The sequence below is a fragment of the Tamandua tetradactyla genome, chromosome 4 (assembly GCF_023851605.1).
Source record: "Tamandua tetradactyla isolate mTamTet1 chromosome 4, mTamTet1.pri, whole genome shotgun sequence".
Lineage (NCBI taxonomy): Eukaryota > Metazoa > Chordata > Mammalia > Pilosa > Myrmecophagidae > Tamandua > Tamandua tetradactyla.
Window position 1 is genome coordinate 146,829,136 of NC_135330.1, and position 144,179 is coordinate 146,973,314.

Sequence of the window (144,179 nt, forward strand, 5' to 3'; positions counted from 1 at the left end):
TGACTACTTGAAGCACTGTTATTTTAAAGACACAGTGTGGCAAAAATAGTAAATAAAACCTGGAATCCATTCTCAGTGAGCTTACTTAAGGTAAAACATACATAAATAGCTTTAATACCAGGCAGAAAGTGATGAGGCAATGCTTGTTATAGAAAAGCCTATAAAAGTATACATATATGGTTAAATATATATATGATAAACATATTTGGAAATTAGAGTCCCCAAATTTGAATTCTAGCAATTTTAACTCAACTTTGTTCCTTATTTTTTCTTCTGTAAAAAGAATTATAATATTTGCCTTCATTTCACTTGACTTTTAAGAGACTAGATGAAATAATGCCATGTTAGAAAACATTATTAATAAACTAATTTATTTAACAAATGATTATTGAGCAACTATGAGAAGTCAGTAACAATGTTAAGTATATTGGAAACCAACTTAATTTAAGATTATCCTTCTCTCGAGGAGCTCAGAGTTATAGGGGAAGATTACTTGGAAGGAATCAATTGATTCTAGTAACCCATGATTTGTGCTATACTAAATGGCCCAAACCATATGTTTATATATATATATATGTACATATGAACAAGCAAATAAATAAAAGACAGTTTGAAGGGGTGCAAGGGTAGTTCAATGGTAGAATTCTTGCCTGCCAAGTGGGAGACCTGAGTTCAATATCTAGCCCATGCACGTACCAAACAAACAAAAATTCAACAAAATGGTACTGTAAAAATGGGATACTCACATGGAAAAATAATGAAATGTGACCCCCGCCATATAGCCTACAAAACGAAAATGACAGTTTGAGAAGAGATCAGGGAGGCTTAGGTGGGGAAGGGTTAAGCAAGCCTGAAAATCCATAGCTGAGTGCTCTGAGGAGTCCACCAAGCATGGACAAGTGGAAGGAGAGTTGATCCCGTTTACACGTGCAAAGGTGGAAGGCATGGAGGGGCAGCCACGCTTGGGTTCTGGGGGAGCAGGAAGAAGCAGGACTGCTCAAAAACAGAAATGCAGTGCAGGGTATTAGTAGGGGGTATTTCTCCTAGTAATGGAAAGTTGGAATTTTATCCTAAAGATAGTGAGGACCCACTGAAGACGTATATTTAAAAAATTCAGAGTTGTGTTTGTGAGAGCTCACACTGGGGACTGAGTGGAAGACAGCTTTGTGCTTTATGCTTTTGTAAACTTTGTGCTTTGTGACTATACAAGCATTGTCACAGTCACCGTCATCATAGCAGTGACGTACATGACAACTTTTCAAAGAAACTAAGCTGTTGAGAAGAAAACTTAAGCCCTAATGGCTGTATAATTCTCAAGATTGTCCCTTACAATCTGTCACTGAAATGAGAACACATGGTTCAGAGAGCTTAGGTACCAGAAGTCTGAGAGCCTTTTTACCTTCAACCTTCACAGTGGGTGGTTCCCAAACTTGGCTGCCATTGGAGTACCCTGGGATGCTTTAAAAGGGACAGCGGGTGTCCTCTCTCCTCCCCAGAGAACCTGATGTGACATTGTTTTGAGAAGCAGCCTGGCCACTGGGATTATGAAAATCTTCCCAGGTGATTCTAATGTGCAGCCAGAGATTAGAACCACAGTTTGATTCTTTTTCAGTGTTTTGAATCTATCCGCCCGCAAAGCATAACAACAACAAAAAAGTGGTTTAATGACTGATAGCGTCTCAGTTCCAAGGTGCTCTCTAACAGGAATGCACTGCCTCTGCGCGTCTGCTTTTTTATTGTAATGCTGATGAAGCACTTCTTCGATATCAAAGTCAGACCTGTTACCACATAGGGATTTGATATTTAGGTCATCAAGGATTTTGATTTTTAAAAAACACTGTCTTAAATTTTGTTGCTCTCGATTACTGAGTTTTGGGGAGCCTTCTAAAATTTTGCACTCAAGGTGAGGTCCCCACTTGCCTTGCCCTCCTCATATCAGCCCTGAGCATTACCTTCTTTCCCTTATATGGTTTCATGTTGTCCTTTCACCATCCCTATGAGAAGCCCGGGCAGATTTTATTTCCCCCACTGTGCAGATAAACGGAGGCTGAGAGAGGTCAAATGCATGGTCCAAAGGCATGCAGGCTTTTACATGGCAGGGCCAGGGCTTCTGACTCTTGGTACAGATTTCCTTTGACTGTGGCAGTGTTTTATCTATTGCTTCCTTATACTCAGCAAAGCCATTCTGGAGATGAAACTGTTGGCTGGTGTCCAGTCCTAATGAAAACTGATTCTGGAACCCAGAGATTTTATTTTTTGCTTTTCCCACTTCACAGTGCCCATTATGTTTTCAAGTTTTGCCCCAGCAGTTGTGCTAGCAGCCCTTCTGCTTATAAATTAGTGAACAAATAGCTTAACTGACTTCCTGTTATATGCCCACAAATAAAAGCTGTGATCTCTCATGACAAAATAGTTCTTCCACTTTGTGCAGTGTAAAGTCTGTAATATCTTTTCATCCTAAAGGACAAAGAAGATACAGTTAGTGTATAGTTATCTGACCTGGGACATCTGTGGTCCATATCTCATTAATTGCTTGTTTGATGGGGAAGCAGATTAGCCTTCCTGAAATACTAACAGAGAGTTTGCATTCCCTTGTGGCTCTATTCCTTAAAACATGAAAGATGCTGTAACCTCTCTGGCCATCCATGTGGCACTGCACAGGAGTCCACCTGCTTACACTGATCATGGAGAAGAAGAGGAAATGGCCATGGCTGAGATGGTCCGGGACAGCAGGGAATCCATGCTCTGCATTGCAATAGGGCACCAGGCTTATTTAAATTTAAACCAAAGACTTCACTGGATAGCCCGTTTTTCCCCAGCCTCAGAGATGGGGCATTAGTGAAATGTCAGCTTGCGTTAAGATCACCGGTGGCCTTTGCTGTGCACATTGTTCCGTGTTTCTGCACAAAGGTAGAGGAGCATGGGCATGTTCTGTTCTGGGGATCGATCTGCCATCAGGTCTGATACTGCCTTACATCACGGGGCCACGCCGGCGTGAGAGAGGGCGGCGGCGGGACCGCGTTCACTCACTGAACCTTGAGGTACAGCGTGAGCAAACGGCCAGCCGGCTTTGAGTCGTGGAACTGACTGCAGTTTGGGCTTCTTTTTAGGGTTTGCAGTGATAAGAGCAGATCTCTGAGGAGTTGAATGTCTGCGTGATCTAAAACCAGGGCAGTCAAGCTGAAGAGGATGTGTGCGCTAACCTGTTTGCACTGAATACTCTCCATAAATAATTTACAGCCATGACTGCTAGCTATTATTACAAAAATACCAGATTGCATTTTGACACGTGCATTCAGCTTGTAAGTCAATAGATCCGTTTCACCTAGTGTGCGCAGTCCTGGCTTCAGCCACCCATCCAAGTGTGTTTTACAATGTAATTTAATGCTCTCAAACTAGAAGAAGAGCTTTCTGAGAAAGGCTTCTCTCCTCACTCCCCCACCATAAGAGACTGTTCTTCTAGCTCCTTATTTTATTATTACTTAATAGGTTTAATATTTTCCCCTCCTCTGCCTAGCATTCTTGCAAATTTCAAATCATTTGCGCCTAATGTTAAATTGAAACTGCTTGGATGCCAGAAATATAATATTCCTCTGCTTTTCTGATTCAAAGGATATCTCTTGTGGCACTGCATGGTGTTTCCTCTAAGATGCAGTTGAACTGCCACCAGGAAGCATTTCACTGCTGATCAATTTTATCCCTACCCCGTACCACTACCCCCCTAATAGCAGGGTGGCTTTCTTCAAATGGGCATTTTTTCGCAAAAATGAGAGTATTGTCCCATGAAGATAAGTCCCTTGACTTTGTTAAATTCTCTTTAGGAAGTGCAAAAACAGATTCTGCTTTCTGTGGTCTAGAAAATATGTAATAAAGCAACCTAATAAATATGTAATTGCATAACCACATTAGAGCCCCTTATGCTGCTTAGTAGAGTTACATGACTTTCAGGTTTTTTTTTTAGGAGAAAGCCTGAGAATACCATTCAGATATTACACTGTCTTTATGACCAATCGATAGCCGAGTTGCAGGGTCTCCCTACCCTTTGATGAGGTACATTTATATGCAACGAGGGATTGCATGTATATTTAATAAGAAACTCCATTATGTGTACACATGGTGGGAGAAAGGAAAAAGAAGATGTTTGTGTTGGCTGTGGTAATGCTATAATAAGAAATGCGTCTAAAAATTATTTGTTACAGATTTGAAAGGATAATCTTGGATGGAGGACGAGGCAGGTAGGAAATGGTGGTTGCAGTCAAAGATGGCTTTTAAATAGTCACATGCTGTAAGTAGGAAGCATCTGGCAGTAAGATGTTGATAACAGCACAAGATTCTCTCAATAGAAGCCAGCTATTCTAATAGGGTAAAATGCTTAGAAATTTGAAAAAGGAAACTTGGGGCATGGACAGAATTTTTTGTGAAGACAGCCTTTTAAGGTTTGCACATAACTGCACTTTAGGGTTTTACACACAAGTGCACTCACATATAAATAGCCACAAGAATAATACCGTGGTGTTCGTTAAAGGCTTGTTTTTCTTGATAAAGGATTATTCAGTAGCAGTGACCCTGGGCTGGATGAGGAAAAAGCACCTGTGGTTCATCTGAAAGAAGTAATATTGGAATGCCTAATACTTTGTTTTAAATTAACTAGACTATCTGGGTGATTAATCTACTGGTAAACTCTTTCAAAAAAAAAAAAACATTGTCAACAGATATCATCAGCTATCATTGATTCAACTGAAAGAAATTTTTTTAAGGGAATTATGTTTTACCAAAATTTGATTAACCAAATATGCTGACTAAAGAAAATCGTAGCATCCAAGTAATAGAAGAGAGTATGTTTGAATTAGTTTTTAAATAAGGTGATATTAGCTCTGTGGGTTTGCATGAATATATCTTGCTGTTTCCTCCTTGCATCTTACATTTATCCTTACCATTCATTCCCACCTACCTTTCTACCTGATGAAAAAGGCCCTCTTCCTCTTATAAATGGATCAGCTTTCGGGATGCCCACCTTGACTCAAGTTGCCCCATTCTCCTTAAGTCTCCTGTGCAAATGCCACTCTCCAGCCAGCCTTCCCCAGTTGGCTTGCTCTCCTCACTACCTGGCACCCACCTTGCCTTTTCCTTCCAGGTCCTCATTGTAGGATCATGTTGCTGACTAAATTGCTCTTATACATGGCTTCATGGTGAATCAGACTTCACATAGGCCCCTAAACTTTCTACAGCATGCCACAGTAGCACCTGAAACAGCTTACTGCTTCTGCTTCTGTCCAGGTGATAGTTCCCTTCTTCTCAAGTTTGGCTCCTTGATTTTCAGTGCACACCACCTTGGCCTTTTCCATGAGACTTCCCTTCTGACTTGAACTCACTCCCATTACTACCTTATATATACAGCTTCTGTATATTTAACCTCTAAACCTTTCAACAATTATTTCATCTACCTGGAGGAAAACCCTTCCTCTGCTTTTCCCTACTTCCTAGCCTTTCATTTGTCCCTTAATCTTTCATTTAGATGGTACTGGGAAACTTTCCCAGTTTAGTGGGATTCAAAGTCGAAGTTTCTAGTGCCAGTCTGTGAGAAGTTTGGAGGAAATGAGAAAAAACTTATTCTCACACAATTGAATGTGATCATTTGAAAAGGATTGTCCTTTATTCTTAAGATATTTATTTTTTCTTTTTTAGATAATATCATTTTATTAAATGAGGGTAGCAGTAGAACACTTTTTTTTAATGTACTGATATGGAATAATAAAATTTGACAATCCATGTCAGTTGCCCCATAATTTTTGAAAATTTTTTAGTTCTGAAAATGATGAATCTGAAAACCACATCCCTAAGGCTGGGTTAGGAAAGCACAGTACCCTACAGACATTGCTACAATAGCACTTATCATGCTGGCGTCTAATTATAGACTCATTTGTCAGTCTCTCTCATTAAGCTGCGAGTATTTGGAGGAAAGGGACGGTGCACTATTCATCATAGTATCCTTGGCATCTAGCACAAAGAAATAGCAGGGAATGTTTAGCACTTTATTGTACCAAAGGTGTTAGTCCATTTCCTTCAGTGAGTGGTTCTTTGAAATCTTAGAACTCTTAATCTGAGTTCTGGGGTCCCATGAGCAGGTCCACAAAAGGGCCTCAGAGGGCCCAAGAACACCCTAAAATTTTATGCAAAATTTTCATGTACAGCATATATTCACTTTTTTTATGGGGAGAGGGTCTATAACCTTTTCAAAGATGTCAGAACCTTCAAAGATTAACAATCATACTGCAGGAATGATGTTATTATCCATGGACTCATTTAACGTTTTCTAAACAACTGGAGTGTGCGAGACCCTGAATTGACTCTGGAACTACAAACATGAGTAAGGTGTAGTTCTTCCCTTCAAAGAACTCATTCAGAGTCAGGCTGGCCCTATTGACCAGGCAAATAAAACTACTCCTAGTGGTAAAGGTGCAAAAAATGTAGGTAGTTACATGGGAGCACGATAAATGCTGCCTGTAAAAGGAGCAGGGTACCCAGAGGTGATGTTTAAGTTGAGCTTTGAAGAATAAGCAATTTGTTATGCAACAAAGGAATGAGATTGGAAAGGTATCCTAGGCAGGACATCCAAATTAAGCATAAGTGAGAACAAATAAAAAAATTGTTTATGTGCATACATATCTCTGTGCAATGTAAATATTCACACACACACGTAAGTCTGTTTTTTTCATTCATAATAGCAACTACCCTAGTGCTTGCCACACTACACCACTACCCACAACTTGGGATGCTACAAAATATGGATAAGTTGTGCCATGGTGTAATAACAAATTCAAATGACCAAAAATACTTTTAAATGTAAAGACTAAATAAAAACCTCTTATATCTCTCCAAACTTGTTGAAATAAGAGATGTCACAGCTTTATTTGAGGTCTGTTCTACAAACAGTAAGGAAGAATTAAGTACTGAGGTCAGGAGAGTCTCCAAATTGAGCTAGTCCTGAATTGAGCCCTAGTCCTGGTTTCTGAGGCTCCTGCTATGCACAGGGCTCCACAGTCGGGGGCCTTTGCGAAAGTTAGAATTGGGTGTCCCTTCCTCTGAGCGGATCCAGCATCATGCCAGGACATGGTGAGCAAAACGTGGGCTAGATTCTAGACCCCACACACCCCTCAGCTGAGAGCCTCAAACTCTCAAGTTTTAAAGATATAACAGAGACCATAGAGATAACTTATTTTACCTAGATTTAGGATGTGTTGAGCTGATTTGCATCGAGCTGATCTTGGGATGGCGAAAAGCCAGAGGAGCGCCCTAAAGCCTTCTGCCCTCTCTCAGCTAAAGAAGCAACAGCAACATAAGCTCTAGGAACTAAGACACTTGCCTACCGTGGGCCTTTAAGTTTTGCAGCATTCTTGCAGGCGCAATACATTGCTAAACTTGGCACATTTGGGGATATCATGCTCCAGAGAACAGTCAGTCTAAGGAAGAAATTAATCACTTGGTTTGTCCACTATTTGGAAGGAAAACTTCAGAATTAACAGCAGACTATGGATTTCCAATCAAGACAGCATAATATGGAATGAAAAATGGTGCTAGCTATGCTCATAGTATGCTGCTGTTGGTTTTCTTCATGGCATTTCAACCATCTCCTTTTCTAATGAGCCTCAGTAAATACACAGAATTCGAAAGCAGACATGACTTTGAATAGTTCAATATATAAAATTGGCATCAGATTAAAAAAACAGCAAAAAGACAACTGCCTGTGATTCAGCGCCAGACCTGAATAAGAAGAGGTTGAGACCTTCAAAAATATCTCCTTGATTTGCTTTGTGTAGTTCTTTCCAATTCTTTGTGGTGGAAATTCAGAGCATCAGGGAGGAGGGTACTCTAAATGCTGGCTATTGATACTGGTTCCAGAAGCTCAGGGGTGCACTGTGTCTCCTACGTCGGGGCACACACAGGACGCCTTCAGGGTATTCTCTATTTTCTCAGTATCAACATAGATCAGCTTCTTATGTCTCAGTTTGCCACCCCAAAGACACAAAATTCCCAACTTAGAGAATAGGAAGAAGGCATGAATTAGTGTATTTCAAAGGGGAGAGATAATGAGGATACAGTCTATTAGGGTTTCCCAATAGACTCCTTGATTGAAGTGTCTTTTCAATAGACACTAGATGTCTATTGAACAGTGTGTCTATTGAACAGTAGGTGCTCAATTAGTGTTTGCAGAATAACTACCTGGAAAAAGGAAAGTCTTGGAGAACACAATGAATTATATGAATCCTAAAGAATTTTCCTGGAAGAAGATACTTTTTTCTTGCATGGGCAGGCACCGGGAATCGAATGTGGGTCTCTGGCATGGCAGGAGAGAATTCTGGCACTGAGCCACCGTCGCACCACCCAGAAGATATATTTTTCACTACCATTTATCTTTCTCTTTTTAAATGGGTCTTTAGTGACTTGGGTCTAGAAATCTGGCCTCTTGTTCACAGAGTCCCTAACTTAAGGTTGTACAGCATTTACTCCTCTCCACAGTTCACCAGTGAGTCAGCGATAGTGCCTGCCTCAAAAATGTCAAATGACTGAAGCAAATCTCTGCTCTAGAGGAAGAAACAGACCCTGCTAGAATGTTTATCAGGTGGTCAATAGTTCTTGATTTTCAACATTGAAGGGTATGCTGGTTTGAAACTGTTACGGATCCCAGAAAAGCTATGCACTTTTAATCCAATCTTGTGGGAACAGACCTATTGTTGGGACCTTTTGTTTAGGTGGTTTCCATAGAGATGTGACCCACCCAGTTGTGGGTGAGACCCTTTGTTTAGGTTGTTTCCATGGAGATGTGACCCCACCCATTCAAGATGGGTCTTAGTCTAATTACTGGAGCCCTTTAAGAGAGGGACATTTTGGAGGGGACACAGAGTTTTGGAGATGCAGAAGAGAAATGCTACAGGAGATGGCACGAGCTGAGAGAGCTGTCTGGAACCAGAAACCAGGAGAAAAGGACAGCAGACGTCATCTGGTGCCTTTCCATGTGACGGAGAAACTCCAGACACAACCAGCCTTTCTTGAGTGAAGGTATCATCTCGTTGGTGCCTTAATTTGGATGTTTTCATGGCCTTAGAACTGTAAATTTGTAACCTAAGAAATCCCTTTTGTAAGAGACAATCCATTTCTGGTATATTGCATTCTGGCAGCATTAGCTAACCGAAACAGAGGGCCATCAAAAAATATATATATTTCCATATCTTTGTGAGCAGCACTCCACCTCCCTTCCTCCCAGTACATGACTAATGGGCACATCCAGTTCCTTTGCCCCATGAAGGCATCACAGTGTGTGTGCCAAGCTTTAGGACACAGAGAAAACTGCTTTTCACAAATTGAGGAGATTGAAGGCCCACTAGAACCTATTGCCTTAGCTCCTAATATCTTTATTCAGTTTTTTTCTTTTCCTTTTAGCTATTTAATCGCATTTTAGTTTTCTCTTTTCAATCTCAGCAGGTGAGCAATTGGCAGCATTCTAAAATAAGAAGAAAATCTTTCAGATTCCCTGATTCTCTGTGGGTGGCACAAGAGGGCTCTGTTGCTGGATGCAACCCACACTTAATTGCTGCCAAATTTGGAATGACAGACATGGCCTTGATAATCCATAGGCATATGTGATGGATAGCTACTCCAGTAGTTTGCTTGGCCATCCATCTCTGTAAGAATATAACTGTGATAGCTGGAGAGCGGGGAGCTGACATCAGCAGAAATGACCAACCACAAGTCCCAGGAAAAGGCAGTGGGGGATGGAAGTCAGTCTTTAATCCTCTCTCGGAGGCTTTTTTGTGAATGAGGGCAATTGTAGTCACTTTGGTCCAGACACCGTGCAGATTTTCCAGTGCAAAATCTTTAGGGGTAGGCAGCCACAAAAATTTAGCATAAAAATTTACTAGTTCAGGGATACAGTTCTCCTAGCTTTCTCCATATTCTGAAAGATGGAAATTTAATTGAGGCAAACTATATCCCCACCAATCCATTGGATGTTCAGGTCTATTTTATGGATTGGAACATTATTATTGAATAAAGCTCCCAACATACCTACAGCAAAGCCAATGAAAGTGACATGGTTCTTGCCCTCTGGAGCATACAACCTAGAGATAATTTTGTTTTGTATATAAAAATAAAGTGCAAATGTGGGTAACAGTCCTGGTTAACTTATACAATTTAAAAGGGGTACTTTTGTAGACAATGGCTTATATCCCAAAGGAATAATTCTATGATGAAAATGTCAAGCAGAATGATAGTATTAAGCAAACAGGATTGCATACTGCTACTTAAATCAGGAATTAATAGTAGAAGTATTTGCATTACTTATTTTTATATTATATAACATTATAAAAATTATATAATCATCATTTCAATCTAAATTTGTATCTCCAGGCCTCTGACTTCTTGCCTAAGCTCCAGAATTAAATATTCAACTGCCTCCTCGATTCTTTTACTTGGTTTTTCAATAGACATCTCAACTTTAACAGAACCCCCGATTAGTCTTCCAAAATAAGTATTTTGTTTAGTATTTCTTACTATCTTTTGTTCAGGCTGAAAAATATCCAAACCATCTTAGATTTTTTTCTTCCCCCAATGACATAGATTCATTCGATCAGCAAGTCCTGCTACATGCAAGATGTATCACCAATCTGACCTCTTCTCACCCTGTTTGACCACAACCTTAGTCAAATTTTTTCCTGCCTCGATTTCTACTGTAGTCTCCTAACTACTCTTCTATGTCTATTTCTTTGCTTCTTATAATCTAGTATCATTACTAAGGCCAGAAAAGATAGCCTTTTAAAAATACATATCAGATCATATTTCATTTCTGAACTGGTTTCTGCTCCAAGGTGTTTGTACTCTTCACTTTTCCTGGAATGCTTGTCCCTTAAATATTCTAGTGTCTATTTCTGAGAATTTTGCTTCCTGCTTTGACAGAGTAATCATCAGACCAACCTTCCACTGAGAACAAGTATAAAAGCGAAGCCAAATTCAAAAGCAAGACAAAACAACTGTTTAAAGGTATCAGAGAACCATTAAAGCAGCCAGGATTTTAGGGGCCAAGATCTCAGAAAGGAGGAAAATGCATGAGGGTGGACAACAATCTCAGCTGTTTTTCTCTTGGGAACATTTATTGATTTGTGGCATGAGTGCAGAAGGCTGAGTAGAAAGGAGTGGCGTGGAACTTCCAGCAGCCTCATGGGATTTAGGAGACAAAAATTGTAATTCAGGGTTACCAAGGCAATCAGAATTTAGGGGCCTAGATCTTGGAGAAAAGGGAACTTCAGAGAAGTGAGACTGACATTCTAACATTCTGTGCTTTTTCCCTCCACAACAGATTTACTACTTTTTAAGTTGCAGCTGTTGAAAGGCTTAGGAGCCAAGAGTAAAGTATCAGTTAAGAGGATAAAAAGCTAAACAGGCCTTTTAACAGTTTCACAGTGTTGGGGAGATAAATTTGGGCTTCAAGAGCTGCCAAAGTGGAGTATCCCAGTTAAACACTCCAGGCTTTTAGTTGAAACTCTTAAAAGAAGATGCCCTAGGAGTGAGGGCAAGCCAGAGTTAAAATCATTCTTGAATTATCTCTATCCCTGATTGGTTTGAGATGGTCTGTTCCTATGCTAAAGACTTGCCAGAGGAAAATTAAATCCCCTCTGAATGAAGAGCATAATATGGAGGTGCTGCAATTTTTTATGCATAATTTCTGGTATTCAAACAAAAAATAGCAGGTTGTCAACATGCAGGGCCAAATGCTTTAAAAAAAAAAGAAAATGAGAAAAAAAAATACATTTTAGGAGCAAACCACAGGTTTTCCAGATATTGGCATTATCTCACACTGATTTTAAAATAGCTTAATATGTTCAAGAGAACAGATGACAAGATGGAGAATTTCATCAAAAAATAGAATCTCTGCAAAATAATCAAATAGATTTCGTGCAACTGAAAAATATAACAAATTAAGAATGAATTGGTGGCTCTAACTGCCAGTTAGGCATAGGAGAAGAGAAGATTAGTGAACTGGAAAATAGGTCAGCTCAAACCACCTAGAATGCAGCTACAAAGAATAAAAAAGCTGGAAGACACAGAAAAAAGCATAAGAGATGTATGGGGCATAGTGAGGAAGTTGAATATATTAGAGTCACAAAAGGAGGAGAAAGAATAAGACATAAACAATACTTGAAAAGATATTGAGCAAGAATTTTCTAAAACTAATGAGAAGTTACTGAGGCTCAGATTCAAGAACCTTTGGGGTTTGGGATTCTAAACCCCAAAACGGATAAATACAAAGTTAATTATAACTAGAAATGTCATAATAAAACTGCTAAAAACCAAAGATGAAGAGAAAAATCTTACAATTAGCCAACAGTAAGGCTAGCATCTGACTTGTCAATAGAAAAGACAGAAGACAATGGAATAGCATCTTTTATATACTGACATTAAAAAACTACCAACCTAGAAGTCTATATTCAGTGAAAATGTACTTCACAAATGAAAGTGAAATAAAGATGTTTTCAGACACATAAAAACTAAGATATTCACTAGCAGACTCAAGAAAAACTATTTTCCTTGGCCTGGGGGAAAATAACCCCAGATGGAACATAAAGATGCAGGAGGAAATGAACGGTACAGAAAAGAATAGATACATGAATAAATCTAAATAAAAACTAATCATGTAATGCAATAATAATAATATCATATAATGTTGAAAGTATATGATTTAGGTAGAATTAAATTACAAGACATCAATAACACAAAAGGAGGGTGAGAGCTAAGTAAGTGTAAGTGTTTAAGGTCCTTGCCTATTCTAAACATCTTCTGGAAATATCTAATAAAAATGGACATTTAATTGTATTTTTACTAATACAATGAATTATTACAATAATATACAAACATAATTTATTTATTCCAATAACTTATACAAAAATAATTTCTGAAAATTAGTGAAAATACGAATTTATAGCAGACTCTATTATATCAAGAATCATCATTTAAGATCTAGGAAGCTACAAAAAAGAATTATGAAAGCATGCATGATTTTAAAAACTAAGCAGGGGAAATATAGAATAATAAAAATACTTGATAAATTCAAAGGAACTCATTAAAGGAGACAAAAAAAGAAAAATATTACTTGGAACAAAAAAAATGAATAGTCAGATTTAAACCCAAATACATAGGCAATTATATTAAACATCAACAAATTACATATTTCAATTAAAAGACAAAGATCATTTAACTGTATTTTTTTTTAAAAGAGCAATTATATGGTATTTATAAGATATTTACCTTAAATATAAATATGCAGAAAGATTGAAAGTTTTACATTTTTTTCCCCCATCCTTTTAGGCTGAAAAAACCTGCCCAGCAAATGCTAGCTACACAATAATGCAGCTCTGTCAATATCAGGCACGGTGGACTTCAGATAGGAAGCATTGCTAGCATTACTAGTTTTGTAATGATAAAAGTGTTAAATTATAAGAAAGCAGTAAGAATTTTAAATTCACATATTCTAAATAACATAGCTTCAAAATATATGCTGATTGTTTTCCTTCTCATCATTCAGGTCTCTCCTCAACTATCACCTAATCAAATATCCCTGAATTTCCTTTCTACAATTGTCACATTCTCTTACCCTGTAGTCACTCTCCATCCTGGCAGAAGATTCTTTTGCTCTTCTCCACACCATGAATCTTCATGCTCCTTCAGAACTTCTTTCTCTAGTCCTACAACATTTTCTCTAGTGTACAACATGACATAAATAATGGCTCACCAAGGTTTACTTAGAATGTGCAACAAATGCATTGTTAAAATATGTCATTTTAAGGAAAAGGTAAAATTAATTTAAGTAACAAGATTCCAAAAGTCAGGAAGATTCCATGACACGTGGACACCATGCACAGGCTTGAGAGGACCAGACTGTGAACTTTCTTTCCTGCCTTGAATTCTCTCAATTTCAATTCTGTCTCAAATCTCAAGTTCAGGAGTCCTCAAATCTCAAGCACAGGAATCAGTTCTCGTTCTACTTTTGGCCCATATGTCCAACAATAACAAATCACTGCGAGAGGCTATATGAGACTGTTACTATTATTGATTGTCTGCAAACCTTAAGACTCTTTTCCTCCTAGAGGCTTTAGAAAATAATAATGCAGTAGAATATTATTTCACTTTTCTTTTTATAACATATTTTCCTATTTCTGACTTCATTGCATTATTTTTTAAAAACACTTTTAGAGGCATACTTGGTGGGTATTATACAATGAATGAGGAAAGTGAGATTCAGAGGGGTTAAGAGTTCAAGGTGTCAAGGTTGAGCAGCGGGTCAACGTTTTGGGACTTTTCATCACCCACTGTGCTTTTAGATCAGTCTCTAATATTTAGACATTATGGTTTATATAATATCCTATTTCTTTACTTGGGTGATAGGTACCCTGAGATTCACTTTGTAATACTTCATTAAACTGTTCTTCATAGTTAATGCACTTTTCTTTGTGTTGTGTTTCACAATTCTGAAAGGTTAGCAAAACACACCTCAGTAATTACTCTCTGTTCTGAAATAACTAGGCTGTAGAAATGTTACTCAATATGAGTACAACCTACTGTACAACCAACTGTACTCATATTGAGTAACACAGAATTGGAAAACAGCAGAATCTCAGTCCCTAAATTTAAAGCCCTGGTATCGCCTTAGGTCCCTTCTTCTCCTCGATCCCCAAAGCTGGTCACTCACTGACCTCTATATGTACATATGCATGTTCTCACACCCGCAACTTGAATGCTGATTTTTGGATAGCTTTTTAAAAGACAGAGTACTAAAATGTATGTAACGAAAAATATTCCCTATCCTAGTTTTTGCCATGCCCCAGGATATTGTCGCAGATGCCACCACTCTTAACTCTTTTGACATTTGATATTTACCCCCATATTTCTAAATAACATGCTCATATTAATAATCCTTAATTTATCAAACATTACCTTTTTATCTTCTTGTTATGATAGATGGGAAATTACCCCTTTTGCATTACCGTATCTAATTTTCTAACTCCTCTACCTTCCCAGTAGATTTAAAACATACTTTTGTTTAAAGAAGGTCAATGTTTACATTATTATGAAATGCAATTCACTCCTGAGCCAAGGAATGTACCTTGAAAATGAATTCTTTCTAATTCAACTTTTGTTTTTCCTTAACGAGTGAATCATTTGGTTAATTTCTAAGAATACAGCATTTATTTCCTTTACCAGATGCTCCGATGTGTGGGTGTGGGTGTGTGTGCATGTGTATATACACCGTCTACTAATATATTCTAAAATAGTGAATAGATTAGACAATGTATTGTTTCCATTTTATTTTCTTGGAGACCTCACTCTCACAACCCTCTGTTCTCTTGTGGTTACTTTATGGTACTGCTGTCAAACTGCTGCTCAGAATCTCCTTTTTCTCTATCTTGGGAAATTATGATGCCTTTCTCGGTGTTTGAACTTGATCTACTTACTCACATTGCTGGAGTACATCTCCGGAATCTTACTAAGAAAGTGATGTTACGTCTAAAAATGTCTTTAGTTTATTCTCAGATTTGAGTAATTGTGTGATTAGAAAATTCTGATTTGGAAATCATTTTCCATCAGAATTTTGAAAACATTGCTCTTCTGTCTTTTTGCTTCCAAGTTTGCTGTTGAGGAGTTTGATGAAGTTTTGATTCTTAATATTTTTAATATGATCTTTCTTTTTCTCTCTTTCTACAGAAGTTTTTAATATCACATCTTTATACATAGGGCTCTAAAATTCCATGGTGATGGAAAAAATGAAATATTTTTCATTTATTATGCTGGACATTTGGTGGAGCCTTTCAGTTTAGAAATTCATATTTATCGTTTTGAGAATTTTTTTCCTTATTAATTTGACAATTTCCTCTCCATTTTTTTATTTATCATATTCTGGATCACCTATACATAAGATGTTATTTTATTCTAATAATATTTCCCATATATTTGCCATTTTTGATACACGCTGGGCAATTTCTTTGAGCTTATTTTCTAGTTATTTCTCATTTGGGCTATTTTATCTTTAATTTCCAAGACATCTTTTCCATTCTCAGGGAATTCTATTACATAGACGCAATATATTTTCTTATCTCTCAGAGAATTTTAAGCTGCTTCCTTTCTTTGTCCAGATTTGCATTGTCCAGCTATCCTTGTGTTTCTTTTCTGTTAGTTTATTGACTTTTCATTTGAAGGAAGTACTCAATAGCCACTCACTTGTAATTAATAGGAAGAACTGCAGAGCTCAGTGGAAGGTCTGCTGCAGGAGCAGGTCTTACCAATTCATGGATTCACTGAATGGTGACCAGGCAGCAGCCCAGCCTTTCCATTTAGGAAGCCCTCACCTGTCAGTGTCTGGAAACACCGTCTTTCTGGCAGTTCAGGATTCCAAGAAAAGTCAAGGCATTCGAGGTAGAAGGGAGAAAGCAGTGTATGCCTGACTATGGGGGTTCTGGAAAAAACAGGAAAATGGTGAAGACGTTAGAAATCCCACTATTACCGTGTATACTTATACTTACTCTTTCTCTTTTCGGTGCCCAGCATCATCCTGCCTATCTCTGTGTCCCCAGCCTAAAGTTTCTCTGGCTAGATTTGCTCAGAGCATAAGCCTACAATTTTTTCTTAGGATGGTGAGAAGCAGCAGTTTAGCTGTGCAGTGATGGGATGGGGGTGGCGGGGTGTACCCAGGGCAGCATCCCCACTGCCTGTACACTTTCAGTCTTGTTTTTTGCCGTCCAAGTTTCTGTTCGATGTCCTTCAGGACTTGGTGTGCCCAGTTGATTTATTTCTTTGCTCTTCTTGAACGATATGCTTTTAAAAAAAAATATCTCTTGGGATATTAATCATGGCATTTTAAAAGGATTTCTACTGATCACTGCATGTGTTTTGGGTTTTTGCCTCTTTATGTCTTCAAAAATCTGTTGAAATCGCTTGTCTTCCATTGCCTTCTCTCTCATTCTCTTTGTCCGTATGGCCATATACTTTTTTAAAATACCATGCTGTGTGTTGTTTGAGAGTGTGGTTAACCCTCCATTTTTCCCCATTCACCCTTTCTTTTCAGCATCTATGGAATGTTGAGAGGCAACTTGATTCAATGTGAAGATCCAGAAATTGGGGGTTAGACCGATCTGTTTTCAAATTCCAGTTTTTTTTTTTTTTTTTTACTTAATGAGTGTGTGATTTTTCTGCATGTCATGCAATTGTCCTGTCAAGTCCAGTAGAGACACATGGTAAAACATTGACTGAAAAGCATTCATCGAATTGGGTGAATTAGAAGGTCATCAGTGTCCTTCACCAGAGCAGTTTCCGTAGAGTGATGAGACAGAAACCAGACTGCACTGGGATTTATTTATTAATTACGCTTCTGTCATTGCTGCTGTGTAAGTCTCCTCTAGCGTGGTTTCTAGAAAAGCTGAGTTACCCACACCTTTTGGGCTCGCGCACTTTGCCAGCTGCTTTAGCATTTCCAATGTGCTGCCACATGTACGCATGGCTTTCCTTCAAGACTCATATAAGCCAGCTGTTGCAACAAGCTTCAAAATGATCTCCCAAACTGGCAGGAGTGCAAAGGGACCAGGTAAAAACAATATAGCAGGAAAATCACTTTGGGAAGATAATATGAAAGGGAAGGTGTGAGAAAGGAGCAGCTCACCACAAGAAAAAAAAAAGCCTTTTGCCAATAATGTACTTGGAGAAAAAATATGGTGGCAAGAAAAAAAGAGGAAGAAGCATCTCTGAATCTTCTCTGAGTAATTACACTGCCAAACCTAACGTAATTTGCTCATGTCTTCCAATATAACTCTAGGCCAAAGCAGAGAAGCTGATGGTTAAAAATATGTGACCAATGGAAGACAGAAATAAATAATGTGGATCACTTTGGATCACTTGTGATGACTGTTCTATGGCAGGTGATCTCTTCTTAGCCAGAAGCAGGCTCTGACCTTTAAAGGAAGAATTCTATAAGGGGCCATTTCAGGAAGGCCTAGATTGCTAAATTTTATAAACAGTCCCAGAGTTCCTTTCTGGGGCTCTAACTTCTAGTCATGTTTTGTTACCTCAATTGCAGTGTTTGTTTGTTTGGTGGTTTTACTACACAATCCATTTTCATAAACTGTGGCCCAGCTGCACACACTGGTGGAACAGCAACTGAAACAAAAATGCCATTATTTATTCTGTTCAGAAATGGATTTAAAATTCTAGAAACTGGGAAATAGTAAAATGAGAAGCTAAAAAAAATTTTTTTAGTACAGAAGCTCAGTACCAATTTTGAGATCTTTGTACCCTGGGAATACTTATGATTTTTTTTTTATACAGCAAGGACTCATATATAATTAAAGATTTTTTCTACTGATTTAAAAAAATAATTCTTAATATTGCTTATACAGTTCTCCTAAAAAGTGCTCATTTTAATCATCAGTCAGCATTTTCATTATATTATAATCCTTAATTGATTGACGTTTAATCACAGTCTTTGTATTTTACTATCCCTTGTCTCATAAGAGGCAATTTTCTCTTTACTGTAGTTTAACAGCTGATGAAAAAGATTTAAGGAAACCTATAAACTTAAGATTGGTTAATGGTCCCTTATAAAAGAATATTACACTTCTAGGATCCATTGCACAGATGTGATACTCAATTGTAGAAATGTGCATGGGGTTTATTAAATTACAGCACAAATCTTCGGTCTTCTGAGTTATTGTCCATGTTGGTATTGTTAGGCAAATGGGGAGACGCGTTATTGCTTCCAGTTGTTCACATTCCCGTGGTGGATGCAGTCAGAGACAGCTGGCACATCGCTGTCGGCGAGCACGGAGCTGTGGCAGCTGCCGGGAACTGGGTCCCAAGCGAAGGTCCAGCTCCGCTGAGTCAGTGCTGGGCGGTTCATCAGCCATGTCCAGAAGATGAAAAATAAATAAATAAACCAGGCTAGTTGTCAGGGATGCAAACAGAGAGGGGTATGGTGGAGGGAAAGGGTAAGAGAGTAAGAGAAAAGAGGAAGAAATTATCTTAGATAATGACTTTCCTAGATTGTTTTTGGATTTTCATATTTCTTGCACACCCCAGGTGCCTTTGCAGAGTTAATTGCCTACAAATGGCCTTTGGGTTTCTTTATTGGGCAGACCCTTAGTTCTGCTTGGTGCAATTTTTTTTAAGAAGGTATTTTTGTGGTTGATGGTGGTGATTTTCAAACCAAACCAAAACAACAGCAACAAAAAACACACAAGTACTATGATATTTGAACACAAGGAAAAATGCCATAGCAAGTGGTCTTTGGGGTCTGAAAAGCCTAAGTGAAATCCCCACTTCACCATTAATGATCTATGTGATATTGGGTGGCTTGTACAATCTCTCAGAATCTCATTTTTTCTCATCTGTAGATGGGGAGAGTAACACTCTTACAGGGATTAGAGATAATAAATATGAGTGCCTAGCAGTGTATAGTATTTAATAAATATGCACTAACTGATAGCTTTTGTTATTGCTGAATTATAATTTTTAGATAATAAAACTAAAACTCATACCAATTTGAATGGGGACTCGATGAAGCATTCCCATTCAAATATCTGTGGCCTCTGGCAAATTTAAATTTTCTCGAAGTCTCAATTTTATCATCTGTAAATGGGGATAATAATGCTATTACTTTTTAAAATTGTTCTGGAAATTAAACAGGTTAATGTATATGTACATAAGAAAATAATTTAGCACAGTATCTCCCAAACAATAAGCATTTAAAAAGTGTTAGCTTTTATTATTATGGCAATGAATCGCAGTGTAGGAATTAGATTCTTGAAAGTAACATCTGCCTTTGCTTCTTTATGGCTCCTGTTTCCACATTTCTTATTGCATTTTCCAAAACCTAGTCCTGTTCAAAATTTCCCTTCTATGTACCCTCTGACTGGACTGCTCTTTAGTTCAGCCTGAAAATTTTATCTAATTTCAGAAAAAAATGAGGCAAATATTATTGTTGTCGCATATATACCCATTCATCTATTATTTATTAACTAAGTGACTACTATATTCAAGAAACTGTGCTGGATTCTTAGGATACAAACATAAATAAGACAAAGCCCCTTCTCTCAAGGAGCATATGTTCCGTACGGAGAAATAGCCATGTAAATAAACAAATGCTACAAAACTTCATTTGTATGAAAAATGCTTACATAAGATGTGATCGGGTCCAAACATGAAGTTCAAATCTGCACGAGCTGGGGTGGAGGACCAGATTCATATATTTAACCAGCATTTACTAAGCATCCACGATGTCTTAGACACACTAGGTTGGAAAGTGGCACACTGATGAATAAAGCAGGGTGCCTGCCTTTCCAGTCCCTGTATTTCCTGTTTCCCAAGGGACTTTGTTCTCCCCCGTTCCACTGCAGTGCTCTCGTTAAAGTCAGCCGTGACACCCCCACCCCCGCCCACCTCTTGGGCAGGGGCTACTGATGAAATTGAGCATCCTTCCCTTCTCAGGACACTCTTTTCTAGAAAGATCGTGGGACTCCACACTCTTATCTGATGGACAGTGCTCCTCAGTTTCCCCTGAAGAATCTGAAGCCTCTGCTTCATCTCCCAACAATTGAGTACCACGACAGCACACAACAATATTTGAAATGATCTTGCTCCTTATTTGCTTACTTCTTTTCTATTTCCTCCCTTCACCCCTGTTTCCCTTGTACCTATGTTGCCTGACACATAACAGCTCAAAAAATATTAGTTGAATATATGAAAAAAGGGAGCCCACTGGTGAGGAGTCAGTCATGTACAGATAATTATAATATGATAATTGCAATAAACTGCACATTCTCAGGGCAATGTTTTCTGAGCTGAGACTTGAATGATGGCTGCAGCGTGGAGCTGCAGAAAGGTAGATGAGCCCAAGGGAGCATGAGGGAAATCATGAAACATCACTGGCCCAGGAGAAACAGCACAAGAAGTTAGGGATTAGAGCTGAGCAGGCCACTCCATTTCATTTACATTTTTAAAATTTTTGTTCTTGAATTCTTATATTGTTCTTGAATCTATTTCCAATGGTATCCATTGATGTTAAAAGTGAGTTGCCATCACTATATGTTAATAAATACAGCTTATAAACAACTTTGAGCTAAGCATGTGTAAATCTCCCACACCAATACGTATTTAGACACACACAAATTGCATGTGATAGTTTCACATCTTCCTTCTCCCCCTCTCCCCCCACCTGGTCACTGTGCATCTGCAGTGAGAAGGTGATGGCAAGGCCATTTGAGCATTCACTCTGCGGCTTTACTCTGCCCAGCAAACATTGCATCTAAACTGCCATCTTTCTTTGTGGTTTAAGGGAAAAGGAACTGAAATGAAAGAGGTACAAACAACTTGGCTAATTTAGTCATTTTGTTTGAGAGATCATTCAGTGCCCTATGAGAAATTTTCTGGGATGGGAACCAAAGTACCTGGGATCCAAAAGCAGCAGCCCCACCACCGGCTCTAACGGCGATGCTCCATTAGCTGTCAGCAGTAATCACACTTACATCCTCTTTCCAGGCCTCCAGCTATGAAGGGGGATGCCATTACACACTCCCCGTCTAGTCGCAAAGCACTTGCTGACAAACATACGAACAAACCAGGACCGTGATGTGCTGTGTGCATGCCCCTGGCAAGGGGACCTCTCCAGCAGGTGTACGTTATAAAATATACTCACCCAACCCACACTTGGCAGAGGGGCACTGGGACCTGTGATTGGGCACCCCGGTGAGGAATTTGTCTCCACCCTGATCTGAACTGCAACCCCCCACCTCAGAACAGCAAATGACTGTCGAACTGTAGAAGTGTCTCAATTACCAAATGGCAGGAGGATCTGCCATCACCGCTTCCGCTCAGGCAGCCAGCCCAGATTCTGAAGGAAGTCTACCTCACCTTAGCCTTTTTAAGGAAAGCACTGGTCTGAGAAACATGTGTATACATGCACAAAAGGCTAGATTCTGGTGATTTTTTTGCTTCTCCCTTTTAAATATTTCAGTTACCTAGCAAAGCATTCATAATGACCCCCTCAAGGAAGCATGGAAAACCTCAGAACATGTTGGGTTAACTATTTTTCCTCAGGCCTTTGATTTATGGAATGTATCTCCACTCCTCATTTTCAAGTGGGAGCAGCTAGGGCTTTGCAGCGAGCCTCAAGCTCTAACTCCTTGTTAAAAAGGAATTCTAGGTATCCCTGGGCTCAAGGAAGGCCTCAGGACAGGGCAATTAAAATGTGGCCTTGTACAACATAGGCCTATAATATGTGGCCATGTGATGAGAGATTATCAATTTATTTTAATTATAGGAAAAAGGCTCACACTTCCAAAATGATGAATTGCCTCAGACTGCACAGTTTATTGAATTGATAACTGTCTAAGGGGTTAGTTTTCATCTGAAATACTCCTATTCAATCTTCAATACCCTTCTCTAATTTTATCCCATTTGTGGAGTCTCTCCAAATCAGAGTTGATCACTTTTTCATTTTTATTATTATCACTTCGAAGTCTCTTTGTAATTATTGCTAAACATATAGAAATATTATTTATCCTCCCCCCACTCAAATATGTTCTTTTCCATTTGTTCTTAAAGAGATAGTACTCTTTAAGTAAGGATACTATCTTAAAGGTTTAGAAACCAAAGAGCAATTTTTTTTTCACTGTATGAAAAAAAAGTCTAAATGTAATGATTACTGGGAAGTTAAAGGGAGTGGTGGGGACAGTGGAGAACAAGAGAGGTCATGATCCCAATACACGGAGCAGATGCAATTAGCATTAGCAAATTGTGCCTGTGCAGGAAGGTGGGTAAACTATGATGGAATCATCCATTTCTTTAAGAAAAATAAAAAGCGAAGATATTTTTTCACCTCCGAACTACCGATTGTTATATTTTGGCTCAAGCTTATCTTTGTAATACTCTACCAACTGCATGCAGCCCACCTGCAAGTGCAATTTGGTCCATAGGCTGCCAATGTGTAGGTTGTAATTTTTACTGTTCCATCTCCACTCTCACTCAGTCCCCTTCATCACCAGCAACATGTGTGGCACCGTGGAAGAAAGACGAGGAAGGGTGACTAGGAAGGAGAGTATAACCTGCTACCTGAGCCCCACACAAGTTGGAAATTTTGGAATTGGTTTGGTCTTGCCTCTGTCTGGGAAGATTCTCAAAACTTCATCTGATCTCCTTGTTCAGAAGACGAGGTCCCAATGCCACCTCTGTGAGCTACTGCTATTCCCAACTGGCCCTTTCTCCTCTGTAATCTTCCAGCACTAGAACTGCTGAAATTATTTACTTACATCAACATTCTCATATGTCAGTGGGTATCAGCCTCACTTGCATGGCTTCTTAAAGAAAACCGCTGGAACCCACCCCTGGGGTTTCTGTTTCAGTAAGTCTGGAGTAGGGCCCCAGAACCGGAGTTTCTAACAAGTTACCAGATGCTCTAGAAAGCACTGGAAGAAGCCTTGGCTCACACTCAGGGGCTGTGGATAGAGTAGCTGCGGATCTCCAGAGCTGGCACAATTAATAATCTTTTTATTAATGACAGTCACTTTGGCTTTCTTATTGAATCAATCTGATGAACATCTGCCTAATGTGAATGGGAAGGTAGTGGCTGGTGCACACACCGCCTTGCATTAAACTTTCATATGCTTGGAGAATCAAAGAGTTTACAGCATCCTTCAAGATTATCTAGCTAAATCCAAACATTTTATAAATAAAGAAACTGAGGCTATTTGTCTTAGCTTGGCTCCTTCATTTTTCACTTATGTCCCAGTTTTTAAGGTCTGCCATTTAATACCAGCTAAATTCCTGTGTTTTCCTCTAAACAGCAGAAAAGAACGAATAAACTTCAGAAACTTCCTGCTGGACTATGTGGAGTGAGTTGGAATGTTGAATACTGCCCAGAGAAAATTATCTTTGTGAAGAACATTGCATTAGCTATATATTTACATTTTCCCCCTGTCACTAATTTTACATGCCTAGGAATGATGCCAGATCTAGACCACAGAAAGTGAAAAATATACCTAATTACTTCTGCTTAAGCTACTTGCATTTGTCTTTTCATAGTGCAACACTTTCCTTGCTAAACTGAGGATGGCATAAATGATACTTACAAACCCTATTACTGGGCCACTTTTGGCCTCTAACTCTGAAAACAAATATACAACATGTTTTAATATAGACTCTTTACAAAATAAAATTTTAAAAAGCAACACTCTTAGAGTGTTGTTCTGGCTTTCTCCCCAAATGATCAAGTTCTCTGCTATCTAGTTCCCCCAGTGATACTGGCACTGCATCCACACCCCAGCTCTCCGTATTATCCTGGAGAATGTAAGAGTTCTTGCTGATAATTCAACCATTCAATAAGTATTTGCTGAGTGTCTGTTGTGTGCTGGGCACTGTTTTACCTGCCATGGATTCAATAGTCAGACACAGTCGCTTAAGTCTTCACTTTTAAGGAGTTTCTAGTCAAGTATGGGCTATAGCAGATAAACACATGAATAAGCAAAAAATGTCATTTCAGAGAGTGGTGAGCACTACGAAAAACTAAAGTAGAAGGGCAGATGGAGGAATGAAAGGGGAGGGCCATTTTCCATAAGTGGGCAGAGAGGTAACATGGGAGATGAAATGAGGTGTGTGGCGACCTGGGCAGAGGGAGTGGCAAGTTCAACACCTCTGAGTAGGAAGGAGCCTGTGATGTTCAAGAAATGACAGGAAGGCCAGTGTGGATGAAGAGGAGGGAAGGAAGAAGAGATTGGTATGGTACGAGGTAGAAGGGCTGGGTAGGAGAGATGGCGGGGGCTCTGTAAACTAAAGGAGCCCACAGTTCTAATGTAAATAAGAAGGCTTTGAAGGGTGATAGCAGGAAAGTGAGGCAAATTGATTCAGGTTTTTAAAAAGTTCACTCCAACCTGTGTGTGGAGAATTGACTGTAGGAGAAATTAGTGGTAGTCAATAGTGTAAGCAGGAAGGCCAGTTAGCAGGATGCTGTGCTACCCTGGAGAGTACAAATTAGGTGCCACAGTGGAAGGAGTGAGTAATGGTCCAAATGGGGATATATTCTAAAGGCATTTCAGCTCGGTTCAGTAGTTTGAGTAGGAGGTGAGGTTTCAGAGGATTGGATTGATCCAAGGATGGAGGAAGGCTGATTTTAATTAAGTGGAGTAAATACTTTCTTCTCTTCTCTGTGATGCTGTGATTCTCTGAATAACCTTGAGAGTAACATTTCTTTGGCTTGATCTGGTTCCTAGTACCACCCATCCTCAGTTTGTCCCCAACAGGCTTACCTCATCCTCTCTGACTGGACTCACACCTGGATAGCCTCTAGGTATAGGTTGCAGACTTAGCAGGGGACTGTAAATGTGGATTAGAGGTGAAAGCCCCTTGAGAGCAAGAAACTACGAGATTACTGGACGAGCAGATTGGAGGAGCTTGATTTTCATTTAGTACTACAAACTACAAGTGGGCCCTCCACACTGCCTCAGGCCTACGATCTTTCACTGTAAACTTAAAATTTCCTCTTACCAACATGATTATTGCACATCTCTCTTCTTGAACATTCAACACCTCTTCCCTCTTCTTATTCTCAACTGAAAACCTCCCATACTATGTTGATGGGGAAAAAGAAAATCTAAGAGAACTACATCTTCCCACCAGCCAAACCTACCCAGTCTCTCCTTATCTTTGGGCATATACCCTGTCCTCCCTCCTTTTTGATGTTCTCAGTCTTCAACCAGCCCTTATTATTGCTCTATTTCTAACCTTTCCTCCACAACCAAACTTCACATTCAACACCCATCCCCTCTTCTCCATTCCCCAGTCGCTCATCCCTCTGCTGCAGGCTGGTTTCTAGCCCCACGATCCTGTGAGTTTGTGTGAACTCAAGCCTCCAGTAACTTCTTAACAGCCAATTGAATAGAGAGTTTTCAGGGTTTTAATTTTACTTAGGATGTCTTTTGGTATTCACTTTACTCTTTCTTGGGTCTTCCAGGGCATCCAAGATAGAGTGAGCCCACTATGGTCTATCCTTTCTGCTGACTACAACTAAAATATTTGTTCAAAATTTTTAAAAATAGCAACTGCCTGAAGACTGTGAAAAATAAATAGAAGCAGGTAGATTGAGGAGGAAAATCAAAACATGGAGATGACACATTTGTGGGGTGTTTCCCTTTTAATTCCTCTTTTCTATCTTGAATTTGAGCTAAGGGTGGTTCCCAGTGGACTAGACAGGGCAGCACTATGGGTATCTAATACTATGCAAGAAGATCTGTCTTTTTGGCTAGATGACTGGTATATGGGGCCCCTATGAGCCAGAGGGTATTGGAGTAGGTTTCTATTTTTCTCTCTTTTGTCTCATGGCTCATCTAGGGTGGGCTCTCAGAGAAGTTATGTAGTAGGCAGTGCTGGATGCTTAAGCTACAATAGAAACCATATACTTCCAGCCTGAGGAACTGGACAAAAAGGCTCCTGCAATCAGATAAATGGGGAGAAGGGAGTCTCATTTTTCTTTCCCTCTCTTTTTTTCTCCCCATTTTGCATAAGGTGTTCACAGTCCAAGAACCTGTGCAGTTTCAGTGTAGGCAGTTAAAATTCCAAGATAAATCCCATCTTTCTGGCCAGCAGATCTGGAAAAGGGGTGCCTTCCAGCTGGAGAGTATGAGGGAACCCTGGACATGAACGACCAGGAGCTAATTGTGAATATGAACTGGAATAACTTCCGGGCTTACTCTTGAGTTGTACTTGTGTATTTTGGATAGGCCCCAAAAAGCCTAGAAAAAACCATCATCTAGGCCTCAGACTGACACTTGAATGGCACATGCTCACAGCATATGCAAAGCAGTATTAACAAAGTCTTAGGTCAACTCAACTGATACTGGAAGCATCACCCCCAGAAGGTGAGACCAATCTGTATCTATACCTAACTGGCTTGAATACCTGCTAAAACAAATAAAAATGCATCAACATTCTTCATAGAATTTTTCAAAGGACCCAGAATCTAAACAACATCATACAAAAAAGAAAAATGACTAGGATACAATCTAAAATTGCTTGATATTTGAAAAGCCAGGAACACATGACTAGTTCTCAGTGGAAAAGATAATCACTAGATGCAAATCTTGAGATGACCCAGAGGTTGGAATTATCAAACAAACAAAAACATTAGCACTCTTATAATTACATTCCATGAAGCAAAAGTAGAGACTCTTGAAATGAATGGAATATTAGAAGTTCTCAGCAGAGAAATAGAAATTATCAAAAGAAAATTATAAAAAAAAAGAATTTAGAACTGAAAATTACAATATCTGAAATGCAAATTTTAGTCTTTATTTTTTAAATTCCTGTCATGTTACCTTCCATTATACATCTCTTTTGCCATTTTCAACCTGATTACATTTTCAATATGATTACAACTCTGATGACTTTTAAATCCACTCTTACTATCTCTTCCTCTGCACCTACCGTTCATTCTTTATACTCTTGCTTTCAAGCTTTTCCTTTCAGTGCTACACCACAATTCCTCCTAAATAGATCACTGATGAACCTCCTTATGGTAATTCTAACAGGGTGAAAAAACAAGCAATTTTCCTGTTGACCCTGGGGCTTGATAGAGTGGATGCCCAATATTTACATTTGTCATTTGAATAAATGAATGACCACTCCCTTAGGTTTCATATGAACAAACTTTCCCAATAATTTTTTTAAAAAATTCTTTGACCATTTTTCCAGGTGTCTTTCATGGGTTCCTCTTTCTTTTCCAACTCTATTTTCTGGGGCTTACCAGAGTTTTGACCTCAGCCTGCTGGTCATCCCTTTCAGCACATACTCCTGGACATCACTTACTCTCATAATTTCGCTTAGAGGCTACATTCTGTTGACATTCATGTTATTTTTCTATAGCCCTAAACTTCTCCCAAGCTCCATTCCAGCATCTCCACTTGAAGTCTCACAAGTACAATATGATTTTTCTTCTAGATTCTAGTACACTTGGTGGTACCACCATTCTCCTGGTACCCAAGGAAAAAGCTGAGCGTAGAAGACCTTTCCTTTGTCACTGGTCCCAGATCATCTCAAAGATTTGCTGACTTTACTTTTATGTATTTATTGAATCCATCCTCTCTCCCTTATCCTCACTGTTATTCTGTAATTCAGTCTTAACCCATTTCTGAGCTACAAAATTGCTATATACTCCCGAAGGGTATCTCAGCTTCCATTCTTGACCCCCTATGTTCCAAACAACTATTGAAAAGAGCTCTTAAAAACAGAAATCCAATTTTCTTTCCTTTTCTAAAATTCATAATAGCTCTTCTTTGCAAAATAGCCCCCAAGGCTGTGTTATCTCCCCACTGGCAATCTCTCCAGGCTCATCTCTTGCCACTCCCTGCCTCACACTTTATACTGTAGCAATAGTAAGATACTAGCAGGTCTCCAAATAATCTTACTGTTATGATTTCATAAAATTTTATTTTTCTGTTTCTCTTTGTAATATCCTTTCCACATAACCCCTTTATGAGTAATAATCATAATAATACTTAGTGGTTATTGGGCACTTACTATATGTCTGGTAGGGGTGGTTTATAATCTTGATATTTATGATTGCATTTAATCCTCAGATTAAATCACCTATAAGATAAGTGATGTAGAACTATCATACTCATCACTTTAGAAATAAGAAATAGAGGTTGAAGTGGATTATACAAGGAAATTGTGGACTCTGCATACAAACTCAGAAATTCTAACTCCAGAGACTGCATACTAGTCTACCATGCATAACTATGCCCCCATAGCTTCTATCCAATTTTCTAGACTCAATTCTGGCATCACCTCCATGAAGACTTCCTTGAATTGTGAATGCCGTAACCTTTTAAGCCTAGTTAGAGGCTTGTCTGCTGGTCTCCCAGAGCACTGTGCATATCTGTTTTAATAGGGATCTTGTAGGGAAATTATCCATTGATGTCTTTTTGTGAATGTTTTGCTTATAGTAGATATAACTCCTTAGTGGCAGAAGTTATGCTTTATTTAACTTTGTATCCAGAGTACCTTGCAAAGGATCTCATACAGTGGTCACTAGGTAAGTATTTACTCAACTAAGTAGTTTTTTAGCCAGACCTCTACGTTTAAACATCTACTGGAAAGCTCTGCTTAAGTTTCCCATCCATGCTCAAGCACAACTTGGCTGAAGTGATTTCATGCATTTTTCCTTCTATGTTCTAGATTGTTCTTAACCTTGCAATACTTTGCTTGATTGATGTACCAATGTCTAGTCAATCAATCACTCAAAATTTCTGTCTCTCATAGGAAATACTTAATTTGTTGCCAAATGCTCTCAGTTATATCCTCTAGACATCTCTTAATTCCTATCCTTTCCCCATGTTGCCATGCTCCAGCAATGATTACAAGATATTGTGATTACTTTTGTGTGTGCTGTGATGGCTTGGAGGCTTTATGAATCCCAGAAGTGCATGTCCTTAAAATTAATACACTTCTGTGGACCTATTATCAGTGGGACCTTTTGATTAGGTTATTTGAGTTGAGGCATGTCCCAGTGGGTCTTAATCCTTTTCTGGAGTCCTTTGTAAGAGAATGAAACAGAGAGTAACACACAGAAGCTGTGAGAGTAAGACATTGAAGCTCACAGAGAAAGCCACAGATGGAACAGCCAGAAGCTGAAAGCAAGGAAATCTGGGAGAGAAGAACCAGCAGATGCCCTCATATGCCTTGTCAAGTGATAGAAGAGTCAGGATCTCTAGCTTGCCTATTGATAGCTTGATTTGGACATTTTCACAGCCTCAGAACTGTAAGCTTGTAAACTAATGAATCCCCATTGTTAAAAGCCTGCCCATTTTGGTATATTGCATTTGGGCAGTTTTAGCAAAGTAAACCCATGCCATCCCTCCTTACCACTGGACTATAAAATTCTTGAGACAAATAATAATCTTTTCATCTTTGTATCTTTAAGTCATGCCTCCTTTTGCGTGATGATTGAGGCATGAAGCCCTCTCACCTACCAGTAGCTAGTAACTTATACTTAGCAGTGATCCAAAAAGGACATTAATTTCTCCAGAGGCTATGCTTATGCTAGCCCTTAGAACTGTTCACAAATATTCCAGTTCTTCTCTCTTTCTAGGAATATCATAGGATTGTACTTCCCTGCCCATTTTGAAGTTATGTGGGTTGACTTGCTTTGGTCAATGAAATTGGAAAAGAACTGCCTGCATAATTTGTGGTCATAATCCTAAGGACAGTGCGCCATCCACTCCATCCCCTTCCCCTTGCCGCAGTGAAAAGACAGGTGTGTGTGGATGGACCGTTTGTCATGAGTAAGAATGAGCTTTTGTTGTATTAAGCCACGGAGGTTATTTGTCGGTCCATCATAATAGCCTACCCAGAGAAGGACAATATTCCTAGGTACTAGTATTTTTTTTTTCTCTTCTGGGAAAAATCATGCTGCATGTCTCTTCCTTGTCCTACAGTTGCTTTTATCCAAATGAATTCTGGTTAAAATTCTCATCAATGGAAGCCGTGATATAGGACTCAGGTCCCAACCTGGCAATATTCAACCAAAGGACTATGTATGGGATGAAAAGGATAATATTATTTGCTTTGAAGGATAATTATGAACTAATTATATGTAAAAATAGAATAACCATTTCTAGTCATATACTCTTCTTTTCTCTCTTCTGAGGGACGATCCAGTCAGCAATAATATACTTCCTGAACACTGGTAGAGAAACCAAAGGGTCACTGCTACAGATATTTTATTGTGATTACTTAATTAGGATATTGAGTGAAAGCTTTGTCTCAAAGAATACCTAAATATGAGAAATATGATAGCATTATAACCAAATGTATCAAGCAGCTAGATTCAGCAATGTACAGCTAATTATAAATAGTCCATGTCCTGGGAGAGAGTTATAAAAATACTAGTATTTTTGACCACCAGTTTTATGTTGATAGAAAAACTAGATAGCTAAATTTGAGTTACCCTTCACTTACCACATTGCCCACTTTCCTTCCTTATGTCTGAATTTCATTCTTTTATAAAAGACTCCAGTATTAAGATTAAAAACCATCCTGATTGAAGTGGAATATGCCTTAACTGAAGTAACCTCATTAAAAGGTCTTTCTTACAATGGGTTCACAACCACATGGATGGATTAAAGTTGAGAACATGTTTTTCTGAGATACATGTAGCTTCAAACCACCACAATTGCCAATTTTAAGAATGGAGAAGTCAATCACTCAAAAAATGATTAGCTCCCTCTTTTTAAAAATAACCAATCAGTTGACTAGACACCATGGAGTTCACATTCTAACTTGGAAGTAACTGCTGTAGCTGAATGGTGAGTACCATCTTTGGAATGAATGCAATGGCTCCAGCCTTCATCATTCACCAGTTTGCCACAAATGTCTCAGCCCATAAGTTGTCAGAACAGTACATAGATCCGATGGTCTCTGAAGGAACAATTTTCAGGTTGGGGGTTTCTGGATGGAGCCATCTCTTGATTGTTAGGTTGCTGGTGCAGAAAGAGCCTCCTGACCCTGTGAGTTCTCGCCTTGCTCTCGCCCACCCTCAGGGTTCCATTGCTTTGGTGATGGCTGCTTCAATCCAGAGCATACTTTCCACCTGCTCTGCTACTCTGAAGTTTACTCCAAGTTCAGATTCCAGTTTTAAGGTGTGAGGATATAACTAATGATAAGACAAAGTGGTAACTTAACACTTTTTGGTCCAGATGCCTTCTGAAGCCCAGGTCTTAGTAAATTTTGGTGTCTGACCCAAGAACATTACATATGTCAAAGCATTCAACTCTCAGTCTATCTTGTTGCCTTTCTCCTCTCTGTCTAGCTCTTCCCTCTTCCCTCCCATGTCATCAGCAGTACATTACGTTTAAATGTATTCCCATATTTTTCTTGCTGATGATTTCTAGTAATTTATGTATCATCCTAATAATTCGGTCTTATTCACTGAGTAAGTGAAAAGTCTTATTTTTTCTTTTATACATCTTTTACATCTTTAAATATATGGAGTTAGGGTGGGCCACAGTGGCTCAGCAGGCAGAGTTCTCACCTGCCATACCAGAGACCCGGGTTCATGTCCCAGTGCCTGCCCATGAAAAAAAAAAAAAAAACGAAAGTCATCAATATATGGAATTAAATGTTGAAAAGTTAGCCCATAAAAATCAATACCTTTAAAAATTATGTATATATATTTTGTAGACACTTCAGAAAACACCAAAAAGTATAAGAAAATCAAAATGATCCAGTCGTCTACATAATTAGATTCACATTGCACACATAGCTTTGTCTTGGAGTATTCATTTACTATGATTTTATGGTCACTTTCTAAAAGTGTTTGAAAACATTAGTTTTAGTAAAAATATAACATTCACTTTTAAATGTATAAAAATTTCCTAGCCTTGCCCTTATTTATAAATGTTTGAAATTGCATCTGATTTATTTTTCATTTAATAAGAAAATTTTTACCCTGAAATTTGATCAGTTCTTTGGAATAGATTTCTCAAGGTGAAATTGCTGTTTAAAAAAATTAAGAATATTAAAAAAAAAATCTTATAACATATATTGCCAAATTGCTTTTAGAAAGTCCTTACCAGTTGGATTCTTGCCTACAGAGCATCAGAACATATAGATTTTAATAACTGGATAGTTGAAGTATTAATTTGATTACCAGCAAGCTAAATATTTTTCATATATTTATTGCCCATTGTATTAATTCTTTTGATTCTTAATTGTTCATTTTTGTTGCCTACTTTCTATTGCACATTGAGAGGTTTTCTAACTTACCTGCAATATTCCTTATATATTAAGAATGTTGGCCCTGTATGTTATATTCACTGCAAACTTTTCTCCCAAATTGTCAATGGCCTTTTAATTTTTTATGACCTTTTTACATACATAGGTTAATTTTTTACTTAGTATTACCTATCAACTTTCTTTGATTGTTTTTCCTTCCTTTTATGCTTAAAATTTTCTTATACACCTGCAACCAATTAGTCATCCACATTTTTTCTTCTATTTTTGGTTTCAGGTTTTACATCTAAATCACCAGTCCATCGCATATTTGTTATGGTTCCTAGTGCCAGTTGAGTATTAACTAAAGGGGTTTTGTGCTGGTTTGAAAGGATGTATGTCCCCTAGAAAAGCCACATTTTAATCCAAATCCCATTTTGTAAAGGCAGAATAATCCCTATTCAGTACCGTGTGTTTGAAACTGTAATTAGATCATCTCCCTGGAGATGTGACTCAATCAAGAGTGGTTGTTAAGCTGGATTAGGCGACAACATGTCTCCACCCATTCAGGTGGGTCTTGCTTGGTTTGCTGGAGTCCTATAATGAAGGAACCATTTTGGAGAATGGAGGAGATTCAGAGAGAGCAGAGCAGAAAGACAAGAAGCAGAGTCCACAAGCCAGCGACCTCTGGAGATGAAGAAGGAAAACGCCTCCCGGGGAGCTTCATGAAACCGGAAGCCAGGAGAGAAAGCTAGCAGATGACGCTGTATTCGCCATGTGCCCTTCCAGCTGAGAGAGAAGCCCTGACTGTGTTTGTCATGTGCCTTCTCATTTGAGAGAGAAACCCTGAACTTCATCAGCCTTCTTAAACCAAAGTATCTTTCCCTGGATGCCTTTGATTGGACATTTCTACAGACTGGTTTTAATTGGGACATTTTCTCGGCCTCAGAACTGTAAACTAGCAACTCATTAAATTCCCCTTTTTAAAAGCCATTCCGTTTCTGGTATATTGCATTCTGGCAGCTAGCAAACTGGAACAAGTTTCCACTATAAGAGGAAGGCAACTTGAGGACCAGCACACCTGATGGGACCTGGGACTGAAGAGAGAGTATATCCCAGAGGTAAAGCTCTGTCTCCTCACCTATAATATGAGAGGAGCCATATTTACCTGAAAGTGTTGCTGGGAGAAATGGCATTTCATATAATGTTTGGCATATTCTAAGTGATCAAAACAGGGCACTAAAAGGAAGTTCCAAATAGTTATTTTAAACACCATTTGTTATATGATGCTTCCTTATGAAAGAAGTTATCCCAGGTGTGCTGAAAGACAACATACTCCATTTGCTGATTTTTCTGTAATTCTTCCCCTATTGCTGTTATGATTTATTAGTCTTACTTTATAAAAGGTTTTAATATTCAGTAAAAGAAATCCCCTGAATCATTTTCCTTTGTTGATATGCTTTATTATTATTGCTTTTTTAGCCTTTCAGATTAATTTAACAATTTTATTCATTTATCCCCCTCAAATCCCACTGGGATCTTTGCTGTAATTTAATTTGTTTTTTTGCTTTGTTTTATTTTTTGGGTGCGTGGTCCAGGAACTGCACCCAGGTCTTCCACATGAAAGGCGAGCATTCTACCACTGAACAAACCGTGTTGTAATTTTGTTAAATCTAAAAACTAATTTATGAAGAAATAGCATCTTCGTAATACTGATTTGCCCATAAGAAGAAAAAAAATGGCTAACATTTCTAAGGGAGTATATGTGCCAGGAGCAAACCCAAGGTCTTTTCACATATCAACTTATATAGTTTACAAAAAGTTTTCAGAAGGCACTAGCCCTACCCCATTATACATATGAGGGGACTCAGGCACAGAGAGGAAAGCAATACCTAAAAATCACTGGCCTTGTAATAGCAAGTAATCACTCCCTCTCCACCTACTATTTATCTACTTTCTTATCCCAGTCTTTTTTACTACTATTTTCCATTCCATTCTTAATTATTCTCTCTGTCTGCTTTTTCCCCCTCATTTCACTCCTATATATTTATGTTAAATTTTGCTATTCAGATGTTTTAATTTAATTAATTTGAATTGTTATGCTTTATTAATGAAACAGTATGAGGCCTCTGTTGACCTTGATTGTGAACCGAGGGTCTCATATCCCACCCCTATCCCCAAAAAGTGAGATGTGATTTCTGATGTAGACACTGGAAATAAATATAAGGTGTGGGGAGGAGAGAGAGGAAGGAGGAGAGAAGCTTTGGGATAAAAGTCTACCTCCTATGTTTAACTTGAAGGAATCTGAGAGTTTATTTGTTCACTATCAGTTATTGAGCACCTACTGCATGCCAGGAAGCGAATCCTAAACCGATTATCCTTCATCTATTTGGATCACTTTGGAATTATGCAGTAGGGGAGGAGGAAAACTATGGTTTTAAAGCCCCAGGCTATGCCAGGGAAGCATGGGGAATTGCTTCCACTTTGCCCCTGCAGAAGTAAACAGGCTTCAGTCCACTGCTTATCCTAGAGTAAGCAAGAGTTAACATTGGTGATTCACATGACAGGATGACAATTCAGCTCAAATAATGCAGATTCTTGAACCACTTCCAATTTGAAATAACTATCTTAGCCTTTGGACTGGACTTTCATCCCCAGAGGGCTTCTGCAGATACAATTCTGGCCCTTGAGACCAAGACCAGATCTAAACTAGGGTGGGGGTACCTGAAGCCCCAGCATGCCCCAGTGTGACCTGCAGGCTCCTGACCATCTGGCAGCCCCTGAGCCGGCTGTTCGCTGACCCACGCCAGCAGGGGCATGTGCTGGGGTGTTCCAGGACCCTGAGGGGAGAGCCGAAAAGCCAGAGCCCTGTGAGGCTAGGCTTCCACTTCTTTTCTTTATGGCATGAGTAGAAATGGAAACGGGGGAGGGGAGGGAGCAGAAAAAGCCATCATCAATTCTAAAACGTGGGCGTCTGAGGTCATGACATGTAAGATCAAACTTTTGGGCTTTCTGAGATATTATCTGTTTATACTTATAAAAAAGGCTAAAAACAAAATTTCCAACCACAAAAAGGCTGCGGTATTGATAAATTTCACCCACTTGGCTTCACTTAAAACTATTTTCTCCATGCTCTGAGGGGAAAAGGAAAAGCATCTGGTTTGTTGGTGATGTCTTCTTCCTGAGAGGTGGTTGGTAGGAAAGCATGCCCACAGGAGTGAGTCATTGCCCCAGGATTTATGCTGTCATCGAAAAAAAAAATAGAGTTTTCTCTGTGTTGCTATTTGGAATCTTCACGACAGAATGGCAGTTCAACTCAATTAATTTTAGATCCTGCTTATGTTGTAGGGACTAAGAAGCTTCCCAGTCGGAGAAAGTCAACCCCTCCAATAAGCATTGTGACAGGCATATTGGGAAGACGAGGGTAGGAAGTCCTGTGGGGGCAGGGAGGCGGCCAGATGGTGGGGGCAGAAGGAGGAAATGCCTCCCAGGCCAAGAAGAGGCACAGCTTACAGAGACTTTCTCATCTGTGGGGAGGGTGCACCGAGGGGCAATAAGTGAAAGAGAGCTGTAGAGAACACCATTTTCAATCTGGACCTCCTACTTGAATGACTAAAAGCAAAGTTATGAATGCAAGAATATGATCAGGGAAATTGGTTTTATTTATAACTGAAGAATAAATATCCCTAAAGAGTTCACTTTGTGGCCTTGGGAAGGGTGCTTTTTCCAGAATTGAAAGGGTACACATTTGCCAGCTTTCCCAAGTGCTATGAAATATTGCTGACTTGTTTAAACATTGTTCATTTTTACTAGTAAGATCTCTGGTGCATTTTAATGAAATCGGTTTCATAAAATACAAAAGCATGTTCTCTTTCCATCTTAATGAAAGGAAAATACTAGTGAGTTTCACAGCTAATTTCCTTTCTTTATAATGGAATCTGAGATAGAAATGCAGCATTTAACACATCTGAAATTTAGAATGCCCTTTTAAACTATACACTGGCGTGTCACTCTGTATAAGCAATTCAATTCTCTAAATTTGACTAAAGAATTAATTACCATTTAAGCAAAACTCTTTGATGAACAGATATAAAATCTGTTCTTCATATGATGGAAATTAGTTACAAGCAAGACATAAGCAAGATTCAAAGTATGAGGTTCCGTCTAGATATCAGTAAACAAATGCTTCTATCAGGAAGATAAGTACAGAGAAATGTTCAATGCCTCTAATGCATAACGCAAAGCAACATTAATTAAAAAGGGAGGGGGTGTATAAAAAGAAAATGGAAACATAAACTCTACTTCCAAACATAGGAAGAATGTGTGTATGTGATATACAAATATCAAACGCAGAAATGAATGTACATAGTGCAAGATGCATTATCTTCTCAAATAAATCTGCTTGGATTCGGCAGTGGAGCTGACAGCCCTCAGTCAATGTTGAGACTGTGCCACCTTCTGGTTGTCATGTGTATGACAGGTACTCATACTGCTTACAGATCAGCTTTTCTGTTTTATGTAAAACTTATATGGAAGAGAAACAGCAGATATGTTAGTTGTGCTCTGCATTTTCCTCCCTGGGGACTGTATTGGAATGAGAACACGATCTATAAATGCACTCCAGTGATTGCTGGATCTGAGTTTGCTTATTAAGCTTGATCAGCTATAATGGTATACGATGGGCTAGACACACGTTCAGACAGTGCAGCAATTGAGCAGGACGTTTTGGTGGCCTGTGCTTTACCTGGCTGCCACTTTCTGAACTTCTTAGAGTTGGAGAAATGGAGCCCCAGAGAACGAAGGCAGGCTTCTGCAGTCAGGGAAAGCAGATGGGGTAATATGCCATCAGGCCCGTGGAGCTGCAAAGTTACAAATAAATATGTGGGTTGATTTCTAGGACAACTGTCAATATGCAGTTGTACCCAAAGGGTGATAAGGGGAATTGCGGTCTGTCTAAATTCCTCCATAGTGTCAGTCAGATCAATCATGCTTTCTTGGACTTCGACGGAGGTGAGTTGACGATGGCATAACTTTGCCACCACCCCAGGGCATTTTAGCTAGAGGACTTTTAGAGGATTCGCATACATCCATTTTGTGCACACATCTCTGCTACAATTGCATATGAAGTACTAGTATTTGAAAAGGTGATTGCAAAGGGGAGGTAATGTTTTTTTCTGTGCCATGCGCATTGCTTAGGGTTTTCCATGTCTTAATCAAAATTAGCCCTAGAAACCTCAAAATTCCAAATTATTTGTGAATATGCCCATAGAGACAAACACTTATATAGATATAGTAAGCTTACTTGAGCAATTGTTCTTTACATTTTATGAATACCGATCGCTATATACACCATTCCCGCCCCATATTCCACCCCTCTGGACACACACACACACACACACACACACACTTAGTCCCCAGAACAAAACAAGAAGCCAATCATACTTTTAGCCCCAGAAAGAAGTGGGGTTTTATTATAATGACCCTGATGATTCCTTCAACTTCCCATTTCACCTTGCTGACATCTAGAAAGAAACTCAAAAGCTTTTTGCAGATTAAAATATTTCTGAGTCTAAAATAAGTTTATTACCCAAAAAAAAGTAATTGGAGAAAAGAAAATGCAGGTATACTTAAACAAGTAAATGGAGGTGTTTTCATTGTCCTAAATTTTGATATTAGAATTTGTTCTATTTAGAATTTGATTATGGAGAATAAAATTTTCAAAGGTCTGTTATTAAAGATTATTCCAATTTTAATTATTTACTTTGATAAAAATCACTGAAGGGAACACATGGTTTCTTTATATTCCTTCATAGAACAGAAGAACAGCAAAATCGAAGTGTCAGATTAACAAGGATGTAGGTGCCTGATTCAAACAGTCGCTTGAAAACCGGCGCCACTCAGGAGGTAGCCTGAAAGGGCTCCCAACAGTCAAGTCAGAGATCATTTAGAAGCAAAATAATTAATGGCAGTAAAAGTTTCTGATCTACTGAAGCAGATTCACACTAATATAAGTAAATAAAGAAATGGGCGAAAAGGGAAAGCTCTTCCTCAAACACTTGAAAGCCGAGGAATGAATGTAGAAGAAATGACAAAATTAGAAAACCACAATTTGGCAATCATCACAATAATTACTGATTCATGGAAATAACATTAATGGACACTAAAACCGGGGGGTGAAAGTTTGAGGAACAAGAGAATTATTTATCTAACCTCAAAGTATCTCTCCACAAAATAGTTCTTAATTTAATAATGTAATGTAGGAATCAAACAGTGGAGAAACTTGGCACATCTCCCCTTAACCAAGCGGCCATAGTTAGCAACATCAGTTAATGCACAAATCTAGCTTGTGTCTCCTGAGATGAATTGAGAATTTAGTATTGCTTCTGTGAGATTCCTGCCCAAAGAGCAAAGCCTGAATTGAGTCGTAACAAAACATTAGATGAAGCCAAATTGAGGGATTTTCTACAAAACAATTGGCCTTGACTCTTATGAAAAAAAAAAAGTCACTGTCATGGAATATAAAGAAAGACTCAAGATCTGTTCCAGATTAAAGCAGACTAAAGGGACAGAATGAGTGCAGCAAGTTATCTTGGATTTTTTTAAATAATGGGCTTCATTAGGTCAATTGACAAAATACGAATTCAGGTCTGTAGATTATATAATAGCATTGTGTCAGTGTTAGTCTCCTGATTGGGTTAATTGTGCTATGGCTACCTAAGAAAAATCCTTATTTTTAGAAAATGCATACCAAAGTACTCAGAGCTAAATAGACTGCATTCCTATGATTTACCCTTAAATTATTCGGAAAAAAAAAGTATTAGTATTTGGAAAATCTGGGTGAAGGGCTTATGAGTTTCTCCTTATAATTCCTTTATTGATTGATTATTTCTTCACTAAAATATTGTTTTAAGTCAGATACTGTGCAGATATGAGGCATACACAACAACAACAAAAAAGATGTGGTTTCTGCCCTTACAGAGCATCTCAATCCTGGGTACTCTGGCTTTTTGTTTCTTGTTTCTAAAACTTCAATTTGGGTCACATTTAAAGACCGTTCTAATTTGCAACTGGTCTGTTCTTTTTTCTTTACTCATGCTTCTTAACCCTCTTTGGAAGCCCTAAGCCTGCTCTCCTTATGAAGCTAGCAGAAGGCAAAAATACTCGAAATAAACTATAGTGCAATGTAAGGCAAACTTTGCCTTTCCCTAGCCTACGCTAAAGTAGCCGATTTAAACTATACAAAGCTGTAGGCTCAATTCTAGCAGGTAATATTGAAATTATAAGATTCCCTAAAACCCATCTTTTTAATCCATTTACTTAACAATATTCCTGTCATCTTAACATTTATATGATAAAATAATTGTATCATTTGTATAATTCTGAAATGTAGTTAGCCATTATTTTCAATTATTTTTTCACAATCTAGTACGATCATTTATATTTCATGCTTAGTACACTAATTAGGTTAATAGCCTCTACTCCTAAGTACTGTAGTATTTCATTTCATGGTGTTTGAAAGCTATCTTGTATGGAATAGAATTTTGACCGTATAAAGCCCCATATTATCATTATTTTTAAGAGCATATTTCTATTATAAGGTTTAGCAAGGGGAAAATATTATAGGTAGGTTACATTTTCTCAAAGAACGTAATATGACATTCAGCCAAAGCACCTACTATGTGTAAAATACTTGGTTAGGAGCTCTCTGAGGACATTGAAGAAAAAAGAAGTGGAGGAGGAGGAGAATAAAGAGAACTCTCCTAAAAATGCATATGGTTATTAAAGAAAAAACCCAGGTTTCTGTAATAGATTATGTCTACAAGCTTTGGTGGCAAAACTGGAATGTGAATCCGTATGCTGCTATTGTAGCTACACAATTCAGGCCAGTGACTGAAGCATTCCGAGGCTCAGTTTCCTTGTGAATGGAGATAATAATGACACATCATGACTTTTTATCTTTTTCTGTGCACTCCTTGGCCGAGCACATATCCCCACTTGGGGGTAAATCTCCCGCCTCCACCTTGCACTCAACATGGAGATGCCAAAGGTTCCTCAAACCTGTGCTCACGCTGCAGTCCTTGGGCACCATAGCTGGAGATCTCTCCACATCCATACCACACTTAATTGAGCCTCCATTAAAATCCTTACTTCAGTAAAGAGAAACTAAGGTGTATTAGCTAAGGTTCATTAGAGAAACAGAATCAGCAGGAAATATGTGTAGATATAAAATGTATAAAATTGTCTCATGTAAATGTGGAAATGTAGAGTCCAAAATCCATAGGGCAGGCTTTGAAGCTGACAACTCCAATGAATGGTCTGGACCACCTCCACAGGAGAGGCTCACTGGCTGAAGCAGGAAGAGAGACTGTTTCTTCTGAATCCTCCTTAAAAGCCTCCCAACAATTACATTAAGCATCACTCACTGCAGAAGACACTCCCCTTGGCTGATTACAAATGCAATCAGCTGTGAATGCAGCCAATGTGATCATGATTTAATTCTATGAAATGTCCTCATTGCAACAGACATGCCAGTACTTGCCCAACCAGACTAATGGGCACCACCACCTGACCAAGTTTACACAGGAACCTGATCATGACAGTCCACCCCTTGTCAACTTGGCAGGTATACACATCACCTTAAACTATACTTAATCTCTAAATAGAAAACAATAAAAGACACATTTTTTCCCTCACTAAACAATACTCACCTGTCCCATGTACAACCAGAAATGCATTAAATATTCCCAGAAATAGGGTGCAAGTCCTTGGGTAATATTCATTCTTAAACTAAACTTGGTATCTTGCAGCTTAAATACTATAACACAAACAAAACAGAATTACAGTCCTCATTTCTGTAACGGATCATGTGGTTCTAGTTCATATTTATCACTACCTTCTTCCACTACCCATTCCATGGTCCCTTTATCCTCAGCAAGCACTTCAGTTGGCCATGGTTCTTTGCTTGATGGGGAGACCCAAACCTTCATTCCTGAAGTTTCAGAGCCATTAGTAGTCCTGCCTGGATTGGGTTGTTGCAGTTTTCCATTGATTTTAATCACAGGGCATGGCAGTACTAAAAGATACCCTAAGGGATCTCCTATATTCCAAGAAAACTCTTCTTTACCTCCGTTGTGTAGTTGTGGTCCTATTTCCCCTTGATAGCTAGGGTCAATCACCCAAGTCAGTAAAGTAATCCCCTTCTTGGCTTGTTGATCCAAGGACATGAGTAGCCCAAAGTGACCAGGTGGCACTCTTAGATTCCAGTTCAATGGAATCATTGTTGTTTCTCCTGGTGGAAGCACTCCCCCTCCTGACACTAAAACCTATAGACCAGCAGAGCTCAAGGTCACAGGGACAGGAAACAAAAATTTTCCTAGTGGATCACTAGAGGTAATAGTGAGTAGTGACACTCCCATTTCCATCCCTTCATTCCTGAAACCATGGATCCTGGCTATGGGAGCTAGAGTACCATACAATGGATGCTGATTCAGAGCATACATAACTTCTTGGAGAACATTACCCCAGTCTGCAAGGTATTGCCACCTAGTTGGCACTGTAATTGAGTTTGCAAAAGGCCATTCCACCGTTCTATCAATCCTGTTGCTTCTTGATGATGGGGAACATAGCAAGACATGAGAATTCCACGAGCATGTGCCCATTCCCACACTTCATTTGCTATGTAGTGTGTTCCTTAATCAGAAGCAATGCTGTTGGAATACCATAATGATGGATAAGGCATTCTGTAATTCCAGGGATGGTAGTTTTGGCAGAAGCACTGAATGCAGGGAAAGCAAACCCATATCCAGAATATGTATCTATTCCAGTTAGAACAAATCGCTGCCCTTTCCATGAAGGGAGTGGTTCATTGTAGCTGATACCATGCAGCTGGCTGGTCACCTCAGGGAATGGTGCCATACTGGTGTCTGAGTATGGGTCTCTGCTGCTGGCAGATTGGACACTCAGCAGTGGCTGTAGCCAGGTCACACTTGGTGAGTGGAAGTTCATGTTGCTGAGCCCATGCATAACCTCCATCCCTGCCACCATGACCACTTTATTCATGAGCCCATTGGGCAATGACTGAAGTTGCAAGGGAAAGAGGCTGACAGTTCACAGAACATCTCATCCACTTGATTACTAAAACCTTCCTCAGCTGAAGTTGTCCTCTGGTGTGCATTCACATGGGACACAAATATCTTCATGTTTTTAGCCCACTGAGAAAGGTATCCACATACCTCTTCCCCAGACCTCTTTGTCACCAATTTTCCAATTATGATCTTTTCAAGTCCCCAACCATCCAGACAAACCATTAGCAACAGCCCATGAGTCAGTATACAAATGAACCTCTGGCCAGTTCTCCTTTCAAGCAAAATGAACAATCAGGTGCACTGCTTGAAGTTCTGCCCACTGGGAGGATTTCTCCTCACCACTGTGCTTCAGGGACATCCCAGAAATGGACTGTCATGCTGCAGCCTGTTCATTTTCAGGTGGTACCTGCATATTGTGCAGAACCATCTGTAAACCAGGCCTGAGTTTTCTCTTCCTTAGTCAATTCACTGTAAGCAACTCCCCAACAGACCATAGCTCTGGTCTGGGAAAAAGAAGCTAATGCGGAAGAAGTGGGGACCATGGGTATTTGGGCCACTTCCTCATCTAATTTACTTGTGTCTTCAGGACCTGCTCTGGCCCTATCTCATATATACCATTTCCATTTTATGATGGAGTGCTACTGTGCATGCCCAACTTTATGGCTTGGTGGACCAGGCAACACCCAGCTCATGATAAGCAACTCAGGTCTCATGGTAACTTGGTGGCTCATGGTTAAGCATTCAGTCTTTACTAAGGCCTAGTAGCAGACCAAAAGCTGTTTCTCAAAAGGAGGATAGTTATCTGCAGCAGATGGTAAGTCTTTGCACCAAAATCCTAAAGGTCTGCATTGTGATTCCCCTATAGGGGCCTGCCAAAAGCTCCAGACAGCATCTCTGTTTGTGACTGACACTTCCAGTACCATTGGATTTGCTGGATCATGTGGTCCAAGTGGCAGAGCAGCTTGTACAGCAGCCTGAACCTGTTGCAGAGCCTCCTCTTGTACAGGTCCTCACGCAAAATTAGCAGCTTTTCTGGTTACTCAATAAATCGGCCAGAGTAGCACACCCAAAAGAGGAATATGTCGTCACCAAAATCCAAAGAGACCAACTAGGCTTTGTGCCTCTTTTTTTGGTCATAGGAGGGACCAGATGCAGTAACTTATCCTTCACCTTAGAAGGGATATCTAGACATGCCCCACACCCCTGGAATCTAGAAATTTCACTGAGGTGGAAGGCCCCTATATTTTTGTTGGATTTATCTCCCATCCTTGGACATGCAAATGCCTTACCCATAAGTGTAGAGTAGTTGCTGCTTCTTGCTCACTAGGTCCAATCAACATAATTTCGTCAATCATTAGGACCAGTGTGATGTCTTGTGGAAGGGAGAAACCATCAAGATTCCTGAGGACAAGATTATGACATAGGGCAGGACAGTTGATATACCCCTGAGGTAGGACAATGAAAGTATATTGCTGACCTTGCCAGCTGAAAGCAAACTGTTTCTGGTGGTCCTTACAAACAGCTATTGAGAAAAAAGCATTTGCCAGATCAATAGCTGCATGCCAGGTACCAGGGGATGTATTGATTTGCTCAAGCAATGATCCCACATCCAGAAGAGCAGCTACAATTGGAGTTATCACCTGATTGAGCTTATGATTATCCATTATTATCCTCCAAGACCCATCTGTTTTCTATACAGGCCAAATAGGAGAGTTGAACGGGGATGTGGTGGGAATCACCACCCCTGCATCTTTCAAGTCCTTAAGAGTGGCAGTAATCTCTGCAATCCCTCCAGGAATCTGGTATTGCTTCTGATTTACTATTTTGCTCAGTAAAGGCAGTTCTAATGGCTTCCACTTGGCCTTTCCTACCATAAAAGCCCTCACTCCACAAGTTAGAGAACCAATGTGGGGATTCTGCCAGTTACTCAGTATGTCTATTCCAATTATTCTGGAACTGGGGAAATAACTACAGAATGGGCCGGAGGGCTCAGTGGACCCACTGTAATGGACCTAAGCTAAAACTCCATTGATCACCTGTTCTAGTTTGTTAGCTGTCGGAATGCAATATACCAGAAATGGAATGGCTTTTAAAAAGGGGAATTTAATGAGTTGCTAGTTTACAGTTCTAAGGCCGAGAAAAAGTCCAATTAAAACAAGTCTATAGAAATGTCCAATCAGAGGTATCTGGGGAAACATACCTTGGTTCAAGAAGGCCGATGAAGTTCAGGGTTTCTCTCTCATCTGGAAAGGCACATGGTGAACACAGTCAGGGCTTCTCTCTCAGCTGGAAGGGCACATGGCAGACACGACGTCATCTACTAGCTTACTCTCCTGGCTTCTGGTTTCATGAAGCTCCCCGGGAGGCATTTCCCTTCTTCATCTCCAAAGGTTTCTGGCTCATGGACTCTCTGCTTCGTGGTGCTGCAGCATTCTCTGCTCTCTCTGAGTCTCTCTGAATCTCTTTCTCCAAAATGTTTCCTCTTTTATAGGACTTCAGAAACCAATCAAAGACCCACTCAAACAGGTGGAGACATGTCGTCCCTTAATCCAGTTTAACAACCACTCTTGACTAAATCACATCATCCAGGGAGATGATCTCATCACAGTTTCAAACATACAGTACTGAATAGAGATTATTCTACCTTTATGAAATGGGTTTTATATTAAAACATGGCTTTTCTTAGGGGCCATACTTCCTTTCAAACCAGCACATCACCTAACCTCCATAAGCCCCCACTCTAACTGGTGGACCTGAGTGATATTTTTGGTCCCCTGGAATTAATGTCACTTCTGAACAAGTGTCTAATAATCCCCTAAAATATCTGATCATTTCATTTTCCTCAATGCATAGTCACCCTAGTAAAAGGCCATTTGTCTCCTTGGGGAAGGCTTGGAGGAAGATTAACCATTTAAATTTGTGGCAGTGTAACAGGGTCCTCCCCCAAAGGAACCTGACCAGCCCCTCATTCAAGGGGCTCTGGGTCTGTAAACTCTCTCAAGTCTGGAAATTAAGGGGCCATGACTCTGTGCTTTTGGTAATTCAAGTTAGACTTCTGTTCACTTGACCTAGAACTCTTTTGTTTATACAGCTCAAACAAGAATTTAGTAGACCCCAATCTATTATACTTTAGGTACCCCATGATCTACTAGCCAACACCAAAAGTGTCTGCAAGTCAGATTATTTTGACTCCTGTTTTGAGTATGCTGTCTATTGTGCTAGCCATGTCCACCTTGCCTTTGGCGATTAAGTGCTGCCACCTGGCTTCTGCCAACTCGGGATCCGGTCATCCCTATTGTATTTAAGGATTCCAGCTCAGTGACAGCTGTTTTCACAGTAATATCTGACCTACAGAGAAGCCCAAATACAGAACTTTTCAGGAATAATGGCACTAGTCTCACAAATTTATTTCTCACAGTTTTGGTAAAAGGTGCATCCTCTGGACATCCCTGTGGTTTAAGAGCAGGCTTTCCATGATAAATCCACTCTAACATTCCAATCTCTCTTAGCCTCTGGATCCCCTCATTTACATTATACCAGGGCAGTTGTGGCATTTCGACCTCAGGTAATGTCGGGCACCTTTTGATCCATATTTCAGCCAACCAAACTCATAATGCCTTTTCTAACCCCTCAAAGTATAACATTGAATGCAGAATCTCTGCTTAGTGGGCCCATATCAATAAATTCAGCCTGATCGAGCTTAATATTTCTCCCACCATTATCCCACACCCTTAAAATCAATTGCCACACATATTCTCCTGATTTCTGTCTATACAAATTGGAAAACTCACAGTGTTCTTCTGGAGTATAATATACCTCCTCATGGGTGATACTTTGTACCTCACCTTTTGGGACCTGTTGGGACTTTAGTCTAGTTATAGGTCTGGAGTTAATGAGGGGTGTTGGGGATGGGTTATGAAAAAAATTAAAAGTATCTTCCAAGCCATTTACTTCAGGGCATTAATTTGCAGTTCCATTTGGTGAAGCATGATTAATCACTCCAGGGCTAATCCCTTCAGGTAGAGGTTGGGTGACCAATTCCTCAGGGCAGGCTGGAGGTGGGGCTACTATGTCCTCAGGCAGACTATTACAAAATTATCTAGAGAAGACTCAGCATGACCTAGGGTCTCAACCTCTCCACCGATGTCATTATCAATCTGTATGTCACCATCCTATTTTTCAGGGTCCCACTCCTTTCCAATCACTGCCCTCACTTTAACGGCAGACACAGTGCCAAATTGAGATTTCAGTTTATGAGGTAAAGTTGCTACTCTTAAAAATAAGATTCTGAGTCTGATTTTTGGAGATCTCAAGTCTAAGGCTACAGGAAATAAGATTTTCCTCCAGGACACTCATAGAAACGTTTATATGTATCAGATGGCGCATAAGCTTCTCATTTGAAGCCTTAAACACAATCCCTTCACTCATTAATGTATACAGTGTATCTAACAACAACCAGCCAACATCTCTATACCTTATATTCCCACAAAATTCCATAAAGGTGTCAAAAACATTTTCCCCCAGAGCCTGGCTTCGTATGAGCGAAGCATTAGAAGAATCGAATGGTGATATTTTGACTATCTCTTTTGCCAACTCACCCCATGGATTGGCAGTGTCATTCTGATTACGGGAATCAGAGTCCTTAGTGCCTTTGAGTCCAATCAGAGTAGACAACCAATTGTAAAAAGCCATTTTTAAGATTCTGTTTCTTAAGAACCACCCCACTCTCAGTACCAAGCTGTATTAGCTAAGGTTCTCTAGAGAAACAGAATCGGTAGGAAATATCTGTAGATATAAAATTTATAAAAGTGTCTCACATAACCGTCCAAAATCCATAGGGCTGGCTGTCAAGCTAACGACTCCAATGAATGGTCTGGATGAACTCCACAGGAGAGGCTTGACAGCTGAAGCAGGAAGACAGACCATCTCTTCTGAAACCTCCTTAAAAGCCTCCCAATAATTAGGTTAAATGTCACATTGCAGAAGACACTCCCCTTGGCTGATTATAGATGGAATCAGCTGTGAATGCAGCTGACATGATCATGATTTAATTCTATGAAATGTCCTCATAGCAACAGACATGTCAGCACTTGCCCAACCAGACAAATGGGCACCATCACCTGGCCAAGTTGACCCATGAATTTGACCATGACATAAGGAGTAAGAGGCTTGAATCAAAAGGCTTGATTGAAACTTAATAGTGAAGTGAATCTTGGAATGAATTAAATCAAAGATTATGTTGCATATATAGACTTGCCACCATGACCCTCATTGAGAAAGTTGAGTGAAGGCTGGAAGGAGAGGAAGTAGGGAGTCATTCAGATATTGGGTGAAGAGCAGCCCCAGCAGAGAGATGAGCCAGTATATTATATCACCCGTTGGGAGGGAGCAGAAGATGAGCCCAGGGAGGCCAGGCAGTAGGGGATGGAAATCATGTAAAAACTTTGGCTTTTACTCTGAAAGAAATTGGAAGTGAGAGAGTAGAGGGACAGGAGATCTAGACCTGTCTTTACCATGTTTACTCTCATTTCTGGCTCAGTTTTTGCACTTAAAGATATTGAGAAAATCCAATAATCATAAGCATGTTTAATCTGAGAATTCCAGAGAATGTGGAAAGAGCACTTCCTCCTCTGGTTGTCTGGTTTAAAAAACAAGAGAGATCTAAAGCCTGAAGAAAAGGTGAGCACACTGGCTCCTTGTGACTGATGCAGACCAGAAGCTGCTGCTTTCCCTTTAATCAACTACACTGATGGGAGGCCTCCGGTCTTCTTGAAATTTTGTTTAAAATTTCAGACTTCCTAGCAAATACTTTCAGAGAGCTCCTGCTAACATGTTAGATTTTTACCTTGTATTGTCAATTAATAAAATAATCATCATCAAGTTATGATCAGTATTCATGAAATTGTCACTCCTTGCATGAGTGACAATGCCTCATACACTGGCTCCATGGTGGCAGCTGGTGAGAGAAAGAACTCACTTCCTTCCCAAGGGGAGCAGGTCATTACTGAGGCACTGAGGAAGGAGTCCTGTTGAATCCTCCTCATGGCAAAAGCAAAGTGTCCTGACATGTTGCTCATATCAATAGTATGCTTAGGTGATCCTGGCATGTGTGTTATGAGTTTTCTGCCATACTAAAAATGAGATGATGTATGTGAGCCACCATCCTTCCTATATTCTAGTTCACTTAGTCATGATCACTAATCTTATGTAGATCTGGGCCTCTAAATTAGGGAAGAATTTTCACAAAGAAACTGATTACAGTGGTCCAGGTCTATGGCCAGTCAATGGGTATATGGCATCGAGTCAGAACCCTGGCTCTTCCTCTTCTCTCTTTACTCTCTGTGTGACCTTGGGTAAGTTGTCTAGCTTCTCTGAGCTTTGATTTCTGTATTTGTCAATTAGGGATGACAAAACTTATTTTGTAATATCGTCATCAGAGTTTTAGTAATACTCTTTTATTGAGGAACTTAAATAAATGCCAATTAAATCTTAAGTAATTTAGTGTCATATCAAATAGAACTCTTCCTAGTCATGTATGTTAACAACTTTCAACCTATAGCTAATTTCAGTAATTAAAGACTTTTTCCAGACGTTCAAATATGAGTAGCACTATTGAGTCCACGTGTTTTCTAGAAAAACTGATTTTCAAGTTAAATCTTCCATCAAGCTGATAACACTGAAGTAGAAATTTGCTTGTTTAGCTATAAAGAATACTCTCAGAGAGAATATTGTGAAATATCAAAATGGACAGAAAGGATTGGTGAACAAACTTTAGTCTTTTTTTTCTCAATGCCTTTTTAAGAGAAGATATGTTTCACAATTTGAGGAATTTATTATTTTCCTGTACAGATATTTTTGGAACCTGTTCTATATCAACCTCTGGGAATAAAAAAATGACTGGGCCTAACTGATTAATAATTTTACATATATTCTATTTATATATGTGGCTGATGAGAATATAGGTTTTATATATATACTTGCCTATTGTGTATGTGTGTGTGTGTATGTTTAGACTTAATAAAATTACTTTGCTCTTTAAAGGGGGAAAAATGACTGTATCTCTCCTCCTAGCCTGGAAAAGTTTTTGGTTTAGTAGTGGCAATGCTTTATATTATATTATATTGAACTATAACAAGGTCCAGCCAGGTATAGCCATACCTGAGGACAGAAGGGTGAATTCGATGATCTCTTACTTTCTGTTCCAGTTGAATCCTTCTGTGATAAGGGAAAAGGTATTAAAATACTGTGATCTTTGGAGACCATTCCCTGTCAGAGGAGTACTGAGTGCTTTGTGCAGTCGTAGGAAGGATAACTCAGGTAAAACATTTCTCGAGACCTTCCATTTTTGCAAGTGGTTAGCAGTGTTATTTCTATTTTTCAATGGGTTGTTACTTCTTAGTGATAATGACAAATTTCCCATTTGTCACAAACTATATTTTTCTCCTATTGAAATTATGATCATTAATTTCCATTCACTGACATAAAAGAAACATAGGTAGGTAACCTAGAAAAGCTACTCTCTGATATTTTCATCTCCTCCCTGTTGGAAACTGGGCCTTTCATTGTTGTAGACTGACTCTAAGGGACTTAAAAAGGGATTTGGGAAGCCACCACCGAAGGACAGGCTCTGATAGAATGGACAAGGCCTTTTATGTTTTGCCAAAACTAGAGCTGTTCTCAAGCTGTTTAACTTGTGATTTTTTCTCCTGTTGCTGATTCTTTGAGAACTAATTGTAGATGTGAAATGGCCATGCTTAAATAATTCATAAAAAAAAAAATCCAGAGGAGAGTGGCAAAGGTATAGAGAAACCTGATGAAGTGGGGGTCGAATTGGTTGAAATCTTCTCTTACTCTGGAGTTCTTAATTAGGCCTGTTTGGCCCTGGGTTGATTTTGTTCTTTCAAGAGAGCTGTTGACCTAATACTACATTAATACACACTGAGCAGTAGCTTCTCATGGTACGTGAAAACATTTGTAAATGCTGTTATTTTGGCACTGGGAAAAAAAAAATGCCTTCTAACTGAGAGAAACTCATACATTTATAATTGTATTTTTTAATGTTATAGAATAGCCTTTTAGCACTTCCAATTATGCAAACCAGTTAGACAACATTGCTTAATGTAGGCATCTAAATGCCCAGAAGATGCTTAACTATAAAAACAAGAGCTTCTTCAAGTTTTGGAGATTCTCCCAACCAGACAATTAATTGAACTAACTCAATGGTGCCTTTGTAAGGTTTATAGCTCCTGGAACTATTTCTATGCTTACAGAGGCATTTTAAATGTTACATCCTCAAAACTTCTAGAGCAGTTAGTTTACTATAGGAGAGCTCTTAGTCTAAAATTACTTTTTATGCTGATATATCATTTTCATTAATAAACTCTTTTTTTCAGAACTAATTAGTACCTCATGCCCTGGAGAAAGTGCTGCATTTGGTTAAGACTTTTCATCCTCATACTGAGAGGGAACTTCCACTGTGTTCTCCATACCCCCTCCTCAGATGTGGGTTGGTATTAAAATAGTAGGAAAAGGGACTCAATGGTGCTACAGAAGATGAGTTAGATGTCTATAGTCTGATAGCTTTGCTAAACACTCCAAAATTTTAGAACCAAAAGCTGTTCAAATTTGCACTGCTTCAATTATTTAAAATGCCCATAATTTCCCTTTAAAAAATGCCATGGAGTTCACTTTCACAGAGTATCAAATATGTTTCCATTTAATGCTCTATTAAAAAAGAGGTCTTCAAAGTTAACATCTAAAATATCCATCTGGCTTCTTAAATGCTATCATGTCTCTTGTTTTCCCAAATCTCCAATGAGATGTTTGTCACTTGTTATGCTGAGGATCACAGATGATGGTTTATAGGTTTAGGCAAATTATGGGCAGCACTTGGTTAACAAACAGAAAGCAGAGTGGTCCTTCATAATTATCTTATAATGCTCAATTGGCCATTAATAGCTCCTGCCCTAAAAAGATCAGGGAGCCTTGTTCCAACACAAAAGCACCTTTTCCTTAATTAACCTATGTACTCTTGTTGCAAAGGACAGCTATTTATTTCCATTTAATATATTTGCAGCTACTTTATTTATTTATTGTTCTTGTTAAGTGAAGGGTGGAAAAGAATAGTCTGGATGATTTCCATTAGCATGCACAGAGCTTTAAGAGATCAACTAATGGACTAATTTGTGAATTGTTTGGCTCTGTGCTCAGTGGGCCACCAAATGTGCTTAAGAAAGATGAGTATCTCTCAACCATGGAAACAATACAGGGGGCAAGGCATCCATAACAGTAATCAGCAAATTTTCATCAGAGAATTTTCCTGAATGCTAGATGCAATTCTTGTGAAGCTTCATTTCATTTCTCAAAGTGAATGTGTCTTGATTTTTCCCTTCAGTTGGCTTTAGCTGAATGAAAAGATGAATCATGTACTTGCTCTTTGTGACACTTTTAGCAAGAATAATTTGGAAATTATAAAGAAATGAAAATATAGATACCATAATAGGTCCAGGGTATGGTAATTGAAAAAAAGCAGTAGAAATCATACACATTCATTTATTTAGCATATTTAATGAAAAACCTAGAATTTAAGTGGTTGTTCTTATAAAGGCTTGTGTAATTTGTAAATATTCTGATACATTTTTATTGCTCTTCAAAACTCATGTGGGAAAACAGCTCTGAAATAGATTTTTCTCAAGGTGAGAAATAAACTACTTTACAAATACTTTTAAAGATGGAAAATAATATTTTATTTGAAAATGAATAAGAACTTTTTAATTTGAATGAAATAGCAGAACAATGTAGCTTAAAGTTTGCCCTTTGTAATATTTTTCTTTTTGTTTTTGTTGCATCGAAAATCATGTTTGCGTAACTTCAATTAGGTTCTCTTACTGCATACAGAGAGTTGAAAATACACTCAGATATTTGTGGAAGCAACATTCCCACAGCCACCAATCAATTCTTTTGATTCTTTTGTTTTAAAATTGGTTGGATGATGCATTTTAGAATAGGTCGATACTGCCTACTGCACAGAGTAATATGTCTAATTTATTTCTATTCATCATGATCATGTAGTTAAGAACAATATTCTTAGAATCTCAACTTGTCACAAGGAAGACTGACATATATAAAATTGACAAAAGAATTTATGAAATTGCTAAATAGGTATAATGGTTTTAAAAGATGTAACACATTCCTACATCTGCCTTTGATTGGACATTTCTATAGACTTGTTTTAATTGGGACATTTTCTCGGCCTTAGAACTGTAAACTAGCAACTTATTAAATTCCCCCTTTTAAAATTCATTCCGTTTCTGGTTTATTGCATTCCTGCAGCTAGCAAACTAGAACATAAAGCATTCACTGAGTATTATTAAGATTATTTCAACACTTAAGTGCCCACACTTTTTATTAATATTCTTGCTTACTGATTGAAGCTATTTGGGCATTCACAATTGTTAGTTTCTTTTGAGTAGCTGCACATAGCTTCTAATTGTTAGAAGTGGGGATGAAGGTTAATGCTCTTCTCCACCCAAATTTTGCCACTTAATGGCTTAATGGTATGTTACAATGAAGGCAAGACTGAGAATTAATTCTGGAACACAAATAAATATTTATCAGCAAACAGTGACAACAAAGGCATACAAACCTGCTCTGAAAAAAAAATGCTCACATAAAATTTACTTGTTATGTAAATAAATGTGTGCCTACCAATTCAAGCTGCACCTATTATGCCATTTAGAATGGAAAAGACAGTTTGTGCTACAGGATTCAATAGGGTGAGGATTCACCATAGATTGTGGTGGCCAAAAAACCATCATAAGAGAAGTTAAACCACAGCCAGACCCTGAAGGAAAAGCAGGTCTTGGATGGATAGAGTGGGGCTAAAGGCATTCAAAGAAGGGGGGGATCCAATACGAGTTCAGCAGTAGAAACATCCCAGCCAGACTCACATGTTTGTGGAATTACACTTTTCTTTACTTAAACTAGCAAATTTGGGACAGCATGTTGACCATGAGGAGCATTATCATCAAATTATAGGTGTCTTAGCAGCCATATCCCAATAATCAATCTTTTCTAATAGGCCATCCAGGCATAAAATTGTGGATTTTCTATTTTTTTATAGACAACTTGACTTTCAGTTAGTATATTTTATAACCTATTCCCTAAAACGTGAAGGGCTGTGAAAACACTACCGGTAATCACATTATAGTTCAGTGTGTTGCTGCTACTAAAAATACGGAGGAGGCAATAGCTTTTCCCCATGGTCAGCCCTCTATTTATTTACTTATTTATTATTAATACATTTATTATTTATTTTCCATTTATTTATTCCTTCATTTGTTCATGCAGCAACCTGCATTAAGCACCTACCATGTACTGTGTAGTGTGCTAAGCCATAAGTGGTTCCAATGGGTTGGAGGAATGCTTAGAATTCCTTGTCACCTAGTAATGACGATGACATTAATGAACTAAGGCACATGATGAAGGCTCTGACAGGTAAGGGGTGGCTGATGGTGGTGGTAATGAGGAGACAGCAGAGGGCATCAGCTGACTGAAGAACAAATCCCTACTGAATCCCTCACCTTGTAAAGGTCATTTGCTGTTTTCCCATTGGTTATCTGGTTGGTTAAAGACGGGCTTTAAGGGTAGTCAAAGTCCTGGCTCATTTTGGCAATTCCTAAAAGGCAGACTTACTTAAGACTGTTCAACTGATTTTAAAATATGGTTCCAAGTTAAGAAGTAGGTCAATATGGTGACTCCTTCTGTGTATACTCTTTGCTTTTATTTTGTAAGGACAGTAGAAGAAGTGGCAGGGATGACTTGATGTTCCCCTGTCTGTACCATAAGGAATTTGAACTTCCAAATTGTGAGGTCTTTTACCAATAACCAACCAGCTAGGGTGACTATATGCCCGGGTTTGCCTGGGACAGTCCTGGTTTTTGCCAGTTGTCTTGGTCCTGGTGTGTAATTATTTCAGCATATACTTTCCCTCTTCAAAGTTTTCCATTGACATAGTAAATTACATGGTCACTTTAAGACTAGCTGGCTTCAGCTTTGAACAACAACATCCCAGTCCATCAGAAATGTAGGAAAGAAAGTTTCTAGAAGTCAAAATACTTCTAACCATGAAGTATTGGTGGTGGGGGAAGGTAGGTGGGTTTCTTGAACTAAGGTGATACCACAAAGTTAGTCAATATAACCAACAGAACTAAACAACTGTTAAGGCAGAGAAGCAAAGCACTATAGTCTGGCGGGCAATAACACAAACTGGAGCCAAATGACAGATTCATGAGTAAGTTTGGCCACGTGGTATTCTCCTCACTGGTCTGTTTTCTTATCTACAGAGTGGGTGGTACAAGCACTGTCTCATGGAGTTGCAATGAGGATTGTAAGAGTTAATATATATAAGGCGCCTAGAGCAGTGCCTAGCACAATGTCAGTGAAACTAGCTCTTACTCCTACCTGAGTCAGAGAAAGAAAGGCACGGATGAGCTAACAGACCTTGTACAGACACAGCCATAAATGGATAAAAAGTCAATAAACTAGCAAGTTTAATGGTCTCTGAAACCAATAACCTTTATTTAAATATATTTGAGCTATATATTATAAATAAAAATATGTATTTTTTATTTGGGCTTATGTGAAGTGAAACCTGTCTTCTTTTTGTTCCTGACTACCACAGAAGTGTTACCATGTCCCATTTTATTATCTTTAGATATGAATGATTCTGATATCTCAGTATGTTACAATATCTGACAATTTTTTACCTTCTAATATTATAATATTCCAAACCCTCATTGAATATAACTTCATTTATGTCTCACCATCTCTGTGTAAAGTAATTGGATCGATCGATCGATCGATAGATAGATAGATAGATAGATAGATGGATGATAGATTTGGATACGCCATTGAACCAGACAAGCTTCGTTATAAATAGAGAAAATTCAGTATAACTTGAGAAAGAATCACTGAAGAATAATAAGATATATTAAATTGATAATATTTGACTGTTAACAATTGAACTGGGATTAAGTTCCCAGAAATAAATAGCATGATAGGATTATCTGAATGGAATTTAGAAATTAAATACAAAAGACTATGTTAATGTAGTTTAAGTGGGAACACCAGAAAATATCAAAGTTGAAGGTTTTGTTAGAAAATGAATTTGAAATGATATCTTATGCATATGCAACTTTTTAATACATACTCTCTGAGGTACATTTACACTCACATTTAGAAGTCTAATTAGTAATAAAAAGAGAAGAGTTTGTAATGATAGCACCCTGCTCTTTAGGGTCCCTTTTATAGATTCTGAAAACAAATTCATTAATATCTTATTATATGTGATGTCATTTCCTGGACTTAATATTCTAATAGGCCTGGACTTATTTACATACCTAAAGAATTGTTCATTTATCTTTCAGGAACATTAGCCCAGAAAATCTGAGCTATATTTCTTTACAGTTTATACACTCTATAAATTTGGGGTTTGGAGACCTTGTTTCTCTCAAATTAGATTTTTGATATTTTTCTCCCATAAAGCAAAAGATTTGAAAAAGAAGTAGCCAGAGTGCTTTGAAACGTTCTTTTTCCAGTGTGTACTGTTTCTTGGAAAGGCTAACAGGCATTTGGATAGTGAACCATCAAAAACATCACTTCTAAGCCTTCTCTTTTAGGCTATTCCTGGCAGAATGCCTCTTAACCCTTGAGGCAATTCAACAATTGAGTTAAGGAGATTTTCAAGTATCGGTTTTGCCTGTCACATGGTTGACTTAACTTCAGGATATACTTTGCAGCTGAAGGTTCATTTCCCTCAATTTGTTAAGTGGCTAATTATAAAGGTTCACAAAAGAATTGACACAGAGAAAGAGAAGAGTCTGGCTACTATCAGCCAGCCCCAAGGGGCCTGTACAAGTGTCATTTGTAAAAACAGAGCACAAATTAAACAATGGCCATAATAAGCTGCCAGGAACTAGGGTAAAATGAAAGGAGGATTCCTATGTAGATGCAAAGCAGGCACTAAATGGTTGAGAATTTTTTTTAATTGATTTACATTTGACAACTAGGGCTAATGTAAGTCACCGGATTTAAGCTTCTACTACAAATATAAAATCTTTAAACCTGAATTGACAATAACAGGCTAAATAAAAGACCTTTTATTTTGTACCTGCAGTTGAGACTTAGTTTTATTTTCTCTCTGTAAAATATTGAAAACACTCTTGAAATCCAATAAAAAAAATGGTTTTATTTCCTGAATAAGCAGATATTTTAAATAAAGTTTTGGAAATAATGAGTAGAAATAGCAGTATGAGATGAAATATTCTGCATTCCCAAACACCCATTTTCCATCAGACAAAAATCAGTTTCTCTATCTACAGCCAGTACCATGAATTCTAAATACCAGTCTTTTTAAGGTTTAAAAAAGCATAAACAACAAAGATAACTCCCTTTCCTTGGGAGCATGATATCTAATAAAACAGAATGGAAATGGCTGCATTGTTTCCACCTTGCATCAAAACATCCCTATGCATAGTATTCACATCATTATGTAAGACATTTGCAAATATGTATAATGCTTTTGCCTATGGGAAAACTCTCCAGCTCTAATGTATTCCTGGAAGATGAATGAACAATTCTTTAGGTATGATAAAAAGATTCAGAGGGTCTGATAAAGCAGTGATATTAAAACCCCAAGCTCATCATTTAATTTTTTTTAAATGTCAACTGCCAACAGTGCAGGCCTTTATTTTACTTAATTTTTTTTTTTCTCTTCAAACGTACCACTACTTTTCTAGTGCTTTTTCTGATTCAAGATTCAAGATTCAAGATCACCAACTCTCTAATTGCTGGGGGCCACCTGCTTTGATACTTATGCAGGTATCTTGTGAAGGGAGAGGTATTTTTCGGCTGCAGACCTCTGATCTGGATTTTTGCTGGATCTCTGGATTTTCAGAAGCCTCTGAAACATTGCTGCAATGTGGGCATCAACTATTACCCATCCCATTGCATTGTTTATCAGTTGGATTTTGCAGCCAGACCAAGAACTATTTCAAAAATACATAGGGTTCCACTGAGATTGAAAACTGTAAAAATGTGAAGAGAATTTTCAACAGAGTTTTGAAAGATGGAAAGTAGATGGAAGGGTAGTAACGGATTTGGCAGAGTGGAAAGAATCATAGAGGAAGGGCAGAAACACAGTGCACCAATTTGTCCCACAAATCCCTGGGAGACTTTGCACTTGGAGACATCAGTTACCTGATGGGGGTCAGGTGCAAAACCAAAATGATATGGATGAGCTAAACATCTATGTACAGTGATTGACTCCTCCACTTCTATCTGCCAAGGAAACTAGAATTCTATTTTCTTAGAGAAAATTTCCAGACTTAGGCAGAGCAGGCACAAAAGTGGTGAGGGTCACGGTGTAGGGTTGAAAACAGAGAGGCTGGATTGAGAGGAAGCAAGTTCCTAGAATGCCTGCCACCAGTCTACAAGCAGGATATTGAAGGAATCTTCCTGAGAAAAGTGAACTGACCGGTAGAAAATACTCCTATGTATTGATATTTAGAGATCTCCTATTGAAAAGTTCAGCCCACAGTGAAACCCTTCATTAGACAAGTTCCATGAACACATATGGGGCCTCCAGTCTGCTTTTTAATGTCTCATTCATAAACATTAACAGGTAGCAAACGATGATAACCAGCTGAGTAATCATACAAACAAACAAAGGAACTTAAAGAAAACAGAGACAATGCAGAGAGCAGAAGAAACTTAAAACTAATATCCCTAGAGAGACAAGAAAATATATTATGTTCATAAAACAAGAACAAGAGGCTGTGAAATGGCATGATCAGAAATGAGAAAGGGCTATTGTAAATTAAAAATAAAATAAATTGAATAACAATTCAATAGAAAGGTTGAGAAATGAAGATGAGAAAATTTCCCAGAGAATACATCAAAAGGACAAAAAATAGAAAAATTTAAAAATTAGTCAATTCTGAAGATACAATGTTTTACTAACAGGCGATCTAAAGAGAATGGGGGAAGGAAATTTTCTAAGAAATAACAAAAGATTGCATTCAGAACTGAAGGGCATTTGTCTCCAGATTATATAGATATTGCAAGTTCCCAACCCAATAAATAAGAAACAAAGACCCAGCTAAGACACAACTAAGGCACCTCATGAATTTTCGGAACATCAAAGTTAAACACAAATTTTTAAACACTTCAAGAAAGAAAGGGAAAAAAAGACAAAATTAAAAAGTAAAGACAAAATGACAGATCACATATAAACGAGAGAATCAGAGTGGCACTGGATTTCTCAAAAGTGAGAACAGGAATCAGAAGAAACGGAAGATTGCTTTCAAAATTCTAAGGCAAATGACTTTAAACCAAATATTTTATATTATCAAAATTGAGTCTGAGGGCAAAGTAAATATCTATTTAGACACACCAGAACTCCAAAAATTTTACCTCCCATCAACCCTTTCTTAGGAACCGACTGCAGGTTCTAATTGGGAAAAAGGAGAGAATGAGTCAAGAAAAAGAGATTCAGAATAGAAATAATCTAACATAGTGTGAAAAGATGTCCTGGTTTGCTTGGAACAGTATTAGTTTAGCCCTGTTATGCTGGTGTAATTATTAATATCAATGCTTTCATTCTCAAAGTATCCCAGTTATTTTTAAAAGGTGAGTATTATCTATTTTCATATTTTATGACATTCAATATTCTTAACCAAATTGCCCCATTTTGGTTCAGTGTCAAAAAACATAATGAAATCAGTGGATTAATTTATATACTATATGACTAATGGAACAGAAAAGATGCACAGTTATCTTGAAGCTATGGATAATTACACTATTAGTCAATCTCTCATTAGCAGATGCTAATTTTACCTCCAAGTAAAGTTCCAAATAGATAAAAATAAGCTTTCAGCACTCAAACTTCATTTAGATATTTAACTCATTTTTGCTACTCATAGAAGTCAATGCTTTCATAATAGAAGGCATCTATAAGGATGATGATCATAAGATGCCAATATATCAATCCCAATGATGCAATCTTCAGGTTCTTCAGATTTAGTGTCAGTTGCATTTATAGTGCCTAAAATATAGGTTTCTTTCTTTGGAGCCTAAAAATGAAAATATTTCAAGTGCACACATTTTTTTAAAAGATGGCTTAAAGCATAAAAATTAGCAAAAATTAAGCTCAAAGGTTTGATGTCCATACTCCTACTGGGTACTGTGCCAACTGCTTTCCATGTCCACTGGGAGGTGATTATATTCATGGGTTCCCAGGGTCTCATTGCCAGTGATTCAAATTATGCTTCTGCCTGTTACATCACTGTGTGACCTCGAAGCAACTTACAAAACCCCTCTATGTTTTAGTTTCCTTATTTGGAAAATGTACAAAAAAACTCCCAATTTAGTGTGCTTAGGGTGAAAACATTTTTGCTGGCTTCTGTTTTGTTGTATGGATGTTTCCCAAATATTGTTGTATTATTAAGCCTTTGTGGGTGGTTGTTTTAGTCTGCTAAAGCGGCCAGAATGCAACACACCAGAGATGAATTGGCTTTTAATAAAAGGCGATTTATTTAGTAAAAAACTTATAGTTCTTCAGAGGAAAGGCAGCTAACTTTTATCTGAGATTCTCTGTTACATGGGAAGGCACAGGGCAATGTCTGCTGGCCTTGTCTCCTGGCTTCTGGGTTCCAACAGCTTTCCTCAGGGCAATTCCTTTCTGCATCTCCAAATGTCTGGGCTGAGCTGCTTGGGCTGTGCTGTGTTGAGCTCTGGTCTGACCTCTCTCTTTTAAGCCTCTGGCTAATTAAATTAAACATCACTCACTGCAGAAGGCACTCCCCTTAGCCAGCTGCAGATGTAATCAACCATAGATGACTTTCACATGCTAATGGCTCAAGCAACAGAACTAGGCACCATCACCTGGCCAGGTTGACACCTGAACATAACTACCACAGAGGTCTTTTAACAATGTTAGTAAATTAGTCTCCTTTTCCCCAAACATTGGAGAAAGCTATATTTTGTGGTTTAAAATATAAATGCATGTTATACCAGTATCATAACCAACAGAAATGCATATAGAAAGAAAGCTTATGTACCGATTTGAAGACCACACCTCCCTATACCTGGTCACCTTAAAATATGGACGAACAGTAAACAACTTGTCAATAACCTAAACAGGCTTCTCAGAGAAGCCATGGATTCCAGTTCTTTTTCTGTAGATAGAGATAGTACAGTGAAGCTTGAAAATGTAAGAAGGAGAAATATCTCTCCTGGTCCATTAAGGCTACAGTTGGTACCTGTTGGTTCTAGAACCACCACAAGGGATCATATGGGTCAACAGCTAAACTATGTTATCTAACCGGACAGTAGGTTAATGTTATCAAGTTCCACCATGAAAATGAAATAACTCAAGATGGCACATTCTAAATACTCATCAACATTTTAAAAATGTATGGCTTTATGATAATTTAGGCATAATTATGTCATCATTTATTCTAAGGTTTAAGGAGAAAAATGTATGTTGTTGTTGTTTTTTTGTATATACATGAAAGCAAGCTATGATTAAAGAATTGAAGTCTTCTGGTGAATGAATCAGCCAGACCACTTCTCATGACAAAGTTGGTAATTAGAAGGCCAATTTAATGGTGAATCAGGCAGAAATATTCAAACCATGACAAATGACTTTAATAATGCAGCTTGCAATGCTTGAACAGAAATAAATTTCACTTCCTCAAACTCTCGCCTTTTCCTGCCTGCCTGGAAGATAGAACTGTCCAGGAGGTATTTTGTACCCTTTATTCACTAAAGCTTTTACTAGGTTTTAAGCGACCAAATAGCTTGCAAATGCAAAAACATCATTCAACTTCTTATGATTTTTTTTTCCTGAAGGAAGACCGTGTTCAGAATTCTGAGTAAGTCAAGATTTATTTTTCTTCTGTTCTGCTTAGCCCTACAATAGTGTTTTATTGTTGCCACTGTGACTTGAGGTATTAAAGGGAGCTGTACTGGCCTCAAAATTGAAAGCTAATTTTGGTGTTTGTCATAAGTTTGTTAAGACCACATGCATTCCACAGTTTGAAAAATTTCATTATTCTGTCCATGCTGGGGCTTCGTAATTGGATAGTAAGGATGTTCAAAGACTAATTTAGTGAATTGCACAATATTTTAAATGGAATTATGCAGGTTTATGGGTCCTTAGGGGATTCGGCTAGGAGCCTCTCGAGAAAATCTGTTTATCAGTAAATGATATTAGCAGCTTTCACCTAGCTTTTGTCTTCATTAAATTGCTGCTCTCCCAATTGAGGGTCACATCTGAGGCCCGCTTTGATAATTTGTCATTATTGTCTTGTTTATTGGAGCATAAAGTTGATACAGACTGGGGCTATGCTGTTTATATACAATGTGCACAGAACTTTTTATTAACAATTCCACTGGTGCTATATCAAAGTGGGGTTTTTTAGGGTTCAAAAAAGGGAATCATTTGTAGCATTCTAATTCTCTTTAAAACTCTCTGAATACATGTCATGCCCCCTTCTCTAATATGTATAACGCATAATGGCATTGCTAGAGCCAATTCTCCTCAGACCCTAAAAAAATACATTTTTACCTTTAAAAATGAGATTGGAATTTGAAATTCTTTCCATAACATAGACCTGTCAGAGAAAACCAAATCCATGCAACAGGCCCCCCTTAAAATATTTCACACATAATTATCATTAACTATTTATCTTAAGAGACTTGGTGTTACAGTTGAAATATTAAAATTAAGGAATATTTTATTTATTGTAGCACAACCAAGCATGCTTTTTTTGCACTTAGGTGTTCTGAATCCAGCAACAGGAGGGGAATTCCTTGAAAGCCTGTTTGTGGTATATCTGAAAGTATCACAGAGTATGTTTAAATTCAGCTTGTGGCTGATTGTTCTTAACATGTGGATTGCCGTGCAGTGATCTTTCCAGTGATGACACAGGATCTAGAACTGGGAAACAGAGCAGGCGGACCTTATTTCCAATCAAGCCTTTCATTCAAAGCATTTTCCTGGGCAATTTGGACATCTCCTGATTGCTCTGCTGCTCTTCAGTAGAATCTTCCGGGTGGACCCTATCTTTTCCTCTGCATATGATCTAATATTGGTTCTAATCACAGGTTAGTTCAGAAACATCACCCTCTCCACCTCCACTTTCCACACCTCCACCCTTCATGCTCAGTTCCCCAAGCCCCTCCCCTCACAAAACAATAATATTTCTCTAGGAGGGACTGGGCCTAGCAGGAAGAAGAACAGGGTTTCAGCAGTGGACAGCACACCATGATTTTGTGATACAATTTTTGAGGAATAAACTATGAATCTCCAGTAATACCAATGGTGAATTCTCCTTCGTAAGCCACTTAGGATAGTTGCAACTCCACATGAGTTTATATGCATGTCCCCCATTCTTATTTGCAGAAGCACCCTTGGCCCTACTCCTCCTGGAATTAAGAAAGGTCACCAGCCATTTGGGGACCTGACTGTCTGTATCTCTTGCACGATATGCACAGGGATGGTTTGGATGCCAAGAAGAAAAAAGGCCAGGCTTTCAAGTCTAAGAAAAGTGAAAACACTAAGTTTCACCCTCTCATGGACTCAGAGTGGGCTTAGCCTTCTCCTTATGAAAGTTCTCAGGCTAGGAGTCTAGCCTTTTCATATACATTACCTAGTACATCCACAGCTCTCAAAGATTTATGGTTATTATCGCCATCTACTCACCCACGTAATCACCAGCCTTTCACTTTAAAATGGTTAAAAATTGTTTCGTAGATTGCAGATCATTAATGTAAATTAGACTATTTCTATATTTGATTTCTTAATTTTTAAAGGAAACGAACAGCTCTCTCACACACACATTCTCTCTCTCTCTCTTTTTTAACTTGAAAATTTTAAATGGCTCTCCAGACACCTCTTTCAATAACTCTTACCCTCCAAAGCTGGGCTGACTTTTAATTTCATTCTAAAATAGCTACATTGGGACCATAATATGATTAGAATTAATGAATATTGTGGAGAGAAGCAAAAAAATTATTTAAAATCTTTAAAAAGTATAAATACTTCATTTGAGTAAGGGCCTGTGGTTTACCCCAGCCCAGTCAAGGACTCAGTTTTCACTCTGAGGAGAGATCATCTGACTACATCAAACCTCACCTTCTCTTCTGACCAGAAGATCACGACTCCAGAGCCTTCTTCACTGGATGGTAGGAAGAAATTTTATGAAAATAAATTGCCATCTCTAAGTAACTATAGTAATAAGAATAAGAATAATGAAAATTGTCTAGGTGCTATGGTAATAGAAACTACTTACACAGTGGATTTAATAAAATCTTGCTTGCTTTCCTTTTAAGATACTCTGGAAATCACATGAAATTGCCAACTTTTTAATGAATTTTCTAAATCTATCCAGAAAGTTCTTTCTTCCAGAAAGAGTTATTTACTTTTGACAAGTTCCTTCTTTTTAAACTAATTTCTCAGAATCAATCCAGGCATCTGGAATTTTCTTGCTAGTCTCTGTAATCTGCTATGGTTTCATCAGTAAGACTTGGATGCCATGATTTGTACATGGAAATTCCTTTTGGAACCTGCTGTTGCCCCTGAAACATTGTTCCACCATTCTAAAACCTTTACATGCCTTAGCGCCTCCTCCATCTAATATAACTGTCCTGCAATGTAGGTCTTAGGTACTATTCCCACTCTATAACTTCCTTTGCTATGAGATGAGAGGCAATTTCTCTATGCCTTCCTCACCATCCATATCCTAAGCAGTATAAGGCTGATTTCTGTGTAAAACGCTTTAAGATCATTTGGATAGAGAGAGCAAGAATTGTCTTCAGACTGTTAGTCTGGATGTCAGAGACCTGAAGGCTAATTTTGATTCTATAAATGAATTCGCTGCTTGACTTCATTCCCATCTCCCATCTCTGATGAGGTGGAGAAGCTTTGGCTTAATGGGTATTTGTCATGATGACCTGGGAACCAACTCAGATGTTTGGAGAGAAGGGTGGTTGATATTTCTCTCATCATTCAGACTGGGAAGAAGTGCTCAACAGTTCTCCTGTTGAGGCTGGAGATTCCAGTGTAACCACTAGAAACATACAGTTTTGTAGGAACACTCTGGCTTGAAGAGAGGACTACAAATTGGCTAGCTATATTCATTTTTCTTCTATGTTCAGTATTCTTATTTTCTTCTTATTCTTGAGCTCATTTAATTCTACTGTGGAATTTTAAAAGCCAGGCACTTCTGTGGCAGTTCTTAGATTTGGTGAGAAGTGATGAATACACAAAATGTTTCTGGCTTTAAAAACACTTGACATTTTGAAGTGAAAGTATATATTGATAGATAGAATCCTGGATTTGGGGCAAAGAAGACCTAAAAGTTGTATTCCTTGACCTGCAAACTAGGGAAAATAGTATTTATCCCATTCTCCAAAGGCTCATTGCAACTCAAGGACTTATTCATCATTTTATTACATAGCAAATAAAGAAGTTTTGAAGAAGACATGTTTATATCCACCTAGATAAGCAATATCCAAATAATTTGATTTAGGTATAAAATTCATAAATATAGACATTTCTGTTTAAAAGCATGTAAACACAACTTTGAAGTAATGCTTGCACATTGATACTGATTTTAAAATGGAATTTTACTTAATTTGGAAAAGAAATGTGTATTTTCAGACATTTTACTTATGGCTTGTTTTTAGTTGCTAATGTATAGCTCTATTTTTCAATAAGTTGATCATTGAAAATTTTCTCTCCATATAAGAGCACCTGAGTTTTTTCCCTGAAGAACAAAACATCTCAACAAATGTTTCTCTTTCTCTTTTGAGTCAGCTTACAATTTGCAAGAATACACTTTTCTGGGTTATTTACCTGTGTTCTTGTTAATGTGAAGATATAAAAACCAAATTCATTGATACTGTATTTAGAGGATGCAGAGGCAGAAAAAGGGATGCTAAAGACTGGGAATATGTAAAGAAAGGATCTGAGGGCAGCTGATAGCTGTTAAAATAATTTTTTTAGAAAAATAGACAAATAGCAAGATAGGTTCTACTGAGCATTTAAAATATGTGACCCTCCATGTTACTCATCTTAACATAAAACTTATAAGGAATTATAATATTGCGTTTTTCCTATGCCCAAATTAACCATATTAATGAGGATCCTGGTTGATCATCGTGTGCCTAGTCCCAGAGGAAAAGGAAGTCATGTTAAGCATGCCCCGAGAAGGGGGCCTTTCTGGGGCTATAAATGCTCTTTTATTGGATGATGTGCCATCTCAGCAGCTTGCCACTGTGGCCACATTTCTTTCTTGGTGAGTATCCCCTCTGTGCTCACTCAATATTACTAGAAGAATCTTTGTCATGAGGAAAATGAAAATCCCACAACTGTCATGATCCTCAACTTTCAGAGATTTGAGGTAGTCTCTTAATGTCATGTTGCTGCTGAAAGCTGGCAATCTCTGGGAGGTCAAGGGCAGGAGGAAGCAGTAATGTCCTATCTCCCTTGAATTTCTGTCCAGTGTCTGGGATTTTTCCAAAACCACTCCAAGGTGGCAGTTCAATCTGAAATTTTACTTTGCTGCATTTCTACTACCACCTGATTTTAATTGTATTTATATAGCAGGCTGCCCCTGACCATGGTAGGCAATCCAGGTCATTTCTAGGAACTGCATCCAAGTGAAATGTATAGCAAAGTATGCTCCAAGGAATACTTTGGGGTTCTACAAAATCCTCCTAAGTTAAAAGAAATCTTTGGACAAATGATTTTGGTAAATACTGCACACAAGCTATCCCTCTTGATTAGTCACAATGTCCATTAGCAAATTAAAGACTCTGAGAAGGTCTACAAAAATACACCTCAATGTATTTAACAGAGTTTCCCAAAGACATATTTTGGAATAGCTCTATTCTCAGGCTTTGTAAACAGGTTTGTGAGGAATAGCCTTTAGCAAAAGCTTGCTGACTTGCTCTGGAAATGAAGGAAGTAACATTTGAGATGGAATAGAATAACAAACAAGGACCAAGATCAAATAGGGGACTCTAAATATATGGCCATCCCATTTTCTAATACACCTAACCTGTGTTCACCATCTTTCAGAATGGGCCAGTAGGAAAACTGGTATCCTTAACATTACTTCCTAGAAACACTGGGGCAAAATTAGCAAAGGTAAAATTAAACGCTCTTTGAGGGCGACCCGCCTATATAAGCCAAAAAACCACAAGAATTTTCCCATGCTACCCCCAGCTCTTTAGAGTAGCTTGTAGAATTTGTCATGTCATCATTTCCAATGCCAAATTGCTATAACCCAAATAACTATTTATATTTTCAATGCCAATGAAAGGTATGAGGCTGTCAAGTTGTCTGGTTATCAGTAGACTCCAAATTGACCTCAGGCTTGGGATTCATCTTTGTGTTTGGTTTCTTCAAATATTAAAATTATTAAAATGTAACCCTTAAATCAATGACATGGCATTAATATCAATTTTATAAAAGTCAAGTCTTTCTGGCCAAGGAGACTCACCTGGCAGCTGTTTTCTAAATAGTATGAAAAAATCATCATAAGAGTCACATTCTCCATACACCATACTATCCAGTAAGACTGGAGAGAAAATACAGGTATTTTTAGTCCTGACCATAGCTGAAGATCTGAACACACAATGGCTTCATGTTCTGTGAGACCAAATTTTCTTTATTTTTCCAAGCTACCTTGCTTAGCGAAATTGGACAATTTATCACACAATGGCCTGCAGCAAATTTAGTATATGCAAGTGATTAGTTGTCTCTTCCCCAAGCAGCTTGGATGCAGTTGGGTAAGAGTGGCAGCAGAAAGGGAAGGTCACTTATAACACAAATCCTCTGGGAAACTGCTAATGGGCTATTGACCCTTCCTCACTTAAGGTCGATGTGTCATATTTGATTCTGGTTTCTTGAGGTGTAATTTCCAAGTGGTGACTGCTCAAAGCCTACGAAAGATGGGTTGTTCTATTAAGATTTAAGCATGGTATTATTCACATGGTGAATGGCAGATGTCAGTTGATTGGAATGGAGATAATTTTACCATCCCTAGCTAGCCTCAAGGCAAAGGGAAAATGCACTATTGACAATGTTGGTTAAGTTAATAACTAAGTGTGAATTATATCTTCACCTTTGTATTTAGCACTTCCCCCAACTTCCCCTTTAACCTATTCCCACAAGGTCGTGGGAAAACATGTCAACATTTTTGGTATGGTATGTCACTTGGGTTGATTATTTAAAGCAAATTTAATGGCTCTTTTTTCTGCCCAGCTAATTATTTTCATTGCATTACCATCAAAAAGTCGGTGAAGGATGTAAACCTATACCAGATAAAACACTATGCTCAATCAACATTCTCTAACGGAAGAGAATCAGAGAATATAATCCAAAATGCCAACAGGTCTTATTATTTATCTTTTAAATGTGACCTTTTTACCCCTGCTAGATTTGTCTTTCTGACTATACATTCCAGGGATAAATATCAAAGTCAATATGCATTTGTGAAACACGCTCAGCCAACTAATTGTCCATGTCTGTCATGTCTTGCAACAGTGGAGGAGAGACCAAAGGACACTGAGAGACAGAAGTAGACAATGGCATGCTTTCCTTGTCTCAATTCTTGGGAGAGTTTTCTGAGGTGAAATGGTAGAGATGGGGGGATAGAAAAGAAGGAAGAAATAGAGAAGGAGCAAGAGGACAGAGTATGTGAAAGGAAGGCCTAATTCATCCTCCAAACATCAAGTTACACTTTATTCCCTGCACTGTGCTGCATACAGCAGAGGATAGAGAAGAAGCAGATTTTTCTTATGCACAAGATGTGTAAGGCGTAGGTGTGGAAGCATGGCATATAGACATGAGTGCCTGGAATTTGGAAAACAGCCATGGAAGATGGAAGTAAAAAGTTTTCCTTAAATTTTTGAATCCTTGGACTATGGTAGTTGATTTAGACAGCAGATATATAGCAAGCTCTCAATTTCTTGTAGTAGTAAACTGATTTTTAAATCATCTAAATAGGAGGGAAGTTTCAGCTTTCCCAGACCCACTAAATTACTAATCTTCCATGTATTGCTGCAAAGAAAATTCTCCCTGCAGGTAAGCTGTCTATCTAGAGCCAGAGATATTAGAAGCAATTTTATGAGCGGTCTCATTAATTATGACGTATGAAATTTTAATATGTGCTTTCTTTCTTCTGATCTTTCATAGGAGCTGAGATCAAGTGGCTCCAAACCATTGAAAAAACTTGGTCATCAGGTATCCTGATGTGTATGTATCTGTATGATTATGTATCTATATGTGTATATGTGTGTGCATATGCATATGTGTACGTGTGTGCATATGCATATGTGTACATGTGTGTATGAGTGCTCCGTAATCTCAGAATGTAGAATGCTATTCCTGGTGATGTGGTAGACCTCATTTTATATGTTTGAATTTCTAAGAGGTGCTACTTTTCTTTCTTAATTATAATTAAAAGAAGGCATGGTGTAGAAGCCCTTGGGTAACTGACTTACATGTTTGGTCTTGGTGTCTCATCCATGGGAGGCACCAATGTGGCATGACAGCTAAGTGGAAAACAGGACGACTTGTTTGTTAACACGTTTATATTTCAGATCTAAGCTTCTATAAATACATATTTTTCTAGATTCTGATAAAATGGGCATAGTAATATTACCTGTATCATAGGCCTACTGTGAAGATTGAATACCACACTCCTTATAAAGCACCTCAAAAAGTGCTTAGCATGTAGGACATGTTTGATAGATGTGCATTCTTCTCTCTTGTTACCATTATTAGTTCTGCTATGTTGGAGAAAACAAGTCCATGTATTTTAGTAAGACTATTATAAAGAAAAGCTGGTTCAAAATTCTTTTAAAAATGAAATATGTATATTTAAAGATCAATCATCTAGTACTTTGGGGGCTCTTAATGCTCTGCCCCCAAAGTACTAGGTGATTGATCTTTAAATACAGAAACCATTAGACTCCATTAGATGCCATGGGTATTACAGGTATGTAAGAGTTGGCTCCTATTCTTCCATGATTAATAATTCTTTTCCTTGTGCACATGGGGAATAAAATCTTTTTAAGTAAACAGAAAGGAAGAAAGGAAGAAAAACACAGTTGCTCCTGAATGACCCTTTCAGGGCCCTGTCAAAATTGACTGACAGACTTCAAGGATTTATGGGAGAGACTGAAATCATGGGACTGGCCTGGCCAGTTCCTTATGAGACCGTGTGGGTCAGATGAATAACCAAACTGACGACTTTTTTCTATACATGATAGAAGTAAACAGAAAATGTCTTTATTGTTCATGTAATTCTCAAGGCTAGCTTTGGAAAATGGCACATTTACTACTAGGGAAAATTTCCTATGTCTGTTGAAGTTACAAATTATCATCAGAATCTTTGAGATGTCTGGTTAAAATTATTATTATTATTATTTTTTTTAATGAATGGCCTACTGGTCAGGGCACTGCTTTCCATTTAGCCCTCATGTTTCAGTCATGTGTCAAATGGGTGATTAGTATATCCTGTCAGCCTGGCTCTAATTGTAACTTGAATGGGTGCCGTGACATTCAAACCCCACCTTCTCTAGATTCTTCGCAGACATCATTGATGGCCTTCATCTGTAGTCATGGGTCCTTCGACCTCCAGTCCTCCTGACCTGATCAGAAGGTAAGCAGCTGTCTCTGCCTGCACAGGTAGGGAAAGGGATACTGCTGCCAGAGACTTCATCTCTGTCATCGCTCCTCTTCTCTCTCAGCGTTGGCCTAGACCACAGACTGGAATTCTGTCTCTTTACCCCTGGACCTCCAGTTGGAGGACCTGGAACTGAAACTCTGTTCTAATCCCTAAGCTGCTTGGCTGCATCTCCCCATCCAAGACAATGGCTGGGACCCTGCTGAGAATGAACTCATTAGCCACCTGCCAGTCTTTGATATCCCCTGCATGGGATTTTAAGTGCCCTGTACAGTCTGCATGTCTGTACTTATTCAGCTATAATCAAGCTCAAGGACGCTATGCCCCCTTGGATGCCATTCACAAGGATCAGTCTCTGAAGCGAGTTTCATTCCTTCAAGCTCGTTTCTTACCTTGTCCAGGCTCTTCTTCTCTATGGGTCAGGGATAATGATGCCTTAGAAGGTTACGAGTTGGATAGCCAGGGCTATTCTGCCTGTGGACCTTCTGTCCTTTCTCCACCCCCTCTAAATTACCACCTAAAGGGGTTAGGATTTGACCAACTTGGAATTCTGACTTGAATTCTCCTTCCTTTCTGAGACACTGAGGTTTCAAGAACTCACTCGTTTATCCTTTTGTTTCCATACCACACATTTACCTTCCATGTCCACTTCTGTTTATGGGTATAGTCACACCATGGTCAGACCCGGTTCATACACTTGATGGTGGTTTTATGACCCTGCTCCATGTAACTCCTGGGAACATACAGTCCAGGGAAAAGAGGATGTCAAGAAAATGACAGGTAGTAGCATTCCACTGATTTCTTAGTTAAACTAATCCAAAAGGCATTCAGGGATGTTATTTCATGATTGTTTATTTTTTCACATAAAGGAAGAGCCCTTGTCTCGTTTATCTGGCAGTCTATTGACTGGACCAAATGAGATCATGAACATAAAGTTACTTGTCAACTCTCGTATGCCATACAAAGGCAGTTACTTCAATATGGCAAAGCATTGTTCATTCATTACTAATTGTAATCTCTAATATGATACTGGATTTATTTATTCTGATTATGTAGCTGGTACACATTTCTCAGTATTTAGATATGCCAAAAAAAATGGACTCCTTTTCTAAAATTGAACCTAATATCTCTTTTAAACCCTATTCTACCTGGTGGCAAGGGGCTTAATTTTAATCAAACCAGTTAAATTGGTGTTTCCTGTCAATTTGGAAAATTTCCCTTTCTCCTTCTTCCCAGAATTTATTTACATTCTAGAGAATTTATATCACTACTAGTCTTCTGGGAGAGAAGGTGAGAGAGGGGCTACTGGTTTGGGGCTGACATCACCCCTTCCTTTTGGCATCCACTGGATGCCCAATGTCCCCTTAGCTGCCAGCCGATGGTGCCATCTGAGCGCCCTCCACTTCAGGGTCTCTCTCTGGCAATGCCTTCTATTTCTTGAGTGATGGGAAGCTTTGGATACTCTTCCACACCACTCTAGGGGCTGACAGAGATTCAAGAAACTGACTCTGTGCTCTGAAAAAAAATGCTACATCCTTGTTTCTATTATCCTAGAGCCCCACAAAACTGGGGCAAGTGGTCAGTCCTCACTTTTCTGACCCATGTCCATCCCCACAGCCCAATAAAAATTTTGCTACACTATGGAGAGAAAATATGCCAGAAGAGAATTCATTCAGAATTCTTCCAAAGCCTATTGTTTGACTCATCACAACTCTGATTCTCATATTCAAATGCCCAAGTTTTTGAGATTAAGACCTCATCTTTAACCAATAGTATTTGTTGAGAGGCTCCATTTAGAAAGTTTATACTTAACTGCTCTTTTTCTCAAGACAGTTTAGTATGTCTACTCTAGATGCTGTCTACAATGTGGGAAAGGGTCCGAAGATTGAAGGAAATGCTCTATATTCAGACTGTGGGGGCAGGGAGGTAAGGTGGGTTACATGGAAGCATATATTTTCAAAACTCATTGAACTTTACACTTACATGTATTCTCCTTATGCTTCATTTTTCTCTGTATAACTTTTTAAATTAATTTTATTTATAAATACTCCATATCCACCAAACGTACACCCTCTCCTTCCCTCTTCCCCATTTCTTAGTAATTTCTAATCTACTTTTTTGTCTCTGTGGATTTTCTTCTATATATCTATTTCTAGAGATCTCTTTTAAGTGACATCATACAATATTTGTCTTGATGTGTCTTGCTTATTTCACTGAGCTTGATGTTTCCAAGATTCTTCCATATTGCAGCATGTCTCATAACGTCATTCTTTCTATGCCTGAATAATATTCCATTGCGTGTTTGTAACACATTTTGCTGATCTTTTCATTTGTTGGTGGATACTTGGATTGTTTCCACCTTTTGGCTGTTGTGAATAATGCTGCTATGAGAATTCCTGTGCAAGAAGCTGTTTACCACCTCCTTCTCTACAATTTTAATTTTACTAGTTTATCCTAGCAACTTTATTTCTGCTTTGTATGAAATATATGTCACTATAGTTTACCGAATAGACATTTGTACTAGCTTACTTTGAAGTATACTCAGATATTCTTATTGTAATAATTAGGATTTTGGAGCAAAGAATATGATTAGACAATTTGTGTCTCTCTCTTCCTAACCCTACACAGGCATCTGATGTTCAGTTTTCTATGGCAATGGATATTTCTCCATTTTTTTCCAATAAAAACTTATTAATAGCCAACAGTTCAATGGGTTAACAAAATACATTGAAAAATAATTTTTGTCCTAACCAATAAGGACATGAAACATAAAAAAGTCTGTATTTTAGATTTGTCAGAGATAAACTACTGAATATCTATTTGTGTTCACTTTTGGACTGATGGTTTCCTAGGCCCTATTTTTGATTCAGCAATTTTGAGATGGGAAAGAATGTGATACTTCCTTTTCATGGATATTTTTGTGATTTCTCAGTTCATTGATATTCTCTATACAATGGCATGGATATTTATTTAAATAAGTCATCGAAAGGCCATTTTACATGTTCTTCATTGTTAGCTCACCTGCCTTGACACTGGTTACCAGTGAGTGTCAGTCATTATGCAGGGAATATAAGAAGATCCAGGGATCTGGAAGTAATCAATAGCATACAGTGTGATAGGCAAATTGCATACCAAAGCTGACTTTAAAAATGATGACACTCACAACATGTAAAGCTGAAGTCATTATCACCCAAATCACTTATTAAACAGCCTACTGAACATGACATTAAGCTTCTATCAGCCAAGAGAAACCATTGACAATAAATAACTTCACACCTGACCAGCTTTGACCATCATGATCCCCCAGTGATTCCAGGGTGAATTTGGTGAAGTACTTTGACTCTTGGCATTATTTAACACTGGCACATGCAATATTAATGGTTTTCTTTTGCCTGTTTCAAGTTGAAATTATTCTTAAGAGTCCAGAGTTGAAGACTAAAATGATTCCTGTTGATCTTCACCTATCACCTGGAAAAAAATACTCTTAAAATACAAATATATTCTTTTTTTATCATTATGGATAGTGATGCATATTATTGCTACTAAATATTGTCAATTTTATATTGGGGTCCTAAGCCAATCAGAATGAACTAAAAGCCATTGCAATGTCAGTATCTATGTTCTTCATTGTATGAAGTTTTATGAATAGGAGACAAAGAATAAGAACCCAAGATGGTGTTGGAGACATGTGAGCAGTGGAAGGGTGAGAAAGCAGTTTCAATAAAGATGCAGCCCAATTCCATTTCTCCACAGAGAGTAAGAATTTTATGTCATTATTACAACTTTGCAATTTAGAAAAATCCTGAAGTATGAAACATTCAATTAGTTTCTAGATAAGTTTGAAATATTTGCAAGTCAAGGTTGGGATACAATTAGTTTGATTGGTAAGTTAGCCCTTTGACTAGCCTAAATAGTCCACATTACAGAGAACCAAATATTATGATTAATTTTCACTTCATTTTGTAAAGATTTGGTTAAGGAAAAGAGTTTTTATTACATAAGTTAATGCTCACAGAACATAAATCTCCCTCTTTTAAAGCATATTAGATGCCCATCTCTCCCAGAAAAACTTAAATTAAGCCTCTCTCTTGGCAGAATTGGAATAATAGAAGATAGAGATTGCTTTTAATTTTAAATTCCCAAGGTTATTGAGGAAAAATAATAACCTTAAACTCATTTCAGCCAATTTCAAATTGTGGACTATAAATAAAACCAGTGTTTTGCTAGATGTGATATTCAAATGTGTGTAAAATTATTAGATGTGGTTTCCATTGGAATCCATTATCTCAGTTGAATGTTAAAATGTATGTTCCCTAGGTTGGATTTCATTATAAGGCACATATGTTCTGATTTCCTTAATTTTTCAGAGAGTTGTAATGTCTGAGGCTTTTTCCAGGTAGATATTTTTTTAAATAAAAAACTTTTGAATAAACTTCAAATACGACTTCAGCTTGAAATATAAAACATAGGCTTTGAAAACCAAGTAAGTTCTGAAAATGTAAATCCTGAAAGAAAGAAGAATTGAAATTTGGCCAACCAGTTTAACCTTGAGATCACAACATTATTTTTAAAGCTAGCTGAAAGACTGGATGATTCTGTGGTATTTCTGTAGAAACTGAAAAAGGAATTGATTAGGTTATACATGGCCAATGTACTCCCAAGTAGTTCATTGCAAAGTAATGCATACTGAAAAAGAGCATTTAAAGTTCTCACACACTAATGGGTCTGATGGGCTCTGAATTAGCTGGCACCTCTTACGAAAAAGATCTCAGCATCATTATGAACAGCTCAATTAAGATGTCTGCTCAATGGGCTGCATTGGGCCAAAAAGCAAATAGACTGCTTGGATGAATTAATAAAGGGAGAGATAATGTGGAAATATTATAATGGCCTTGCATAAACCTTGATGAGTGGGGGTAGTTTCAACGCCTACTGCCTAAATTTAGACAAATAAATCGGCTTCTCCCGTCATGGATCATTTGACTCATTTCCAAAGCAACTCTCTGGGTACGGTTTCCCTGAATTGGGGAAGCAGTAGCCAGGTGCCTTGTCTCATCAGAAACATCACTCTTACCACATCTGTGGGGCTGCTGATGCCTTTGGATGAGTGCTGCTCACCTTTTTTTCTTCTAACTCAGCTTAGGCGAACTTCCTGCCCATTTGCAGAACGCTGTGAGCAATGGGAAGGGAAATTGTGATGACATACAGGAGCCTAATATTCCAGGAGCAACATATTTATACACATTTCATGGATTTATAATTCTGTCTTGGAGATGGGTTCTAAAAGTTTTCAGATGCTTTAGAGTTTCTTCAAATTTAAAACAAAACAAAAACTGTTTCCCACTGCAAATGACAATGCTTCACCCTAGCCATATAATTCCCTTCTCACTGGCCTCTGCCTCACGGTAAGGAGAAAAATACACACCTGTCTCAGGTAAGCATAATCAGGGTCCCTCAAGTCACTTCCTATATGAGAAATTCACTTTCCTTTTAAAAAACTTACGAGAATATCAAAGGAAACATGGTCACTCTCATGTCCTTTAGATTTGGTCAGGTTTCTTACACAAAACTTCACCAAGAGTCATATACACATATCCACATGACTTTACTACTTGTATATTTGTGTGTTCTTAATTTTGTGTTTCCTATAATTAATGGTTCCTCCCAGCAGTTCATTAAAGTGACTATCCACAAGAAAGGCTGAAAATAGATGTACTGAAGTTGCTCCCAGTTACCAAACGAACTGGTAACAAATTCTCCTATCTGGTTACATACAGTGCTTGAAACATTTTTAATTAATGCTGTTTAACATCGAAAATCTCATTTCATCGTGACATGACCCTGAGAAACTTGAAACAGAAGGATACAGAATTTAGAAAAGTTAAATGATCTAACTGGGTCATCTGAACTTTTTAGCATCTAAACTGAGATCAATACCAATCTCAACTCTCTAAATCAAGTTTAGTTCACTAAACCACCTATTCGGTCTGTACTGGCACAAAAATGGAGAGCGTTTTAAAACATTTATAGATTTGGTATTGCCATGTCAACCAAGAGGTTGATTTTGTATTTTATCAAAATACCAGTCTGTGATAGATTGGAAATTAACAACAGAGAGATAAATACAGAAGCTTGCCCTCCACCACAGAGCTTTGAGTGCTCTGGCACTGAGCTGCATGAACTCACGGCTTCTGAAAGAGTGGGTTAGCATTTCAGATGGGATTTTCTGCACTTTCAGTTTTTGTCTCTGAAGTTCCACATGAGAGAGAAAATAAATAAATCCACATGAAATCAAAACACATCCACATGGGAAATGCCGAGATTCTCCTTTCCACACTTCAACATATTAATATGTTTTAACTTCCTTTTTCTCTCTGATGGCTCTTGGTTTATAAAACTCAGGAGAGCCTAAGAGACTGAACCGTAGCAAAAGGCAAGACCAATTAAGAGTCTTTGCCTTACTCTTTAAGTTAGGGGATGAAAACCTGGAATTCTTGGTAGGAGTTCCAGTGTGATTTAGGGTTTGTTTCTTTTTGTTTACTTGTAAGGTTACCTGCCTTATTTGGCTATCTCCAGTAAAGAACTGCGATTTCAAACCACCAAAACATGGATACACACTTATTTGCAGCTTGATTACTTATGATTAATAATCATAACCATTAGACACATAAAATTAAGGAAGGTGTGGATGGTAGAATATCATAGAAATCTAAGAAATAAAATAAAATCTTTTGTTGAGATTTTATCATTCATCTTGAAGGAAGAACGCTCTGCTGGTTACTTCTATCAGATGTCAAATAGTTAATATTCATTTTTTGGAGGTGTTTACCCAAATGTGAATATGGAATTGTGCCTAAGTGTGGTCCTGTACAGCCCATCAATAAGAAAAGGGCAGAATGGCATTGATTTTACTGCTGCCAAAGTGCCCAGGCTTCGATCTTTGACCATATTGACTCATTCCCAGAACAAAATGTAGCAAAATTTACACAACAGCAGCATCAAATGGCTTCTGCAATGCCATCTATGATCATCAAGATATTGATTTTGGAATTATGACAATATTTTTGCTGAAAATACTACACTTCCTGTCAAAACAATGCTGTAGGCTGATAGCATAGATACACCTGATAATCAACTTTTATTGTCCTTTGAGTTACAATGTTAGACATATCCTCCCAACACATAGTTATTACTTTAAAAGGCTTTTAAGAGTCCTGGAGGGAAAGTTGACAGAGCCAACATGAGACCCAGATGTTTGGAGTTGCAGAAAGTAAATGCACCTGGGGAAGCTGTTTGAACCCAGAAGCTAAACCCAGCAGATGCCAGCCCAGTGCCTTCCCAGCTGACAGAGGTGTTTCAAACCCATCGTCCTTTCTTGAGTCAAGTGAGTCAAGGTATCTTTGCCTGGATGCCTTAGTTTGGACATTTTTATAGCCTTGGAACTGTAAACTTGCAACTTAAAGATTCCCTTTTTAAAGCAAAAAAAAAAAAGAGTTTCTTGGGGTGGTCTTGGGATGTGATATTGAAACATTATACTTCTTAAAGTAAGGCTGTCTATTCTATGTGCTTATACCTAGTGACCTGGAAATATGTTAAGATCTGTTAAGGAAACAGGTTATAAAAGAGAAGACATATGCTGCAAAAGTTTAACAGTGGTATCCTCTGAGTGATAGCAGTATTAGTAACTTGTGTTGGCTTGAAATTGTGTGTACCCCAGAAAAACCAACTTCTTTAATTCCCATTCGATATTGTTGGGTGAGATATTTTTTATTAAGTTGTTTCTAAAATTGGGTGGAACCCTTTGATTAGGTGGTTTCCAGGGAGTTGTGTCTCCACCAATTTAAGGAGGGGTTGCTTTACTGGAATCCTTCAAGAGGGAGATATTTTGGAAATAGCTTTAGAGCCCACACAGTCAGAGACCTTTGGAGATGCAGAAGGAAAACACCCTGGAGAAGTCTTAGGAAATGATAAGAGAAAGCTAGCAGAGAGAAAGCTAGCAGATGTCACCATGTGCCTTCCCACCTGAGAGAGGTGTCCAGAAGCCAAAGGCCCCAGCAGAGGCCAGCCATGTGCCTTTCCAGCTGACAGAGATATTCCTGATGGCATCAACCTTTCTTGAGTAGCCTCTTGTTGGTGTCTTAATTTGGACATTTTCCATGGTCTTAACCTGTAAACTTGCAATTTAGTAAATTCTCTCACTTTTTTTTGTATGCTGTATGGTAGGGGTCACATTTCATCCTTTTCCCATGTGAGTATCCCATTATCGCAGCACCATTTGTTGAATTTTTGTTTTGTTTGTTTTTTCTTTCTTTTGTCTTCATGTTTGAAGTACATGGACCAGGAATTGAACCCAGGTCTACCACATGGCAGGCGAGAATTCTACCACTGAACTACCCTTGCACTCCTCCAATAAATTCTCTTTTTTTAAAAGCTGTTCTGTTTCTGGTATATTGCATTCTGACAGCTTTAACAAACCAAAACATGACTATTTTTCCTCATCTGCATTTCTAATAGTTCTTATTATGAAAGCATGGATTTCTTTTTTAAAAGAAGAAAATAAAATACTATCTTCTCAGGTTACAAAGTCTGTGTAAGTATTAACAGAGTCAAGTGTAGGATTCAGTAATAATATTACTGAAAGAATATAAAATAAAGAAAAAAGAACTTTCCACAACTCCCTCCTGGATAACTGTGCCTCCAATCTTGACTTGCACTGAAAAGGCTGACTTGGATCTATGTTCAGTTAAACCCTCACATGGAGCCCTGTTCTCTGAGGACTCACTTTCCAAAAGCTCAGACTTTTTGAAACTACCAATCTCTGGTTTCTTTGTGCCTAGGAATTCAGTTCTCAGCATATCTCTTTCCTCTCATATTTTACTATAAGCTGTAAGGAGAAAACAGGCTGCACTTTACACACCTAACTTGAAAATCTCCTCAGTTGGATACTTAAACTCATCTCTTTTAAGTCCTGCCTTCCATCTGACATCAGAACTCAATTTCACCAAGTTCTCTTAACATTTTAAAGCAAAGATCACCTTTTCTCCAGTTTCCAATAACATCATTTTTTTCTAAGGCCTCATCAGAAGTAACTTAGCATCCGTATTTTTTATAACAGTCTCTTCAAAGCAATGTAGGCCTTCTCTATCAAGTGCCTCACTATTCTCCCAGCGTCTGACCGTTACCCAATTCCAAAGCTATGTTGGAAAATACCACATTTTTGGTATTTGCAATAGCAGCACCCCACTCTCCTGGTACCAAAATCTGCTTTAGTTTCCTAGGCTTCTTAAAGCAAATACCATGAAATGTATTGGCTTAAACAATGGAAATTTTTTAATTTAATAAGCTTACAGTTTGGGGCCTGGAGGAATGTCTAAATCAAGGCATCATCAAAACTATACTTTCTTCTTGAAGACTGGCTTCCTCTCTGTTACTGTGGCTTTCTCTCTCAGCTTCTATGTGTTTCTCTCTCTGTATTCATTCCATTTATAAAGGATTCCAGTATTAGAATTAAGACCCATCCTGAGTGAAGTGGGTCATACCTTAACTGAAGTAACCTTGTCAAATGCTCCTATTTACAGTGGGTCCACATCCTTAGGAATGGATTAGATTTAAGAGCATGTTTTGCTGGGGTACATCCAGCTTCATAACACCACACAATCCTACTCCTCTACATATTCACTTATTAAATAACTATTCATTAGCAAGTAGACCTCAATTCACTTCATGCAATCTGTTCTGTGAACTCAGTGTCCTTTTAAGCACTCATGAAATGTGACCTTATTATAGAAGTAGATATCTTTTACCCTTAAAGTTGGTATCAGACAAGCAGTTATCTCCCAAATAAGGACTGAGCTCATAGTCCTTGCAGAATCAATCTTTATGCCCTGTACTGGCTAAGATATTTCTGGGTGCTTAACCCTTGTTCATGCAAGAGGAACAGAGGAAGGATATCCTTTTAATGTTTTAGCCAATTCACATATCTTGCATAATTACTCTTCACAGTAAGAGTTCATTTTAACATTAAGCATGCTAAATAACATGCCACTAATTTCACCAGTAAAAACCCATTATTGACATTCACTGTGTTAATTAGCTCTACCTCAAGCATTTGTTGGTAATGGATATGGATAGTTACTACACACTTGAGGTAGCTATCTCTAGATTGTGGGCTGTCTGATATAAAGTTAAGTCTACTACCTTTGGAGAATGAATTCTCAGTTAGGACAACTGACTGTTCCTGGTAGTAAATGTTCAACTAGTTGGTATCTACATGATATCCCACTCTCTCTATGCTGAAATATTATACAGCATTATATTAAGCACATGGCAAAAAAAATGAAATCCAATGTACTTGAATTAATTAGAAATGAGTAGTTTTCGAATGCCTATATATATAAACCCTGCTAAATATTTGGGGAGATAAAAGGATAAAGGAAGATAGCTTGGTACCCAGCCATCCATTATACAATCTTCAGTAATCTTGACTCTAGAGATAGATATCATTGAATTGTTTGTCAATTATTTCCGGCCTCTTGTGAGATAGGCTTTGCATCTGAATTCATTTTCTAGGATCTGATTTGTCATTTGGCCAGGATTCTCACTTTCCCAAGTGTGCTGGTTTGAAAGGAAGTATGTGCCCTAAGAAAAGCCATGTTTTAATATAAATTCCATTTCTTAAAGGTAGAATAATCCCTATTCAATACTGTATATTTGAAACTGTAATGAGATCATTTCACTGGTTGATGTGATTTATTTAAGAATGGTTGTTAAACTGGATTAGGGGATGACATGTCTCCACCCATTTGAGTGGGTCTTGATTAGTTTCTGAAGTCCTATAAAAGAGGAAACATTTTGGAGAATGAGAGATTCAGAGAGATTCAGAGAGATTCAGATAGAGCAACACTACAAAGCAGAGAGTCCACCAGCCAGCACCTTTGGAGATGAAGAAAGAAGACACCTCCTGGGGAGCTTCATGAAACAGGAAGCCAGGAGAGAAAGCTAGCAGATGATGCCATGTTCGCCATGTGCCTTCCAGCTGAGAGAGAAGCCCTGACTGTGTTTGCCACGTGCCTTCTCACTTGAGAGAGAAACCCTGAACTTCATCGGCCTTCTTGAACCAAGGTATCTTTCCCTAGATGCCTTTGATTGGACATTTCTTTAGACTTGTTTTAATTGGGATGTTTTCTCGGCCTTAGAACTGTAAACTAGCAACTCATTAAATTCCCCTTTTTAAAAACCATTCCGTTTCTGGTATATTGCATTCCAGCAGCTAGCAAACTAGAACACCAAGATACCAAAAGTAAAGCCTATTTGTCTTTAATTTTTTTGTATTCTCTATGGCGGGGGTCATATTACATTCTTTTTCCAAGTAAGTATCCCGTTATTGCAGCATCCTTTGTTGAATTTTTTGTTTGTTTGTTTGTTTTTTATTTGTTTTGGCAAGTGCACGGGCCAGGAATCCAACCCAGGTCACCCGCATGGCAGGCGAGAATTCCACCACTGAATTATACATACACCTCCCTATTTGTCAATTTAATTGTTTTAAATTTAGTTGTTTGGTTGATATCACCTTTCTATTTCCTGAAAAAACAAATCATCTATCTTTCATCTCAGACCAATTAACCTATAGGAATTGAGGCCTGACCTTAAAAAGTCATGTCTTTAATTTCATAGGAGGTTGCCAGGAATAAATTCTGCCCCAGCCAACTTTATGGCTGAAACAAGCTTAACAAAATCTCAGCAATGTGGCAGGACAACGGCTTACTCTATGTCTCAGATTTCGTGTGTGAGTATTTAATAATTTGACATGCATCTATTCCTCTCCTTGTTTTTATTGTTTGTGGACATTTCAAAACTATAAGGGAAATGTTGTTAGAGTACAGACTCTTTATTTCACACAAGATTAACTCATGAGGAACTTAAGCCATTAGGCTCATAGTCAGCTACAACTAAATCTACTATTTATCGGACACTTATTATGAGCCAGACATTTTCCTAAGTACTTAACAGATATGCCATTTTATCTTCATACCTTTTAAGAAGGCTTCTTTACAGAGACACTGAGGTATAACAAGATTAAGCCACTTGCCAAAGTTACACGGCTAGTGAGTGATAGAAGTACATTTTATATCAGCCCACTGTCTCACAACCAGTCCTTTTAACACTTTCTACTACATGGTAACCAGTCTTTTTATCCAAACTATACTAGGTAGCAGTCCTCTTAACTACACGATAATTACTATTTATAATTTAAGGCAATCTCAAAGTAGAAGTCTTTTATTTATACTCAATACCAAGTTTATGACTTAGTAAATTATGAGAAAATAAGGTGACATTCCCTGAAAATATTATTTAAAAAAAATCATTTTGGTGATTTTATTTCCACAATTTTCTCAATGATCTATTTTGTAAAGTTTCCAATTTCTGGGTCGTCATATGAATAAAAAACAAACATCTCCTGAATTCAACAAGTAATCCTGCCTGTGGAGTAGGCATCTTTGTGTTCCCACTCCACAGGGATTTTCAGAGAGGGTGAGGACACTTCTTGTAAATATGTTGATGCTTAACCTCTGTCACTTGCCCTTACTGTTACAATGCAGGAGGCAACTCCAATGAGAAAGAAAGGGCATATTCGTAGTGACCTCGAGAGATTAGGAAAGTTTTCAAAGTAGTTTATTTTATTTTGTGGGTTTTTTTTTATTTTGAGAAATCTAAATGAGCATATCATGTTCTCTTAGATGGAATGCAGAATACACATCTACAAACTCAGAGCTGACCTCAGGCAAAAGCACAAACTAGGCAAGGCACATCCTTGGACTAGCAATCCCTTTTCTCTGTTTCAATTTCTATTCGCTCTATCCCTCCCCCGCAACTTTTAGAGCTCAAGTGGTCCCTTCCTATTAAAACATATTCTTAAAAAAACTCAAATGGGAAATTTTAAAAATATTATTTTAGTGACTAATGTTAGAAAAGTTATAGGGACATAGATATTCTCATAAAGTTTTTGGTAAAAACTTGTATTGGTTTGCCCTTTGTGTAACCAATTTTAATACATCAAATACTGTTAAAATGAATATGCCCATAAAAAAATTAATATGCCTTTGAAATATTCCACTTCTACAAATGAATCCTAAAGAAGTATTGACTGATGGAAAATTCACAAACTGAGAGAATGTTATCGTGGCATTCTTTTAAGCAAACTGAATGAATAAGAACATGAAATTTGTTTAAACAAATCATGTCACAAACTTACACTAAAATACTAAATAGCATTGTAATCATATTGGAGGAAAAAATGTATTTCTAGTAAGAATTCCTGATACTTCAAATGATAAAAACAGATTGAAATTTTATACAGAAAGCTAAAACATTATGTGTATAAAATAAAGACTAAAGAAGCCACAATCCCCTAGAATTCAAATATTAGCTATCATTAGGTCATAGGATATTGGATGACATTTTTTTTGTTGTCTTATGTTTATTTGTATCTTGAAGTTTTTAAAGTGAATATGTACTACTTGGTTAACAAGAAAAAGGGGGAATAGTTTCTGTTTCACTTTATTTTGTTTGCTTTTAAGAAAGAAAAATCTTATACCCTAAATGCAAATGTAAGTAGCTGTATGTCTTGATGTCTATTAATGAAATGAAAGATTTTTTTTCCACATGGAAAAGGAACTTATAGCATTAAGGACTGTCTGAAGAATAATTTTCCTTAGACATCTTTCCAAAGCATAAAACTGAAACTGTTCAGAGGCTCAGTCGGGCCACATAGTGGTTGGGCCAGCTAAAAACGTCTCCTTATATTTGAAAGTTCCTGTGAAGTGATTTATATCTGCAACTCCAAAAACCGGGTGTTGATCTTCCTGATCTGTACTTAGTGATGTATGATACATGTTTTTCTTGGCCATTATATGATGTGCTATTAAGATGAGAAGATGGGATAGTAGAGGAGCGTTAGAAGGAAAAAAAGCAAGTTTACTTGGAGTGTTTAAATTCTTTAGATACAGATGTACACACTGAAGTCACACCCCGTTGCTCAGTGAACTAAGCCTGACCATGCATTCATAGCTTTGCTCAGCTTGGAGGGTCTTTCCCATCTTCTTAGCTTGGGGTAATTCTGCTCCATTTTCAAAACCCAATTTGAATATTTCCTCTTTCCTAGACACTACTCTACGGCTTTGTACTATGTCCCTCACTACTCCCCACCTGGGACAGAATGCACAGCACTTTGCTCTTCTTGCTAATACAGAATGCCTCAACATAACAATAAGATAGTATGATAAGTGGCATGACACTTTATTTTTCCTTTTCCTACTCTCTAATCGGCTTCTGCAAGTTTGGGTTGTTAGCAGAGAAAGGGCAGGGAAAGAAGGATATGACACTAATATTTATCTAGACCTACTGTTTATCAGGCGCCATCTATACTAGGTTTTTTTTACTTGTACTGCCTTATTTTATTATCAAATAATCTAAACTTCATGCAGTGCTATCTTCACTTAAAGTGGAGGAAATGGACTCTCAAAAAGTTATGAAATTTTATCAAAGTAGCACAGTTGTTGAATATCAGACCCAGCATTGAATCCTGTGCTTTTTTTTTTTCTATAACGCTATGTTCCTTCTCAATGTGAACTGTTCATCATTTTTCTTTATAACCCCAGTATTTAGCAGAGTGATTGGAATATTGTAAACAGAAATCCAACAGATAGATGTTGGATGTTGAATGAATGAATGAATAATTATATGCATGCTCTATTTATTTGTTTATTTGTTTATAAACATTTACAGCTGAACTTTCACAATCCAGACATGCACCAGATTATAGATTTTTACCTTGGGACAAACCATTTCTGATAGCCATACAACTTTCTTGGTTGCAGAATATGTTCCCCATGTGTTCTGGATAGTATATATAGTTCCAGGACATTTGTTGAGCTATTTTGCTTAGGAAAATGAGTTCCTCTTTTGGAATCATTTGGCAATGCCGGGAGGCTATATTAACCTTTTGAGGTTACTACTTTTATTAAAGAAATGATGCCTTGAGAGTGTAAATTCAAGAGGGATAGATTATACAAAGAGACTTAAGTTCCATGAACATTAGGAATTAATTTAGAGTAGCGACTATTGCGAAATGTACTTAAAGAGGCATAGTCAAACCAGAACTTGAATCTTATCAAGGCAACTTTCAGAAAGTATAATGCTCACGCATGTATACTAAATTCAAATAGTCTATGTTAGAGTAATGATAAACATGAGTTTCTTCTTTGCTTCATCATTTTTCAGTTTTCTTGAAAAATTTATGCATAAAAGTGAATTTATTTCATGTTTTAAAAATAAAAATGGCCACAGCTTATTGTTTTTAAGGACTATAAATCTGAATTTTAGACCCTTCCTGATCATAACATGCATAACTTTTTCTTCTTTTTTCAGAGTGATGATTCACATTTGGCTTATTTTGTAATCACATCAGATAAGATATTATTTTAGTAGTGATTTTGATTCTGCCACCTTCTTTATCATTCAAGTTATACAAGCATTAAGGCAACCAAATTTCATAATCTTCTTGCTGCTGTTTGTTCATTGGCTGTAGTGTTTAAAATGCTACCCTCCAAGAAGAATTCAGAAAAAAAATTTTCAGAGGGTCACATAAGTTTCCTGTCAGCTTTATAACCTGCAAGCTGAGAGTTAGCAGTCCTCAGTTCACCCTTGGAGATTAGTGTGGTCAGTCTGCCATTGGATATCTGTGACAGTGATAAGAAAAATATCCAGGTCACAGACAGCCATTATTCTTGCCACTAAAACTTTATTTCCATTCGTAACTATTCATATAATTCTAGCTTGCAAAATAGTTATATGTACAACTCTTCACAAAATATTACAGATGGCTCACATCTCAATCTTGTCCTTAGCTCCATAAGTGTGTATATTTAAATCCAATTCTACTGACCAATATTTAAATAAAGATAAATATGGAAAAAAGATGTAAAAAGTAAAGGAGATATAAATCTCATAACAAGGCCATTAGGGGACACAGCTAAAAGATTAAAGGTAAATATATATTATGAAATGTGGTAATTAGGGGGTCAGGTACTCCTGAAATTAAGTTGAAATGTGATATATGGAGACAAAAGGAAATTAAATATGAAACCCTGAAACACTTATTAAGCTGTCAGTGGGAATCTAGATGATGATGTCACAACCAGGAGAGGAGAGCGACTCGTGCAAAGTTGGACAAGATCCAGTTTGCGCTGTAGATTTATGCAGTTCATTTTGTCCCCTGACTGCATTCAGATGAGCATTTCTCCTCGACATGCACCAAGAAAATTGCTGCATTATGGCAGTGTTAATGGTAATCAGCATGCTAATGAGCACCAGAAGGTCGCTACAGCAAAGAGAGGTTCAAAGATGTATCACCGAGAGGAAACAGGAACGTAATTCTTCAGGGAAAGCAAGTGTCTTGTTTGTAGGTCATAGATTATTTGTTTTGGTCACTGCATTGCACAGGGAGTTTAATTTAAAGAGGAAAAATAATGAAGCTTTTTGAATTGTGAGAGCAGCCCAGCTTAATTAAGAAAAGTAACACCGGGTAGATTTGAAATCTGTGGCAAAAATAGAATTCTTCAGCAGACATGGGATAATACTAAAGAGTGCTGTCCAAGGTGGAATTGTATCTGTGGGGATGCAAAACATGATGGCTTTATTTGCATTTATTTTTAAGTCCAAAGGTGCTTCATGGCTCTATGGCAAGGACAGGGTCAGACTATCACGGGTGAAAATGCTAATGTGCAGAAATTAGGTCACAGTGTTGTGCAAACAGTTTCAGAGTCTAAGTCTTCTGAATTAACAGATATTTCATTGTTTACTTCGGATGTGCATGCTGGCTTCAAAAGGTTAAGTATTTATTGATACTGATAAAGGAGAGTATTCAACCAGAAGTACTGCTGCTATAGCTTATTAAAAACCTCAGAAAATGAATGCTGCACAGATTTTGGTTTAAGCTGGGTAGCTGGAATATTCCTCTCCACCAAAGATTTAAGGAGCCACTCATTGATTCCTATAGTGTCTTAATCGAAACAAAATCATAATATCATTTGTTTAAATTGTTATAGAGATTCTGTGTTTTTGCTTAATGAATACTTTTTAAAACACTGCTTTGCTAATATGCTCTTTGAGTAGATTTTATAACCAAGAACGATGCCTTGGAAATGAACAATGGTAATGATTTGCATTTCCCTTGTCTGCTAGCACATGGAATTTGTCGCAGCACTTCAAATAAATGTTTTTCCCACCTCAAAAAGGACAAATAAAATGGTTCTTCACTGATATGCATTTTATATATATATATGAACATATATATGCACACATGCACACATAGATATAAATGCACATACATACATATATTTGACTAATGTAATATAACAACATAATAATATGGCCATACTACAACTGCCAACATAAGAGTTCTCCAAACTAGAAGTCCATATTTTTTATATTTTCCATTTTCCTTGAAGAAACACCCTCTGTTGTGATGTCAGGAAACGTCCATTGTTCCAACTTTCTAAGATTTAACTCCAGAGGGTCCAATGATGAAACTTCTTCACTGCAAAGAAAAGCAAACTTTGGATTAAATCCGTGCCTTAATTGTTAAGGTTCTTTCTGGTACAGGGTACTTTCACCTTTTTTCAGAACATCTGTTACCAAGTCCTCTCATAAAACGCATTCTGCAGTCTCAATAGAATAATTTGGCTGGCAAAGAATAGGTCTGCGTGTCAATTTGGAAAAAAAAGAAACTAAACTGAAAGAAAAGATGAAGGAAGGAAGGAAAGAGGGAGGGAGATGGGGAGGGAAGGAAGGAAGGAAGGAGGAAAGGAAAGGAAGCTAACCACGGTGCACGACTAGAGGAAAAATAAATAAGATACTTAATAATTTATCAATAGAACATTGTGGATATCACTGATTTTAACCCACTAGCAGCCCACTGAGCTCACTCTGAGGTTTTGGTTAGTTGCTCTAATAAAAGAGCAGGCCAGGGGACTGAACTGAAGCATTTCTGGTTTAAAGAACTAAAAAGTCTGTGCTGCCTTGGTCTGCATGGGAGTTTGCCTGGTTTTAGGAGTGCTCTAGGTATCTAGCTCAGTGTTTCTCGAGCTTCAGTGTGCACAGGAATCATCAGGGGATCCTGTAAAAGTGCAGATTCAGCCTCAGCATGTCTGGGGTGGAGCTAGAGTCTGCACTTCTGATTTCCAGGTGCTGCTGCTGGCCCCAGGCCTCCACTCCCAGCAGCTCCTGCTCCTCAGCGCCGGGAACAGTCATCCTCCTGGGCATGGAAGCCACCTGTCACCAGATGCACGCCCTTAGTACACTGTTTTCTAGGGGGAGATAATTTGGGGGGGGGGGGAATTGAATAAATTTGTTACTGAGAAAGTTAAGAAAGTATTTGTTAGAACAGTAGAGGCAGAGTCTTAAAGGAAACTTAAAGCACATCTAGTCCAGCCCTGGCAGAGAGATCCATGCTGTCTTGAAGACTTTGGGCTCACATTTTTAAAGTAGTCTATTCCATCGTTAGATAGCTCGTTTCATTTTTATGTGTGGAGATGCAATCTGCTTCCTTATACGTTTGACCCTTTGGGTCTATTTATGTCATCTGAAACTATACAGAATGAAATAAAATAGAAAGAGCTAACATGTCCATAACAGTTTCGAGTTTCTAATGCAATTTTATGCTTATTATCTGATTTTATCAACACAAGCCCTTATATATTTATAGACAGTAGTTTTCCCATCACTTTATCTTCTGTAAATGAAACTCCCCAAGGTTTCTAAACCCCTTACCATCTTGTTTCCTTCATTTATACCCACTATAGTTTTTAGTGCCTACTATTTAATTGGGCACAAATTAATTGCAATTAAAGAATTAGACCTTATCTCAGAAAATACTTCCTATTAAAGACTTCCTTAGCACAAACACTTAGCACAAATAGTTCCTAGAGGTTTTGTTAAGTTAATACGTTACATTAGCAATAAGTACTCCCTTCTTATAGGAACATAAGAAGGAATTTTTTCTGTTTTCATACTGCCACACACTGTTTATAAATAGGAATAAACAGTATTCTTATAAATAGGAATCAACTATTTTCTTATAGGAAGGAATGGGGGTCATATAGGCTTGCCTAAATAATTTTCTTCTTCTTTTTTAAGCAGCTTTGGGGTCTCACTTTCCTCCTTTTTTCTTTCTCTTATCTAAATGATCTGTTGATTGATGTGACATACAAGATCCTCTTCTTACTTCAAGACCTATTTTTAATGCAAGAAGCTAAAGATTATATTTGCAATCAGCCTTCTACTGTGCCATTCTTCCTTCTTCCTTACCACAAGAACCCTGATTTCATATCTGGCAGCCATTTGCATCAAGAGAGCCTGGACTCCTCCCTAGTTTGTTTGCTGATGTTGTCTGCCGTGACTCCGGGAACTTGGCAGCTGTCTTGAGAACATGAGGGGACTAGCTGGAAGAGAGACAGATGACACTGAATGTGATAGAGCAAATAGAGGACGGTGTTGTCACTGGACTACTGAATGAAAAAGCCTGGAGTTACCGTAACTTAAAACTTGTGAAAAAGTAAATTTTCCTTATTGTTTTAAGCCATTTTGCTACTTAGAGCAGAAAGTATAACTGACACTGTCTTTCTATAACATTCCTCATCTCCTCCAAGGTGGATGAAAAACTCGGCCAACTTGGGCAAAATATTAAAGGAAACTGATGATATGAGTACCATCACCCCTAGGAATGGCAGGGACAGATGGCCAGAGTTCCCTTCCTCACTTAGATTCCTACCACCCTCATTTAAGACCTCGTCATACTCTCTCATAGCAAGTTTCAATAACTTATCTGTCTGTTTCTCACCTCAGCTACCACCTCTAATCCATCTTCTCCACTGATTCTGGAGTACCTTCCAGAAACACATAATCTCATATAACTCTACGGCTTAAAACTCTTCCTTGGCTCCCCATGGCATCCACAATAAAGTCCAGCCCATGTGCATGCTTTACAAACCCTCCAGGACCTGGCCTCTGCCTACTTCAGTTTCAGTCATTGCCTGGTATTCTGTGCTCCAGTCATCCCAAAGCTGGCAGTTCATAAATGCGCCAGAGTGCCATCCCTTGCCTCTGTGTTTCTTAGCTGCTATTCCCAGTGCTGGGGATCAGCTTCCCCAGGCACTGAAGACTGAAAAGCCCTCACTCATCCCTCTTGACTCAAATGATGCCTCACTGCCTCTGAAACCATCTTGCGGAGAGTCTAGGGAACAGTGGTCTCGGTTTTATGTCCCTTGCCTCTGCCTCTCTTGTAGTGCCTCTTACCCAGAATGATATTCCCTGTATATTTGTCTCCCACATAGACAACAGATTTATTGGAAAATGACCTAATTTATCTTTGTATCTTCATCACTTAACCCAGTTCCTAAGAGAGAGAGGCAGCATCTGACTGAGTTCAAATCCTGACCAAACCACATCCCAGTAATATGACTTTGGGCAAACAAGTCAATTTCTTTATCTATTAAGTGGGGAAGATAATCATAACTGTAATCAATAAAAGAAGTAATAATAGCCTTGTTGTGAGGATTAACTGAATTGATACATGCAAACATCTTTAAAACATGTCTGACATAATAATCACCCAGTAAATATTACACTGTAATTTATTATTCAAATTAATCTTAGAATCATTGGCACTCAATGCTCATTTGTGGACTGCACTGAAAGACTCCAGCTACCCTTTGACCATTGTCTTCAGTAGAGAAAATGGTTTTGGAAGGCACAGATTTAAACAGCAGCGATTCTTGTTCCCAAACATATTTATTTTGCAGCTCATGATGCTCCCTGTTCCACCTCAGTGGTGTATGGGGCACCTAATGCTCTGAGGACTTATGCAGATGCACACTACAGCTTACCCATGTGCCCTGAACAGTCAGTACATGCGTATTTTGAGACTGCGCCCTGTTCACCCCCGCTCCTCAGTGACTTACTTCCAGCTGAGACAACATAGGGGCCCTGGGAGAGCCCAGGAGGTTAAAAAGACTATTTGACCAGAAGCAAAGTGGGGAAGTCTTGAAGTCTGCCCTGAGAAACAATACTTACGAGGTGTTTAATCTTGGGAATTCACTTAATCTGATCTGACTAAATCTCAGTATATACTTGTAAAATGGGGATGGTAAGATTTGCTCTTCCTACCTCATAGCGCAGATGTAAGAAACAGATAAAGCATGTGAATATTCATTTGTAAAGCACTTTATAATTTACAAAGCAGGAGATGTGTAACTAGACCATCCAAAACCTTCTCTGAGCCCTGCAGCCTCAGGTTTTTGGACCTGTGGGACCCCCTGTAAACCTTCAAAGGACGTCTCCTTGTGTGAGAGAATATATTGTGAGTGTGTGTGTATGTCTGTGTATGTGTGTATATGCTCAATAGTCTATCTATTCTCCATATTGTGCCTCATATCCTAAGTCAAATTGCTTATATTTATATAAAGAGTAAAATAAAAGAATTTATTCTAATGGTTAACGACAGTGGAGTAAAATTAGCTTCAAATAAAAATGAAAGAGCGTAATGTTGTAGTTTACCAGAAACCAAGGAAACCCAGTGTATCCAGCAGCACTCTTTCTTCTTTCTTATTCTTTCTTTGTGGTAAAGCTGAGAATAATGCCCTTAGGTTTTTCTCACTATGTATGTAGATGGGGAGAAGAAATGAGCTGCAATAGTGCAAACTCAGAGATAGTGCGATTAAAAAGGCTAAAGCTAATTTGTTGATCTTTTTTATGCGCTATTTCTCTACAATCAAAGTCACCTCACATCAACAATTTTAGTGTAATGTAATTCAACAAAAATATTATTTAGGTATGAGGAAATTGTAAAGAAGGAAACATATTTGGATGAAGTATTGCTCATAGTGTAATTTTAATTCTGAAAGATCTTGCTAAGAGGGCTTATTTAAATAGGTTCTCCCTGAGATGAATATTTAGGGGAAAAATTCCTACAGGATGATTTATAGCAAAATTATATGAACAGAATGAAGGACAGAAGAATTTTATTAGAAAAGGGTCTCATTTCCACAAAATATAAATTATACCTTTTAGAAAATATATTGAATTTTATTAATATTCTGTGGACAGCCTGAAGTGTTAATCTCCATCCCTACCTATAAGACTTTCATTATGATGTACAAGGTGTATTTACCCTTTAACCAAATAATTTTTGAGCAACTCAGTGGAGCCTCCAATTTACAAATCCTACAAAATATTTTCGTTGCAGTTACAAAATCTCACACTTTGCATTAAAAGTTGGCAACTTTTAATGATATATATTTGTGTGGGTATGTATATTTTATGCATACATATTCAGGTTTTTGATACTGCCATGCGAGAACCCGTATTCATTTAAACAAATGATGGTCTTGTACTTGATATCTCAGAAGAATGTTTCTCCAGCATCTACTGTTTCTGTATTGCCATTTTAACTAATGTTTTAGTAGCAGAGATACCATGTGGTTGGGTCTTTTCAGTGCCACGATTAAAATTCTGCCTTGCTTCATCTTGAAATTTATAGTCGGAGAAATCACTGATGGTCTACCATGGAGTACTGCATTTCTCCCTGGCATTTGAAAGTGACCCCATGCGGACCTTGGTAACTAATATTTTTGATGAGGAAATTGACTTATTATGACACAAAGGACTTGGTTATAAATCCTTTTCCAGTCTTATCAGTCTCTAAAATGGAGTCTTCCTTGGGATAAGCCTTTGTTGATGTGAACACAAGTTCGTTGACCACTGATGCAGTGTGGGTTTCAGCAAGTTCAAACTAGTACTTAGATTTTATATTGTTGTGAGGACAGAGGATGAGAATGAAGGAAAGTCAGACCCGTTTTGCGGAAAAGACTAGACCCACTTTGACTCTCAAATAAATATTAAGAGCAAATCTTTTTATTTTAAAAAATAAATTTAGAATAAAGCGGTTGATATATTTCATCCCTCCAGCATATTCAAAACGGAACACAGCCTTCCTGATTCAGTCTAAAAACCCATCAAGTATACTACTGAAAAATTATTATTCTCTATCTATAAAATAGAAACAAACTGGCTTAAAGAGCTAGGCCTGTGTTAAAACTAGAACTTTTTTTACGCTTCAAAAAAATACACATATGTACATTTCCTTGATTCTTTACTGAGTAGCAGGTATGGCCAGCTTCCATTCACATCTCCAGCAAGAGGAAAACTTTGAAGACAGGTCTCTCCACAGTACTTGGGTATTTGAAACCATAACACCATTGCAATTCACCCCAAGTCTTTACATAAAGCTGAAGCCTCAGAGAACTTTACAGAAGGAAAATCTCTGGTTTTTATTATTGTCAAAATTTGATAAAATAGAATTCCAAAGGTACATTTTAGCACAAATATTTCTGACCAACCCTCGGAATTAACATTCAAATTCAAGAGTCCATAGATTCTTCATATGGATAGAAAGAATCAACAAAAAATATTAGACATGATGAATGTAATAATATATGTCCCTGAAAGAATAAATGGGCCAGGTATAAAAAGAAAAAAAGAGTTTAGAATTGTTCCTATCAATGTGTATAGAAACACCAGCGTCATTTTCTAATCATGGAATTTTAGAGCTATAAGAGTTCTGAAAAGATTCTCTAACCTACAGTGCATAATTTCACAATTGAGGACACACACTCGGAGTTGTGACATGTCTCAGGTCATGCAGCCAGCCAATGGCAAAGCCAGGACTTGCACTGGCACCTACTTTCTCCAATTTATGTCTCTTCAAATGGGTTACACAAGAATCTTCATTCAAACAACTTGTGAAGAAAGAGAAGGAGAAGTCAAGCAACCAGAAGAATTAAGGATGAAGGAGAGGCCAAGAGGAAGTAATCAAGGTTAAGGAAGGAATGTCAGTGACATGATGGTGTGGTGGTAAACAACATGTAGGGTCTGAGTGCTACAACCACTCGCTCATTTAACAGAGGACATGCAGAATGCAGATAAAGCTTCCTTTATCATCACCAGTGAAGGAGTCTGTCCACCAATGACATGAAATAACCCAGAAAAGGATATATGGAAAAGGGAAAAGAACATATAATTTGCAATTAGAAAATCTCAGTTCAAGCTGTATTATTTATAAAATCTGTACCCCTCAGATAAGTATAACTTCCAGAGCCTAAGTTTCTTTATCTCCAAACTGTGATTATACTTTCACTGTCTAAGTAGTTTGATAATATATGTGAAATATTTAGATTAAAATGTGCCATGAACTATAAAGAATATTGGACAGTTTCACGTGGCTTTTTAAATAAAAATCTGGCACTGGAAAAGACATTGAGGTTGTCAAATGAAAAACAAAACTGGATTAATAATGATAACAATGATAAGGTAATTAGTCGGTTACCCTTCTTAGTCTTATCCCATGACTTCTCCTGGTGGCTCATGGCTGATATGGATCGATCAAGATCAGCCCAAGGCAACAAGGAAAGGTGAAGTCACAATTATCTATGTAATACAATTATCCAATAAATCAAATACAAACTGCTTGCTTCATTCACATTATTTATATCTCTGTAACTGACCCAAATAATAGAATATGGATTATTCATTTCTAAGGTTTATTTCTGAGCACAACATAATAGTTTTAGACCTTCATTTTAATGTAACATGGTTTCCCCAAAAGTCTCTACAAGCCATCCTAACACCTAAAACCATCAGTCCTATGGAAACTTCTTTCTTTTTCTGCTTATCAAACATTTTCATGCTTTCTTACTCAAGCTATTGAAAGCAATGAAAGTTTGGAATATAAAAAAAAAGGGAGAGAGAAAGATGAAAGATTCTCTTTGTATTTGGTGACTTTAATATAAAAAGTAGGAATCCCCTCTGCTTCTTAAGCTCAAAGCATCACATACAGTGGTATCTTTTCAAATGGCCTGAATTGTATTCTTCACATCCCTTGATTTATCCCTCCTCTGGCTCCTGCAGGAAAGCGTCATTTTTTCCCTCCTGCCCCCTGTCTTCTATATTTCATTTCAGGTGTCTATCGAGGCTATGCAAGATAAAGCTCTCTGCTTTCCCTTGTGCTAAAGTTCTATATGGAATCAGTTCACCTGTCTGTCACTCCTCATTAAATTCTTACCCTCTTCATTCACATCCTGATCCTTGCAAATGAACATTTGCTTAATAAATGTTCCCAAGACTAACAGTGTGGAGTGAAAATCCCACACAGCAGTAAATTATTAACTCAGTCACAGAGGGAGTGCCATATATGACTTTTCAGAATGAGTTATTATGTGGATCATCATGTAATTATGAATTTTTCAAGCCATGATAGAGGAAAATTGAATATTTAATATTTTATGGACATATTCTACACTGCGGACATCTTTCAAAATTTTATGATAATTTTTAGAGTGAGCGAAGAGCAGAATAAAAGTTACAAAATAATTGCAAACTTGAATATTTAATCACTGGGGACGTTGTTGGTTATTTCTCAAGTTACATAATGTAACCAAGGCTGTGAACTTTTGATCATAGTGTATTCAAATGGAAAAAAATAGGTGCATTAAAATCAATCTATAAATAAATTTTGATTGTAAAAGAAATAAAAATATAGAGCTTAATATCATCAAATTGAGACCTCACATGCATACATATTGATGAGAGGCAATCTTGAGTGGTTTGTTCTAAATTGACTACTGCTGAATAAAAACATTTTAAAATGAGTATTTAAAATGGGTATTTTAATTTTAAAATGTGCAAAATCAATGCTGAGAAATAAACACTGAGATATCTTAAAATTTTTTATGGAAAATAATATGGAAAATTGGAATGGGTGATTTGTCAAAAATTTAAAAACTGTTACAAATATTTTACAGCCTTATCTGATGAAAATTAAAGATAAATAATTTCATATCAAATAATAAATGGCATGATTTTGTTATGAATTGCTCTATGACTTTATAAAGATTCATGAGCACTTGTTATATCAGAACATTTGGCACTTTAGTTATCACTTACGTTTAAATTTGACGATTAAAATAGTGAGTCCAAATTAATTGACAGTATCTCTTTCTTGTTGGTGAGGATCATTTCTTAATACACTTTAAGGATATTAAAACCTAAATGTTCACAACCCTGACTGCACACTAGCACTCTCTGGTCCTCCCAAAGGTTCTGATTTAACTGGCTTGAAGTAAAATTAGGCACTGATACTTTTAAATGTTCTCTAGATTATTTTCATTATAAATCAGAGTTGAGAATCACTACAACCTTTAGGGCAGTCAACCAGTTTCCAAAGGACAAAACTTCAGGTACACTTTTAAAATCCCAAAGAGACAATGTTTTGTGAGTTCTGAACATACAAACACCGAGGAAAAAGAGATGACTAGTAAATGGTCCTGCCTTCAAACTGCTCATAGTCTAATGAAATACGCGCATCACTGCAATCCAATACAGTTGCTGCTATTAGAGAGAGGTCTACCAAATGGTACAGGAGAAGGGGAAAAACGACATCCAAAGGAACAAGAAGAACATATTTTAGCCCAGTAATTGACTAAGAAACAATATACAGATCATTTTAGCATGTCAGATGCTAAAGTAAATATCATGCAATAGGTTGGCTTAACAATAGGAATTTCCTCTTCACAGTTTCAGAGGGTGGAAGGCCTGTCTCCTCCCTGGATTAGTACCTTCTGGCTGGCCTGTGCACTTGGATTTCCTTGGCTTTTCTGTCATATGGCAATGCCTTCTCCTTTCTCTTCTGGGTTCCGTTGATTTCCAGCTCATGCCTCTCCCGAGGCTTCTCTTTCTGGGTCCAATTTCCTTTATTTATAAGGACTTCAGCTATATTAGGTGAAGGCCCACCCTTGTTCAGTTTGAGCAAACCTTAACTAATCACCTCTGCATAGGTCCTATTTACAAATGGGTTCACATCCACAGGACCAGGGTTTGGGACCAGAGCATTCCTTTTGAGAAACATGATTCAATTCCCAACACAAATTTTACAGTTGCATTTATTCATTCAATTATTTATTCAGCAAGAATTTATTAAATGACCACTATTTTCCAAAAACTTTCTTATTTTTTAATCTCTAAGACAATGGCAGCTGAATGAAAAGAGTGTGCCAGTTAGCTATTGCTGTATAACAAACAACTCCCAAAATTCAAGTGACTTTAAGATTATAAACATTTATCTGCTCTTGGTTCTACAGGTTGGCAATTCAGGCTGAGCTCAAAAAAGCATGCCTAAGCCATAATCTCTTAAGAGCTTTCAAGAAAGTGAGATTTGAGAACAATGACACTGCATTTACTGAGAAATTGAATCTGTTTTTTGAGTGACTCTTTTACTAAAAAAAAAAAAAAAGAAAGAAAAAAAAGATCTATAACCATAGAAAGCTTTAGGCAGAAAAATACTAGTCTCAGTTGTCAAAGCTGGAACATCAAGAATCTGCTCACTCTTTATCCACAATTGTTTCTTATCCTTGGCTATAGGAGAGGGAGATTGGTCCTTCTTTATCCCACGAAGCCTCTCCTCTTCACACCCCCCACCCCCACTGTGGACGCCTTCCCAGCCCTCTAGGAAAACATGACAGAAGTCAGGTAAAGGAGTCTCATAGAATACTAGTGACGAAGGGACAGGAGCCAACAATATGTGGATTCCCACAGCATTCCCACTCTCTTCTGGAGTCCTCGTATCCACAAGGAAAATGAGATTGGGGAGGAGGAGGAGAGGCATAAGACTTTCTTGCTTGATAGCTGGGTTAGTGGGGACAGCGCTCAGACCATTTGAGACCATGGATATTTTAATCACGCATTATTATATGCTTAACAGTGACCAACAAATAAAAAATGAAATGCCGTGGAATAATCTTGTGAAAAAAAATTTCCAAGCATTTTAGAAGACTAAAAAGATTTGTTATCTGCCAGGAGCAAGCATGTGTCTAGTGGGAAGAAAAAATACTATAAACATGATAATTCCTCCCAAATCTATTACAGGTTTAATGCAGTTCTAGTCCCAGTCCCAGTAGGAATTTTTAGAGAGCAAATTTGACAACGCCATTCTGAAATTGATCAGGGAAAGTATTTAAAGATATGGTTCAAGAAGAAGAATGAAAGAGAGTATGGGTGATTTCTTTTTTTACAAAAGCTTTTATAATTCTTTTAATTTTATAATTAAACTTGCAATTTAACATATAAATATTTGATGCTTAAATGTCCAAAATATGATTAAGCCTTAATATATGCCAATCTATTGTTGGATTAAAAATAATATTATTTCCCTGCTCCTTAATCTTTTAAACATACATTTTAGTCAGTGCTAACCTTGAAACAAGGACTGCGCTAGACTATGCTGGTTTCTGAGGATTCAAAGATTAAATAAGATGCAGCCCTTTCTCTTGAGACAGTTCACAATTCAGTTAATAAGACAGAAGATTAAATATAAAATTACAATATGGTGTTCTCAGGGCTAGAATGGAGATAGAGTCCTATGAGAGTGTATAGACAGGGCCCCTGAGGAAGGGATGCTTTAGCTGAGACTTAGCAGATAAATTGGTGAGTTAAAACAGGGACTATTTGCCAGTGAGGCTGGAGAAGCAGGTGAGTGCCAGATCACAATGGGCCTTTTACATTAAGCCAAGGAGTTTTGTATCTTTTCTCCACTTGACCATCAGGTGTTGGCTGAGGAAGCTGCCAACCCAGCAAACTCCCTAAGCCTCAAAAGCTCTCTTCCTGAAATTACTGTCTACCTCTACCAGAGAAGAGCACAGGCACTCATTCCTCAAGTGCATTTTCATCAGTTGAATGCAAATTAACACATAGAACTAAGAGCATCTACCAGATAGAGAAAAAAGTCTATACTCATTGGTGTAACATTATCTTATAAAATACAAGTTTCATAACTTGTGCTGACTCATCAATATTTGTTCAGATCCCCAGTTACTAAGGTGAAGACACCTAACAACCACCATGTAAATTTAAGAAGGGCCAACAAGATGTTGGAACACTGTAAGTGCTGGACCAAGCATCACTTCTGGGCTGACACAGAGAATCCCCCTTCTATCTTGTCCAGGGCATGAAGCTTTTCAACCAAACTTGTGAAACTGCAGCCAAGAGCATGTACATCGGAGGATGAAGCAGCCATGGCACCTGAAGCTTTGTGTTCTTTGTCAGCAGGGATGGCCACCTTGTGGAGTGCAGAGCAGCCTAATGATGGAAGAGAATGGAAGACAGGGGTGAGTATTATAGAAGCAGGGATGCTGATGAGGACAGGAAAGGAAACAAAGAAAAGAAAGCTGTGGGTAGCTAACCTCTATTCCCCCACCAGAACTGAGGCCAGTGGGTATGGTCCACAAGGACATGAAAGTAAAGCAAAGCATGGATCTCCCTATACTGGTGAAATGGGTCTCTTACCATCTCTTACCTATCACACATGTAAGTACCACACTGATTAATCTGTCTGCTTCCAAACCATGCCGTCTAAGTCCATTTCCCAGGAGCCTTCAGGGACCCTATAGTCAATACAGAGTCCATTTCCCCTCTGCAGCTAGAAAAAGTCATAGCTACTAATTTTCCAATTTATTGCAGTAAAAGAAGGCTCACTAAAGCTTAGCTAAAGTCAAGAAGCCCTGTGGAATTTGTTGCTGTTGTTGCTACTGCTAGCACTTGATATTTCATTTTGTACACCATATGCTGGCAGTAGGAGCAGAACCTTCTTTCTCTTTACTTTTTAGATTCAGCCTGAATTCTTGACAGTGCACACATGTAAATTGCTTCAGAAAATATAATACAGCCTTTTCCTGGGCCAGGCAACTCTACTGGGAACACAAAGTTTGTATAAGCCAGAGTCCTTTTCTTAGTGTCAGAGACAGACAAGTAAAGCAACAATGATACATTTTATTGTTGTTTGATTTTATGAGTCCCATGTGATGGGACATTTTACTTTATGAGTTCCATGTAATGAGGATATGGGCAGGATGGCTTGAGAACATCAAAGAGGGTATTCTAATCTTGTCCTGTAAGATTGGGGCAGGCTTCCTGGAGGATCACTGGGCTAGCCAGATGAAGAGCAGCAGAAGAGTCATTAACTCAGACCTAACAGCAAATGCAGAATCCCGGGAGCAGAGCACATAGCCTGTCCAGATAATCTGAAGCAAGTCAGAACAGTTAGATCATAAGGCATGAGAGGAGGAATAGTAAGAAATGAAGGTGGAGAGGGAGAAAGAAACCATGATGCCATCTCAAGAAGGTTGAAGAATGACCTGAAGTCAAAGAGGAGCCAATAGGAGGATGTGATGGTGGCTCAGTGGCAGATTTCTCACCCACTATGCTGGAGACCTGGGTTCGACTCCTGCAGTCTGTCTATGCAAAAAAAAAAAAAAAAAAGAGAGAAAGAGAAGCCATTAAAAGATTTCAGGAAAAGGAGTGTGCTATGACCTTCAAAATCTGTTATTTCAGCAGGATTTCAGATTTCAACAATATTATTAAAAAAGAAAAAAAAAACTGGGAAAATCAATTATGTGGTCAATTTCCAGAATTCACTGAGCCCAACTTGGCACAGATACCTGAAATCCCCTCCCTTTAGCTCCAGCTCTGTTGCACCTCATTATGTAGCTCTTTCAGAGCAGTGGACTTTTAAAAAATCAACATATTAGTTCCTCACTGGGGAAACTGAACAGCACTAATTCTGTATTGGTTGCCCTCAAGGCACTGTGTCTTCAGTCTCAGGCCTGTCACACCATCTTGGTTGTGGATGAACACCGAGCAACGCATACCCTATCTTGCCTCATTACTTAATTAGGAAACATTGGCATCAGAAAGCCTGGGTCACTATGGAATCTTGTGATGGGGATAGCCCACTTTAACAACAGCACATTCACAGACTAGTGCATCATCTCCGCCTTTTAAATTCATGAATTGTACTTCTGATCTTCTGAGCAATGTTATTCTTCAGGCAGAATATTTAGACAGAATTATTTTGTTTCTCAGGTGAGTAAAGTAATTCAGCCTCGTGGATTCTGGAGTTGTAACACTGTGTGTGCTAAGCGATAATTCCCAGGTCCTGGATTGCCCTAAGTATTTTTTCCTTATGAAGAGCCTCACCCCTGTCCTGATTTCACCTGAGATACTTTTGAACATGCAAAAAGCAAAGGTGATATTGGCTGATGTGCATGTTTATAGCCTTCCACCCTTAAAAGAAAGGTAGCCATTTACCTTTGTCTTAGTAAACACAAGCTATTCTACCTATAAATCTTACTAAAGCATATATGACAAAATGTCTTCAAATTGCCCAGAATTTGCTTTATCTTTAGCGGAATTCAAGGAGGGGGTATTCCTCTTCCAAAGTTTATTCATTCATTCCATTTATTCAAGAAATGTTTATGTGCTAGGCAATAAATGAACTATATGCTATTTCCCAAAGCAGGCATAAGCTATGCACTGTACCTATGAAAAACAAAATTCCAGCAATCATAGTTAGCATGATATTAAGCTTGATAATAATATATAATAATATTATAATAACTAATATTTTTAACAACCTCTGACGGGCCTTATGCCAAGTGCTTACTCTCATGTATACATCATCTAACATTTCTAACAGCCTTATGGGTTCAGCCTTATTATCATATCCCTGCTTTACAGATGAGGAATCTGTGTCTTAGAGTGATGAAGTGAATTACTCAAGGTTAAGTGGCTATTAAGAGGTAGAATAAGAACTTGAACCCAGGTCTGACTGAGCCCATGCACCTAATTATTTTAATAAGATCCCTGCTGAGTACAGAGCATGCAACCTTCTTCATACACTCAGTGTAAATTCAGCAAGAATATATGAAGCACCAAGAGTTTAGAATCCATATTGTTAGCAGAAATTGCCCTTCTGAAGGGCCGAGACAGCAAGGGACAATCTCTAATACAACAAAAACACATTAGGCTTGGTACTGAAAATCTGCAAGCGCCAACAGGGCACATGGTTTGATGAAAGAAACATCTATTGAGCATGTCTTATGCAAGGCTAAATCCCAGGGGTAGAGACACCATCAGACAAGGTGTCTGCCTTAGAAAAGGCCACATTCTTTAGTGCCACAAGTCCCCAAATTCAGACACTCAATTATGTTTTTTCTATATCCACATATCACATATCAAATATTATTTATTTAGTATTTGTCTTTAAATAGGCACCCACTTTATATCATTATAGTGAGTTGGGAAAAAGGCAGAATTAATTATTGCACTAATTAAAATAGACATAAAACTATTAAAATGTGCATGTCCATCCATGCACTACATGAATTCATTTCGAGTGCTACTCAGGGAAGTACCGCCTGCCCTCAATCTGTACTCACATACTCTTCCTCCTCTCTGAGCATCTCTCTACAGCCTCCAGGCACAGCTCTCCTTCTGGGAAAATGCACCAGCTCCTGACCTTTTTTTCTCTCCTCCACCCTCCATACCACCTGCCACCCCACTGCACATGTCAGTAAGTGCTCAATGCCCCATTTCCTCAGAGTCTTCATGGGAAACTCACAAAATAGTCTGACAAAGAAAAATCGTTCTGTTCTTGGAGGGATTCATAGAGTAATAATTATCAATTCTTAGTAAGTTGTTAAGATCCAAATACTGGGCAAATGCTTTACGTGGATGATTAACTCAGTCTTCCCAGCAGCCCTATAAGGATGGTACGCTCATTATCTGCTTTTTATAGGTGAGGGAACTGAAACTCACATTGTGACTATGGGGGAGAAGTTCAATAACTCGTCTAAGGCCCTACAGCCAGTCAGTCACAGGCCTGTGTACATCTAGAGTCTATGCACTATTAGACACGAAGCTGTCCAAACTTCTACACCGCTGTTCCTCATGGCACTATTAACAGAGGCCTAAATTCAGGCCTAGGAGATATCCGGCCAGAACAACTGCTCTCCCCGTCCCACCTCCGCATCCACCGCCCTCCGCTGTACTTCTGCCGCGCTGTCACCAGAACTGTCCTTCTAAAACCATCACACATAGCTCTGCTTATCCATCTCACTCCCTTCACACCGACCCATCTCTGTCTTGTCTCTTCCTGTCTCTCTCTCTCTCCTTCACACACACACACACACACACACACACACACACACACACACACACACACACACACTTAACCTCTGACAGCTGGCTTCCCATTGCCTACAAGGCATAGGATAAAGTTCAAACTTTTTGCAGTATTCCGAGGTCTTCACACTCCGACTGCCACCTGCCTTCCTGCCTGCCTTCCCTCTCAACCCTCAGCTGTAGAGACTTTGCTCGAAAGACGGTGCTCCCTCATGGTGGGGGCAAAGGGCAGCCATGAAAGCAGCAGGCAGAAGGCAGGGACACAGCCCTGGCAGCAGACAGACCTATGTTTGAATCCCAACATTGAGCGGGTTTCTTAACCTCTTGGGACCTCTATTTTCTCATATATAAAACAGTGAAACTATGCCTCCATTGCAATAATGCAAGCAGGTAATGTGTCTAAAGCATATTTGATTGCTGGCACTTTGCAGGGCATCAGGCACCTTGCCCGCATGTAAATACAAGTCAGTCTTACACCTGTGCCCGTATTGCTCTTCAGATTTGCCTGAATTTGATTTTTCTTTTCCTCTTGACAAATGCCTATCCATCCTTCAAGCTCAAATATGACCTCCTCTGTGAAACCTTTCCCAGTTATTTCAGGTGATATTAATCCCTTCTTCCACATTTCCACAGCACTCAGCACTCACCTCAACTACAATACTTTAAGATGGATTTAAAATTATCTGTCAGTCCTCTCTTGTTTCTAATAGAACAAGAGTCTACATATCTACTAAGTGCAGTACTCAGCACATAGTAGGTCTCAAATGGATGTTGAATAGCTTAGCATGTCCCCCACCGCCACCTCTTCCAGACATCATTTGTATTTGAATAATACTGTTAAAAAAGAATGAAACTTCACTGAAGTATGCGCAGGGTAGATTTGGGGTATGTGGGGAGAAGGAGAACCCGTTCTCCAAATCCCAAAATGTGTCCGTTCTCTATGTGTAAAGCCACTTCAGTTCCAGAATCTTTGTCTGCAAATTATATGGGTCTTCCCTTAGAAACATGAGGGGATTTTTGCAACAAGAAAAGAAAATGCTTACAACACCTTTTCACTATAAACTTGATTATTTATGAACTCATACAGGAGAGGGGCTCTCTGGATGCTGGCACTTGGTGCTTGACAAGGAAGAAGCCATCTCCTGCCCCCAATTTATAATAAATGAATGTTGGAGTAAATCTCTTCATTATCCAGATAAAAGATGGAACGTATTCTCCTCCCCCACCAAAAAAAAATCTCTTGTCTCTTCAGCTGCAAAAGCCCCAGAGATTCCACTTTCTTAACATTCTCTCTAATGGGACAGACCTTTGCTGATGGGCGGAGTACCAGTATGACCTCGGCAGGTAAACTCAATGAAGCCGTCAGCCAAAAACAAACACACAGCAACACTGCCTGGAAGCCGGTGGGTGGCCTTGGCTGATAAGAGCTTAGTCTTCAAGCAACTGAGGCAGGAGCCCATTAAAGGTGTTAATTTTACATGATGTGGCATGGCACGTTTATAAATAAATCACAAATGAACATTCCCCACGGTTCCTCTCCTCTGAGTTTCTGTGTACCTGCTGCAAGCCTGGCAATGGCAGAAGCTGCAGCCTTCCACATGCCAGATCAAGAATTACCCTTCAAAAAGTGAGGGGGTTGGGAGGCGTTTCTGTCATGGGGACTTGATAACTTCTGACACCTTCGTCATTGGATCTAGGCACTTTAAAAAATAGCCACTAATCCGTCCTTTGTGGTTGCGTGTGCTCAATTTAAGATTATCATCATAAGCTGCAAGAACAAAACACAGATGTTAGAGTTTCAGAAAAATGTACTGTGGGGGACCATTAGTAAAAAATACTGTTTAAAATATATAACATATGTAACTATTAAATACATAAAAATCCCATGTACCAAGAGGCAAAACATGATGAAAGTTGTTGAATATTTTAAGTACCTATATTGCTGCATAAAATGGTTCTGTGCAGTAGAATTTTCTATTGCAGGAGATTTATGAAATTTTGTCAAAGTGGTAGATCATGCTGAAGTCAGGGGAAATACTAGCACACTTTAGGTTGCTTTCTATTTTTAATTAAGTTCAAAATTGCATCTTTGCACTTGTGAGTGTGTATATAAATATATGTAAGTGCAGATGTGATTAACAATAATGCTGATCTATGCAGACACTCAAATTCGCTCACAAAATGGACCCCCTCCCACCTCAGAGAAAATTATTTAATTGAGGCTGGGTCTGTGTAATCCAATGAACTGGATAGAATGGCACAATTCTACCAGCATGGTTCACCATCAGTCATTTCTAACAGCCTATGAGGAAGGAATTAGACAAGCCCAGTAGGGTCCTGACCTGGATTCCCAACCTGGAGGTGAGTCATGACAACTAAGTGATACCTGACATACTCACTCGTGTTGGTAAAGATGGTGACTGAGCTGAGGTCATTGACCAGAGTCTGTCTAATGCTTATTCTGGGGGACTAAAGCTGGGCAAAGGTTTAGCTGCTTCCTTTTCAAAGACACTCTTGAGAATGAACTAGGGGCTGAGTTACCCTGGGTCCAAAATTCTAAGCAAGAAGTAACAAAGATGGGGTCAAGAGCAGATCAGATGCACAGCAGTGAAAGCCTAAGATAAGAAAAGGCAGAGAAAAAGAGAAATGAAAAGAATGCAAGCAGTTGACTCTCTCAAGACCTGGCCTTTTTCACCATAAGACACTCCCCTCCTCCATTATTCTGGATCCACCTCTCCCCTGAATTTATATAACACCTGGGGTATGTTCCCTACAACCTAGCAGGTAATTATATACGATTCTAGTCCTGTTCATGTTTTTTATGTGCATTTGTCTTTATCCTAACTAGAGTTAAGTTCTATTTGGAGGTCAGTAACCACATCTCATGTATCTATATTTTCCCCAGGGTCTAGCACAGCTCTACACACACTCAGAGTACCAGCTACTGCGCATTGATTGAGTCAATATCAAGTCATTTTTGCTCTCCAGCAAGGATTGATAACAGGAGCCACCCATTCTTCCTCCATCTTGTCTTGTCTGCACCTTTTCCAATGTTCTTACAAAACATATACTCCAAACCACCTGAGGGTGCTTTTCTATTTACATTTACTATACCCTTTGTAACATATTATTTTACACAATCATACTTATATACACTCAAATCTTTCTTTTTAATAGCTGCATAGTATTTCATTGTATGGCTGTAGCACCATTCCTTCAATTTCTTTATTGCTAGGCATTTGGCTTATTACCATTTCACCATGATAACCAATATATATTTGGTTATATTTCATTAAATATATCCATTCTTTTTTCTACCAGTGTTTTTATTTCTTGGTAGAATTCAATAGTAGGAATGCAGAGATTAAAGATTATTTTGCAAAATTTAATTATTAATGATACCTCCAGTTTACTTTCCCAAAACATTGAACAAGTTATCCTCCCTACTGTTAATATATTTAAGTATCTTTTTCCCCACACCCTTGACAGCAGTGAATATTTTCAATCTTTTTTTTTTTTGGCTTTTAAAAAGGAATTTATTAAGTTGTAAGTTTACAGTTCTAAGGCTGTAAAAATATCCAAACTTAGGCATCCAGAGAAAGATACCTTGACTCAAGAAAGGCCGATGGGTCCAGCACATTTCTATCATCTGGAAAGCCTCATGGTGATGTCTGCTAGCTTTCCCCCTGGCTTCTTGTCTCATAAGAATTCCCCAGGGGTGTTCTCCTTCTGAATCTCCAAAGATCTCTGGAGATGTGGCTCTGTTGGCTCTCATTTTCAATCTTTTTAATATTACAAAGACAAAAGAGTCAGGACTAGAGTGAGAGATAAAGCACTTCTCTGGCTGCTAGTAAAGTTGTCTCCTCCTTGTCCATCTGTATCTTTTAAGAACTGCCTTTCATTTCTCATGTGTAATATATAGGAATTCTTCCTATATTAGGAATATTTACATATTCATAAATGATGTACGTATTATTCTTCCAGATCTTCTATGGTCATATCTTGTAAACTCCTTGAGGACAATGTCTGTGTCTTAAAGCCTGTCTTACAATCCCTTCTTACCAGCAGCTCAGACACAGTATGTAATAATCTGTATGTACATGGAAGAGGTTCAATAAATTCATTAGATAACCTTAACCAGCATTAACCAACAGTGATTTGGTCAGATTAAACTGACCTGGCAAATAATCATTGCAGAGTAGAGCATGTGGTGGTGAAATGCCTATGAGCTCAAGTAAGGCAGTTCCTCTTCAATACAAACTTCCCTTCTGGGTTGGCCACCACCTGTTTACTTCTGCCAACACAAAGTGGACTTTACGGAATACATTTGAGCCCAAAGTTGATACATGAAATCATACTGTAAAGGATGTTTATGGTTTTTTATGAAAAAAAAATAAGGAAAAAGATTAAGGGAGCTTTTGATGCAGACACAGAATCATACTCATTTGAGATGGTGCAGATCAGACCCGTACATCCTGTCAGAGAGAATTAAGGATTGAATAATCATATGGAGGTTTTGTTTTCATCATCCCCAACTGATGGAACCACCTGCATCTCTGCCACCAACTTCTTGTCTGAATGGGTCTGCAGGGACCATATGGAGACCTGCTACAGAAATCCATTGTGTTCAATATGTATTTCAATATACATTTGTTAGATACCATTGCCTAAGCAAGGTATTCCAAATGGAAGATTCCCTTTGGAGGGATAACTTACAGTATTCCATAGAATGGAATAAAATATAGCAAATAAATATTATACTTTCAAGAAATGTTTAACAACAGAAAAAATGCTCATGATATGTCAGTGAAAAGAAAGCAAGGTATAAAACTGTATATAGACTCTGACCCCAAAGGATGCATGCTATGTTTTTTTCTAAAAGCAAAAAATATCACAAAATGTCAATAGTAGTTACCTGTTTTTTTATATAAAACCAAACAATAGCATAAAATGTTAACAGTAGTTGTCTCAATGGAAATTGCTGATGATTTTTAATTTTCTTCTTAATACTTACCTGTATTTTACAAATAATTGTTTTGTTATTTTTAAAACCATCAAAAAGTTATTTTTAATAGGTTTGTATGATATTTTATTTTACATGATTCTCAGCCATATTTTGCTCTCTGTTTTCTCTCAACCAACTAATCTGAAGCCAAACTTCTCCTCTTTCACTTCCCATTCTATAGCTTTCATTTATTCAAAAACAACTACCTCAGGAGGAACTGCCAGTGGTAATGGGGGAAAATGGCACTTCTTGTAACATTCCTTGTTCCCAGCATTCCTTACTGCCTGTTCCTTAATGTCATTCCTTACTACCTAAGACAAAATGAAAGAAGAGGAAAAAATATGAAAATCACTTTCACATTCTAGTTTCACTACTACATATCTATCTTTCCCATGAGATAGTTTTCTACTAGAAAGGAAGCTTTGGAAGAATATTTCTAATATTTGGTGCTTTGGTGCTTTGATTCTGTTTCTGTGTTTTGAGAGAAAGCTACAAACTCAAACAAAAGACAAGCATATGTCTTAATATAATATCAAATAAACTGAACAAAGGATTTAAGTAGAAATATATGGAGTAGTTTTATCAATAGAAAATTTGTGCTGTTTTAATATTTTCTATATAATTTTGTGGTTATTAATATTATGAATTTTGGATGATGGAGTGAAATTTGTCTCCTTTTAAAATTTGGGATACATTTTATGGTGGCTCTTCTTATATGTCACACTTTCCACATGACACAGGGGAAATTGAGAGATTATGTATTGTAGTTTCATCAGCAAGAATATTGAGTTTTTATACACACAATTATGACTAAGTCATCAGAAAAGCTTCCCATACCACCCAAAAAGGAAGGTGAGATAAAATCATTTTTTTTTCCTCATCTATCACAAAAAAATTAGTCTTGTTGCCATGCATTTTGCTTATGTGGGGAAATTGTCAGATATACGAAAGGCATGTCTGGATCTCTTTTCCTCTTTCTTGAAGGATCATCAGGACATGCACACTTGACTGAACTGCTGTACGTCCACCATCCCTTCAGTCTCGTAGTCTGTGGAGGATGAGTGGCTCGTTGCCTGGGGATTGCAAGTGATTGCTTCAGCGATCGGTCTCTTCACAAACATCAGAAGTCACACTAGCCAAATAATGTGGCATTAAGGATATCTCAGGGGGCATTTGATTCCATTAACAGTTATTAAGGCTTTACAGTTCAATAGGGTGAGCCAGAGAGCTGGGATAGCAGGACTGTGGTTTAATCTCATCTCCTCATTAACTTGCTGTGAAACAAACTCTGTGGTCAAATACTTCTCAAATTTTCAAATCAGGTAAAAAAATGCTAGGATATTTTGGACAATAGAAATATGCTGCATATTTTGTGCCACAAAAAATATATGTGATTCACATGTGTAACTTAGATTCTTCAATTAGCCACAGTAAAAAAGCCCTAAATAAGGTGAAATTAATTTTCAATATATATTTTATTTAATCCAGTGTATCCAAATACTATCACTTCATTTTGTTTTCAACATGAAAATTTTTAATATGATATTTTATATTCTCTTTTTGTACTAAGTTTTGAGATTTGGTGTGAATTTTAAACTTATAGAATATTTCAATCCGATGCTAAATTTTCATAAGAAATATTTAGCTATATTTAATTGTCAAACATTTTTATTGAAAAAGAATTCACAAGTTGTATCAAGCTATGTAAATGTTTTGCAATAATTGAATTGAGAATCAACTTTTAAATTTAAATTGAAATTATTAAAATATGTTAAATTGGGTGGGCCACGGTGGCTTAGCCGGCAGAGTTCTCGCCTGCCATGCCGGATTCAATTCCCAGTCCCTGCCCATGTTAAAAAAACAATGATAATAAGTTAAATTAAGAATGTAGCTCCTCATACTAGCCACATTTTGAATGCTCAGTAACCATTAGTGGCTATCATATTCTAGACCACAGTTCTAGACTATGTGCATAAAAGCTATGTAAATGCTCTCGCAGAAATCCTTACGAGTAAAAATTCCAGTTCTGCAAAGATTTAAGGAATATACTATGCTTTTTAGATGTTTTTATTTCCTATAGTTTAGTGTTTATCCCTCAAGTTACAAAATTCTAATTCTAGATAGATACTTTGTAACACATTTCAAGTTGTCCTGACTTTTCAAATGGAGAACCCTGAACATAAAAAAAACTTTTCTTTCTAAGCTAAGGTCATAAATAATAAATAGTCAATTACGGTATTATGTTGAACACAGCACCGCCCTCTTGGGTCATTGAAGCATTTGATGCCATTGACTAGACCAAGGTTTGGCAAACTGTATCCTTGGGCTAAATGTAACCATCTATCTGTATTTGTAAGGAAGCTCTTATTGGAACATAGCCATGCCCATTCATATATGTATTGTCTATTTCTGGCTCCATGCTGAATGGAAGGGCTGTGTAGTTGTGACAGACATCATATGACCTGCTAAGCCTAAACTGTTTATTTTCTGGCCCTTTACAGAAAAAGTTTGCTGACTCCTCGAGTAGACTGTACTGAATGTCCGCCCTGAAGAGTTTTGTAGGTTCTTAAATCTGACTTTCATCATTTTCTTACTCTGATTGTTAGCATGAAGTTGTCTCTTCGTTGCCCTCGGGGTTCCTATATGTATAGCAGCTCATATTTGCTGATGTAAGTCACTATGGATTAATAAAACAAGTAACAAGGTGTGTTAGACCTTGTTCATACCCCAGGCAAGTTGAACATCACAGATTCAACTTTAGGGTCTGCGGCATCTATTTGTGTGAAAATGTTTGTTCCTATTTCCAAGTTCTCAGACATGTCAACCTCTGCTCGGCCCTCCTACCTCCTCATACATTGGCTCCCACCCCAACCGATGTTCTCTAATAAGCTAAGTCAGTTCTAGTTTGCATGTCCACCTTGCCTTTTCATGACTCCCTGGTCAGTCATGATTTTCTCTTAGAACTCCAACTTCCCTTTCATGGCCTAGCAATTACTGCATATTCGCCAAAGCTCAGATCCATGGTTCTCACCTCTGTAAGACCTTCCCTGACCTCTCACAACCCCACTCCCAGCTCCCACTGATGCCAGGACTATGTTAAGAGCTCCCTTCCTTCCTCAGGACTTCCTGAACATATGTGATTATCTCCATTGCAATGTTTGTCACTCTGCCTTGAGATTATCTGTACACATTTCTTCCAGTCAAAGGAACTGTGAGTTGCTAAAGGGCAGAGTCACTAGAGTCACTGTGCACATGAGCACCTGGAATGCTTCCTGCTGCATGGCAAGGAATCAGTAAACCATTTTTTAAAGTACTTGGGTAAAAATAAATAATCATATAACCCTTTAGGTAAGTAAATTACAATGTGTAAGTAACAACTTATTTAATAAAATATGCTAAAACGTCAGACTGAACATAACCTACATAACCTAAAGCATGTTAATGCAAAACTACCATACGTCCTCCTGCACTAACACTGGTCAAATTTTAATTTGGTAAAAAAATGAGGATCTTTTATTCCTTTGGTGTGAGACATGTATGTCTAAGTTTAAAGTGTGACATATTTAAACTAGGTCACATATCCATTCATGCAAAAATTATAATCATCTTGAATCCCTACTTCCCAATGCAGACACTCAAATATTTCCCCAAGTCTCACAAAGCCTCCCTGAAAACAAGTCCCCCTTTGGCCTTGTATCCACAGCTACAGAGTCAAATTTCCTCTCAGCCACTCATTCTCTCCTATCCTCTCTCTCTTTCTGTCTCTTTTTTTTCTCTCTCCTCCTCCTAGATAAGATTCAATCCATATTAAAAAAAAAAAAAAGAAAATTTCTCTGAAGGAGGCATAGCTTCCAGAGAGCCAACACAGTCTAAACCAAAGGCAATATTTTATTACTATCTGAGAAGTTTAGCTCGTGGTAACCACCAGGCTCAAATATCTCCAATTTCCAGAAGAGGGTCCTTTCTTTACACTGGAAAACGGAACGTTCTATGTGGATGATTTTCTCAGAACACAGGAACGGTCTGCTCCCAGAACTATATTCAAAATGAGGCAGGATAGAATGGTCCCTGCCTCACTTTGGGGCATCAAGTCTGTGGTCCCTGGTTCCTACCCTCCAAAGGAGTTACCGCGCAGCTGCAGACTTCATGGGACAAGAATTGACCCTAAAGCCCCAAAGCTCCCCAAAGTCAAAAAGTTTGTAAAATCCTGGGCCTGAAGCAGACTCTTAGTTAATAACAGAAAGTCTGAGGTCATAAAGATTGTTCAACATCTGTCCAAAAACAAATTTTGAGTGTGTGACGGAACTCTCCATGCACTCATCATTATCTCCTCCTGGAGCAAAGACACCTGGTGTTCAAATCAATCAATATGGAAAATCACTGCTACAAAACCTCCCTATAAACAAGCTAAATCTACTCTACTCGGGGCGTGTCTCACTCTTGAACACATCTACACTAACCCCTTTAGCATTAACTAACCTTTCAATAAACTTTACTACTTGCTGCTCCTGGCCCTCTCTCTCTCATCCCTAAATTCCCTCCTGAAATGAGACCCCCAAAACTAGACACTGGTCAGCAGGGTTCCAGTTACAAAGAGTGTTAAGTGCTGCTTTTAAATGACAATTTTCCCAGCTACTTTACCTTTAGGTCTTGGTTTTAGCAATGGCCCTCCAATTCCATGTGGAAGAAAAGTGAAGCCTAAAGCATCCATTTCCATGAGAGTTTTTTCTGTTGGATCATGAATACTTCCTACACTGTTCCCAGGAACACTGATGAAAGAATATAAACTGGATCCTTTGGTGACTTGGTCAAAAATTCCCATTGAATTAAAACTTCAAGTAGATTTGTTTATTTCTTGGCCTGGAAAAGAAATCCTCTTCACATGGAAAAAAGGAACCATGAAAGTAGTTGGGAAATGTGCATTACTAAGAATAAACTGAGATCAAGAAATTGTAAGGCAGGTTAGTTTTCAGTGACCAGAGCCCTGAGTGCCCTCTGTCTGGAGAGTTAACTTCTGAAAGTGAATCTTAGGATTTTTTCCAAATACCTAGCTAAATCTCTACATATGGCTGAGGATCAAAGTTGATGCTCTGAGGAGACTTGTGATCTGAATACCGCCCTTTCTTGGTAATAAATAATTCCTTATTTAGATCAGAAATATAATAGAACAAAAGGTTAGGACTGCTGAGCTCTATAATCGGACACAAAGGAAAACCTCATTCTTCAAATTGTTGCTCACCAGTCTTTTAGATGAGGCTTGAAAGATTTTGTTTGCAAAAGCTGTTGAGAGGTTATAAGGTCACCCTTAGCTACAAAGCTCCTTAGGGTTTTCAAAGTACTTAATCATTCCCTGAAGGTGCCCTTTCCCTGGGCAGTGTTCAAAGCCTCCCTAGAAGACTCTTCAATATTTCTTTCTCCACAGTCAAACTAGGTTCATTGTTTAGAAGAAATAGATTAGGTGAGTGTCTTTGAACTGTATTTTGAATGATCTATGATGTCAAATGTCCTTAAATAGAAACAAATAAGCCTTTCACTTATGGCGGAAGAAGGAATGAGAAGTGTTACCTGTAACAACGGGGGGAAATGTGGTTGAAGTGGCGGTGTCGCATATCACTTAAAAAGCAAGCACATCTTCACGAAGGAGCCAGAATTCAAGGGTTTTGTCCTATGTTTTCTTCGTATAGCCTGCCTCCTGGCCAGAGGCCAAACTTGCCTTTCTGAAGCGTTGCCATTTAATTCACAGTACCTCCTAACAGCTACCTGGACAGAGCAGAGATTTAAAGCAACATCAGGGCGAGTCAGACCAAATTATCTACTGCTATCAAGTAATTAATTAGTAAATCTTCATTGAGCACAAACTATGTTTAAGGCAGAAGTGACATTTTATAGCCTGTTTTCTCCAAATCAAAGTCTAATTTTAGACTTCTTAGGGTTTGGTAAAAGAAAAATATGCCTCATGTCCATAATTAGAGGCAAATCAGACCAATTTATTCGTGAGCCAATTTAAACATGTTTATATCTGCAGTTCTGGAGGGTGAAGGCATTGCTTTATCTGTGAAATGAGATAATACAGATTATATGCATCTGCCCGCTTGGTTAGTGCTGTCACATGCATTATGAAATCCTAGGTGTAGGAAATTAAAGCAATATATTGACAAGGAGATTTTAAGTGAATCTCTGTCTGTAATCTTAGAAATACCAGAAAAAAGAAAAAAAAAAAGCTCTTTAACTTTTCCAAGAATTGCCTGGACATAGTTTTTTAAGTGCTTCTCAAATTATTTTCAACTTTTCTCATCCTTCTGAGCAGATCTTATTCTATATGTATAGATTGTGAACAGTGCACACATACCACACACTCTGTCTCACCACTCGCTGTGGAGATAAGAGTGTGTAGAGAAGTAAAATGACGTTGACTGTTATTGGTTGTGGGCTTTTTAAGCCAGACGTCATTTCTTCCTTCTTTGTTTTAGATGGGAAACCTGCAGTCTGAGTTGGACAAGAACAGTCAGTTCCTCAGGGGCAGAACTAAAACCAGAACATTTTAACCTCCTCCTCCCACCCAGTTAAGTTTTCTTTTTCTTTGTCACTGCTCATTCAAACCCAATTCACACAACAACGGCAAGGAAAAGCAAGAATCTATTTGTAATTTTCTCCAGTTTGAGATCTCAGCAATAAAATTTTGGATAAATTTACAATAAAAATTATAATTCCAACTGCACTCCTTACCTGTTCTGAGCTAATAGAATGATAATCAAAATATTAATTTCAGTCTGAGCACCAACCAATCAGAATGAATGCATGCTGGCACAGCTGGCAAGAGGATTGGGGAGGGAGTGGCATCTTTCGATGGCCTTAATTCTTTAGATGCCAGATCATGGTTAGCACTAAGATCATGGCTTGGTGTGGAAAGAGGAGAATTGGGGACATCCAATCAAAGAGGCCAAATGGTCATAGCAGGGGAGGGGCATGGTAGAGTCGAGGGTAGCCATTTACCAAATAGCACAGAAGTATTTCACTTTTCTAATAACCAACATGACTATATTGGTGCATAGGGACTGCCTTTCTTAGATTTTACCTTAGTTCTTTCAATTACCATAGGCAACCAAATCTCCTTGACTAGTGTTTCCCAATCTAGTCTAGAAAGTAAAAACCCTTGGGGAAATTTTAAACTCCTGATCCATGGGCTCCCCACTTCCCCACCAAATTCTGATTTCATTTGTCTGCATGCATGTTTTCTAAATCCTCCTCAGGTAATTCCATGTATAGGCAAGATTATTAACCACCACCCTTGGTTGCATAGACTTTTCATCATTGAGAGTGCATGTAGCAAGACCGGCATTAACCATACATCCTTTATCATCTTTTAGGAATGAATACTAGTGTTGTACCTCTCACCATCACTGTTCATCCATCTCTATAAATAATGAAACTCTGGCATGATCCATGTGGTTCCCGTGCATTGGCTCACAGGTAGATCCTTGTGCAAGAATTAAGCAGGCCCTATAAGCTACAGCTACCTTTCACTTGCATTTGCCTCTCCATATGTTTTTGTAAAAGCCTCTCTAGTTTGGGAGCTGACTCTGGCAAGAGCAGAAAGTCAAATGGAGGTAATGTGGAAAAAATCTTACTGTACATTCATCATGAAAGATGAATTTTGAGCAGCCACTTAATCCCCAGTTATCATTATTTCTTACCTTCTATCATGCTTTGCTTTATGCTCTTTGCCTAGAGTTCCAGATGACCTCTAGAGCAGGAGAGCTCCATGGAACCTGCAGCCACTTTGGCTAGGGCTCCTGAAATCCTTTCTAGTTCTTCCCAGACCTCTCTCCTCATGGTATTGGAGCTGACAATCATTGCCCCACATTTACAATTTCTTGTATGGGTCTTACAAATAAACTGTTCATCACCTGGAACCACCAACATGAGGACCTAACTGAAGACCACCTCCCATCTGTCCGGTTGAGCTCCATCGTCCCCATCTTCATAGTATCTGTAAATTACCTTTGAACCTAGGTCTTAAATTACCCAGTAGCCATCATGGGTACCTGTACTCATCCCACTTTCTACCAACCCCTGCCACTACCCTGTGCCGTATCCCTGACAGTTCAAATCTCAGTGTCTCTCAAGTCCAAGTTTACCTAAATTCTAACAGGTCCTCTCAAGTGTGTGAAGATTTCCCCTGTGTTCATGTGCCTTTATTCTTTTTGCTTCTGAGAAATAAATGAATGTAGATTATATTTTATTTAGTGGTTACCACTTATGAGTTAAATCCCTTTTATATTCCTTCCGTATCTGTGACTGGACAAGAAAGAACTTTAAAAAATAATGTTTTTTAATAATCCAAGCATCGGCCATTAGAACCTCAGGTAAACAAATTGTAGTATATTCATTCCATAGGATACTATCAGCATATACACTAATAATAAATGATCTATAATTACTTGCAAAGGGTCAATTTCACAAACGTAGATAGTATTGAACAAAAAAGTCAGACCCCAAATGATACATGTTATAGATTCCATTTATATAGAATTCAGATAAAGGTTACCTTTGTGAAAGGGGAAGAGAGAAGTGATTAGGAGGTAGCTCAAGAAGGACTTTGGGGTTTAAATATATTTTATATCTTGCCCTGGGGGATTATATGGGGAGTTCACATCATGATAATTTGTTGAACTGTATACTTAAGATTTGTGCATACTGGGATACATAAACTTGAATAAGACCCAATTGTTATCATCCAGAATGTCATAATCTAGTGAGGCACACATCATATACCTGTTATGAAGCTCATAAAAACCAAAGGCCATAATAGTGGTAAAACACCATTCTTTGCGGATGTTTGGGGAAGAGCAGAGTGATTCATCCAAAGTGGGTGAGGGTAGAGGACAGAGTGAAAAGAGAAGGCTTATTAAAGAAAATGATATTTGAATGGGAGCCTTAAAGATTAGATAGCACTTTAGAGGAATCTAAGGTTCAAGAATATCCAAATAGAATGAACAAACTGAGCAGGAATTTAGTAGCAGGAGAATATTCCCTGAAATATTCGAGAAGGAGGGAGTTGATTGCACTGTGGTCTAAGTGGTGGCATGGATTTGAGATTTTTACTTCAATAAAAAATTGGGAAATATGTTTCCTGATATAAAGGATATAGTAATAAAGAGTTGTTTGTCAAGCGTGAATTAGGTAATGGTACTTTGATTTCATTCAAGGAACCCCATCTATACTTTCACTGGTGCCAGAAATATCACCATTAGAAATTCGGCCCTTGTGATTAAGGTAGGGTCCTGTTATGTGCAAGTAGTGGTGGAAAGTATGTCACAAATTACTGAGGATTAATATGTCCTTACAGTATAGTGAGGATATTCAGAATCTGGTTCTATGATACTTACTTGCTTATCTGGTTATTTTTGCTTTATAACAGACTATTCCAAAACATAGCAATTTAAAACTTCAGTACATTTTGTTTTGTTTACAGATTCTGTGGGTTGGAGATTTTTGAAGTGCTTCTCTCTTGATTCGTTTGCTCCTTGTCGCACTGACTAAGGTTCCAAAGTGGTTTTCTGCTGCTGGATGCCCTGGCTGTAGAGGGCTCAAGATGGCTTCATTCACATGTTTGGTGCTGGGAGTGCAAAGTCTCAAAGGCTGAGCTGCCAGCCCAAGCCTCTGGAAGTGGCCTTTCCCTGTGACTTGGCTTCCTCACAACGCTGGCAGCCTCAGGGTGGTCCGACTTCTGACATTACAGCTCAGGGCTCCAAGCACAAGTGTTCCAGAACTATATCGCCCTTTGTAATTGAGACCCCAAAGTTAACTACTGCAACATCTGCCATACATTGTTAGGTGAGGCAGTCATGAACTCTCCCAGATTAGGAGGGAAGGGACACAGACCCAGTTCCTGAATAGGAGGAGGGACAAGGTCCCACGGTAGAAGAGCAGGCAGGATGAGAGAGAGCGCTAAGGCCAACTATGGAAGTTACCATCTGCTGCACTAGCTGTGTGACCTTCAATTCACTTAATCTCACCAAAGCTCAGTGACTTCATTTGTAAAATGATGATAATAATAATAATAATACCCACCTCACGGGATTGTTTTGAGGACGGATGAGATCATTCCCATTAAGTGCTTAGCACAGTGCCAAGGGCATAGTAAGAGATCAGGAAGCATTATTTATTTAGCTCCTTATTACAGGGCTGGGGAGATAAGAAATGGGGAGATGTGACTCTAGAATAAAAACCAGGGGTTTTGGCCTGGATAGGGAGGGGCTGAAAGGAAAGGAACAGGCAAGACGCAGGAAAAAGGAGACTTTCCAAGGAGGCAAAATGTTTCTGAAAACAATGCTGGGCAAGGAATAACTACAAATTTCCTCAGCTTTCCAACTTTGCCTAGAATTGGCCTTGGTATTGTGTCAAATAAGCAGTGGAAGATGATTTGTTTATAAAAGTCACTGTCATTAGAAACATCAAATCATCTTCATTCTTAGGGTTGCCAAGTAAAAATAAAAGAAGGATCCCACTTTTGACACACCCTGACACAGACAGCAAAGAGTAATCTTTCATAACTCTCTAAACAAATGAACACCAACCTTTCTGGGCCATAGGGTGCCCTGGGATTTGCCACAGGAATGAAAGGCTATAACAAACTTTAAGTGAAATAAATGCATCTCTTCCAAACAACTCCCAGGTGAGTCGGGTAAAGGGGATCTGTATTACAGGATGCTTTATTAATTCTTAATGGAACTAGCCAAAAAACAAACAAACAAAACTTTTGCCACATTGTTGTGATATAAATATCACAAAATATAAATATTTATATTTATGTAAATATAAATGGCAGTTTTTAGTTAATAAGGAAAACAGGTGGCTACGTAAATTAACAATTTGCAAGGTACTAAAGCTAGGTTTTTAATCATAAATCTGATCTAGTAAGCATGATGTATCAATTGACAACTAGCTAAATGATCCTTTATGCCATTTTTTAAAATTGCAGAAATCTATAGTAACAGAATGGATAATAAATGTTATTGCCAGTTCTCTACCTATACTAATGCCATCTTTTGAGCTTGTCATCAAGAATACTTATTGAGCACCTACTGAATACTAATGTTGAGTCATGTGAAAGCTATTGCACCCCGACAGTTTCTAAACGATGACAGAGATTTGAGATTAGCAACAGTCATGGGAACTGTGATTTTACATTGAAGAGCTGATTGTGAGTATAGAGTTTGAGTGTTTCTGAAAACAATGCTGGGCAAGCAATAACTACTATTTTTTTTCTGTTCGTTCCAACAAACGAACAGAAAAAATTTTTTACAAATATTTTCTTAGTTCCTACTATGGGCACAAGCCTTGCTATGCATACTGGGATACACAAACTTGAGTAAAACCCAATCATTAATGTCATGAATGTCATAGTCTAGTGGAGGAGACAGAGGCATACATCATATACCTATTATGAAACTCATAAAAACCAAAGACCATAATAGTGGTAAAACACCATTCTTTGCAGATGTTTGGGGAAGAGCAGAGTGGTCATCCAATGGAGATGGGGGTGGGGGGACAGAATGAAAAGAGAAGGCTTATTAAAGAAAATGGAATTTGAATGGGAGCTTAAAGACTAGATAATACTTTCAGAGAATCTAAGATTCAAGACTATCCAAATAGAATGAGCAAATTGAGCAGGACTTGAGAAGCGTGAGAATATTTCTCAAAATACTCGAGAAGGAGGGAGGTGGTTGCACTGAAGTTTCCTCACAGTGTTGCTTCTGTTTACTTCCAATACTTTGCTAGTCAAGAGGAGAATCTCAATAAAAGTTAAATAAATGAATACACTAGGTGATGGATATAGAATTAAAAAGGTAGGTAGAGGCAGAAAACTTTAAAATATGAGAATACGCACTACAAAGTTCAGACCTTATTCCATATGTAATGATATGACGGACTGATGCTCTAGGAGAATGCAGCCACGTGGTACATAACGAGTGAGGGAGGAGAAGAGGGAAGACAGTGGCAGAGATGAATTTCCCTTTTACTTTTTTTTTTTTTTTTTACCACCAACCAAGTCTATTCTTAAGGTGGACACTCAGGAGGGATGCTTGCCTAATTCATGGAAATATAAAAATTGTGTAACAGTCTTGACAGTTACCATGATTTTATTTCTAACTCTGTAGTTAGACTATCTCCACTACATTTTCAAACTTCTCAGGATTTTATCTAAGGCATCTTTGAAATGAGCTACTTGTGATATATAATTTTAAGACTTGAAGAAACTGGAAAAAAATAGTTAGAAAATATAAACTCATTCGACTACATGAGAAATGAGTAACTTACATACAAGTTGAAAAAAGAGGCTAAAATTAAAATGCAAATAACATACAGTAAGAAAAGTATGCAGGAAAACATACAAAAGTATAATACATATATTATGTTTTATATTATATTTATATAATTTTTATAATATATTCAGCTAATTTTATAATATATTTATATAATATAGTATAATACATTTATTATATAAAGAGAGCATTCAATTTGGTAAGAAAAATACTAAAGAACCAATAGATAAATCAGCAAAAACTTAGATAACTGAGATGATTTACTTTAAGAGAAATGCACATTAAAATGGGAAGTGTTTAACCTAGATAGTTTTTATTTTATTTATTTATTTATTTTTAAATACGGAACACTTTACAAATTTGGGTGTCATCCTTGCGCAGGGGCCGTGCTAATCTTCTCTGTATCGTTCCAATTTTAACATATGTGCTGCCGAAACAAGCACACCTAGATAGTTTTTAAAAAGCTAAAACATACCTCTCTTTGCTTTAGTGTGCTTTGAAAACTATTGCTTTTTTTATTTCTTTGCTTTATATATATGTTATACTATACAATTATTAAAGTTAAAAAAAATTGATGTGGGGGGAGGCAGGAGATAACTTTCTCAAAATAATAGAAATGATTAAAGAAAGGCATGCAATAAAAGGCAAAATAATGTAAAAAATAAAAAAATAAAAAAAAGCTAAAACAATGAGATGCCATTTTCTATCTATTGAGTTAACACAAACTATGCTTTAATGTTTATAACCAATATCTGCCAAGGTTGCAACGAAACTGTTATAATTATTACGGTGGTCTTAATTTGTATGACTCCTGGAATGCTACTTGACAAAAAGCTATTTGATCAAGATCCATAAGAAACTATGAATCCCACTCATGGGGCTAGATCTAAAGAAACTTTTTAAGGAAGAAAAATGCATACGTTGGAAGAAATTAATTGCAGCATAATTATACAATGAAAATCTGAGAAAGGCAAAGCTAAATGTAGCAGTTATTGAGTGATAATCTACATTGACCTCTGTGATAACAGTAAAGAAAGCCAAGAAGACATGTCTGCCATCAGTGAGCCCAACAAGGAAGAGCATACTGCACATGTTAAAAAATGAGAGTCATTAAAAATCAAACGAAGGGAGGCTTTTAACTTTTCCCTAGCCCCTAAGGCAAGGGTGCTAACATGGGATGATCCTCAGAGTTACTTGGAGAGCTTTCAAACTAAATGCATGCCTAAGCCCCACCATTAGGAGATTCTGATTCTGATTCTACCAAATTCAGTAAGCTGTTTTCGTTCAGTTTACTTACACTGAAAAAGTGACAAGGAAACACATTTGCATGCAGATGTGTTTGAGTACTACTAGTCAGATCATTAAAGCTTGTCAAATGCCCTGAACAAGAAAAGCAATGCACGATCATGCCAATTTAAACTGTAATGAAAACTCGGCTGTGGTTGCAAACTGGGGACCATTCATAGGGTGCCAGTGACCATAAATTGACACTTTGTGCACATGACTTTAAGATACTGAGAAGGTATGATTATAAAATTTAAGTGATAACTTTTTACTAGCCACATTAGAAATGAATGACTAAAATCTAAATGGATTTTTATGGTTGTTCTCAGCTTTTACTACCTTTAAAAACTTACTGTCTATTATTAAAGTTATTCATAAAAATATATAATTAATTTGAAATGCAATAACATCCCTTCCTTGTCTCTTTTTCTATTTATTTATTTTTGCCCATTACGTATTACTCCCTAAAGGAAATTCCATTTTGTCTATATTGTGTAATATAGTACTCTCTTAACTGTTCCCTTTTTCCATGCCATAATTCTCAAGTTGTTTCCGATGTGTGAAATATTAACAAATCCTAATTGGTTGTATAATAAGAGCAGACAGCCTATGCGGTATTAAGCTACTTCTACACCACCTATTTTCTGCATGCAAATCAGACAGAAACAAATGTTTGGCCCCAGCTGGGCAAAATGTCCCATTTAGAATTCTTTTCCTCTTCTTTGTTCTTTGATGTTCTGCAAATGAGCTTTAGAACTCCACTCTTCACACAATTCAATTTTACAGACCCATTATCTGAGATATAATGTGGAGGTTAAATATATCAGGGCAGCCATTATGTGAAAATAATTAACAGTAATGAATAATGCACTAATTCCACTGATGAGAGATGGTTATATGTGTAATGAAGTGTTGGGGCAGCCCTGACAAATGAAATTAAAATATTTAAACACTGTTTTATGATATTACTTTGCTCATATAATTTCCTTTACCTACAATGAGCCACTTGGATTATCGTCATTATCTTGACAGCTCTGAAGGATGAAATAGTGCGGGTTAATGTGACAGCGATTAGTCAGAGGGAAAATCCATCACCCAGGGCAGAACGGGCTGAGGCAGAAAGGGCCTCTACCCTGTCCCGCTTGCAACACGAGAAGAATGATACTATCAACAGCACTTCAATATTAAATGGATAGAATTATCTTGTCATTCAGTCACAGCCTCTGAAGAACTACCTATTTGTACCTGCAAAGGAAAGGTCAGCCTTTCTTAATCACCCATAAAAATCTGTTGATAGATTCTTTCTATCAATAACAGTGACAGAAATAGAGACGGGAAGGAAGCATGGCAATTTAAAAACAAGAAGTTTCTCCCTCAAGTTCTTGTAGCTACCCCCCCCCACACACACACACAATTTCTGTTTAAATTAAAATGGAATCTCCAAGCTCAATATGTTGAAGACACCATTGTCTGCTGATTCTCCTTCCTCTGAGCTGATTACGTTGGATTCTTAATTTGAAAACAGATTCTGCCCTTGTTGAACTTAATTTTATGAATATTCTTTGGAGCAACTATTCCTAAGCCTGTTTGTAGCAGCCATACAAGATGTGGCAAGTTTGAATTTTACAAACCTGATGATGATGTAATTTACCTGCTCTTCATTAACTTGATATCCATCACTCTAAAATTTTCGTTCAGTGGTTTTCCTGCCTTGACCACAAGATGAGTTGCTTTAATCTCCTCCCATGAGAGTAAAAACCAGACATGCTCATTTAAAGAAAAAAACTTAATTTCTACTTCATTTCTCCCTTAACTAGTTCCAATATACTATAATTTCTCCTATACAACAAAACATCATTATTTAGTGTGAAAAATAGAATGCTTCATTTAGTAATATGAATAAATTGAGTTCAAATGTCCACTTCCTTTATTTCAAACTGGAATTCATTTCCAGAATAATGATAACATCATTGTTGATGAAAAACTTTTGCTGGCCCAGCCCAGCTAGCATTGGGACACAATGGCAGGCCATATCGAGTCAAACACTTTTCAAAATGTAAAACATGATTCAGTATCTCCTCCACCGCAATATGGCAATATTGCCTAGATATAGCAATATAACCATCCCTAAACTTAATGGAATAAATAAATACCAAGAAACCATCACTTAGGGATTGAAACACTCATTTTTATCAGGGCAGAAAAATAATCAGAGATTTTTGGAGAGCCAAAAGCACAACATCATAGAATGCAACTTAACAACAAAACTGGGAGAATAAAATAAAGCCTATACAAATTGCTAAGATTAATTAGGCAATATCAGTATATTCATGATTGAACCTACAATTAAATCAAAATAGTAAGGTCCAGTATATAAGGGGTGTTGCAGTTACCTGACAGATTCATGTAAATCTCTAATCTAATGTGCAATGTCATTTTGAATGCTAATTCATTACCATCTCTTATTGCTACCTCATCTAACATTAAGGAAAACCCAGAGAGAGAAAAAATGTGCACCACTCAAAACAAATCTATGCTTATGTGTGCAGATTTGTGAAGTGCATGACATCATGTACAGTATATCCATCTATCCCAATAGGAAATAACCCTTGAAAATGATATACCCCTTTCCCGTACTTCTTACATTTGGTTTGAAAAAAATTACAATTTACTTCAATTATCTGACAATGAAGTGCCTCGGTAATAAATCTAACATTAAAAAATCATTTCCAGCAAATTACTCCAATAAAATCAATGAAGGTCAGGCTCAGCTGTAGCAACAAATAAATGACATGCTATTGACAGGCTAGATGGACTTAATTGTCATTTATAAAGGTTAAGGGGATAAAACAATCTAATAGAGAGCTGATGTTTACTAAACAAAAATAGAAGTGAGTGAGATAAATCGAGAATCTGAGTTAAGCATGCTTCAACGTTCTCCTGGGCCTGAGCAAAAATACAAGTTATTCTAACATTCAGCAGCATGTGTGCTTGATTTGGTCAATATTTAGCTGCTTCAGGCTGCTTTGTGATCTTTCTGCCTTTTATATATTGAAGACATGAAACAGATTTTTCTGCTAATAGAAAATGAAGAATTGATAGAATTGAATAACAGTAGCCAGGTTAAAAGCAGTTTGACCCATTTCAAAATTCCAGTAGCTGCATCTTGTAGAATAGCAAATACCCAGAGAAGAAAGGCTGCCAGCTCCTCTGATATGAAAGCAGACGCGAACTGTGACAGTGTTCTTCACCAGACATCAGCCTACGCTCTAAACCTTCATGTTTTGTTTAAAATACACATTTGCGTATAGACACTGTGAAACATAACTGAACAAATCTGGAAGGATCTTTTGAGCTAATCAATTACCAACAATTCTTCTGGTAAATTTTCATTGCGTTCACAATGACTCGGGTCAAACTTTGTACAAACTTTCTCAGGATAGACTCCAAATCTTCTCTCACTTGGAAATGTGCAGGCTCTCTCCTCTGTATTGTAAATGGGCCCTCAGCAGGGGTTTTAACCGCAGAAGGGGCATTTTTAAAGCAACATAGCTCTCCTGAAACCATAGAATCATAGCAGCTTAAATAGAGAAAAGAATAGTAGAACATCATTGAATCCAATCCCTTCTTCTTACAGAGGAGGAAACAGAACCAGAAGGAATAAAGTAATCATTGCATTAAAGCTTTCGGGTGAGACTGAGTCAGGACTCACCCCCCCCTCCCCGTGCCCATCACCTGCTCCCACAGCCATGTTAGAAGGTCAGAGGCAGTGTTGCCTGCTCCCTGCAGACTCCTGTTTCATCAAAATACATAAGCTGCAGCTATAGCCTCCCTCTCTGAGGTGGACCCACTGCCCACCCCACTACATGGGACATGAGTCCTCCCAATGAGCCTGGCCCTGGTACTGTGGGACTGAGAAAGCCTTCTTGACCAAAAGGGGGAAGAAAAATGAAACAAAATAAAGTTTCAGAGGCTGAGAAATTTCGAATAGAGTTGAGAGGTCATTTTGGAGGTTATTCTAATGCATTAGATAGATACTCCTGTTTAGTTTTAAGTGTACTGGAATAGCTAGAAAGAAATACCTGAAACCATTGAACTGTAGTCCAGTAGCCTTGATGCTTGAAGGCAATTGTATAACTATATTGCTTTTGATCGTGTGAACATCTGATCATGAAAGTCTTATGGCACTCCCTTTATCCTGTGTATGGACGGATGAGTAAAAAAAATAGGGACACAAATAAATAAATAATAGGGGAGAATAAGGGAAATGGGATGTTTTGGGGTGTTCTTTTCCATTTTTATTTGTATTCTTACCTGTATTTTTTGGAGTAATGAAAATGTTCAAAAATTGATTGTAGTGATGAATGCACAACTATGTGATGATACTGTGAACCACTGACTGTACACTTTGGATAATCATATGGTATGTGACTATAACTCCAAAAAAATTGCATTTTAAGAAAAGAAGTGAAAGGAGAAAATGAAACAAAAATATATTGAGATGGTACACTCAAGTGCATTCACAATTATTTTCTGCATTGGTTAAAAGAAAAATGACCCAGTTACTCTAATGGAAAACTCTCTTTCCTTACACTTGCATATGAGTAACTCCAAGATCATCCAGTCATATTCCTCACACAGTGCTGCAGCCACTTCAAAAGGTCTTTAAAACCAAAAGAATAGAAAGAAAGTCTCAACTAAAATTAGTCTCTAACATGACCTAGCTACCTTGAATCTTTTGCAGAAAACAAACAAAGAAAATAAGCAAATAAAAATCCTCTACAACCAAAGGAGATAAATGAGAATTTGATGTGAGTTTTGGTAATACCTGAAAATTATTTTGTCTTAGAAAAATATTTGACTAGGACATTTCTTGGAGGAAAACTTAGGAAAGAAATTTTCAAATTTCATCTGAAAAAAATACATAGAAAATAGGGAAATGGCATAATGGCAAAACTTAATCAGAATAATGTGGATTCAAAATTTCATTTCCTTCTTAATGCCTATTCCCTATGTTGAGAAACTAAAATCATTAAGCTGTCTCTCAATTGTTAATAATGAGAATGGGTATTCAAAATTCAAGCATTAGTTCCCAACCCACTCTCTTTTGCTAATAGACTCTATTTCATGGACTATTTCATTTACAAGCACAAAGTTAAAATAAAATCACCAAAAATAGCTTTATGCACCGAAGGCATTTTATAACAGTCAGCAGGGACTAACTACTAAATATTAGAGTTGGGGACTGCTCAGGCAAATTTCTGGTGAAGCAAACTGCTTGTTAAGAGAACTGCACACCACATGTATGTTGAAGGAGCATTTTCCTGGAGACAATCAAAGTGGCAAAAGGGAATTTGTTCTTAAAATGAGAGCTACATTATAAATTTTTAATACCCCCAAAGTAATACATCTTCCTCATATGTGGAAGAACTGCTTTCAGGAGGCTAAGGCTCAAGGGAGTTGAGAATAATTTCTGACTCTCAGTAGCCCTGTTAGACTCATTTATAAAATAGAAATAAAAAGAATTTTTTTATCTTCTTATTCCAATTGGAATTTATAAAGATGAGCAAGTCCATGTTTAGCACCCCCAGAGTAGGCACTAAAGAAATACTGAAGAAATTGGACACGGTCTAGGACTAATCAAAATATTACAGGAATAATAGTTACACATTAAGCCCTCCATTGATGATCCACTCCAGATACACCCACCATGAGAAGCACCTGTAAGAATTGAGAGCATTTGGCAGTCTGCAGTTTCCTCCATGAGTTCTTTCCCTAGAGTTTTTCAAAACTACAATTCCACCACGGATTTCTCACTGAAGATGCAGCTTCACCTTTCCAATTTCTATCAAGATGGCTTCAAAATCAACCTGCTGAAAAGAGAAAGCAAAACCTTCCACCAAACCAGCTTTTACTGGCAAAGTCCCGATTTCTCTCAATGGCACAATCATCCTCAGTTTGACTTCTCCATCCTCTCTCTTCCCCTAAACAATCACACCCCAACAATTCTTATTAAATGTTGATGATCACTAACACGTTTCTCTGTCTTTTCATTTCTACCACACCAATTTTGCCTCATCCCCATTACTTCATAAAGAAACAATATCTTAAAGAGATCAACCTCCAATCTTTTCTCCACCTCCCCCTAGGGTTTGATCCTGAAACAGTCCAGGATGAACTGTTCATTCTCCATTCCAGACCCTCGTAATCTGACTCCTATCTTTCCTCCACAGGACCCTGCCTCTGGTTATGCATGCGTCCCCAGACACACTTTGCCACTTTCCTCCTCAGCCTTTGGCTTGGCATACCTGAGACCCCAGCACTGTGCACCTCCGCCTGCTCCCAAATGCCCTCTCTCCGTTTCTCCCCACACGTATCTGGCCCATTCCTCAAGACAGCTAAAGAAAGCTTTCCCTGCTCTCCTCTGCCCAGAAATGATAAATTATTCTTGCATTCATTCTAGAATTATTTAATAAACATCTACCAAGTGAATGATACTACTTTGGGTACCATGAGAACATGAGAAGAAAGGACTTAGAGTCTCTCAACTGAGCTGGCGGTAACTAGGGTTGTTCTTAAATATTTCCCTAATGCAAAGTAGAATGTGGGAAGCACCATGAAAGGAGTTGATAACGACCACAAAGGATCACGGTGAGGAAACAGCCTTTCAGCTGGAAAAAGTGGTGATGACATTTGAATTTGGAAATAGAGATGGCAACATTTGGGCAAATGAAGATACATGGAAAGGCATTTTCTGTAAAGGAAGCTGGGCAAAAGGGTGCGCTAGTTATTAGCAAAGTGTATGTGCGGGAAAGTGGCTTTCCCACAAATTCCCTAGCACTTATTCACCTTTATTTGTGGGTTTTACCATACTTATGGCTTTGTTAAGAACTGTGTAGGTACATGTGTATTTTCTTAAACAAATTATAAGTCTCCCCATAATAACTTTCAGTAATAAAATCCAATTATTGTGCCCTGTACTTTAAATAATTGCCATTACCCTCAAAAGATCTATTATCCCCATTTTACAGATGAAACGGTAAAATGACTTCACCAAGACCACATACCTACTAAGTCCTAGAAGTAAAATTTGAACATAAGCCTGCTTAATTCCAAAAAGCTGTGTTTCCATTCATTACACAACATATCATATATTATTAATCAAACAAAGATGAATAAAATACAGCCCTCACATTTAAGGAAATATTGGTGAAATGGAGGAGAGAACACTGCTCAGTATTTACCATCTACAGCCTAAGATACTGGACAATGGCTAATAGAACAACCTTATTTCCAATATCTTGCTTTACCATCATTTTTTTGTCTGGGCAATTATAAAATCTTGCTGATTTGCCTACTTACCACAGCTCTGATCCATTCTCCATGCTGCCATCAGAGATAGCTTTCTAAAATACATATAAAAACACATCCTTTCCTAATCAAATATCTTTGGGAACTCTCTACCACCCATAAGGTAAATTCCAAATCCCTGAACCTCACCTAGGGGCCAAACCTCAGGAGCCTGGCCCCACCTTCCCCTCCGGCACTGAGTCCTCCACAAGTAGCCACCACCTCAGCCAAAATACAGGGCTTCCGACACCACCACTATTCCCTCTTCCTGACATCCTTTCTTCTTTGACTAAAAACCTCATCATCTTCTGAGTAAAGCCTAGATGCCGTTTCCTCTGAGAAACTTCCCCTGACCCTGCTCACATCTTAATCAGCATGTGTGACCCAATAGCACAATTGTGAACTTTTGTCTCCCACACTGGGCCATTGAGTCCTTCAGACATCTAACATATAGCAGAATCCCAGGCCCATAATAGGTCCTTAGAAAGTACTAGTTGAATGAATTAGTGATAAAGGAAACGGCACATTAATCAATGGATATTAAAACTGGAAAGGAAGAAGTTGAACTGCATAAATACGAAACAAGGTACATGCTGCTAGGTGCAGTGGCGTGGTTGCAGACAGCCAGAAGTATACCCAGGCTTAAAATAAATCTTAAGGCTTTCATAAAACTTTGTATTTCATTTCCCACTAAATCAGCTCACACTGATGAGTTAGCAGTAACTCTCTAAACCATACCAGATGGTCTTTTTATTTGGAGCTATGTAACATGCTAAGATGATGGAACACATTTAGCACACTTCATGATGACCGTTATCTTCCCCTTCCTATAAAGTAAACCTGTACCCTTTGGCAGCAAATAGACTTCTCTTACAGCGCATATACACAGAATATGAAGCACGTAGGGTGAGGCCTGATGCCAAGTTCCTGTTCCTCCTTGCAAGGAATGACTGATACTGCTTGGCTGGTTACAGTCCCATAGGAATGCTCTTCTGTGGGTGCCAAATCCTCCTTGCCCCTCACTGATCTACAGCGAAGTAGTGGCTTCTTACCTCCTTATTATTGATTATAGAAACTTCCTATTTTTTGCAAATGCACATGTTCAAGGTGTAGTCATTATATGCTTAGTCTATATCAATTGGTTTCCAAGAAAAGATATCTTCTCTCCAATAAGCTTTGATTTTCTCCAATATGCTTGGCAAAATGTTGGTACCTGCTGTATAGAAAGCAGCACTTTGGTGCCATAGCTATCTGTCCATCTCTCTAAACCCAAACATTCATAAACCTGAGCAGGAAGCCCTGTCTGTGTTCGCTCAGTCCCTGGCAGCATTCCTTCAGACAGCAACAGGGTAGTTGACACCTTGTTTGATGAAAAGAATGAATTTCTGCGTGGGATCTGAATTGAAAACCTCGGCACTGGACTGCTGAGGAGAGTTCCTTCATAAAAGTAGAAGATGCTGGAGAGCTTTTACTGCAGAACTATTTTATGCCTACTGTTGGTTGTCTATTTAACCACAATTTAAAGGACAAAGGCATGACAATCAACTTTATGAATCAACAATTAAACATAAGCAACCTGGCAAAGCTGCAGCATTTTCAAATCTGATTATTGAATGAATGAAAAGGTATAGGGTGGAGCAATTTTGAAAGGAGCACTTTGCTCAAATTTCAGGCCTCTTTAGCTATGCAAGATGCAGGTGTGAAGAGATTTTCAAGGAAGATGCTGTATCATATGGCTCAAGGAATACTTTTGATTGATAGTGAAACCATTCATGGTAAGGATAAGCATTATTATGATAGCTCAGACACAACTTTGAATCCCATTCAAACCAGGAAGTTTTTAATACTGACAATTATACAGGCACAAGGAGCAGACCATAAGTATATACTAAAGGTCATTTCAGTTCTCATTATTTTCAAGTCTGGTCTTCTTCAGCAAAATCTGATCTGGTGATTGGCAATATGAGCCAATTGAAGGAGATGGTTGACAGGCAAATGCAATTGCTCATCTCCATAATCAGGTTTCTCAGTGGGAGGGATTTGTTCCACATAGATTGAAATGAGAAAGCATAATGCCTCAAAGGCAAGCTGTATTGACCACACCATATTCCCCCCACACCAAAACTTGATTGGATATTGTGGCTCGGGAGTCATCTGTGAGCACATTATTACCAACTTTTTACACTTAAAATGTAAAATACACTAGAGGGATTTGAGAATAAATTCATTTTCAACTGAGCTCTGAAAAGAAAATAATTTTATTCTTAGCCATAATTTCATCCAAGGCCCTCAATGTACTCTAAAAGCTTTCAATATGATTAAGTGAGAAAATAAAAAGGCCATAGTACTAAGATGACAAGTTTCACTCTATCTAGTGCCCGGTAAATAGGGGAGTCAAAACTGCTAATCATTTTTTTTTCCCAATGCCTAGACCAATTCCCAAACAGATAAGGAGAATTTAAATGAAAAGAGTAACGTTGCATTCGGAGAGCCAAAACAAATTGCATACACGCTTATGCAATGATGAAACTCAGCTTTCCCATGTACAGTGTGTATAAGGATGCATTCGGCTACAAGTATCAGGAAACTCAACTAACAGAGGCTGAGATGATAAAATGCATTTGCTTCTCTCACATAGTAAGCGGTCTGGGTGAGCAGTCCAGAGTTGGCTTAAGCGCTTAACAAAGTCAGGGAGCTAAGTCACGGCCAGTGCCAGGACGGACCTTGCACCACTGAAAGTGGCTTCAGTTCCAAACATCTCAGACTTACAGAGCAGGGCATTAAGCAGGACAAAAGGCTGGGATTATCACTACTGCTACACAAATAAAATTGAATCATGTCAGCAAGAAAGAAAGGGGGTGGCTATTATGAAGGTAACAAATATAGCAGGACTCCTGGGGACTACGGATACTTCACCTTCTAAGAGTGTTCAGCAAACTTATATTTGAAATCAATAAACTCCTCATGTCTGGTATCACCCTCCCCCCACCAATTCACATAGCTCTTTGAAAACTACAGTAGTGTGTCTCCCCATCCATCAATCTGTCTAGAAGAAAAGAAGGAGGAAAAAGTATCACATGGAGTTTTCATACATCAAAAATAATGCTAAGAATCAGTGGAAAGTTCAAAATAAGTGAAAGGATAGTTTGATCAGGGGAGGCTATGAATACGTAGTTCGCTGAGGTGGGTGACATGGATCTACTAAGATTATACAGTTAGTTGGAGGCAAAACTGGTAACAGAGCCAAATATTTATTACCACTATAACCTTATACATGTAATCAATCATTAATTCAAGCATAAACAATTAACTAAATTATTAAAGTATACACCACTTTGAAAGTGATAAAAGGGTTATGAAAATATACATATATGCCACCACTGGTAATTCTGCATTTATCTTTTCCTTGAAGTATGGAACTTTCAGACAATATTTGTTGATCCAAGACATTTGCAACAAAGCAATTGTTGAGAACATAGAAAATATATTTTATGTTTTCATGCTCAGGAAACCACTCTCAAAAAATTGTAAATGTATTTTTGACATGTGAAAACTAATGAGGGCCTGAGTTTCTGGGACATCTGAACCAAATAGATTTATATTTTAAAATGCAAGCTGGGTTTCTAGAAAAAAATGCAATCAGCAGTACAAATATTCAATAAGACAATATTGCTAAAAGAAAGTAAAGCTGATGGTGGCAACAAATTGATATTACTTTGAAAAAGCTACAGCTAAGGTCAGCAGGAGTTAATCCTATTCTAACCAAAGATAAATCAGAGACACTGCCCTTTAAAAAAAAAAATCCCTACTTGGATAGTTAAGAAAACATAGCCCTCTAAAAAAGAAATCCTGTCTTCATATCAGTTCCCTTGTTAAGCTCTGAATCAAAACTCATCCCTCTGAATCAACTTTGGAATTGTATTGGTGAAAATATAGCATGAACTCTATGTCAGCTACTGCTGGGCAGCAAAGGGGATGCTGAAAGCACGGATTTTGGATTCAGAGAGAACTCAGTTTTGGTACCCACTCTACCATTCACTAGCTGTTTGATCTGTAAGCAGCTACTTAAGCATTCTGAACCATTTTTCTTAATTAAAAAAATTAGGATGAATAAAAGAGTTACTATGCCCAGATGTCTTAAAGATTGAATTTGATAGAATATATAAGTCACTTGACACATGTCTCTGGCAATAACTAACTTATAAACCACATTTTTTCTACTGTATTTGGAGCGTTGCAGTAGGCACATCATCTATTCATTCCATGGTATTTATTTTTAAAACAGATCTTGATCACTTACCATATGCAGGGACAGTGCTAGGCTTGGGCTGACAAAGGGAAACTAATATGCACAATCCTGAGTGTAGACATATATTTAGCATCAGTTAGAAAACAATATTCTCCCAGTGATTTCAATCAGATTTTAAAGACAAATTTTTAAGCAATCAAGCAAATATATGAAATATAACATATTCCATCCTTCTCCCTGGACAGAATGTAATATGGCAGAAAATTCTTTCCGATTAAGGCCTTTGTACCCCCATAAGACAGTGAATAATTTTGTCTCTCAAGACAGTTTAGAGAGGGTAGCTTGAGTTGTTTTGAGTAAACAAAAAAGTAAATAGTTTTTGTAAATACCAAAGAGCAAGGTGAATTGTTGATAAAATAAAATAATGTAATGACAGAACCAAATCACAAGAATCTTACTTCTTTTCTTAAGATATTTCTAATAAAATATTTTTACATAATCCACTTTTTTTTTCCTTTAAAGAATAGTTTTAGTTCTGGCATCATGGCGGATTGAGTTAATAGGATTTTCTCTGGACCTACAAACCACAAGTGGAATAAAATTCTACATGATAGACTTAAGATACTAAAATTTATGCTGAAGTATATAGCTAAGCTGAAAAAATAAACAAATTTGTTTATTCAAAAAGGAGAAGTGCTCCAGAGCCAGGAATGAAGGGGAAACTCAAAGCCATGGCAGCAGGTTCCATTAAAAGCTCAGCAATTTAAGATTGCTTTTAAAAACAGGTATGATCCCTAGGAGTTAATGCCAATGTGGGAACAGGAAATGTGCTCTTGAGAGAGAAGCTGAGACAAAGACCTTCTCATAAAGTCAGGAATATTAAACTCCTGCCCAGACAGTGAAGAGAATGAGAACTACTCCAGTTACTGGCTTGCAGAAGTGGCAGAGAAGATTGCTGTATGTCCTTAGCTCTGGGAAGGAAAAAAAGTCTTATAAGAAATAAGACATTGTACCAAGAGGTAATTTACATTATCTTTGTGCTGTGTGACTCCCAAGTTGAGAAACTGAAACCCCTAAGGTTCTGTCAAAATTTGCAAAATCGCTACATAGAAAAATAAATACCAGCCAAGGCACATGAGATTCTATGCAGATGATAAAGTAAAAAAATCTTCTGCCAAAATGAGATTGCAATACAAAGTATGTGCCATACAAGGAAATGAACTGCCAAGTAGGTGTATCATTAGATGTAACAAATAAAGAAATGGGCTCTATAAATAATAAAACAATTTTCAGTAGAAAAATTGAAATATATGCTTAAAATAATAAAGGTCCAGTATAGCAAAGAGAAAACATTATAAAATAAAAGGAAATTGAATTTAAAATGGACAAATTTGAGTAGCAACAAAACAGAACTTATAGAAGCAAACCTTAAAAGCTAACATGGGTGTGCTGGTTTGAAATGATGTATGTACCCTAGAAAAGCCATGTTTTAATCCTGATTTCATTTTGTAAAGGCAGCTGTTTCTTCTAATCCCTATTCAGCCTTGTATGTTTGAAACTGTAATTAGATCATCTCCCTGGAGATGTGATGTAATCGAGAGTGGTTGTTAAATTGGATTAGGTGATGACATGTATTTCACCCATTTGGTCTTGATTAGTTTCTGGAGTCCTATAAAAGAGGAAACATTTTGGAGAATGAAGGAGATTTGGAGAGAGAGCAGAGAATGCTGCAGCACCACGAAGCAGAGAGTCCTTCAGTCAGTGCTTTGGGGATGAAGAAGGAAAATGTCTCCCAGGGAGCTTCATGAAGCAGGAAGCCAGGAGAAGAAGCTAGCAGATGACACCATGTTTGCCACATGCCCTTCCAGATGAGAGAGGAACCCTGACCACATTCACCATGTGCCTTTCCAGATGAGAGAGAAACTCTGTGTTCACCATGTGCCCTTCCAATTGAGAGAGAAACTCTGAACTTTATCAGCCTTCTTGAAACAAGGTATCTTTCCCTGGATGCCTTAGATTGGACATTTCTATAGACTTGCTTTAATTGGGTCATTTTCTCAGCCTTAGAACTGTAAACTAGCAACTTATTAAATTCCCCTTTTTAAAAGCTATTCTGTTTCTGGTATATTGCATTCTGGAAGCTAGCAAACTAGAACGATGGGTGAAAACAGATTGCCCATGAAATATTCAAGAAACATACTATATCAATAGAAACCAAGAGACATTGAAGTAATAGCTTCAAATGATCAGTAAATTAACCATCAACTCAGAATTCTATAGCCAGCAAAAATATAATTTCCACATGAAGAAAGTTAAAACATTTTCAGGCAAAAAAAAAACCTTGAAAATTTTACTATTCATAGACAATCTATCATGAAAAATCAAATCAGAGGGTTACTTCTATTAGGAAGACATGACACTCAGAAAGAAATGATACGCAAGGGAAAACATTAAGTAAAGGAATTGGTAAAACTGCAACTGAATTTAAGAAAGATGAACGCTTTCAAAACCCAAGAGTAATAGTTACAATAATTAAAAAATATTTTGGGATGCATGGGTGGTTCAGTGGTAGAATGCCCACCTTCCATGAGGGAGACCTGGGTTCAATTCCCAGATCATGTACCCCCCCCAAAAAAATTATATACATATAGAAGTCATCATAAACAAGGTGAAACTAAATATGGGGAAACAATCACACAAAATATTAAAAAAAGGTTCATTGGAGATATTTAAGAACTGTGTTGTTCAAGAGGAAAATAGAGATATTGACTGTCTTTAGATATTATTATATCAACCATGCATGATAAAAATTTAAGGGAGATTACAGGAAGAATAGACATTGAATATATAACTTCCAAAGCAAGAGAAGGAGGTAAAATCTTTTTTTAAAAAATTAAAGCAATTATAGTAAGAGAGAAAAAAGGAAGCAGAGAAAAGCATGATAAAAATAAAACACAAAATGTCATGTTATAAATTAATCCCACCCAAAATCAGTAATCAATCTAAATATAAATGGATTAAATTCCCCATTGAAAGATGAAGCTGCTCAAATTAGAAATTAAAAAGAAATCAAAATCCAGATCTATTTACAATAAAATTGCCAAAAATGTAAAGAAACAAAAAGATTGCATATAAACAAATGAAAAATATATATAAAGTAAAACAAACCAAAAGAAAGCTAACCAGGCAATGAAATGGAATAGACATTAAGGCAAAGCCTTTATTAAGGCTAAAGGATTATACTTCTCAAATATAAAATAAAAACACATCTTACAATTATAACAACCTGGGATATTTGTGCATTCAACAATGGACTCTCAAAATACTAAAACCCAAATTTCCCAATTATAAAGAGAAATGGTCAATTCTACCATCAGATAACTAAATCATCAAGTTATCTTTCTTACACATGATCAAACCCTCAGAATTTAAGCAAAATATACTTAAAAATATAAATGCCTCTGATCTTTTTTAAAAATATCACATGTAATTCATCAACTTCTCAATGGTATTGTCTGTGGCAATTCAAAATAAAGAAAAGAAAAAACAACATAGTCACTTATGGGAGTAGCCATAAGCAGATATAGGTACTGTTTAGTTTGCTGAGGCTGCCAGAACGCAACTCACCAGAGATGGATTGGCTTTTAATAAGGAGATTTATTTAGTTACAAATGTATAGTTCTTCAGAGGAAAGGCAGCTAGCTTTCATCTGAGGTTCACTGTCACACAGGAAGGCACAGGGCAAGTCTGCTGGCCTTCTCCCCTGGCTTCTGGGTTCAAACGGCTTTCCCTGAGGCAATTCCTTTCTACATCTCCAGTTGTCTGCACTGAGCTGCAAGTGCTAAAACGAGATATTGGCTGCTGAGCTCTCTTCTGACCTCTCTCCTTTAAGCCTCCAGCTAATGGCCGCAAATGTAATCAGCCCTAGATGAATTTCACATGCTGATGATTTAAGTCTGCAGAAACAGAACAAGGGAGCATCACCACCTGGCCAAGTTCACACCTGAACCTAACTACCATAGGTACCAAACTGGGGCCTTTTGTAAGGCCCTTGATAAAGATGAGCAGAACTTTCTGAAATAGCTTCTTAGAGGAAGCATCAGAAAATAACAGCAAAAAAAAAAAAAAAATCACACTTTTTTACTCCGGTCTAAAAATTAATTACAATCATCAGCCTGGAAAGAAGATAGGGATGGAGGTTAACATAATGTCATTTGCTGCTTGCCCTCTCATCATACAGCATTATACCAGGTACTTGGAGAGAACAGGCATTAATTGGTCTATAAGAACATGGTCCAACTCATAGGAAGGACTGCTACAGAACGAAAGAAAGTAGTTAAGGCATTTGAAATTTGAAATTTCATCATACGTAATTTTAAAAAGCAAAATTGATTAAACTCACTCAAGTAAATTTTCAGTGTCTTATCTCATTCCCATCAGCTTATAAATGAGGTTTATTGAACTTCTGCTGGCTCCAGAACTAGAATGAAAATTATGTATAAGATTCCCTTTAAAATCACCAGGCCACACTTTGTTTGACAGACCTCATTCACCTTGCCGCCATGAAGTTCTCATGGAACATCCTAATTCAGAAAATAAATATGGCACATTGGAAGAAAAATCACCTAACAGCAATATTTCCAGAGGCCAAGCCTTGCTCAACTGGGCCATCTGGTATGATGGGTGTTTTAACAGCTGCTGTTCTACAAAGGGCTTCTCGTACCCCTTTCTGCCAGAGCGGCTGGCTTTCCCTGGTTTATTTCCTCTCAGGCTTTCCTTTGATGACTGGCATTTGTGCCCAGTGAATTATATGTATTTTAGGTATTTTCTGCTTTGTATGTGTTAGGCTGACTTGCAAGGGATCATACTGCTTTGGGAGCCTAGTTACAAGATTTCAAAACAGGTAAATACATGTAAATGTGTGTGTGCATGCATGCACCTGTGTTTTGGAATTGGAGAGTTACAAATAAGTCCCTTAGAGTGTGTTTTGTTTGTTTTCCAAAACACTAAGGGTTTTTGAAGGTTGGGTAATCTCCAGGCCAAGAGCTCTGGGAAGTCAAGAGGCAGCAACTCCTCTAGGAAGCTCTGGAATTCTCCCCAGAGATGCTCAGTAAAGGACACAATAAAAAATGTGCAATGCACAGAAACTCACCAGCACCCTGCAATACCAAACTCAAGAATTTGACGCTTACTTCTTGGAATTTAGACTGTGCTGGGCTTTAGGGACTTTCGTTGCCTAGAATTTCTTTTGCAATGATTGAAAACTAGGTTTGACCTTGCTTGGCCTCACTTGGTTTTCAAGCATGGTCATTCTTGTTATTTTAAACACAGGTCAACTCTCACTGGTTAAGGAAGGAGAGGCGTGTCTATGTCTTTGATGGCAATGAGAGGCTCAGTTCAATTTCTATAGTTCCTGTGGTGGAATGGGAAAATCAAAGGCAAAAACATATTTAAATATGTCTGTAATACGGACTTAGGGTTAAAAGAGATTTCTATACTGAAGCAAACTCATTTCAGTGAGGATCTGTGTTCTATTACCAGCTCCAAGTTGTTATCTCTCCTTGAAGGGAAACGTTCCAGTCCGATGGATGTCACTGAGTCAGAACCAAGCCTTATAAATGCTCCTGAGGAAATGATTTAAGTCTGCATGTTAAATGCCCACTCTTATTATCTGGGCTAATAACTCCCAGTTGAAAGAATCATCACCTTGAGACTTAGCATCCAGCTTCTTTTAAAGTAAAGGAAGGGGCTTCATTTATCTGAGCTCTATAATCACAGGCTAGACAGGTCACAAATAAATTATAAACAAAAATTATATTTCGGGAGTCAGATAGCTCAGCAAAGAACTATTATGGTGGAATTTAATTTAAAATATTAAACAGCATGATGGCTATAAGGTTCCATGTTGAAGAACATGGCAAAATAGAGGGTTGAATGCCAATCTACCTAGGTGAAGTATAACTTGGAATTTCCTTGCATGGGTAGAGATAACTAGCTTTAAGATAGGAAAGAATTTTTTTTTTTTTTTTTTTTTTAAGAGAGAGGGAGGAAGGGAAGGAAAGACAGAGAAGGAAGGAAGGATGGAAGGAAGGGAAACATCTTTAAACATTTTCTTATTTTTTATTATATTTTGTTTGTTTGTTTGTTTTTTACATGGGCTGGGGCCGGGAATCGAACCGGGGTCCTCCGGCATGGCAGGCAAGCACTCTTGCCCGCTGAGCCACCGCGGCCCGCCCAGGAAAGAATTTTTAAAAGGCAAGAGCAGTAAAGCATAAGGGAAAGAAGCTTTGTTGATTATTTGGGGACTTCGTGGGGGGGAAATACATTTGCTTTAGAAGCCCAATACGGAAGAGAATATACAGTGATTTCACTTGAGCGTTGAGTTAAAAAGCCAAAACTCAGACTCAGTTATTTTCCAGCTACGAGGTTGGGCCAATCATATAACTTCTCAGTGCCATATTTCCTCATGTGAAACACCTGAGAATTATTCCTTGCTGTTTTGCATGAAGATTAAATAACAAAACTGGCAGGTAAGCTAGCCCAGTGCCTGGCACATAGTAGATAATCACTAGATATTAATTTTTTCTTTTCTGCTTCCTCTGCCTCTCTCCCCAATACCACCACCATTTGCACCAAATACAAGAGTTGGGAAATTTTATCATCTGAAATAAATTCCATAAACTGTGGCCACATGGCAAGCTAGAAAGTTACAATAGTAACTAGTAACAATAGTTACTTAATTGTCAACCTTGTCACCTAGTTTAATGAAACTATTTTGAATCCGTCTTTTGCTAAAAATTATGTAACTGGGCTATACTGCCTCTAGTCAGTACTACTGATTATACAAGGTTTCCAGAAAGTGGAAGAATTTTGAAAGCACAGAGCTAAAGTCAGTTCAGTTCAGTGAAAGAACAACTGTGACATCTAAAGGCAGATGGCCAGGCTTAAACACAGCTTCAGTTCAGAAACACAAAAAAACTGTCATGCAAATGGACAATATCATTGCAATACACTGAAATAAGGGCTAACTATTCTTTTCTGCTATTTCTTTTATTGCACCTTCCCATGTAGCACAGATTGCATGAAGACTGTGAAGTCTTTCTCAAAAGTAAGAGTGTCTTTTCATTAATCAGCACTTTCTATTTGTTTTTCTCAACATCACTATGGAGAAGTCTGCGGTACCATAAACCTTCTACTAGTGTGCTACCTTGATTAAGGCACAAAACGTTAAAAGAAAATTACTATGAAAGTATGAAACAATTTGCACTTAATGTTTCAGTCATATCTGTAAAAAATATGACTTAAATATAGTTTTATTAATAATACATATTTTAATTAAACGGCTGGAGGTGCATCTAGCAGGAAAAATTGAATCTTCTCTGGATTTCACATACTGGTATGATTCATGGGCAGTAAATATGCAAAGCTTTATGCCCATAAGGCAATCAAACTCCAAAGCTGATATGCATGTTTTTATCTAAAAGAATGAAACCGAGTAAGAGCTAGAAATAATAATAATAACAGACTGCCAGAACAGGCTAATGAATTGGCTCTAGCCAACAGTATCCTTTCCCAAGTAATAAAATCATCCTTTCAGCTACAATTACATCCACTCCAATATTTATTATTACTTCCATTATTCTCATTACACAAGAAAATCCTGTATATGTACTTACTTATGCATATTGAAAAAAATTCAAATATTAACAATGAAATCCTAAGATGCAAGTGACATTCACAGAGCAGGAAATGTTTTCCACTGAAGACTGTTTAGGTGCTGCTTATATTCCAGAAAACCCCCAGTTAACTCATGCTACTTCCCAAACATTTGCTTGGAGATTGTTCCTCAGTTGCATAAGGTTAGCTGGTTGTCCCTGACATTAGACGTGGCATTTTGCCAAAAAAGAAGAGCTTGCTAAATTTATCAGACAACATGGAGCCCAAATAAAAGCCAAAGCATTTATTTATTCATATTCTAATTTTACTTTCTCTGAAATAAAATCTTCTAGTATTTGTAGTCATCATCAAAAAATGTCTGGAAAATTAAAAATGAAAAGTTGACTGCTGATTTGTTCTCATGTTTTCTTTCTACTGCGAAGATAAGATAATCTCTTAGAAGAGATTAATGTCCAGTAACTAACAATGGTCAAAAGCTGACTAGCCAATGGTGGGAGAACACCAACCCATCCAACTTTATGCTAGACCCACCTGTCCCTCAGGTGCCACAGGTGCTGGGCATCGCTGCAGCCCTTTCGAGGATGCCTTGCAGGGACAGAGCAGACTTGGTCTGGCCTTTCTCAAAGCGACCCAGTGGCCTGGAGATGCGTTTGGAGTTCTATTATCACAGGCATACACATTTATAATCGTTAAGTCTTCCTGATGAATTGTCACATTTATCATTATAAAATCTCTCCCTTTACTTCTGATTACTCTGAGTCTTTAAGTGTATTTAATCTTATATTTCAAAAAGCCAATCCAGCCTTCATATGCTTAGTATTTGCATGGTTTGTATTTTTCCATCCATTTACTTTCAAACTATATGTGTCTTCATATTTAATATGTCTTTTGCAGGCAGCATGTAGTAGGTACTATTATATCCACTCTGTCAGTCTCTGACTTTTAATTTTAGTGTTTTAGCCATTAAGATTTGAGTAATTTGGGTGGGCCACGGTGACTCAGCAGGCAAGAATGCTTGTCTGCCATGCCAGAGGACCTGGGTTTGATTCCCGGTGCTTGCCCATGTAAAAAAAAAAAAGAAAAAAGAAAAAGATTTGAGTCATTATTAACAAAAAAGAACAAGAAAAAAAAATAAAAACAAAACAAAAAAGGATTTGAGTAATTATTGATATGATTGGATTTAGCAATTTATTATTTGTTGTCTATTTGTCCCATCTGAATTGTGTTCCTCTGTTCCTTCTTTCTTTTCTTCTTTTTTGATTATTTGAATATTTTTAGTATTTGTGATGGTCAGGTTCATGTGCCGACTTGGCCAGGTGATAGTATCCAACTGTCAAGCAAGCACTGGCCTAATTGTTAGTGAGGATATTTCAAGAATTTAAATCATCAGTCAGTTGATTGCATCTATGACTGATTGCATTTACAATCAACCAAGGAGATTGCCTTCAACGAGAAAAGTCTCATCCAATCAGCTGAAGGCTTTGAAAGAAGAAGGGTTTAGGTGAGCAGTCAGAAGAGAGAATTTCTGTTTCTCCTTCAGCCCGCCAGCTTCTCCTGCAGAAATCATTGAAAACCTTCATCAAAGTCCCAGCTTAAAGACTGCCTGGCAGAATTTCGACTTGTGCATCCCTAGTCACATGAGACAATGTTTATAAAATCTCATAATATTTACACATATATTACATAACTCACCTTTCACAGTCTACATACAGTTAATATCGGACCACTTCATGAAAAATGGAGAAGCCTTGAAATCAAATGGTCCTTTTCCGTCCCCAAACTAAAGTTTATGTTGTAGTTTTCATACACATTATGCACTGGTTTGAAAGGGTGTATGGACCTAGAAAATCCATGTTTTAATCAAAATCCCATTTCATAAAGGCAGAATAATCTCTATTCAATACTGCATGTTTGAATCTGTAATTAGATCATCTCCCTGGAGATGTAATCCAATCAAGAGTGGTTGTTAAGCTGGATTAAGTGACGACGTGCCTCCACCCATTTGAGTTGGTCTTGATAAGTTTCTGGAGTCCTATAAAAGAGGAAACACTTTGGAGAATGAAGAAGATTCAGAGAGCAATTCAGAGAGAGCAGAGGAGAATGACATAGCCACGAGAAGCAGAGTCCGCTAGCCAGTGACCTTTGGCGATGAAGAAGGAAAATGCCTCCTGGGGAGCTTCATGAAACAGGAAGCCAGAAGAAGAAGCTAGCAGATGAGGCCATGTTCACCATGTGCCCTTCCACTTGAAAGAGAAACCCTAAACTTCATTGGCTTCTTGAATCAAGGTATCTTTCCCTGGATGCCTTAGATTGGACATTTCTATAGACTTGCTTTAACTGGGACATTTTCTCAGCCTTAGAACTGTAAACTAGCAATTTATTAAATTCCCCTTTTTAAAAGCCATTCTGTTTCTGGTATATTGCATTCTGGCAGCTAGAAAACTAGAACATATTGCATCTACATACATTGAAAAACCTGACAATGTAATAATTTTTACTTCAAGAAGAAAAAGAGTGTCTTTTATA

General features: G+C 37.9%; 1 long non-coding RNA gene and 1 other non-coding gene across 2 annotated transcripts; one reads left to right on the forward strand and one right to left on the reverse strand.

Annotated features, from left to right (window-relative positions):
* The first annotated feature begins 8,834 nt into the window (after positions 1–8,834).
* Positions 8,835–99,900, forward strand: LOC143679420 (uncharacterized). The gene is made up of 4 exons (XR_013173739.1): positions 8,835–9,057; positions 69,142–69,201; positions 70,533–70,612; positions 99,744–99,900. It is a non-coding gene; the product is annotated as an uncharacterized LOC143679420 (long non-coding RNA).
* Positions 99,901–121,429: 21,529 nt separating this feature from the next.
* LOC143681782 (U6 spliceosomal RNA) lies at positions 121,430–121,536 on the reverse strand. The gene has a single exon (XR_013174842.1). It is a non-coding gene; the product is annotated as a U6 spliceosomal RNA (small nuclear RNA).
* Between the last annotated feature and the right edge of the window lie 22,643 nt (positions 121,537–144,179).